Source organism: Rhipicephalus microplus, chromosome 8 (assembly GCF_043290135.1).
Source record: "Rhipicephalus microplus isolate Deutch F79 chromosome 8, USDA_Rmic, whole genome shotgun sequence".
Taxonomy (NCBI): domain Eukaryota; kingdom Metazoa; phylum Arthropoda; class Arachnida; order Ixodida; family Ixodidae; genus Rhipicephalus; species Rhipicephalus microplus.
The window spans coordinates 8,774,485-8,876,591 of record NC_134707.1 but is presented as its reverse complement, the minus strand read 5'-3'; the positions used below and the strand labels follow the sequence as shown (position 1 = coordinate 8,876,591).

General features: G+C 44.4%; 4 protein-coding genes across 8 annotated transcripts; 3 read left to right on the top strand and 1 right to left on the bottom strand.

Annotated features, from left to right (window-relative positions):
• The first annotated feature begins 2,995 nt into the window (after positions 1–2,995).
• LOC119164078 (venom metalloproteinase BumaMPs1-like) lies at positions 2,996–32,042 on the top strand. Of its 2 annotated transcripts, none has more exons than XM_075870944.1 (14): positions 2,996–3,175; positions 4,719–4,885; positions 5,602–5,694; positions 9,708–9,831; positions 11,261–11,323; positions 13,662–13,798; positions 15,412–15,483; positions 19,477–19,601; positions 21,196–21,248; positions 22,561–22,669; positions 22,747–22,884; positions 24,696–24,861; positions 25,475–25,585; positions 31,812–32,042. In XM_075870944.1, exons 1-14 carry the CDS (start codon positions 3,094–3,096, stop codon positions 31,857–31,859), a joined length of 1,488 nt encoding a protein of 495 aa, XP_075727059.1. In that variant the 5' UTR covers positions 2,996–3,093; the 3' UTR covers positions 31,860–32,042. The 2 variants fall into 2 exon arrangements, with proteins under 2 accessions (XP_075727059.1, XP_075727058.1); XM_075870943.1 differs by having other exon boundaries at positions 13,659–13,798.
• A 17,119-nt stretch (positions 32,043–49,161) lies between these two features.
• Positions 49,162–101,709, top strand: LOC119165176 (venom metalloproteinase antarease-like TtrivMP_A). 2 transcript variants are annotated; one of them, XM_037417360.2, is made up of 14 exons: positions 49,162–49,314; positions 51,948–52,114; positions 59,525–59,617; positions 60,608–60,728; positions 62,168–62,218; positions 76,773–76,891; positions 77,137–77,208; positions 80,287–80,411; positions 80,573–80,625; positions 81,876–81,984; positions 82,062–82,199; positions 86,716–86,863; positions 87,559–87,675; positions 101,563–101,709. In XM_037417360.2, exons 1-14 carry the CDS (start codon positions 49,260–49,262, stop codon positions 101,617–101,619), a joined length of 1,425 nt encoding a protein of 474 aa, XP_037273257.2. In that variant the 5' UTR covers positions 49,162–49,259; the 3' UTR covers positions 101,620–101,709. The 2 variants fall into 2 exon arrangements, with proteins under 2 accessions (XP_037273257.2, XP_075727051.1); XM_075870936.1 differs by having other exon boundaries at positions 76,749–76,891.
• LOC142768794 (uncharacterized) lies at positions 52,790–54,312 on the top strand. Its single transcript, XM_075870940.1, has 3 exons — positions 52,790–53,059; positions 53,119–53,307; positions 53,903–54,312. The coding sequence occupies exons 1-3, from the start codon at positions 52,792–52,794 to the stop codon at positions 54,310–54,312; spliced, it is 867 nt and encodes a 288-aa protein (XP_075727055.1). The 5' UTR covers positions 52,790–52,791.
• LOC142768795 (uncharacterized) lies at positions 53,758–57,119 on the bottom strand. 3 transcript variants are annotated; one of them, XR_012885470.1, is made up of 3 exons: positions 56,452–57,119; positions 55,599–55,845; positions 53,758–55,100 (listed from the first exon to the last, which is right to left on the bottom strand). XR_012885470.1 is itself a non-coding variant. In XM_075870942.1 (3 exons), the coding sequence occupies exons 2-3, from the start codon at positions 55,750–55,752 to the stop codon at positions 54,773–54,775; spliced, it is 381 nt and encodes a 126-aa protein (XP_075727057.1). In that variant the 5' UTR covers positions 55,753–55,845; positions 56,452–57,111; the 3' UTR covers positions 53,758–54,772. The 3 variants fall into 3 exon arrangements, 2 of the variants coding, with proteins under 2 accessions (XP_075727057.1, XP_075727056.1); XM_075870942.1 differs by having other exon boundaries at positions 55,700–55,845; positions 56,452–57,111; XM_075870941.1 differs by lacking the exon at positions 56,452–57,119 and having other exon boundaries at positions 53,758–54,166; positions 54,790–55,100; positions 55,700–56,445.
• Positions 101,710–102,107: the final 398 nt, after the last annotated feature.

Sequence of the window (102,107 nt, the reverse complement as noted above, 5' to 3'; positions counted from 1 at the left end):
CCCAGAAAAACTAATTGTGGAACGAAACCACAAGAGCAAAGCCAATAGGACACAAGCAAAACATACCTAATGGCCCAACTGTCTTGTTGTTATGGACACGCTTGTTGAAGCGGTGCTTGTTTATTGTGTATGGCCTAATTTCATTCAAAAAGATGCTGTCCATAGCATAGTGTTATTCTAAACTACTTAGATGAAGTTTTCGATACCGTCTTGAGTAGCGCCATTGTGACAATTCTTTATACAAGTTTAATATACCTCTGCGCGTCTTACGCTCGTGTGTGAATTAGCGCCACATAAGCGCTCAATTTAGCTCAACACGGGCGTCTAACTTTTCTCCTCCATTGAAATGAGATCACAGATGCATGAACCGAACGTGTCACTTTTGGTCCAGCAGGTTAGCGCCATAACCACTCCTCAATCACGGCGGAACCCTACGAGCTTCTTAAACTCGGACAATTTTAATATACAATATAGTAGCTGAAATTTCAACGTTCTCTGAGACAAGACAGCCTCCAAATGGTTTTTTTACAGAAATTGGAGCTTGTTCATATATATTACAAGGCCACAAAAATGGTCTTGCGTGGTTGTTCTTTCACACGAAGGCTTTTGATGTATTATTTCTCGGATAAGTGATCAAGTGCACCGACTGCAGTAAGACACTGCACGCTTGCACCCAATATTTCTGCAAGAAGCGCATATTAGTGCAGCAGTAGAATATCTTTGTAATATCGATACAAACCTTAAACGCACGGAGGTTTATAAACAGTGCCGGTCAGAGAGGTAATATTAGTGTGTCAAATTTCTAGAATCAATAAGTAAAAGAGCAGGTCGTGTACGAAGCAGCGCATGACTAAGTTTTCCAGTGCATGTAATGCTTACTAACGTATTACCTACAGAGAACAATATACTGTCCACAAGAAGAAATTTCTTTGCTGGAAACTAAGGCAAATGCTGTCTTGATAAAATCTAACTAGGTTTTCGAAACAGGCCACACAAAAGCACAGGAGAGTTCTCTATCCGATCTGAAGCACACAGTGCTGTACCTTCATAATAAAAAGAAGAAAATATATTGCAAAATAATTCAAGCAGACATGAAGGAATCCTACCAAAATCTAGTCAAAAAGGGCGAATAAAAACTATGTTGAAGAAAACTAGCGAGTCTAGTCAGTTTTATAGACATTGGCAAGATGTCGAGGTCCCTAGAAATTTGGACCATCGTGTACCTATGAATCGAAGTCCAAGAGCATCTGACATTTCACTTCCAGTGGCCGCTGTGGTCTAGATTCAGTCTCTCGACCTTCGAGAGAGCGGTCACGCCTTACTCACTGCCATTTCAGTTAAGCTAAAATCATACTCAGCCATGAAGAACGCAAGAGAAAATGAAGTCGCCCCCACAAGTGATAAATGGTATTTTAAAAGACATGGGGGAACGTTCACAGCAGCTTAAAAAGTCATGCTCGTGCTGTCACTAACAGTTGTCACTTACCAATATATTTCCCCGAAGAACAAACATTATCGGTGACAAAAAAAAACGTCCTTTTTCATTACCTTTCTAAAGTTCAGCTTTTGTTTTCCTGTTTTTTATGAAGTATCTGGCAGCTTTTTATTTAAATTTTTTATGACTACCCACACTATCATGCAAAAGTCCACTTTAGAGAAGATCATCACGTTATAAGAATCAGAAGCCCTTCGACCACATTAATATTATACTTCTGAAAACGTTTTCCCAAACACAAAGGCACCGCCTTATGAGTCAAAGCTAAATTTTCGCCACATTCAAATCACAAAAACTTCTAAACAAAACGCTTGATTCTAACATCACAAAAAGGTTCACGTGAAACATGAAATAAATCTCGGTCTAAAAATCACTTTGTTTTTGCTTACATTAGGCGTCAAATTGTTGCAATACATGCGTAAGAATAGAGTGTTAGGCCTTCAGTAGCAATTAAATTTAGGTCTTTGAAATCACTTTATTGTAAATGCTAGAAACGATGACTGCAGATGAGGCAGTCTCAGTATCTGCCCACAAGTTTTATCGCATGCAGCTCATCTGGTTAACCTAATTAACCCAAACAATAAACCAAGCCGAAAATCAGCCTTTCTGCCAGCGCATAAGGAATACAGTTGCCCCAACAAGCTCACATAAAAAGAGAAAATGAAGGGACGTAGACATAATGAGGCGTTCACCAGCGTAAACTGTGAAAAATTGCATTTATGAAAGAAACGGCACATACGTTCATATGATTATTTTCGAAGAAGTCTTTGTGGCTTTACATTTGTATCGATATGTCAAGCAAATACAACTTCTTGAAAATTAGCACATACGTGAAATTTACCGGTGGGAAGCAAGTGGGAATCTGCTGCCTTGCGGAAGCAGATTTTTTAGTGTTTCTTTTCGATTGAAACCGACGCATGTTCTTTGAACGGCTACCTTTATCAATAATAATAATAATAATAATAATAATAATAATAATAATAATAATAATAATAATAATAATAATAATAATAATAATAATAATAACATTCCTAATGTCGATAATTTGCTGGGGTTTTGTGAGCTTAAATCGCGACGAAATTTTGCGAGGCGCTGTAGCGAAGGGCTTCGAAAATTTCGACCACTTGTAGCTCTTTAACGTGCATATAGATATAAGTACAAGACTCTATCATTTCCCCTCGAATAAAATTTCATCGCCCCGGCCAGAATTCAATCTCGCAACATTCGCTTCAGCAGTCGAGCTCAGACATCACGGGGCGTAGCGTCAGTGTGGACAGCCATCCACAAAAGGGCAAGTGATCAACTTGGATACTGTTTTGTTAGCTGTGTAAAAGGTCATCTCCTCCCTGCTTATCTCGTACTGTAAACTCATCACCCATTGTATCATTCGCGTTTGTCATGCTCTTATTGGTAAAGTCCTCTTTCCCGCCTGCCTGGTCTTTGAGATTGCAGTATTATTAAATAAACATAAATGCCTTCCGATGTGAATCTGTCACATTTACGACGTCCACGCTTAAGAATACTGCTCTGGTCAAGCCACCTACTGCGGGTCCCATAAAATGCTAAGAGCTTCAAATTAGTTTGCAACTATCATTGAGATGAGGCACATGAAAATTGTTGGAGGTCCGGAAGTGATAGGGATTTTTTTAGGGCTGTGTCACGTCGTCTTTTCCTTCGCCCGTGAGTCTTTTAGTCATTTTACAGAGTATCTATGTCATGTACGTTAGCAAGCAAAAACTTGGATCGGAATGAAGTTGTTACATTGCTGTGTTGCTTTTTTTATTCTCTATCTGATTTACTTTCCCGTAAAAAGAAAAGAATTCATTGGTGCCACCATGCACATTCGAACACGCTTTTTGTCTATCTCGTTCAAAGCAATAATTGCCTCCACTGAGGTGAGAAAAAAATTGCACAAAGCGCGCAAGCTTAGAGTTGAATTCTGGGCTAGTGATTGGCTGCAAGCGAACTGAAATATTTTGTTCGTCAAAAGCCTCTAATTCCTTACATTTTATAAAACTTATGTATTTTATTGTGCAAAAATATTTTCGTATTTAAGTGGAATGACAAGTGTACAATTCTTCTGGCCACTAAAATATGTCGCGTGTAATTATATCTGTGGAACATCAGCACTCGAAAAAAATTGTTGGCAAACAGAGACAGAGTGCGCGAACGAAGCACTATACCCACTGTCTACGTCCACGGCGACTATTTTTTATGCACTTTGATAATATATATACACATATAGCCCACATATCGTCACGTGCAAGTTCATCTCTGTATTATCTGCTTTGCTACGCCTCCCTTTGAAGCGATTCCCCACCAAAAATAACTTCAAGAAATAGTCAATGAAAAATAACAGACAACAATGCCAAGAAAGATATAAGGGAAGGTTATAAGTAGTGAGTGTAATGCAAATAAGAAGAGCACCGGACAAAAGGAAAAAATATCCTTTAGTCCGCTTTTTTTTTTCTTCACATTTACATACATCTACTACAAACAACACCTCCTGTACATTTCTTGGCATGATTGTCTGTTAGTTCTCGTTAATGTTGTGCCTAATAAAGAAGAACAAGCCCTAAATATCACCATCTCGTTTCACCCAAAAATTGTGTTATAGCAGTGGAATTAAATGAGAGCCACAAAGAATCTTTCAGTGCTATCCCAAGGATCTTAATAGGGTCAACTTCAGCTGTTTCTCCACCACTTGTATTTCCTGTGCGGCACATGGAAATAGTAATCCTGAGGATGTTAGTTGGAGCCACACATGGACGTGGCAGTGAAAATGGTGCGTTTATTTTGTGTTCGGCTCTTAAGACTCTTAACCGACTGCCCCGCCATAGTGGTCTAGTGGCTAAGGTACTCGGATCCACAGGTCGCGGGATTAAATCCCAGCTGCGGCGGCTCCATTTTTGATGGAGGCGAAAATGATGTAGGCCCGTGTGCTCACATTTGGGTGCACGTTCAAGAACACCAGGTGATCGATATATCCGGAGCCCTCCACTTCGGCGTCTCTCGTAATCATTTGGTGGTTTGGGGACGTTAAACCCCACATATCAATCTGGACTGACTGCAAGACGTCTTTTTTTTTTTGTTTCATGAAAATTATTTTTGTTGTAATAGTACTTCGAATGTTTTTGCTGATTTTATTACTTGTTCACTTGAAATGACTGTGGGTGAGTCAGTCCTTGGTCCATTCCTGATGTCTCTAACCATTTTTTATCAGATAAGGAAGTCTTTATCTACCCGACCATCGTCGAAGAGCGAACGACTGCCGGAAGATTAACCCTACGACTCAACGATGACATCACCCTCAATCTCGAAAGGAGCTCGGTGTTGGCAGAAAACCTTCGATTTGTTACAAACTACAAGGGCGGACATGTCTTGTCAACGGTAAAAACTCTAGCTACAATAATTGAATCAGTTTGTCTATTTTCTATACAAGTTCTTTTCACTCAATTACTTTTTTCTTGCCCCTGAACTCGCATTCCATGCCTTTCAAAGGATGATGGGAACGGTGCACTGCTCTTTGGTGTGCTTCTTGGACTGCCTGCTTGTTTGTAAAGTTGAGGAACGTGTGATCTGCAGAGATTCTGGCGAAGTCCACTTGGTGGAAGCTATCGTGTTTTCTAACGAGTGGGTGGTGCTATTCCTTGTGTGACACGAGAGTCAGGTTACTGTTTCCTAGGCATTTTCAGCTAATCCTAATTATTGCAACTACTTTCAGAAGAGTCCTGAAGTGACGTGCCACACTACAGACTGGTCGATGGAGCCATGGCTGCACAAAAGCTGCCCCTCGTGCATTAGTTGGATGATATAGCCACACCTAAACTACCTTTTATTCAGCACATCGTAGCCAGGCAGTCTAACAACTCGTTAACCTATCTTTTTTCTTACTGCTCGTGTTTTATGTTGTAAATATATATTTGATGTCTGTTTTATTTGTTTAGAAAAATAAAATGAGCGCATATAGTTACTTCAAGTTCTCAATTGTCACACTGTGACTTTGATTCTCCCTCACAGTCTCTCAGTTCTATTGCGAGGAAACATGAGGAGTCCTACACAGTACGTGAAGTGAAGTTGCTAAAAACTATTATCTGTCATTTCAGATTGACACGTCTTCTATTCAGGAGAACCTCTATCAGGATCCTCAATGGCAGTCATCCCTTAAAGTCGTCCGAAATGATGGAGGCGTCCAAGTTGTGAGTTCAATTCTTGACTTATGTGCGTAAGTCTCATCCGTATGTACATATGAGGAGATGTATAAATGGCTATCTGAGGCATTTGGTCTGACCAGCATAAATCAGAAATCATGCTGCGTCGGTTAAGAGGTGATCAATCCGTAGCATTTATAGTGTTTTCAAGCACTACGCTGTACTTCTTATTTTTGAACAAGTAAGCGATTTGTAAAGCTTCATTTTACGTTGTACTTTAAGGGTTCTTTCAACGCGTTTTCATACATTCATCGACAGTTTCTCTGAAGAAATTCGTTGCATCACGAGTTGACTGCTCCAAAGAAATTTAGAATCACTTGAGTACGAGTGATGTCACAGGCATGCATGCGTCATCCGCTTGAAGGGCTTTTCTTTTCTCTTTGTATCAGTGAGTGTGCTGAAATCTCATTTGATTGATTTGTGGGGTTTAACGTCCCAAAACCACCATATGATTATGAGAGACGCCGTAGTGGAGGGCTCCGGAAATTTTGACCACCTGGGGTTCTTTAACGTGCACCCAAATCTGAGTACACGGGCCTACAACATTTCCGCCTCCATCGGAAATGCAGCCGCCGCAGCCGGGAATCGAACCCGCGACCTGCGGGTCAGCAGCCGAGTACCTTAGCCACTAGACCACCGCGGCGGGGCGAATGTGCTGAAATCTACGCAAAGGATAAGAAAAGGGGACAATAAAATGCGACCATTAGACATCACGCGCCATTACCTTAAGTTTTCTTTGTTTTTTTAGAACCCGTTTATATGTGGGTTTTTACGTCCCAAAACCACCATATGAATATAAGAGACACCGTAGTGGACGGCTCCCCAAATTTCGACCACCTGGGGTTCTTTAACGTGCACTCAAATCTAAGCACACGGGCTCACAACATTTCCGTCTCCATCGTAAATGCAGCCACAGCAGCCGCGATTAGATCCCGCAACCTGCGAGTCAGCAGCCGACTACCTTAGCCACTAGATCACCGTGGCGGGGCTACCATGCTCTTTTGAGACGGCTAGAACAAGTGAGGGCCATTATATCAACCATCAACCCACTTCGTTGTGTGGATGGGCGAGCTGCACTTGCAATTAAGCAGGGCCCCACATACATGACTGAAAGAGGAAAAACTACGCATCTGTAATTGTTGCCTTGAACAGCAACGCCATTCTGGTCGTCTGCATGTTATGCTCCTCAGTGCTTGAGTTTTGATTTTGTAATTGAACTTTTCCAAACTTCATAAGGCTACAATTGCTACACGCCACTTTTTTTTTTTTGAAATCTCAAAGCACCAGTGAATTCGTCACATGAACTTCGATACTTCCATTTCATATCACCACCTTACTACTTAACTAATAAAGTTAATTATTATATTTTTAAATCATCTCAATGAGGTTTTCCACTATTGATCTTATTATGTTTCGCTCTACAGAAAGAGCAATTGTGAAGGAAGCAAGCCAATACCACATTGTCTTCACTCTGAAGATTTCGTACAGTTTTGTTGAAAAAACGGTATGAATAAAAGCCACAAAGATGAATAATTCAGAAGAAATGTCTTCTGAAGAGCGCGACCGGGTAATTAAACCTGTGGCCTTTTGCCCCACAGTACGCCGCGTTACAACTACTCTGCCACACAGCACACAACCTCCAATGTACCAATGGCAAGCATATATATATATATATATATATATATATATATATATATATATATATATATATATATATATATATATATATATATATATATAAGGAATTTACCACCCTGCTGGTTTTCCATGCGAGCTGGAATGCGTGTGCATCTCATACATGTAGCACCTGTGCTTTGTCCTTAAGGTTGTGCTGTGCACGCACCTATCTCTTGAAAGGGTAGGTATGTACGTGTTCCTTTACAGCAAAGTTTGCGTTGAAGTTACACTCTAGAAAAAAAAAGGAATAAAAAGGGTAAAGAGGTTAGTTCTTTCGGGGATCAACTGATTTGCTACAACTATCTGTCATTTTGTGGACTAACTTGAAGTGGGTAAACAGTAAGTCCTCGATGGCTGAACTGCAAGAGGACTAATGGTCACTCCTGTAAGGACTAACAGCTGATTTTTTGAAATGGTTGCTAACAGGGCAAATGTTGCTCTCGCAAGGACTAACTGCTGATCTTGAGAAATCATCCCTGATAGAGGGAATATTACTCCCTTGGGATGAACTGTTGTTCCACTTGAACAATTTTTGAGGGACTAATGATTTAATCCGCTATTCATTAACCTGGCCATCTTTTCCAGACTGACATGATAGCTCACATCCACTGCACCTGACTAAGAAGAACTACATTCGTGAATGTGTGTTGGAACGAAAAATTGCAGAGACCACTTCAAAGCTAGAAACGTTTATTTTTCACAAGCAGTGCGTCATGTGCACGAGCGGTGTTCAGCGTCAGTTGCTGTGCCCTCTTACCTGTGAGAAATCGAAAAAATTATGAAAATAAGCTAGCTTGAAGGCCATAACTTCATTGCCAAAGCCCCAATAAAACGCAGTTGCAAGCTCATGAAACATGCTGAAACAGGGCGCGCACAGGGCTTTTTCAGCTTTCACACTATTATGTAATGTGCCAAAGTGACAAAAATTGAAAACTTACATTGAAAATTAACAGACGCACGTCATTTCTAGAGCCAGTTAATCCAGAAAATGGCGATCACACTTCAAGGCGACGGCGTTCATTCTTGAAGCTTTGCAAAAAAGAAGCCGCGAAGGAGCCTTGCATGTAAGCTGGGGTGTCCATTTCTTCGCAGGAAAGTCGTGGTGTTCAGTACATTGAACAGCCGTTCCAAAGAAACACAAATGAACGCGCGTCCCCAATTCCAGCACATGCGATGAAATATGTTTTTCACAGCCACGTCGGTAGCCTGTGAAGTGGCACTTGCCTTCCATGGAGCCAGGGCAAAAAAGATCACCACAAGTGACGAACACGAGTCGCACTCTTGACTACAGTGACTGAGCGATTCCGAAGTAGTCCGGCGTGGATGGATACACAATATACACGCTCAAATGTCCGTCAGACTTGCATGGTTGTCACCGCTAGTAAATATCGTAAAGTTTATTGAACTACGTTTCAAACCATTATAATGGTCGGCGCTGTATTCTTCCCCGACAAATTATTGTTTCCTTGCGTTGTTTTCTTCTTCGTAACTGTGAGTGGGCTGAGGAGCCTTATCATCAGTTTTCTGAACCTCTAAACACGCATTTGCCACATTCTTCACCTCTCAGTCTTCCACCTAGCGCTACCACCACTCCGACAAAGTAGAAGGGCGAGTTTCAGAAAAATGGGGTGCACCTGGCCAAGAATTAGAGCTTTGAAAGGCTGCCGACCCGTCCACACGACAAAGGCTGTAGAAAAAGCGTCTTTTCAGCCCATACTCGAGGGAGTATGTGAGCCGTTCGTCCTCTCGTTAGTCCTCCGAATCCGCACACGACACGCTTAGTCTTTTCGTGGACTAACCACATGACTTGAGGACTAAAGTTCACGTTTCTCCCCCATTGCGCTGGATTTTTTCTCACAGTGTACAGACCACATGAAGGTCGCTCCGCTCACCGGAGTGGCCGTCATTGTGAAAGTAGTGAGCTGCTTGCTATAAGATAAAAGCCAAAGTAAGGGCTTGGTTTTTGGGCATAACCGACGCTGGCGGTGCACTGCTCAAACACAAATAACAGCTGTGACAGCTACGATTTCTCACTAGTTTTTTATATACCAGTGCCTGCTCTTCCTGAGTCATTCTTTGTGTTTGAGAATCAATCTGCAATTGTCTAACTGTGACAGCTGTAACTTGCACCCATTCTGTGTTTTTTTTTATTTACGTGCATCCTTCGTGCTTGAGTAGCGTGCAGCAAGTTTCGGGCCACTTGCCATTTCACGCGTGACTTTCTAATATGAGGCTACAAAATTCATTGGTGAGCCCTACCGGTGAAACTGCCTTTTTTTATGGTCGCTATGAACCTAACCACTTATTCTATGACATTCCCACAGGAAGGTATCATCGACAGTAAGCGCAGAATCAAACCATTACTGCAGAGCGAGCGCTCTTCACGTGGCCAGGTGCTTCACAGCATCTACGAAGTGCATGAAATTAGTGACTATGCAAGTGAGCCCGGTAAGTGGTCGTGACCTCTCTTACATTCATATCAGCTTGACTCATTGTTCTGAAATACGCATCATTGTTATTTATAAACAAAACATTTAGCAGCGATGTCGAAGAAGGGGTGCCCTCCGAAAGGAATCAAGTAGGCTTGCACCATAAACGTACATACAACGACGCTCCACTGCAACTCCCTTTTTAATCCAGTGCATGAGCTTATATCCGTTCCTTTTCTCTTTTTTTTTTTCAAAGCGAATTAGTGCGTTTTTTTTTCAAGCGCGCTGCTGCTTCTACCTAGACGTGATAATACGCCGCGACTTTTAATAATCCTTTAGGGGTGCTGTAAAAATACTTGAAATGCACATCCCTTATTGCTTGTAAAATCAAAAAGAGATGAAAATGCTGATCATCTGATGTTTTCTATGCGAAACATTTCTTAGCGAACTTCAGCGACTTCGAGCGTATCTATCTATCTATCTATCTATCTATCTATCTATCTATCTATCTATCTATCTATCTATCTATCTATCTATTTATCTATCTAGCCGCTTACGTTTGGGTGCACTCGTGGTAACCATCCTAACTTGGCGTGAACCAAAGTTAGCGTGGGAGGGTAAGATGGTTTGCCGAATATGACGCACTGGTCAAGACATGAATAGCCTCACAAACCCGTCGCGTACGTCGTCAAACACTTTCCGCCAGACAGCGGCCGCTGGTATGCGGGTTTGTGCCACAGTTTATTGACACTTAGTATCTACCCAGGAACGACTAAAACACAGGTGGGCAATTTTTGAACGCAAACGTTAATAAATACCCGACATCGGTAGCGTCGACCCAACGAATGCGAAGAATAAATGTCAGGGTCCCAGCAGGAATCAAACCCAAGATTTCTGCGTGGCAATGAAGTATTTTACCACAGAACTACGCCAGGTCTCGGAACTAGTTTTCAAATAGACGCTTATCTTCGTGAAATGTCAGTAGTGGTTGCCATGTTGCCTACCCAATTTTATAAACATTACATATGTACTCCTTTCACACAGCCGTCCCGTCGGGATAACGCCAGTTGTGGTTAGTTGTCATTCGCTGAAGTTCATTTACGTAGCAGTGTCCAGGACCAGCATCATCGCGAGCATCAGCGCATCATATCAGCTTCTGGTGTTGCTAATACGCATGTTCCAGTTGGCATTGTTGTGCAAGTGCAAACAACCGGTTATATAAACATCTGCAACCTTTCAACATATGTCTGTGCGTGCAACATTTATACATATATTTAGAGTCATTTCACGACGTGTCGCTCAATAACAAAACTGCAACGTGGTCACCTTCCCCTCCACAAGCTTCGCATAACGCCGCTTCCGAGGTACATAGGATCTGCCGATTTTTTGGTCTAAATGTCGACTTTTACTTACGATGGGTATTGTTCAAATCATTCCTTTTTTTTTAGCACCAGCACCTGAATCGTTCTTACAATCAGACTTATTGAACGCAGTATCTGGATTCTCGAACGGTGAATATGTCATACTTTCTTCTTTTATTCGGGTGAAGCAATTAACGACAGTTAAGCTATCATTATATTGCGACATTTAATGAAATTGTCTTCATGATGTCCACACGCATTTGTGTGCGCAATTAGGGCCAAGAGACGTAGTTTTAAACTGCTGTAAAATAAACTGCGGCCATAAATGAGCAGTGAGAACAGCCAGAATATCAGTGAATGCCTTTGGTGCCACTCGGTCTAAAAATTAAGTATATTGTTTCTCTATTCGCTATTTATAACAGGCTTATGCACGAACTGCCTTTTGAATAATGTTTCAAAACCCTCAGTGCCAAGGTTCTGCGATGTTTGGCTAACTTTTAAAAAGCAGAAAAGATATAACAAACTTATTCCACTCATAATGCTCCAAAAGATATCGCAAGGGCAAGTACCAAGCTTCAGTAATGAGCACTTCAGTATTTTTCAGCATTCAGTATTCTTCAGCCAAATATTGCGAAAGTTTTAATTAATGAATGTGTCAGCCACAATAAATGGGGCTGATGAAACCAGGCGCTTTCGTGTTCTCAACTTTAAGTATCCTTAAAAAGTAGTTTTAAACGTTATTAGCATAAGAAGCACAATTTTAGTCAACCGGTTCGTATACTCATTCGATGCTTTTAGAATATGTGCAGGAACAGAAGTTCTGACCAGCAAAGCTAATTACACCTTTCAGAGCTAGGCTCACAATATATATGAAATTTCACAACCCATAGTGACTCAAGCTATGAATCACAGCCCCGAGGTCTCTATAAAGATGATTGCGACCACCTGGAGATCTTTATCGTTCGGTGACATGGCGCACTACACCGGCTTCAGAGCCGTGCGAATGCGCTCCTACTATATATAGAGTCAGTTCACGCTGGCACAGCCTTTAAACAGTATATGCCAACGTGTGAACAGTTAAAACATGACCCCCACAGCTTGGAAAGGCGCAAATGTTCTCTTAAGCCTATGTATCCTCGTATGTCAAGCATAATCAGAAGTGCGGAGAATTCTGTGTGCCTCATTATTCAATTTTAAATACACGCTGTAAATAGCGATATCTCTTAAACACCATAATTCGTGGTAAATGAACTGTCACAAAATGAAAATTTTTGGGGGGGCGAAGGACTCGTTTTTCTATTTTTACTCACAACCAAAGGAAGGCGACCGACTATTCCTGACATGAAAATAATGACTGTTGTGGTTTAAAATTCCAAAACCATTTTTTTTTCATTGTGAGAGATGGCGTACAGTTGAAGAATCTAAGGATTTTTTTAAATCTCCCTCGAGTTTCTTAACGTGCACTTAAAGCATGCAGGTCTCGATCGTTTCACCTACATAAAAAGGCAGCCACCGTGGTCAATATTTGATTCTGTGCCCTTCGGGTCGGGAGCTGAGTACTTAACCACAGGACCACCGACGATTCTTAGACCTAACGTGTTAAATGTGCAATAAATATCACTGATAATAAAAACATAGGAAAGAAGAGGAGTTTTTCGTTTGTTAGAAAGATCGTAGATGAAAACAAACAGATAATAATGCCAAGGAAAGCATGGGGAGTGTTGTTTGTATCAAGCATGATGCCATTGTGAGAAAAGCCGAGTGGATGAAGAGATAACTTATCACCGGCACTGTCCGAAGTTGAAACTTTCGAAGGTTGTAGATTCGATCCCTGCCGGCGGCAAGTAATAATTTTCATCCCCTCCGTTTTCTTCACTAAGGTTGCACGGCGGACTTGTTGGTTATTCATGTTGTTAGAGGTATAGCGCATCCAGGACGGGACAGAGAAGAAGCGCCGTGTATGTGTTTTGTGTCTCCTTCTCTGTCTCGTCCTGGGTTTCTTCACGTTTATGTGATAATTGCTACAAATAGCACTCCCTGCATTTTCCTTGGCATTATTGTCTGTTGGTTCTCATTGATGATCAAGCAATATGCGTTTGTTATGTTGTGCAGCTTATTATATTTGTTGGTGTAATCTCTAGTTTATCAATTGCTTTAAAATGATTTCATGTTACTTCTTTCAACGGTCCCTATTTTTATTAGGCCATGTATTGCTTTTATTGTTATTGTTACTCTGTTTACTAGCTATTGTTCTTACGTGTGCGTTCTTTTGCTGTAGTTTTCCCCTAACATTATTTATGTTATCATTAGACGTCCAGCAGTCAGTTTTGCTGAATCTTTGGGACCTCCTGCTGTAATACTTCCTGCTTTGAGAACTGTGTAGTAAACTTAACTTGTGTACATTCATTTGACCAAAAATGACAAAGTTCTTTCTACTCTCACCGCAGTCGAATGTTTTTGTTGTGTACATGTGCTTCTCGCGCAGCAGTTAACGTAACTGCCAGAACGTCGGAAGCGGCTGAGAGTTTCACTGTTGAGCTTCATGTTATATCGGACGAGTACCACCAAAAACACTTCGGCCCGATGCAAGCCCTTATTGAATACATATCAGTTATGGTGACTGCGGTGAGTGAACATTACTTTTTCATCCAAAAGACGTACACGCTACTTGCGCCTGTTGGTCAGCCGGGTTTTACAGGCCGGGTGTTCACCTGCCCCCTGAATGGGTCGGAATTATTCTACCAAGAGTGCTAAAACCTATTTGAATAAAGCTGATTTACTATCTGCTAATGCATCTATTTCTTCTGTATGCCTAATTAAGCTGCTATATTATGAATATTGTGTCGGGTATCTTCTTTCTCTTTCTTCCATGTCCTACCTCTTACCACCTCCTTATTCTCTGCATGAATTTCTTTTTCCCTCTACTCTTTCTATCTCATTTTTATGACTTTTTCATGTTTCGTGTGTAGGCTGGTGCAAGGCCTCCTCTTCTCTGGCCTGTGTCGGCCTGTCCCTTTCTTTTTGCTGTGGTTGGACTTCTTTGAAAATCCCGGCGGTCGTGTGTTGCCTAATGCTAGCCCCCTGATGCAGGCTGGCATCACGCAAGCAAAACCATGCACAGCATAGCTCAGCATAGCACAGCAAGGGGGCGAGAAAGAAAGTGAGTGCTATGAAGAGGAGGAAGGGAGGGAGGTAAAGCATAGCATAGTCATGTATGGGGTGACGTAGGTAGATGCAAGTATAACATAGCCATGGGACAGTAAGGATTAGATAAGAAAAAAGAATGAGCTGAAACGATGTGAGGTTGAGGGGGTTACAAAAATTAAGGAGAGGGCAGAGCATAGTATAGTATAGTTGTATACAGTTCAGTAATGGCAGGAAGTAGGAAAGAGAAGCGAAGGAGAGGGTGAGAGACGTGTCGGTGGTAAGACAAAGCATGAGGGGAAGAGCATGTTACCTTCTCGTAATCTCATTCAGTGTCGATATCTTCCCATCGAAATGACGAAGCACGTACGTGTGTCGCCTGGCACATTCATCACATTTTCGTACGAGGGAAACCTGCACAGCTGGAACTTGAAATTTCAAAGTTGTTAAATTCTCTGAAGTGATGCCCTATACTGTTCAATGAAAACACGTCTTACAAAAATGCGAGGGTGATTGATTGCAGAGATATGTACACAATGTACCAAGTAAATCAATTAACCCAGTTAACTTAATATGAAGAATTATTTACAGCATACCTCTTTTCGCAGCCACATCACCTTATGAAGTCGGGAACAATGAATAATTCTTCTGGCGATTGGTGCCTTGCTCGTTAAGTTTTATTACTAGAAAATTTATTTTATCTATTACTGGTCCATTACAAGAACGGCTGCCATGTTTTTGTGCATTCATGCACTGTATCATGTACTGTGCTATAGTCGTGTACTGTACATAATGACAGCTTCGTCTTTCATAAGGGAGAAAGAAAAAAAGGGAAAGACAAGAAGGTTAATCAAAGAGGCCTTAAAAGGTGCTGCCTACACTGGGCAACAGACGATGACAAAGTTTAGACGATGACATAGAGAAAGTGATTAAGAAAATGAGCTTTTTTTTTCTGCACAAGCGAGATCTTCACCTTACGGCTACTGTATTCTATATTCTAGCTATTCCAGGGCCATTGCCACCGGTGTTAGCTGTATTTTTGTTCTTTGTTTCTTTCACACAATGCCGGAAAGTTAACTGTGTTTCCCATTTAGGTCAATTTGAGATTCCAATCTATGTTGGGCCTACATATTCGTTTCAAGCTTGTTGGGACCACAAGAAGTTACGTAAGTCTTGCTATCCCGCACTTCAACAGTGTACGCATTCTGATGAATTCTGTTGCTTTCTCGTTGATCATGAAACTCTGGAAGTAGTTCGAAAGTTTCTAATAATTTATGGTTTTATGTTTATGTGGCATCAAACACACTGGTCCACACTGATCCAGATACAGCGAGGTTACTTAAACAGCAGTCTGGTTGGCTTCTGTACCCTTGTGGAAAAGGGACCACTAGTGCTAAGATGAGAGACAGAGAGAAGCGAGAAATGAAGGATATATCAGCGCATACATTCCTCATTTTCGCGTGTCAGACAAGTAAAAATGAAAAGGCAATGCATTCCCACTTCAAGTTTTACGGCTATTCTCTCGAAACTGGCGCAGATGCTGGACTTAATATTCACTCTGGGGAGTTCATTTTTTCTTGGAATAAAAATGATGTATTCTAATATTTCAATAAACTTGGTGATCATAGTTAAGCTTTGTGGCTGTCTTAAAATGTAGTGCTAGAAGTTACGTAAACGCCACCGTTGCAGATAAGCTCTGCGTCAAGAAGGACACAAAGTGATGCAATAATGAACGCGATCAGCCGACCAACTGACTGGTTTAATAATGAACTTTTCAGTAACTACCGCAGGCGGGCATGTTTGTATTAATAAGTTATAGGCACTCGCATTTCTAAACAGTTGTGACTTAAAAATCGATATGTCGGAGCACATACATACTAGCAGAATCGTTTTAATTGCGGTTTGCAAAGCTTAACTGCAATCTGCATAATTGTGCATGAAAGACCTTGACTACTGGCGCCAACACCTCTCCGACGTGCCGCGGCAATTACGTGTGGCTTCGAATCTGACAACGGATCGTATAGGCATATGTAATAATGATAACATTCACTCTTATTACCGGCTGTCGATATATCACGCAAGGAGTGCTCGTCCAGTGGAGGGGGGCGCATTGCACCAATCTTCAATGCTTTTTCATGCGTGTAATCACACAATCCACGACCAAACTTTGTAGCGGGATATCTTGGAGCGCAGACATGCTAGAAGCATTTTTCCAAGTAAGAATGAGTAGAAACACGATTGCCTTCAGTTTTTTAATATAAATAAACCTGCCTGCTGCAGTCATCATTGGAACGTTTATTATTTATTCATAGTTAACTGATCGGCTGACATCGTTAATTATTGCATCACTTTGTGTCTGCCTGCATGTGTAACTTATCTGCAAAGGTGATTTCCACATACTATACCGAAAGCTGAATTTTAAGAGAGCCATGAAGCTTTATTTTGAACATCTAGTATGCGCTATATAGAATGCTACCAAAATAAGAAAGAAACGTCTACCTCAGTGGTAGAATGGCAAGGGTGGTCGGCTGCTGACCTGAAGGTCGCGGGTTCGGTAGCGACCGTGGCGGTCGCATTTGGATGCTCGAGAAATGGTAGAGGCCCGTGTACTTCAGATGTCAGTGCACTTTAAAGAACACCAGAAGTTCTACATTTCCGGAGCCCTCCACTGCGTCGCCTCTCATAATCATAACGTGTTTTTTTTTTAAACACGCGTCCGCTCAAGATGGCTCTTCTCTCTCCTTTTTTCCCTCCTTCCCTTTGTCTCCCCTTCCCGAAAGAGCAGGCAGGCCTTGCGCCCCTATAGGTGGCAGTTGTCAGCCTATTCCCTCCTTATTTCCTATGTCTTCGTGTTTTCTATGTACACAAACCGAATAACTAAAATAAGCCAACTGGTTTCAGTATTAAATCATCGTCATCATCATCAAGGACGTCGTCCGTGAGTACAACAGCCTTCACTGTTTTTGTTTGATCAGGCCTTATAATGCCTTCACCTTCAAACTCCCCGGTTATGCCGCAAAAGCGACGCAGTGAATGGTATGGCAACGAGATAGTCACATATTGGAATCATACAAATTATGATTGATTGATTGATTGATTGATTGATTGATTGATTGATTGATTGATTGATTGATTGATTGATTGATTGATTGATTGATTGATATATAGGGTTTAACGTCCCAAAACCACGATTATGAGAAATGCCGTAGTGCAGGGCTCCGGAAATTTCGACCACCTGGGTCTCTTAACGTGCACCCAAATCTGAGCACACGGGCCTACAACATTTCCGCCTCCATCGGAAATGAAGCCGCCTCAGCCGGGATTCGATCCCGCGACCTGCGGGTCAGCAGCCGAGTACCCTAGCTAGCCACTAGACCACCGCGGTGGGGCATGATATACAAATTAAGACTAGCACCTGCCTCCTTTAGCGTCCGGTCTGGTATAAGTCAACGAAGCGCTGGCTGGCGTAAGGAAATGATTCCGCGGTAGCAGCCGAAGCGACTTTCCGTGTTAACTATCGTGTCAACTCAAGCCTTTCAATGATAACAAATAAAACTGTATGAGCTTTCCGCTGATTCCGGTAAAGCTGCATTGATCACCACAGAGTTAAGCTTTGTGGCTGTTTGCTGCGTGGCCCGCATACGACAGCAGGCAATTACGCCTGGCCTGGCAGAATACGGAGCTCCTGCCGCATATGCACATGCAGCATATGCACAGCCTCCGATGGAATAACACATATCGATCCGATTGTTTGATCAGAACTAAGCAAATACAGCACACACTTAACGAGGGCGGACAGAAGGGACCTGGCACAGCGCCGGGGCCATGCGTCCTTTCTCTTTGTCCTCGTCAACTTCGCATTGTTTCTGTTTTGTTAAATCATTCGCACTCCATCTTCTCCGAGCCCATGCCGTGCACCTTTCGCATAACGAACATGGCTGGCGCATTTCATCTCCGCTTGAGCAGCTCTCATCGGCTGCCCCCGCGGCTTTCAGCCGCACCCACAACATACGATGCGCGGGTCGATGTTATCGCCCTCTTTCTATACGACCCTAATTTCCACCGTTTAGAACGTCAATTGTGCTGATTTCTATAATTACTGCTGTAATGAATGTTTGTACGCATCTGAAGATGCCTTCTGCAGCTGTAAAGGGAACACCACAGGTAGCACACAGATACCTCCAGTCTGTAACATTTCAACAATGGTGGACACATTTCTTGGAGCGCCCCCTAAACGGAACCACACGACATTGTCGACGCCTGCATGAAAATTCGCCGAGAGCGTCCATTCGCAATAAAGTTGATTAGTAAGGACCAGATATTTATTCAGTGATAATGGTTGAGAAGACGTACCGCTGGGCGATTTGGTCGAACCTGTGCCTCCGTCGAATCTGCGCCTACATTGCAGGGATTGCAAGTGTCGCCCATTACTTCGCGAAATAAAGGTGTTGCCCCGGCACTGAGATAGGACAGCGAGAAGTTCCTGGGGCTTTTTCATATCGTCAAGTATGGCGACACGCGTGTCGCGAGGCCTTCGGTTAGATTGCACCAACTAGAGGTAGATAATCTAACTGCCAACCTCTTATCCTTTACGTATCATTTTTTGCTATTTATATATGTGTTTTCTTCAATAAAAATTCATTTGCTAGTCTGCGCTTGTATGTATGCCTTCTGTTTCTTGTGGCTTTTTCACGCAGTTTTGTAGTTATGACAATATTTGCTGTGCTTTTAGGTCCCAAAACTACCACATAATTATGAAGTATGCCGCATTGGAGGGCTCCGAAAATTCTGACCATCTGGCTTTTTTAACGTGCCCATTGATTCAAATACAAAGGTCAATAACATTTTGCCTCCATTGAAACGAGGCCCCAGAGCACTGCTGATGTTTCTGCAACCTTCGAGTCAGCTGTCGAGTGCAACAATCGCTAGACCACCGTGGCGGGTCCCGATATTTATTCAAATATTTACTAAGCTTTCCAGTATGATATCATGCTCCCCTTCTATAATAACCAGTGAAATGAGTATTTTTCACACATGCTCATAACAGTTTTTTTTCTAATACCATGGAAATAATGAACCGGTTATATATTCTGTGTGTACATGCGTGTTTTTTTTTTTTGTGAACCCTCCTGATTAAACATTAGGGTTTTTTTTTTCAGGATGATACATTTGCAACATTACTTGTTGGTGTCCTTGACACATGGCGAACTCTAGAGGGACTCGTGCAATACATCAAACATGGTCATGTTTACGGGAGTTTTGATGCACTGTACCTCATGAGCGGGTAAATATCCCAGCATCTTTATGGTGTGCACACAACAGCGATGACCTCAGGCTTGCATGATGAAAGCCCTTTCGGGTCGCTTGCCGAAGTAGTCAAGGCGAGTAATTAGGCGCTAATGAATGAGCAGTCCTACAGCCATGCCCAGATTCATATAAGAATATGTGAACTACCCCATACAGTGATCGTTTTCCGCCCAGTAATTAGCCTGTAAACTTAGGTACACAGCCAGTGTCATCTGACACACGTCTTTAAATCTCCTGGTCAATGTTTGAAGACAAGGACCTGCTTCTTTAGATGCGAAGCAGTTTATGGCAGAGTTATATCCGATGGCGTGCGGTGCGACCACCCTTACTGCCCATGCACGACAGATGGCCCAAGCACTGTCAGAACGCGCTGGCATGCGCTAGCACGTTCTGACTTGTATAAGAGGCTGTGTAAGAGGCTCTGGCTTCTTCGCTTTACACTCTCTCGGCAATCACGTGACGGCTTCGGGGAACGAGAGTCTGCATACGCGCGACGAACTCACGTGCTCCCGCTTGGCGTAGCCATGAGTTACAGCAACGGAAAATACAGTGAACGCGTGGTGCGCTCCACTTGCAAGAGCGCGTTAACAATAGGGCAAGGTATCCATGATGAAATGGACTTTAAGTCGACGCATGCGCTGAATCGCTTGCTACTCATGTGCCCGCCAACTCGATGCAACATTTGGCTCGCCTGCATACTTGGGTCCCTTTCGTAGCCACTTCTCAGAGTCTTCCGGTATGTTAGCACCCTCGTGAACAAGGATGCGGTGTCTTTCGCCCATCCTTCTCCTCTAGTGAACAGTCAATAGCGGAGCCGACAGCACTGTTCGTGGAGGGGAGTATTGAACATCTGTGGAGTTTGTGTGGTTGATTATATGCGAGCTTGCTGTAAATGACCACTATAACGACGTGTCAAATACTGTATTGAAAAGCTTTTCGTCGTCCGTTACCATAATACATCCTGAGGGTGGAATGTTTCCTCACATAACAGTGAATACAGCTGTGATCATGGTGGTGATCATCACGTTATATGCCCCTCTAACCAAGTGAGATACCTTTGCCTTTGTAGCCATTCGACCACCTCAAACTCAAAAAGAGCAGTTAATCACATTGAAGGACGCACAATAGCGTCTACTCCTTCGGTCTAGAGAAGACGCTAGCAATGTGCAGCTGTTGCTGTGAATTGCTGCTCTCTTTCGTTACCCATTCAGGGTAGTGAACCACACTCTTGCATTTAAGTTTACTATTTGCTGAAAAGGGTTAGGTACTTTGCAGAAGTAAAATGCACTATGCACTCAGAAGCACCTGCAACAACGCCGACCTTATGTCCACCTCGTCCCCTATAGCATTTACTGTTAGAATAAAAACAAATCCGTCGCAATGGTCGATTATAGTGTTAGATGGTGAACGAGCTTTCACTAGGGCAGTCCTACAGCCAGTTCTACTCAGTCTGCAGTAGACTAAGGTATGTGAGGCTCGCCATTATTCGAATCAATTTAACTTTCTGCGCTATTTCCTCTTCGACGTGTTTAAAAAAATGCACTTTTTTTACTTTATGCTATTCTTTGCAGTAGAGACTTGGCCAGTATTCGGAGCAATGGCTACGTTGACAAGAATGTAGCAGGTAAGAAAAACGAACTTGAAAAGGAATTATTAAACTTATTCTTGGTTCATGTATATAAAACTTAGATCTTGCATACCTTTTTCGTGGAATACATAGGAACGTGGAGGGCTCTCGTGAGCCTTCACACACACACACACACACACACGCACACACACACACACACACGCACACACACACACACACACACCCACATATATATATATATATATATATATATATATATATATATATATATATATATATATATATATATATATATATATATATATATATATATATATATATCATTAAGATCCTATATATATATATATCCCCAAGATCCTGATGAAGGCCAGACTCTAGGCCAAAACGTCGAAATAAACCACGTTGTGACCGCTCACGGAGGATCTACTTGAATATTTGCAATGCTACGGCCACTAAACCACCATGCCTGCATATATATCGCCTGCATATAATCGAAATAACGAGCTTGGCTTCTCAGTTCGAAAATATAATGAATGGTCTGACATATCTGGTGTTCTAACATTTGTTATGGTTATTGATTGCGTAATTATTGATTTCGTGTTACCGATCACACGTGAGACGCCTGAGTCTGCTGAACATTTCGTAACTGGCGCTATACTAGGAACATGGTGTACCAACATGAGGTACCAGATAAGGCACCGATTCGCCCAAAAGCAAGTTCTTCTGTGAGACGCTTAGCTTCTGTAGCATGGAAACATTCTTAACGCAACCGCACACCTCTAAAAAACGCAAGCGCATGTATTCAAATTTGTGCCGGGCCACATGCTTTTGACCATTATAGCTAATAATCAGCTCTGCTGTAATTCCATACTTCCTAGTTTACGCAAACGTGTGAACAATAACAAACTTTGTGAAACGTCATTTGCATCCCTTAATGGGCAACGACACTGTGTAGGATGGAGCAAAGAACATGGTTTTCGTCGCACACGTAAGGTACCATAGCGCAGGTACGAACAATTTGTAAATATTAGAAGTAACTATGTTAAAGATAATTATGTCTAACTATTACAAAATGTAAAACATACGCACACCCTTGACTGTCGGTGATGGTTCTGAACGCATTATTTTACTTCAATATTATTAAAATATTTTCAGAGCAACCGCATAGCCTCGCCAAAAGACGATAGACTGCGTGCGAAAAACAGCTGCATAACGTAACGTAGCGTTTCATAGATATACAGGAAACGCTGTCCGCATCGTTCTCAATAGTATTTTAACAATCAGCGTGCTCAGAATAACGTATTACGACCCATAAAAACGCATATGATGCTTTTCTTTTTTATTCTAGGACTTGCGTACGTGGGCCAAGTATGCACCATACACGCAGTCGCCGAGGGTGAAGATGTTGCAAGGTCATATGCCGGCGTTCACACAATGGCGCATGAGCTCGCACACACGTACGTGCCCATCAAATGATTAGGAACCATTTTGTAATTGAACACGACGAACTTACTCCACTACCTCCGTCATGCAGGTTGGGAGCCACACACGACCCCAAGGACAGCAGTAACTGCTCGTGGTCACAGGGGTTTTTGATGAGTTATGAGGACAAAGGGGCCAACAAGTACAGACTTTCTGATTGCAGTCAAGATGAGATACGAAAAGTTTTCAAGTGAGTGGTCAGATTACGTGTAATTACGCGTGTAGCGGTAAACTTGAGGATTTATGTTAGGTATTGTTGTCTAGTTTTGTTTATTCGCTTCTGTATTTTCTTTCGTAATTTTGTTATTATATTTCTCTATTATACGGCTTCCTTTTTATTGACAAAGAATAAGGCATTATTCTTTTGTCGTTCTTACTTCAATGTGGTGTGCGAGAACGTGTCCTACCTTCTTGGGTGTTTTTTTTTTTCATCATGCTATGCCACAACTTGTGCATGCAGTATCTTGTAAACAAAAAAAAACTGTGCCCAAAATGCCGACTTGAAGCTTGTAAGAGTACATGGTCCGTATTGTATCTCAGGACATATATGATAGGACATTAATGAATGGTACTCTTGAAGTTGTCAAAATTTGTTCATGTTCTTTAGGCAGTCTTTCATGTGGAATTGCATTCACGTAGTTTATGAAATCGTTTTATTAATATTAGTCGGGCAAACCCGTCGGAGCCATGGCGCCAAGCACGACCATTTCTACTGAGAACTTCCACATGGGTAAGCCACGGACAACTTTAGAAGAGCACCAAGAGTGGAAATCTAAAAGAGATTGGTACAAAAACAGGCCCGGTTGGCCGAGCGCCCAGCAGGAACTGCGTACCGATTATCCGGGAGCCTTCCAAGCCGCACTAAATTGCGAACGGGAATGCAAGCGCCCGTGGCGGGTGGATCTTGGGAACCCCGCTGCCGAGTTAGCTCGCGATCCCAAACGCTTCCAACAACATCGCACTGAAAGAGTGGCCCAGAACAGCGTCAACTTGATGATCGTAGAAGCGCATTCGCCGTGCAAACGCTCGCTTTCAGCGGGAGTTTCTCCGGCGGCACTTGAGCTTCGGCTGCGACGTCTGTGACCGTCTGTGGTTCGAGAACAGCTACTATCATCAAAGCATTGTGAAACGCATTTGACCCGCTTATCCCATTCCTTCCTGACCGTGATCATGCGAGACACAATGTGCAGCTTGTGAAATGAACACCGTGGTAAACCCAAGCCAACAACAACACAACTTCCAATACCAAATACAACACAACTTCTATTTCACTTTTTATTGTTACCTTTTTTGCTGGTACGTTCTTGTACCATTTACCCTTTGTAGAATTTTGATCGTATTTGTTTCACACTGTTCTGTTCTTGCATATCCTATTTTGCTTCTTCGTGTGAATTTGGGTTTATACCTTTGGTATATAAAAAGTTTTTGTAAAGCCCCCCCCCCCCCTTCTTACTCAATGCCTATGTGGTCATGTAAGGTATTTCAAACAAAATAGATAAATAAATAAATGGTGGTGATAGTCTTCAGTGCAGCGTCGGGTTGAGCCCACTGCTAAATACCGGGGCGCACGTTTCATCTTTCACTGGTCAACCATTCATGCGGCGTGTTGGTGCGGTGGTCTTTTCATCTCTCAAACATTTCAGACACGTGAAAATGTTTGAGACAAGCTACTGACCCTATTCCACGTTTTATGAAAAATAAACACAGCGACGCTCACTAAACTCACACTGCGTAATCACTCACGCGTATTTTTAACGATTGTTGAGTATTTTTACATCAAACAACGCCAAGCCACTTTCGAAGGACGTGTTATTGAAACGTAAGATCGCACAAATTACACAACAGACATGCGGTGGCACAAGAAAAGTAACAGAAGATTGTAGCTCGTCTTTACATTTTCCAAAACAACGGTTCTTTTAGGTTGCGTTAAGCCTTCATAGTAGTCCTCCTCTTCACTGCTTGTTATGTACATGTTAAAAGGTTGTTCTGAATTTCTCGCAGGTCCCTCGAGGTCAGTTGCATCCAGGAAACGGCAACCATAACTTTCTCCACAAAGAATAATGGTACCCTTCCAGGGAAAAAAGTAACTGCAGATAAATTTTGCGAACTCAAAATGCGGAAATATTTAAAGGCCAAGAAGATCAATGGTGTTGCATTCTCGCGAATGGTACGTGGTCTTTTTACGTGTAATCAGTGATCAATGGAACCACGTGTCGCTACAATGACTTGTCACTAAATCGAAACACAGATGCCTTAAGTGCACGGCTGAGTATATTGGGCGGGATGTGGTAACATTCTAGTATCCCTTCTTAGGCACGCCTCACAAACGTTTATTCAAGAAATGTCGCATATAAAAGTTGGGAAAGTAGTGTAGATGCAGTGCTAAAGGAGTGTGACTTATTGGAAATGAATCTTGCAGCATCGATAAACTCTCTACATGGACACAAATTAAAAAAAGGAAGTGTACAACAGCAGTGCTTTACATTTTTTTGGTTATTTTATCCTGCATGCGTATATTACATGAGGCGGCAACGATTTTTTTTAACTGGTAATGTTGTGTCACTGAGCAGTTCATGATGTTCAAGAACTTGTGGTGAATATCCCTGAATAAACGTTTTCCCGCACAGAACTACTACTCCTTACGGCCAATTATGGGTGTCTATCACTGAATACGCGCAAGCTACGTCAATGCATGCACTGTTATGCGTTCGCACTGAAACCGTATATTAGAAAACGACGTATACACGATTTTTGTCAGTTTTTCTTCTTTCTGCTTTCAGCCCCGGGATCTCGCCTCGGAGTGTAAGATGAAGTGCTGCTACAAAAACGGCACTGACACATGGTGCCAGGTAACCGATACTTTGGATGGCATGAAATGCACAGATGAAAACGTAAGTAGCGGTGGCTTTTGGTGAGGAATGCGTTTTATTCAATGCTAAGCATTTTCTTTTTGCGTACTCCAAGAACTTTTGGTGTCTATTTATATAAGCACTTCTGGAGTCGAACAGTGGCACATACGCGTGGGCCGGTATGTGCCACTAGTATGCGCGTATTTGCCACACGTGATTGACATTTTGTTTCTATCAAGGAACGACTATAGAACACACATGACCAATTTTAGCGCGTGCGCATTATAAAAAACATGACATTGGCAGCGTTGGCCCAGCCAGTGCAAACAATAAGTGTCACAGTCCTAGCAGGAATCGAACCCAAGCCTACCTCGTGGCAATCAAGCCTTCTACCAAATCACCAGGCCAGGTCTCGGAACTACTTTTTATATAGACCCTAATGTTCATGATTCATGAATCGTAAATTGTGGTTGCAGTGCTGGCTTTCTATTTTTATAAGCATTACATATTTACTCCTATGATACAGCCGTCATGTCGGGTTAACGTCAATTGTAGGTAAGTGTCAGGCGCTGAAGTTGATGTCTGTAGCAATGTCCAGGGCTACCATCCTCGCGAGCACAAGTGCTTTGTACCACCTTTTCGCTTCTGGTGTTGCTAATACTTATGGTTTTGTTGGCCTCTTTGTGCAAGTGCAAAGAACTGGTTATGCAAACATCTGCAACTCCTTAATGTTATGCCTGTGCGTGTTGCTTTATATTTAGCGTCATTTCGTAACGTGTCGATCAATAAAAAACTACAACATGGTCACCTTTCCTCCGGATGCTTTGCATAACGTAAATTCTCAAGGTAGCTGGGATCTGTCGATATTTTTTAAGGTAAGACTGGAGTTATGACCTGGAAGATGGGCACGGTAGACCCAAAGCTGCCATGTCGCTAAACGGAACGCTTCTCTGCTTGGTGCAGGTTTTTCTTGGCTTCGGTGCTTTTGAATGCGCAGCCACTTTATGAGTCTTGCGACGACACGAGCCAGCTCATCAGCAAAGGCCCCCAGTTTTCAACGCTGTCGTCACCCGACGACGCAGTTCTACTGGCCTTTTCTTTCAAGCATCACAGCGTGACGTCATCATTTGGCGCCGCTATAAAAAAGCACCGGCACGATTTCATCTTCTGTGGGCAAAGTGGACCCAAAGCTGCCATGTCGCTAAACGGAATGCTTCTCTGCTTGGTGCAGGTTTTTCTTGGCTTCGGTGCTTTTGAATGCGCAGCCACTTTATGAGTCTTGCGACGACACGAGCCAGCTCATCAGCAAAGGCCCCCAGTTTTCAACGCTGTCGTCACCCGACGACGCAGTTCTACTGGCCTTTCCTTTCAAGCATCACAGCGTGACGTCATCATTTGGCGCCGCTATAAAAGAGCACCGGCACAATTTCGTCTTCTGTGGGCACGGTGGACCCAAAGCTGCCATGTCGCTAAACGGAACGCTTCTCTGCTTGGTGCAGGTTAGTCCCCGTTCTTGTTCAATACGCAGTGATTGTCGAAGCTTAGTGGTTCTGCCGTGCCCACGGCGTTGTTTTGTAATTGCGTATGACTGTTTTGTCGTTTGCAAACTACTAATTTGCGGTGATGTCGAGGAAAACCCTGGGCCCACCCAGAAGGAACTGTACGAGCAACTCCTTGACGGTCAGACAGAAATGCGAAAGGAACTACTTGAAATTAAAACACTATTATTATCTGATCTGAAAGAACAGATGCTTGACTTTAGGCGTACTGTCAAAAATATAGCGACTGAGCGCTCAGCACAGCATGAAAACACCCATCAATTGCATGTCACATTGAAATCATTTTAACACGCAATGTCTTTTCAAACTAAAAAGCTAACAGACCTTGAAGACCACAGCAGGCGTTCAAATTTAATTATTCATGGAATACCTGAGACCTCAGCAGAATCAGAAGAGGAACTAACGAACAAGGTCGTGAAGGTTCTCTTTCAAGAAAAACTTCAGGTTAGATCTGAATCTGTAGGGCGTATTCATTGACTGGGTAAGCACGTAGGAAAGCGGCCTGTAATAGTGTATCTGCAAGACTTTACAGAAAAGAAAGAGATAATAAAAAATGCAATCAAACTGAAGGGCTCAGATATCTTTGTTAAGAATGATTACTCAAAATCAACGCTAAAAAAACGCAGTCTGCTCTGGCACAGCGCAAAGGCCGAGATATAACAAGGGAAAAGAATCAACCTGATTCACGATAAACTAAAGATCGATAAAGATATGTATTTTTTCGATGAGGTGCAAAATAAGCGAGTAAAAATGACCGGCTACAAGAACACCGCACCCCAACAGTCTAAAACATGACGTAATGTGCATGCGCACAAGCAACTTCGTCTACTTAATTTGAATGCCCGCAGTGTTATGAATAAAACCGAACCCCTCGAAATCCTATTACTGCAGTACGATCCTCACATTACTGTTATAACTGAGACGTGGTTACATGAACAGGTGAATGATGGCGACATTTTTCCACCTTCCTATACGGCTTTTCGTAAGGACAGGCAAGCAAGGGGAGGTGGTGTGGCCGTCCTGATCCAACAAAAATTTGATGCTGTCTTGTTGGATGATGTACTGGAGCTTGAATGTATCTGTATTAAAGTAACTTTGTGGGGCCACTCATTCATCGTATGTGCATTATATAGACCGCCGGACTCAACTTTTGAATACCTATTAAAACTAAAGGAACACATGTCTAAATACCATGGCAACAAAGTTCTTTTGATTGGCGATTTCAATCTCCCCGGAGTAGATTGGGAGCGTTTTGAAACCTTTACAGCCAATATCAGCAATGCAAATGCAGTGTGTGACATCATGCTCGCACATAATTTGGTACAACTGCTTCATGAACCAACGCATTATCAGGGTACTGCTAGGCGGAAATGTTGTAGGCCCGTGTGCTCAGATTTGGGTGCACGTTAAAGAACCCCAGGTGGTCTAAATTTCCGGAGCCCTCCACTACGGCGTCTCTCATAATCATATAGTGGTTTTGGGACGTTAAACCCCACATATCAATCAATTATCAGGGTACTGCTAGGTCTACCTTAGATCTGGTATTTATTCCCCGTGACTTAAGTACACATACCGCAGTAATTGAGCAAGGGCTGTCTGATCACTACCTTGTGTCAGTTTCTATTCCTCTTGAACCGTTTTCGGCAACTGCCAACTTGTCCTTTCATTGTGTGAAAGACTATACACATGCCAATGATGCTTGCATTATCGAGCACCTAGAAACCTGTCTGATAGATTTTGTAGCTACCGATGTTTGTAGATTGTGGGACCAATTTAAACGCATATGCTTCTACTGTATCGAAAAATTTATACCGTCTAAACGTAAAAGGGTGCATAAACATACGCCCTGGATGACGAGAAGCATCATTCATCTCAAGCGTAAAGTTAAAAGATTAAAGAAAAAGCATGCTGACCCCAAAATTGTAGCTGACGCTCTAGATAAGCTTGCACATGCCGTACACACCTCGAAGGAATACTACTTCACTACGTCACTCGCAAACTTCATAAAGAATGACCGAAAGAAGTTCTGGAACTATATTAGCGAAAAAAGAAACCCATATCACAGGTTTTTGTCAATGGTTCAATGGTATCTGATCAAGCTGCCATTGCTCAACACCTCAATGAGTATTTTCATAGCGTATTTTCCAGTCCTAGTGCTTCCCCATCTGTCATAAATGCGGACAATGCTGCGAATGTAAACTTTATTTCTTTTTCTGGTGTCGTTGCTATGTTGTTGAACCTAAAGACTAAGACTTCTTGCGGTGCCGACAATATCCTCAACATATTTCTGCGTCGCTTTGCAGTCTGTTGCAAAATACTTACTCGTCATTTTTCGAGTCTCTCTGTTGTCAGCGGAATTGCCAAATGACTGGAAGTCGGCGCGAATAGTTCCTATATTCAAGAAAGGTGACCACCTAGTACTACAAAATTATTGACCGATCTCCTTAACATCATCATGCTGTAAGCTTATCGAACACATAATAGCTCATAAGTTAAATGAATTCTTAGAAGAACGCTCAGTTTTAACAAATCATCAACATGGGTTTCGAAAAGGATTTTCTACTACAACACAATTGGTTACTATCGTTCATACCTTTCCAGCTTTTCTTGATGCTAACGGCCAAATCGATGTAATATTCTTAGACTACAGTAAAGCATTCGACACAGTTCCACACGATAAACTAATTATAAAGCTTCGGTTAGTTGGTATACCAGAATTATTTATCTCCTGGATCTCAGCTTATCTACTCAATCGCAACCAATATGTTCAGATAGGAGAAAAACAATCGGGCTGCCTTCCTGTGACTTCTGGCGTTCCACAGGGGAGCGTACTAGGCCCCCTTCTGTTTTTGGTCAACATTAATGACATTGTCAATGTAATTAGCACCCCGGTACAAATTCGTTTATTTGCTGACGATTGTGTTTTGTTTAGAGATGTAACCTGCATTAGTGACCAATGTGATCTTAATACAAACTTAGGCAATGTATCAAAATGGTGTGAACAATGGGGAATGCTTCTTAATGCAAACAAATGTGTGTATCTCCCCATAACGCGCAAAAAAGTCGCATTAAACTACACATACAATTTAGCTGAAGCACCTTTACTTAAAGTAGCCTCCTATAAATACTTAAGCTTAAGGTTAACAAGTACCTTATCCTGGAATTTGCACATAAATAACATCTGCTCTGCCACTTTCCGTAAATTATGCCTTCTCCGCCACAAGCTCAAGACTGCTCCGCCTAGTGTTAAACTCCTCTCCTACTTTTCCTTAATTAGGCCTAAACTTGAGTACGCCTCCATAGTTTGGGATCCCCACACAAAAATTAACGTCCAAAACCTAGAAAGAATTCAAAGAAAAGCAGTACGATTCATATATAGTAAATTTATGTCAACCGACTCCCCCACTGCATTACTAACAGCAAATGGTATAGAACTATTACAAATTCGAAGAACAAAAAGTCGGCTACAGTTTCTTTCAGACATAGTGAACCACAGGCTACCCTTAGACACCGCAGTATACGTATCCCCCTTGTTAAGCAGACCCACTCGACACCACTATCCTCATTCCCTAACGCCAATCTTCTCAAGGACTGATACTTTTCGGTACTCCTTCTTCCCACAAACAATAGATGATTGGAATAAACTAACCGAAGCATTTCCTCAACGCCCTTGACCATTTGTGTAAATACTCTTCTTCCATGACTTCCTTGAATGGTATTATCACCTTGTTGTTCAACTGTTACTTTTTTTTAAAGCCATAACCCCTCTGTCTTATAGCAAAGAAATTGTGTAAAAAACGCTTTGCAACCTTGTTTCATTCTGTTATTTAGTGTGTTTCATGTATGCTCACCCAGCTTGGACTTTTTGTCTGCAGTATTCTATAAATAAATAAATAAATAAATAAAGATACCCCAATTATCAACGTGCGCACATAGAAACACTTACACAAACATACATAAAGTGGGGCCGGATCAACCCACCCGAAGACACTTCACGCTGCTTCCCTGGGTGCAAACAATCTATTGTAGCAGCATAATTACCAAAAGAAGACTACGCTCTCGACTTATCGCTTGAAAAAGATTTTACACTGTATTTTCTTGTTTCCTTGCCTACCGGTGTGGAATAAAGTATTTTCTCTTTCTTACTCGGCTGGGCAATGCATTCCACATGTCAACAGTGAGGAAAAAAGCTGTCTTTATAAGCATCTGTTCGGTAATCAGGAGGATACATTCATCTCATGATGATGTCAATTCTGATGACGCATTATATAAGAATACGATGCACGACCACCGCATCTATTTCCCGGTAAATAATTGTGATTCGAAGACCTAGAATATAAACGTTCATTTCATCATCATATTTGTCTATTCCTACACATCTGATAAACGTGGTCTAATGAGCAGCAAGGTTCCGCCTTTACTAGCCTTGTTCCTTTTATGATCTGTTCCATTCAGATTATCCGCTTTTTATGCTATGAAAAATAGCGTTTCTTTTTATCTCAATATTTTCGTGTACATAGACGATGATAATGCCAGTTTTTCTTTTAAACAGTGTTAAAGATGCGCCGTCACACTTACATATGCTGTGCAATGCGCAATAATTTATTTGTCTCATCTTTGACTTAAGTGTGAGGGGACTGCAGCTCATCATCGCTTTTGTTCCCTGTATACTTCATAACCCAAAATAATATCCGCGCGTGTCTTTCCAGACCTGTAGAAGGGGAATTTGTGCAGATCACAGCCGAGCTGAAAAATAACCACTTGACAACAGTGAACGGCTTCCCCTATAAGATCGTGAAATAGACTTCGTCTACGTTGTTTTCAAGCGGCACCATGTATTTATCGACCATTCTTCGCTCAAAGTTTTCGTGCACGGCATTCCAAGCAGCTTATACCGACATGCTAATACTGTAAATACAGAATTAAATATATCAAATCGATTTCTTGTTTTCACTGGGACGTTCTCAAAGACATGAATAAATTGTGAAAAAATTGTGGGAACCGCCTTTGTATTTCGTTGTTCTCAACGTTTAGACAATTTCTGGTCACGGTTTCATTTATTCTCTAGACGTATATATTCGCGTCATGTGAAGTTAGGGGTTACTCGATTGTGAATAGCTTCGAGAATATTTATTCTTTAGCGGATGAATTACCCACAACTCTTGTCGAGAGTTCTAGACACAGAGTGGGCGTCAGAAAACAGACTTGTGAAGCCACATTAGCACTACATTTAAACACTGCTGGTTTTATCGTGTTTCAGCGGCATTGCGATTACTATGTTCTAGATAGCGTCAAAGTTACGTAGCTTTCACAATATTTGGCTTCAAGATCCCACATAAGAGAGTGATCATGTTTCACGATGTGCGTGTTTTTTTATTATTATTATTATTGATGTGATGCAAGGAGATGGTGGCGCACTGATGGGGCACCGGTTACTCCTCATCCCTTAAAAGCGTTTAATAGCAAAGTTCACGTAACATGCAACTCTCCAAGCGTAGAAAGTCCACAGCAATACAATATATAATTTAACATAACAGATATAAAATATGAGATTTCGAAACAACTTATTCAACAATTGCATTTACGTGCCTATACGGTGATAACAACAGGAAGAGAACTCACAGCGTGTACAGTTGAACAGTCACATAATTGTTAACACAAAAGTCCACAGTTCCATGATGATGATGTTTGAAGTTTTGTGGCGCAAGGGCCGTTTCACGGCCAAAGAGCGCCAGCTCATGTTACTAAGAATATGGACAATGATTGTGATAAGCGGCTGTATAAAGGCCATAAAATTCCTCGCGGTAAGGCGGGTAAAAACATACAAGTAATAAAATCATGACCATGCCGTGAAAGGTGTGTGTGGTGAGGATAGTTGACAAGAGTTGGTGATTATAAAAAACGATGGTGGATATGAATGGCATTAGCACAAGTGCCTCACTCGTTCATACCCTTGCGTCCAAGGGCCGTGAGGCAAGTGCTTTCTTGTGTAACCGCCGCAGCAAAAACCTCTCTAGAGAGGTCGTGCTACGGAATGCCTGGGTGAATGATATGAAAATTATTAATTTCTTTTAAAAACGCTAACAATGATTTATGACTAAAAAGCGGTTCCCTACCGACGAACATTGCAGGGTGTAAAGGTATATGCTGTCGGTAGGGTAATGGAAAATGTCGTTTTCTAAGAGTTTCTAAGTGTTTGCACTGGATTAATATGTGAAGGACTGTCAATGCCTCTCCACATCTGTCACACAATGGTGGATCACCACCGGACAAAAGATGCGTGTGTGTCGTGTATATGTGTCCTATCCTGAGTCTTGTTAGTGTTACCTCTGTTAGACGTGATTTTGATACTGGTGGCCAATGGCCAAGGTGTGGCTTCATAACGTGTAGTTTGTTTTGTAAGTGTGTATCCCACTTGCTCTGCCAGTAGTCCCTGAGTTTTCGTTTGAGAAACGGCTTAAGATCAAGGGCCGGGATTGATGTCGGTGTAATGGCGGTGCTTTCGTGGGCGGATGCAGCAAGCTGATCCGCCATCACGTTGCCTTGAATCTCACGGTGCCCTGGCACCCAGCACACAACAACATGTCTGTTGAGTGTGTGGAGGGTGCATAAAATGGAGTAAAGTGAAACTAGGACATGGTTTTTTTGTTTTTTAAGACTGTGCAGAGCCGTTACCACACTGAGGGAGTCTGTATAAATTACTGCTTTTTGTATTTGTGATTGTTTGATGTGTTTAGCTGCCACAAGTATCGCGTAAGCTTCCGCTGTGAAGATACTTGTGCCTGGATGTAGAGGGCCAGCATCCGAAAAGGAAGGGCCAACAGCAGCGTAGGACACAGAGGAGTTAGACTTAGAGGCATCTGTAAAAAACTCAGGACGTGTGTATTTGTGTTGAAGTTCCAAGAAGTATGTTCGAATATGGGCAATAGGCGCATGTTTAGTAACTTCTAAAAAAGACACATCGCAATCTATAGTCTGCCACTGCCACGGTGGCGGGTATGCTACAGGAGCCATTAAACTGTGTTCGAGTGACACTCCAGTGTCCTCAGCTAGACCCTTCAGGCGAACTGAGAAGGGCTGCCTCATTGAAGGCCTGTTTTGAAAAAGAATGGAGCTCGACAAGTCATTAATAGTAGAGTATGAGGGGTGCCTCTTGTCTGCTTTCACCTTAAGGAAATATACAAAGGACATGTAGGTTCTTTGCAGATGAAGCGACCACTCATTTGACTCAACGTAAAGGCTTTCTACGGGGCTGGTGCGAAAAGCACCCGTAGAAAGGCGGATGCCCGAATGGTGCACGGGATCCAGCATCTTCAAAGCACTTTGAGTCGCTGACTGATAAATAATGGCCCCATAATCTAAGCGGGTGCGAATAAGGCTTCTATACAGGTTCATGAGGCATTTCCTGTCACTACCCCACGTAGTACGTGACAACACTTTTATAACATTCATGGCTTTTAAACATTTTGTTTTTAAATACTTTATGTGGGGTACGAAGGTCAGCTTGTTGTCCAAGATTAAGCCTAAGAATTTATGTTCGGCTTTGACGGACAGACGTTGGCCGTTCAGTCGAATGTCGGGTTCAGAGTGCATGCCCCTCTTTCGAGAGAACAAGACACACGTGCTTTTTTTGTGGGTTAAGTAGAAATCCGTTTTCATCTGCCCATTTGGAGACCTTATTTAAGCCCAGCTGAACCTGCCGCTCACACATGGCCAAGTTGCATGACTTGAAGCCAAGCTGAACGTCGTCGACATATGTACAATAGAACATCATGCGGGGAATGGACAAGTGCAAGGAATTCATTTTGATGATAAAAAGTGTGCAACTAAGCACACCACCTTGTGGCACGCCTGTTTCCTGGACAAATGTTTGGGAGAGCACACTGCCCAGACGGACACGAAAGTCCGGTTTGACAGGTAACTTTCGATTATATGAAACATTCTTCCGCGCACACCAAGGTGGGACAGGTCTCTTAGAATTCCGAAACGCCATGTTGTATCATAAGCCTTTTCGATATCGAGGAACACAGAGAGAAAATATTGTTTATGGACGAAGGCGTCTCTGATCTGTGCCTCGATACGAACAAGGTGGTCTGTGGTGGATCTACTTTCTCGAAACCCGCACTGAAATGGGTCGAGCAAATTATTTGTTTCAAGAAAATGTACAAGTCGGCAGTTTATCATTTTTTCGAAGACTTTGCACAAGCAGCTTGTAAGTGCTATAGGCCTATAACTCGAGGGTAAACAAGGGTCCTTGCCCTCTTTCAAAATGGGAATAACAATAACCTCTTTCCAGGAGGTAGGAATAGTGCCAAAAGACCAAAAAGCATTGTACAAACAAAGTAACGTTTTTCGGGTTTCGTTTGGTAGGTTTTATAACATTTCATACATCACACGGTCAGAACCTGGGGCAGAAGTACTGCAGGAGTTTAGAGATGTTCGGAGCTCAGCTAGACTGAAAGCTTGGTTATATGCCTCGTATCTGGTGGATTTGTGTTCGAGTTTCTGCTTTTCGATTCTTGTTCTGTATTTTTGGAAGGTGTCAGTATAGTGGGATGAGCTGGATACCTGTTCGAAGTGTGCACCGAGGAAGTTTGCCTGATCTTCCAAGGTATCACCCTGAGTGTTTACGAGTGGAAGTGTGTGTACTTGTTTCCCTGCTATTCTACCGACCACGCTCCAGACTTTAGCCTCCTGTGTGTATGAATTAACCCCTGATAAAAACTTCTGCCAGCTTTCTCTTCTGGCCTGCCGACGCGTTCTCCTGCCTTGAGACTTTATTTTCTTGAAGGTTTCAAGATTTTCGGCTGTCGGTGAGTTCCGAAGCAGCCTCCAAGCTCTGTTTTGCTGTTTGCGCGCGTTTCGGCATTCAGAATTCCACCATGGCACACATCGTTTTCCAGGGTGTCCATTTGTTTGTGGGATGCATTTTGTTGCAGCATCAATCAAAAATGCTGTGAAGTAGTTGACAGCAACATCAATGTTCAAAGTACTTATGTCATTCCAACCGAGACGAGCGATGGTATAAAAGTGTTCCCAGTCGGCCCTGTTTATGAGCCACTTGGGAACACGTGATGGACACTCAGTTACTGTATTTGTGCTCAAAACTATGGGGAAGTGGTCACTTCCGTACAGATTACTGACGACTTTCCACTGGAGTAGAGGCAGAAGAGATGGAGATACTATGCTCAGGTCTATAGAGGAGTAGGTGTTATTAGCGAGGTTATAATAGGTTGGTTCTTTTCGATTTAGGAGACACGCGCTCGACGAGATAAGGAACTGTTCGATCAGTCGACCTCGCGCGTCATACCGAGAGTCACCCCATAACCTACTATGCGCATTAAAGTCTCCAAGGAGAACATAAGGCTCCGGAAGTTCATCAATTAGAGAGTGTAAATCGCGTTTTTGGAGCTGATAGCTAGGAGGAATGTAAATACTGCAGATTGTGATTAGTTTATCAAAAAGAACCGCTCGAACAGCCACTGCCTCAAGGGATGTTTGGAGTTGTAAGTGTGTGCATGCAATTCCTTGATTCACTATGATGGCAACACCTCCGGATGATGTCATGGCATCATCACGGTCCTTTCGAAAAATAACGTATTTGCGAAGAAAATTTGTGTGTTTTGAATTAAGGTGTGTTTCTTGTACACACAGCACTTTTGGTGAGTTTTCGTGTAGGAGTTCTTGGATGTCGTCAAGGTTTCTGAGAAGGCCCCTGACGTTCCATTGTATAATTTGAGTGTTCATGGTGAATGTAAAATAATGCTGTGTGTACGAAAAGCGAGTGGCTGTTTAGACGTGGAGTTTCAGTTCACTTTACAGGGCCGTCACCAGGCCCTGTTATTTGCTTTTTTGTTTTCTTGGCGGGCTCCAAGGAGCCACGCCGCTCTTTCGGCACCAAGGGTGCCGACGTATCCATTGCCTCCTCGGAGGCACTGGATGCCCGCACGTGCGGGCTGTTAGTTTAGATTTTGGGCCTCGCCTGGTGAGGGGAGGCCTTGAGACCCGAAGACTCTGGAGTCTCTGGTCTCTGTTTGGGAGTAGGCGGTGTAGCCTGGGCTACAGCCGCCTTGGGGGCAGGTGCCACAGCCGACGGCTCGCTCTGCGCAGGCCGAAGGGGTGGCGAGGGCTGGTGCGGCGTTGCCCCCTGACGCGCCGCATCAGCATATGTTGCGCCGTAAAATGGCGACACTCTTCGTCTTGCTTCTTTAAATGTGATGTTTTCTTTGACTTTAAGAGTGATTATTTCTTTTTCTTTCTTCCAGTTAGGACACGAACGCGAATACGCGGCGGGTTCCCCGTCACAATTCACGCAGTGAGGCGTAGTAACACAGTTATCAGATGGGTGGCCGTGGCTACCACATCTTGCACAAGTTTCCTGACCCCGGCAGTTCTGCGAGCCATGACCAAATCGTTGACATTTATAACACCGTCTTGGATTGGGAATGTAGGGACGGACAGAGAGTTTGATGTATCCTGTGTCTATAGATGAAGGCAGTGTGCTAGATGCGAAGGTGAGTATTAAATGTTTGGTAGGTATTTCTTTGTTGTCTCGTCTGATGACGATTCGTTTCACATCTGTGACATTTTGCTCTTTCCACCCTTCAAGCAGTTCCTGTTCAGACATTTCAAGAAGGTCTGCTTCTGAAACAACTCCGCGTGAGGTGTTCATTGATCTATGAGGTGAAATAGATACTGGGATATTACCAAATGCTGCGAGACTGCCAAGTTTTTCATAGTGGTGTTTTTCAGGCAGCTCAAGGAGAAGGTCTCCGCTAGCCATCTTTGTAACTTTGTATCCTGGGCCCAAGACCTCTGTCAGGGATTTAGCAACAAGAAATGGAGATATTGCTCTGGCTTGTTTTGTTGGGTTTTCGCTGTGCACAACATGGAATTTGGGAAAGCATTGTTTGGGTTAGCTGAAAATTGATATGTCATCGGTGCGTCCCCTCTTAGGTGGGAGACGATCTAGGAGACGGGGAAATGCAGGTGTTCCCATAGTAGTGTACTTTTTGTTCGGCAGCAATGGCGACCACCCACCATGGAGTCCAACCAGGGGACGCTGAAGCACTTAATAGCATAAGGCTGCAGACGCCAGCCGTACATTGCCACTATAACCAAATATAACTACTCAAGGTTGAGTAATTACACAAGGTTAACCCTTGCCGCCATGAAAAATCGGAAGTAAATGGAAGAGAGAAGAAGACAGGACAGATTTAAAGACGAGAAAAGACTAAGATGTAGGAAGAGAGAGATAGGAAAAGGCGACTGCCGATTTCCCCTGGGTGGGTCAGCCCAGGGGTGCCGTCTACGTGAAGCCGGGGCCAAAGAGGTGTGTTGCCTCTGCCGGGGGGCCTTCAAGGTCCAATCACCCAGCTTTGGCTCAACCCCCAGGATCCCCTTTTCCCCGGACACAGCAAAGCCACGCACGGCTAGGCGTGGGAGGGAGTCGAAACTCCCCCGTTAGCTCGGGTCCGTGGTGTCGCTACACACCAAACGCCTACTTGCGCAGGCGCCCCTGCGGGGAAGTCCACAGTTCCAGAAATACTCATTGTCACTTAAAAACTGAATTGTACTAATATCGGCCAAGAATGCCACTTTCTTCCAGGAAAACTTTGAACGCTTTTACGGCTCACTTCTGTAATTTTTTTGTTGGCCATGGGCCCAAACTCTTCTTTAAACTGGAGGGTCTACGATCTACAGTGATTAAGAATGATCTACATCAGCGTCTTGGTGTTTCATGTTGTCAAAATGTTATGAGGAGGTGATACATGTCTTCATCTACAAATTCGCAATCACATTCTGAAGTTTCAGCGCGGCGAATTCTGTGTAAAAAATGCTTGGTGTAGACATTGCCTAATTTTATTCGACGGGTAAGGGTTTCCACACTTCTGTCTAGAGATAAAATTTCAAATTCAATTAGTGGATCCATATCATATAAATCAGAGCTTTTGGAGTTTTGGTCAAATATGTTTTTACACATATATTGAGAAACTTTGTCTTTAAAATGCAGCGCAATTCATTTTTTGATATTGGGGTGAAAACCAAAGCATCTCGGTGATGTGCTCGCTGTGCTGCTTCATCAGCAGCTGTGTTTCCAGGTATGTTGCAATGTGCCGGTATCCACTGATACATTATTTCATGCTGCTTTCGGTTTGCCTTTGTGAGCTCTTTAAGTGTTTCGTTAACCAGACTATCATTTATTGTTTTCGCTTTTGTGCTGAGAAGTTATGCGCGTTCTTTATCTGTGGTCATCCTTCCCTGTGTAACTTTCAGCGATCTCGTATATATGAAAGAAAGAAGATGGGAGGCATAAAGCACGTTTCAAATCGCTGTCATAATGTAGGAAGGCACGACTAAAACGCCACAAGAAAAGGAGGACACTGAACGACGCGCCTTCTTTTGCTTTTCTTGTGCTCTCTGCCGGTCACGCTTTTCTATCATTATGAATCAAAACCAACCCACACAACCTTTTCTTGTACTGAAATAGCTGTAACTCCGCTCGTTCTGAACGGATTCAGAATTTTTTTATTTTGACAGTCTATTCCTTAGCAAGTAAACTGCGGTACTTAAGTGGATCGATGATCAGTTGGAAAACTGGTTAAGGAAACCTTTGAGCAATCCCCTTTATGAAGTCGATTTAATCACCCGTAAAATAAAAAGGCAGACATTTTTGAAGTATGAGGTGTCTCCGAAGCCGACTTTTTGAAAAACGGCCTTGTCTTCTTCACACGACTCATCTGTCATTGCGCGACATTTATTTATTCGCAAATCGAATGTCGAATTCCGAGTTCACGAGGTCTCACTATGCGTAAGCCTCATTTTGGACCTCTTCTTCCTACTCTATTGTCTTGGTCAATCAATGTGATATATACGTTTTTTTTTTTGGGGGGGGGGGGGTATTATCTCAAAACGATGATATACCTATGTCACACCGTAATGGAGGGCTCCGGAAATGTCGCCCATTTGGAGTTCTTTAACGAGCACCTAAATCTAAGTTCACGGCCATCAAACCTTTCTGCCTCGACCAAAATGCGGCTGAGGTTCGACCCCTTGACATGCAGGTCTGTCAAGCACGCATCCTTCCTTGTGAAAATATATGTTTGATTGATTGAATCTTGCCCCGCCGCGGTGGTCTAGGGGCTAAGGTACTCAGCTGCTGACCCGCAGGTCACGGGTTTGAATCCTTGCTGTGGTGGCTGCATTTCCGACGGAGGCGGAAATGTTGTAGGCCCGTGAGCTCAGATTTGGGTGCACGTTAAAGAACCCTAGGTGGTCTAAATTTCCGGAGCCTTCTACTACGGCGTCTCGTGTAATCAAATGATGGTTTTAGGACGTTAAGCCCCACATATCAATCAAATATTCAATTGACTGAATCTTGTATTTTAAGAGGAAGACAGCAACATGTCTCGCTTTTCTAGTATGGCAATCGTTTCACAATACCTTAAGTGAACAACCGTGCTACAAATTAAGTGCGCAGCATCTACGAGTGGTTGATTATCAGGAACTGCACTTCGCTTGGTGCTAAATTTGGTAGCCTGAATTATTTACAGAGCCAAAATAACCTACATTGGAAGCCAGAAGACATAGCAAGCATAATAAAACGTTCTGAATGTGGAATGGTTTGTTGAGAACTATGGCATCTCGGTATTCATGTGACTCAAAATGACAGGTAACTCACCATTTGTCGTTTTTTTTAATTATTTGAAACTTCGTACATTGAATGTGAAAGTCAAGGCCTTCTTTTTGTACGCTATTTGACAAGATAGAGAAGAGCTTTCAGATTGGAAATGTTTTAACGGCACTAAAATACGGAACACGCAATTTGAAATCAGCACAAAAAATACTAACTTTTATACTGATTTCAATAATGCCCTGTAAAGAGGCCTTCCATGTCGCCCATCAAGACCATAATGAAGTTCACGTGTTCTCTCTATCGTGATGTCAGCGGCGGTATTAAGCGTATTCAAATATAATTGCTTCGATTCGCATTTGCGTTTCATTACTGTATACTTACACTTGAAGTTGAAAGATTGATATTCACCCACCCTCACTAAGAATGACAATGCTCTCTGCCAGAAACATCGATCTGTATGTAGAAGCACATTGCTTACGTAGAGTGCATCCACTTTTGCCCCATTGTAGGACATGACAGTGACGTCACGCAAATGAACCGTCCCAATCTACAACAACTCCCAACGTTGCCTTTGTAGTGACACTTAAAAAAAAGCAAGGACAATAGCCGTGTCCATTTATTAGCAACTGAGAATTGTTCCGTGGCGACCCAACGCGGTCCATCACGTAATAAACAACAAAACAATCGAAACTGGAAGCGGACCTGAGTGCAAGGAATAAGGGCTCTATTGTTTTATGATCTTCAAAATATTATCGATATAGGGGCTTTAGCGTTCAAGTTAAAGTCAAGCTCACAGTTCTCCGACCCGAATAATGGAGTCTGCGCCGACAGAAAATGGAGTATTTGAATGGCTCGCAGCAATATTTGAGATTACTTGAAAATTGAAGCACACGGCTAATTCCTTTTCCCACTTGCTTACAGTCGTACATCTACACAATACAGAATTTATGCAGAAGTTGTTTCGGTGCATCGCCTGATGTGATAACACGATGACCTTGCAGGCTCGGGAAAAAACAGCCTACAGTTCAAGCCACATCACCGATATCGAGCGCTCATATCGCCTACAATGCACAATGTAAATGACATACGAGTCGTGTAAGCAAGGTGATTGATTTATTGATTGATATGTGGGGTTTAACGTCCCAAAACCACTGATGATTATGAGAGACGCCGTAGTGGAGGGCTCCGGAAATTTCGACCACCTGGGGTTCTTTAACGTGCACCCAAATCTGAGTACACGGGCCTACAACATTTCCGCCTCCATCGGAAATGCAGCCGCCGCAGCCGGGATTCGAACACGCGACCTGCGGGTCAGCAGCCGAGTACCTTAGCCACTAGACCACCGCGGCGGGGCTTGTAAGCAAGGTGCAATATTGCAAATAAAACAGCAGACATGCCCCTAAACATTTTTTTTCGTGTGTGTGCATGCTACTTGCACACTGTGTTTGGTTCCATAGTGTGTATTTCATTGAAGTAATTATAAACTGCCAATGCTGTAAGCCAGAAAACAGAAGTGGTCTGGACACTTCCACGCTTAACCGGTACATTCTCCATGCTTGGGGGCATATTTTCGTAATCGTAAATTGTATTTTCGTTTGCCCATCATAAAACCTTAAAAAAAACTGTAGGCAAGTTGTCTTATGCTGATACAAATGCTACCGTTAAATGAGAACTCAAGTTTTATTTCGCTATACTTACGTATTCGTTCAAAGCTCCGATATTTGAATATACACATTGATAAAGTAACCGTTGATGCCTGCCGTATTTTTTAGAAGGACGCTAAAGCTGTCCACATGTTCCATTCGCTTATTAGCGTACGAAACAAGTATACTTCGGAAACTAGATTATGCTGCTAGCATTTGGAATTTATATACACAAACTATCGTCAAGAAGCTTGAGCGGGTACAGAGGAATGCAGTCCGCTTCATTTACAGTACATACTCCCGTGCATCTGTAACAGAACTTCTTATACCAGCTTATAGATAAACATTATGATCTTAACATTTCATATCCTCAATTTTCTTCTGGGATTGCCACAAGACAGACACCAACTAACACTGACACCATTCAACATAAAAATGATTGTTTTAAGTATTTTTTTGCAAGCACGGTGACTGAATAGAATGGGCTTAACCAATGCCACAGTTACTCAACCTTCTTTGTGTTAATTTGCCACTAACACATTTTAATTACGTCACCGACATTGCGCGTGCGCATCGGATAGGCCAGTATTCAGTTGACAAAAACCGTCCCATTGTAGTTAAATTTTCTTCTTTCAAAACTAAAGAACTGATTCATGCAAAAAGATCCTTGCTAACTAACACAGATTTTAACATAAGAGAAGATTTCTCTTTTTCTACGCGCATTGCACGTAAAAAGCTGCTTGACTTCGGCAAAGGCTTGAAAACTTCGTACAAACTGCGCCACAACAAGCTTATTGCAGACGGGAAACACTACCGGTACTGTGCGGATGCAGATTCTGTTCTTGAAGTTAGTGCAGTTGTTTTCTCTCTTCCTGCGGTTGCCTCTCCGGATGTTCCGTCTGGCTCTACATCACCGAGGTCGACGCGTTCGGGACGTGTGTATAGTCAGCCCAACGGTAGCTAGGATAGTGTGAGGGGTAGTGGCCGTACGCGCAATGTTTCTGTTCTGTATACTAACATCCGTAGCCTATATCAAAAGAAGGATAGACTTAACGCATTAATCAATGATTCTGAAGCCGATATCGTCGTACTGACGGAGACTTGGCTCACGAGCAAAATATCGGTGGATGAGTTATTTCAGTGTGACAAAAATTTTGTGGTATATCGACGTGATCGCAGTGACAGGACAGGTGGTGGTGTACTAATCGCAATCGGTGACCAGCTAAAATCTTTTGCTGTCTCTGTAACTACAGACCTTGAAATTATCTGGTGCTGCTTAACGTTCAATTATAAGAAGATTATTCTTGGCGCCGCTTATCGGTCTCCATTCTTTGCTACCGGTTTTTGTGAAGGTCTTCATGATAGTTTGAATCAAATTGTGGTACGATATCCCGGAGTAGAAATTGTTTTGGTTGGTGACTTTAATTATCCCAATATTCAATGGCTGCACTGCACTCCTTTAGTCGAACCTGCATCTGCTGATGCATCATCGTTTCTCGACGTTTGCTCCCTTTTTAACTTATCCCAGCTTGTCGATCAGCCAACCCGTGTAACACCGAAATCATCGTCTTTGCTTGATCTCGTCCTGTCATCTGCCCCAGATATTATTTCGTCAATAACACACATCCCCTGCTTGAGCGACCATGACGTATTGCAGTTCGCTCTTTCCCTTCCTGCTACAAGAAAACAGAAGCGCATAAAAAGCTTCAGGGACTACAATAGAGCCAACTTCGAAGCTATTAATACGGGGCTTCGTATTTTTCTTGATAGCTTACTGCCACGTTATAGAGAACTAAGCGTTGATTACATATGGAATTCCTTCAAACAACAGGTCTATCAATTAATCAACAAACATATACCGTTGCGGCGCGTTTATAGTAATACTAATGCTCCCTGGTGTACCCGTTATTTGAAACGATTGTCTAACAAGAAAGCCAGGCTCTATCGTACTGCCGAGAAATTTACTGGGCCGCAACGCTGGTCAGCCTACAAATTAGCAGCCGCATCTTACACCAAGGCCCTTCAAACTGCAAAACTTACCTTTTTTCAGTCAACTCTACCGTTATTGTTAAAGACAAATCCTAAGCGTTTCTGGAGCATAATGAAGCCTAAAAACGACACCACAATAAGCCTGGTTGATAATCGCGGTGTACCAGTTTCTAGCCATCTGTGCGCATCGCTGTTAAATAATAGCTTCGCCAGGTCTTTTTGTAACCCGGTTGTAGATAATTTTCCATATCTTCAGTGTGTAAATCTTTTCCCAATGGACCCTAAAGTTTTCGATCCAACTGGAATTTCTGGCGTCATCAGCAACCTGAAACTGTCTTCTTCATGTGGCCCTGACGGTATTAATTCAAAATTTCTGAAGAATACTAAAGAGTATATGTCGATTATATTATATTGCCTTTACACTAAATGTTTCGATGACGGTTACTTGCCTAAAGATTGGAAAACAGGCCGGTTAGTACCCCTTCACAAATCAGGCGACGCACATAACCCCTCTAATTACCGACCCATCTCACTTACTTCAGTTCCTTGCAAAATTCTTGAGCACATAATTTTTTCCAACCTTGTTAAGCATTTAGAATCAAATAAGTTCTTCCATTACTCGCAGCAGGGCTTCCGGAAATTATTTTCGTGTGAAACACAACTAGTCACGTTTACTAACGATCTGCATGTATATATTGATTCAGGTTTTGTGACTGACTGTATATTTCTAGATTTTGCAAAAGCATTCGATAAAGTAAATCACCAGCTACTATTACACAAACTCAGCCATTTGAAAATTGATCCACAAGTACTACAGTTTATCCGAATCTTTCTTGCTAACCGCACGCAGTTTGTATCCATTAACGAAACTGACTCTCCCGAGGTGGTGGTGCATTCAGGAGTACCTCAGGGTTCTGTGCTGGGGCCTTTACTGTTTCTAATATACATTAACGACCTCCCTTCTAACATTTGTTCTCCAGTTTGCCTTTTTGCTATTGACTGTGTGCTTTACCGTAAAATTACTAACGATACTGATATCGCCTGTCTACAATCCGACCTTAACAACATTATTTCCTGGTGTAACCTCTGGCACATGGATCTTAACGTTTCTAAATGTAAATCAATGAGAATTTCGCGTAACAAACTACCTAGTCCTGATTACTTTCTTAAAGATACCTTACTAGAGTCAGTTGAATCTTACAAGTATCTCGGTGTGCACATAACCAATAACCTATCCTGGGCGCGCCAAATTGAATATGTAACATCTAATGCAAACCGCATGCTAGGCTACTTGAAAAGAAATTTCTCGCTGTCCCCGTCTTCCTTAAAAAAGCAGCTATATATAACCTACGTGCGCCCTAGGCTTGAATATGCTTCCTCAGTCTGGTACCCTGGCTATGTAACACTATCTAATAAAATTGAAGCTGTGCAAAACCGCTCCGCGAGGTTCATACTTTCTATCTATCACCGTACTTCCAGTGTTACTAACATGAAATCCAGCCTTGACCTTGCTACTCTTGCTACTCGCCGGAAACTTGCTCGCCTTTGTGTGCTGCATAAAGCGTATCACCATAACCCCATACTTAAATCACGTTGGCTAAACCCTCCTTTTTTCCTATCTGAACGCCTCGACCATCATTACAAGGTTCATATTCCGCGCCAAAACACCGTAACATACTCCCATTCTTTTTTACCAAAAACATGCCATGATTGGAACAACCTGCCTGCGTCACTAGTCACGATTACTAATCATGAACGCTTTCGGGCGGCACTCGAAAATTTTATGCATTGATGTGCTCAACGCATTTTTTTTTCCTGGTTTTGTTTGCTGCTGTTCGGTTACCGTTTATTTGTGTATCGCAGGTACGTTGTGCCATGTTGTAATTTTTTTTCCAGTACTTTCTTTGTGTGTTAGATCGTCATTATGGTATTTTTTTTTTGTCGCGGTGCTTCCTTGTTTGATTTTTTTTTATTCCTTGTTTGATTTGTCGCGGTGTTTCCTTTTTTTTTAAGATATTGTTTAAGCGTTGTCATTTACACGTTGTTCTCGAGTGTTGTACGCATGTACTGAATGTTATTTGTTTTTCACGTTTCAATTGTATTTTTTGTCTTCTAAACCCACTCCCCTTTATAATGCTGTATGCCCTGAGGGTACAATAAATAAATAAAAATAAATAAACAAGCACAATTATATTGTGTATTTCTTTTTACCTAGCTTTATTTGTTTTATTCAAATTTCTAGAAGCGCTGTTTGTCTGAATGCGATAGTATAAGTAAGAACAGATTATTTATTTACACCATAAATTCAATTTAACTTGCATAATTTTCTATTCTTTAGAAGAAGTGAGGTTCATTCCACTTCATTTTCTTGCCTACATCTGTACCGAGTAATTGCGCTTCCTCTGCTACAATTCCTTTGGTAATTGCAGTATCTATCGCCGTAAATAAAGAAATAAATAAATAAACGTTGTACAGCTTGTACGAAATTCCATAAGTATGTATTAGCCTTCGCTTGCCCAAGAGTACTCACCATTGGTGTGTAACATTTGCTAAACGTTTGCACAATTATCTGAGAAATATTTTCGAACCATCATTTCAACACACATGACAAAGTGAACGTACTCGACAAAAATGTGACAATTTTTTCTCCCTTCAACCGTGTAAAAATACGAAAACACGCTGCACTTTTTGTGTTCAATTCATACACCTTCGCGTGTTTTGTAGTCGATAAAAACAGGGACACGTGAGCTTTTCTTGCTCTATTTTTTTATTTGTACTTTACCATACTTTATATATAGAATAAAAATATTTTTAGAAGTCAGAATTATAAAGTGTCCGTAAGGTAAACCATAAATTTCGTCTTGAAATGGGAAACACTTATCCATCCGAGGATTGCACGAGGCAAGGGCGAAAGCTCATATTAGTTTCTAAAAATAAAAACAAAAGTTATTCTCTTTTTTTTGCAATCGTCTGAAAAAGCTAGTGATATCACGTTACGGTCGAGTAGGTGGTATTACCACGCACACTTACTTTTTTTTAATTGTGATGTGATCGAGTTTACCCCATTAAAACACTCGGCGCAGCACGCACCGCAGTGTTTAGTAAGTTTCGCAACTGTTGCAGGTTTGACGATAGTTATAGCGCGAGAACAAATGACGACACAGAGACAAGAAAAACACAAAGGACACGTTCTTGTCTCTGTGTCGTCGTTTTGTTCTCGCGCTATAACTATCGTCATGCCATACCAACTAGCCCAAGCTGCCACACTTCTATGTTGCAGGTTGTTACATTAAGGTAACGCACACGAAACCATCATATAGTCAAGCGTATTGTAAGCTTACACGAGCACCAGTGACAACACTGGAAAGTTCGATCACCGATGTCCGAAAGACGATGCCCTCCGCCAGCGATCGTATTACCGTTGGCCGAAGAGTGCTGCTATCAGTGTACAGCGTATAGTGCTTGTACTTTGAGTTCCTTATTTGACACTGCACAGGAACACTCGGTTAAGAAGTGTCGTAACTACCAGTGTGACTGCTGCCTTCTTCGCCGTCACTACCACGCAGCCATTTGAACCTTCCTCTCATGCAGTTACGGCCAAAGTGGAAGTTCCAGCAAAGCTGGTGTGCCATAAATAGCAGCAAAACAGCGATTTGAGATAAACATGTGCTATGAGTGTGCCAGTTGCCTGCCATTCTCACTTTTTTCAGAATCTACGACAATGCCATACTCGTCAATACCAATCACTTTTTATTTAGCTATTGAAAAACATAGTTTCAATCAGGGTTCACAAGGCAACACATAACTATCAATACTCTTACAGTGCGAGCCATGCACTGAAACAGCGAAGTGCAAACTTGTGAACCTATGCTAATGGCAGGTCTCGTTTTCCAGACTCACGAAAACTTGTAACATGGACACAATTCGTTCTACAAAACATATATCTCGAAATCACGAACGTATATTGACACCGCCTAGGAAAGGATACGTCACGTATGAATGCGCTCACGTGTACATTACACTCGTTGCTGTTCGTAGCTTTCCAGTTCCCACCTTTCTAGCACTGCAGTACTGGCCGAAATCAGAAAACAGGGTGCTTTCAATAAGGAAAGCGACACTTGGGTATACAAACAGCAAACTTTTTTTTGTAACCGTTACCACGAACTCTCTATAATTGTACAGATTTTACCGATGTAGTTACCAAAGTTGAGTGTTCTGGGGGTTCTTTAATAATGATTATGTGAAAAAAATTACATTGTAGCTCCTTTATGTCAATGCCACGCATTTCTCTCGCGTTTATTGGGTCAATTATCAAATCTCTATCTCATACGCAGTCGGCCATTTTAAGCATTAAAAATAAGTGTGTAACATTTAAACTGCAAACGTTAACCAAAGTGCGGCCCCTTTATATGTCACACATTTCTCTCGTGCTCCCTGGGTCAATTACTAAATTAATTACATACACAGGCGGCCAGATAAATGACTGGGTAACGTAGAAACTGGCAATGTTAACTAAAGTAAAACAGACGATCATTAGACGTTCAAGAGCCACTTCAACAAAGCCACCACGCCAAAGGCATTGAACTCGTACTTGAGTAGTAAGTGTCAGCTATAGTGATAACGTGTTATGATTCTCAAAGCATTTCGTGTATGCCAACTGTAAAAATAAAACCGAAATCTCACAGTACCACTGGGGGTCAACGACTCAACGAACTTCTCTATTTTATCATTTTAGGCAGTACACGCGAGGTACATTTTAGGAGTGAATATATATGCATATATTCACTTATATGCGTCCAGCGTTTGAATGAAAAACAGCGATATCAAGAGGTCACGAACGAAGGCGTGTACGAGGCATCGAACAAGTATATCTTAGCAGGCGAACTCAAATGATCATGCTTAGGCTAATCCTATTACTGGGCTCTGTTGGCTCCTGCTGGGCACGTAAGTATACTGTATGTCCGTAAGTATGCTGTACATTCGACTTGACAAAATTATCAGAATGGTGCCGTTTATGGCAAATGGAAATAAATGTAAACAAAACCAAACACGCACGCTTTTCATCCGTTGCACATCCTTCGCTCAATGAGTATGTCCTAAACAACTTGGTAATTCAGACAGTTCCATCTATTAAATATCTAGGTATTTTATTCCACTTTGATATAACCTGGACTAGCCACGTAGAATACATTACCACGAAAGTACTACGGAAACTTGGTCTCTTTTTAAACGCCGCCTGAAACTTGCAAACAAAGACACCAAACTTCACGCATACAATACTGTTATCCAGCCAACCCTAGAATATGCTTCCATAGTATGGCACCCCCCCACAGCAACCCTTACTGACACGCTCGAAACTGTCGAAAACAAAGGCGCGCGATATATTTTGTCATGTTATTCCCGCTATGAAAGTGTGTCATTCATTAAGAAAAAATGAAATCTCCCCCTCTTGCCATGCGCAGGAAATATTTCCGCTTATCTTTCTTCCACAAATTCTACCACAGTGATTCGCCGTTCCGCCATACGTCCATTCACTCTGCTTTGTACATCTCCTCACGCGTTGATTATGATCATAAAATTGAACCTACATTTCCTCGCACGAAAAAACACCAATACTCACCCCTTGTTTTAGCGAATAACCGAGTGGGATCAGCATTGTAACGCATGCAAAGCAATCATCTTTTCAGTCTCCATTATTTGCGTTCCTTGAATGTGTTGGACAATCTTAGGCACTGCTGTATAGCGTGTCGTGCAGCTTTTTCAATGTGCTCGCTTGTGAAAACCTTGCTGTGTTATTTCTTGCTTATCTTGGTTCACGGACTGTGTATTCTTCGCATGTTTTCTTGTCTTCTTTTCTTGTTAAAAAATTGCTGTTGTCCCTGGTTACTGTATGAAACCCCCCTTATGTACTGCCCTAGAGGCCCTTAAGGTATATAAATAAAGAAATAGTGGATTTGCCAAAGTCACTTCCATTTCGTTTCGAAACAGCTGACAACCCCTTTTGTGACAACTGTGGTAGCGAGGAGACACTACAGAACATCTTCTGTGACTATCCGCCCTGCGATGCGCTGAGCAAATTACGGTCATGCTAGCTCACATAGATCGCAGACCGATGACAGTAGAAACTATTATGGAGTGTCGTCCAGAGTGGTCATCGTGAGTGATGGCGACGTAAAGTAGTCCTCAGCTTCTTGAAGGCAACAGACTTGCACTGGTGGTTAAAGACAAATACTGTTATGATGAATGTGAAGTGCAACTTTCTGTACGTGCTCTGCCTCTATCTTTCCATCTTTCAAACTCTTTCATCCCTGCCCTCAGTGTAGGTTAGCATACCCGCCGTTCTAGGCTGGTTAACATCCCTGCCTTTTATTCCCTCCTGTTCCTTCCTTTCTTCGAATGAATGTCTTAAGCTTTGTGATAAATTCGTTTTAGTCAACAATATGTATTGTAAAGTAACCATAGATGATTGCAGGCGTGTGCACAGTTTTACAATAGGAGGTGGCAGCTTGTTTTGCTGCAGAGCAAAACTAGCTCTCTTAGTTTTGCTGCTATTTTGCTGCAAAGCAGCTTTGCTGGCTAGTTTTGCTGCAGATCAAAACTATTGATTGATATGCGAGGTTTAACGTCCCAAAACCACGATATGGTTATGAGAGATGCCGTAGTGTAGGACTCCAGAAATTTTGACCACCTGCGGTTCTTTAACGTGCACCCATATCTGAGCACACGGGCCTACAGCATTTCCGCCTCCATCGGAAATGCAGCTGCCGCAGCCGGGATTCGATCCGGCGACCTGCGGGTCAGCAGCCGAGTACTTTAGCCACTAAACCACCACGGCGGGGCGCAGATCCAAGTTACCTCACTCCTCCGAAAATCTGTGCGCACGTGCAAGTGCAAACTGAAGCTACGTGGGGTATGGTATTGGTTTTCTTTTACACTTTGCTCATGAAAGCGGGCGTGCAGAGTGGACACATGTGCATGTTTTCGCACTTGAAGCCAGACTCTTCCAAACGCTTCAGCGGCGAGAAAGCGCTTGTCCTGTATCTTTCTTGCTTCCTATTGGTCTCATTCACAACTGCCTCAGTGATTTGTAGCCTCACTTTTCAGCAGTGTAAATAATGAGTATAAGTGCTCGTGATGACAAATTCGTGTACAAATGTAATGAGCATGTCACAATATATTCTTATTACCACGTCACTATCTGAAAATGGCGTCATACAAAGCATGGCATTAATTTGTGCTTTTCCCTCTCTTAAGACGGACCTAAGGCACAACATGAATTTCACCAAAAAGGTCAAAAGTAGGTCAAAGAACTGAGTAATGTTACGCCCTTTCTTGACATTTGTGAACAGTCTCACGCACTCCTGGACCCTGCTTTAAAGAGTCTGTAAGGCTGCCCCTAAGCACTATTCACCGAAAATAATAAAAAAAAAGATTAGCAACATAACTTTTCTACTTGCTAGGGTGTTGACATATATGTCGCATTTACTACATCATACTTGGAGCTATTCACTTTACCTATAAAGCATGTTGCTCAAAAACTTAAAACTTTTTTCTTGCCTGGCTTTTTTTTCTGACAGAAAAACAACTACTCGTCTTTCCAAGAATTGTAGAGGAACGTACGGCAATGGGAAATTTTGTGTTGCGAATAAATGACGAAATCACTCTTAATCTCGAAGGAAGCCGTGTGCTGGCAGATAATCTGCTTTTTGTTACGAAACAACATGACGGACATCGCTATAAAATGGTACGTATAGCCCTGAACAAGTTTTTCAACAAAGCAGCATCCCTGCTTTGCCTTTGCAGCTCCGTTTTCAATTTCGTTTAATGTGGGAATGAAGAATGTCATTTACGTTCTTGTTTTCCTATTTTTGCGAATCAAAGTGTATTTTTCTATAAGTTCATTATGTGCTCGAAACATTAAGCTCCTGACAAAACGCCAGGTATTGCCACTGTTGTGAAGCCTGTTTCGACTCTACACTTGTGTAACAAGATGTTGAACTTTTGTCATTCAGGCCCAAACAACGAAACGTTCCTTTCCTTTGACCGCGTCCTCTCCTTACGTGAGGCTTCCTTACAACCAAGTACCCACGGAGGAAGCAAGCGTACTCTGAAAGCTCCCTTAACCCGTCCTCGCGGGAGGAATGGTTGCCGCGCTCCTGCGTTCGAGATTATCGAATATAAGCTTTGCTCACAAGCGCTTATTCTGTAAAAAAAAGTTGGGTCACCACATCACTTCCAAATTGAAGTGTTAATATAGAGACGCGTGTACGCTTTCTTCCAACTACGATTACTGACTGTGAAAAGCCACCGTAGTCGAGCGCAAAACGTGGTGCATTCTAGCAACACTGAAACGCCCGCCTCTTTAAACGCTGTCATAGTGGCTATGACGCTGTCAGTCTTAACGCGCTTCACGAGTCAGAGATGCCTGCAAAAACCCCCTTCTCCGAAGATGAGAAAGATCTCGTCCAGGACCTTGTGCTCAAATACAAGGCCGTCATCGAAAATAAGCGTACGGACGCAATGTCCATCAATGCAAAAACCAAGGCATGGGAAAAACTGTGCACGGACTTCAACTGCAGGCCCTTTGTGCGCCCTCGGGACGTCAAGCAGCTAAAGAAGCTGTGGGACAACATGAAGCAAAGGTGGAAGCGGGAGAAAGCGAAGCAAATCCGTGACGTCCTCACTACAGGTATGTTTCCCTTCTTTGTAAAAAGGTCGCCGCTGCTACGAGTTTTGGGGTATTTGCAGGAGGCGGCCCCCCACCACCGCCTATGGATGAAAGGCTCGCGCAGATCGAAGGCATCGTTCCGCACCTGACCACGCGGGTGCCAAATCATTTTGACAGCGACCAGCCGCTTGCCACGCCAGCAGCCCAAAGCGCGTCGGAAATTCTGAACGGGCTGATCTGCGAAAATGGACCAGCTGATAGTGATGAAGGTATGCCGCCTTCTGCGAACTCGATAGCGCGGCCACGGAGGTAGAAACCTCTGCAGGCAACTTGGGTGTTTCTAGCACACAAGAGGTCACGAAAAGCGGTTGTGTTTACACGCTGTCGTGATGTGGCAATGCATGTAGATTCCTGTCCGATTTATCTGCACTGCCACCCTGTAATGCCCTGTTCGATCTTTCCTTTTTTTATATTGCAGAGTAGTACACATGCATGATCAACGTTGAGGCCGACCTCTCTGCTTTTCTGTGTAACTAGTAACAGTGCAGAAATGCACAAACGAAATACGACATTCTGGTAGATTGCTCTGTTTCAATTATTTGGGTGAGCGCCTGTGCCAATCACGCTGGAATTTTTCTTTCATGCATAGAAATATGTTTCACGTGCTGTGCATGCTGCCCCACCAGTATCGTATACATAGGTGAGCTGTTGTCAGTGCATGCAGGTAATGGTGTTTATTGTCATTTAAAGTATACAAACATCTAGTAAACGAAGACCGTGAATAATATTGGAATTTGTTTCATGAGGTGCTTCCTCACATTTCTTTGCTTGTATTTCATGCATGAAACAACACTTTTATTGCAGACCAAACAGAAGAACTCAGCCAAACCGACAGAGCAGCTATGCAGTCAATGCTGCAGAGCTCTCACACACCATCCGTGGTTGGTGAAGATAGCTTATGCTTGGACGATCCCAAAGTCGATGCGGACATGAGCCAAGAGGAAGGTACTAAGCCAGGTGCACAAAGTGAAGCACCAACAGCTGGGTCAAGTGTGCGGAATGTCCGCGGAGGCAGGCTGTCTCTGTTGCAGCACACACTCGACGTAGAACTCGAGGCTCACCTTGATGCTATAAAAGCAGATAAAAAACACAAAGAAATTGAGCACAATCAAAGAATGGAGTGTATGAGAGAAGAGCATGAGATCAAAATCAGCACCTTGAAAGAGCAAAGAAAAATTGCAACATCCAGCACAAAATCAAGCTTCGGATCTTAAAAGAAAAAGAAGAAGTACAGAAACTGAAGCAAGCGCTCCTAAGAAAACAGCTGCAGGCAGCAGACTCTGAATAAAGGAATATCTGAGAGCATGTTTTGGAAACTTGTCACATTAACATGCAACAGCAAGCATAAGTATATTTCTTGCTGTTGTTAAATCATCAGTTCTATTCACGTTGTTTTGGAGACACACCAGATGTCTCAAATGTTATATTTAAACATCACCAAGTGTAGCGTCTGAATGTACATGTGCCTGTTCAGCTGATGTTTTGAAGTTTTCATAAGGTCATTTGAAGATATGAGCTGTGTCATGTACATTTTTCATTTACTGAAACACCACAGCGGTGCAAGTAACACTGCTTGGATAAATGCATGCAGCACTCTTTAAAGTCAACCAGACTGAAGAGAGACGACGTAGAGCAAGAACATATTTTTTGAAATAGCGCCTGAATGTAGACACTTCAGGTTTGCACTGGACCTGTATGTTTGTTCCCAGGGGAAAAACACTGGCGGATGTAGCAGCTGCGTACTTGTGCACCAGCAACAGTGTCGGGATCTCCTTGGCTGGGGTTGTCAGGTAAATTAACGTCGGGGTGTGCTTCATCGGAGAGTGGACATGGGTCCCTACGCAAACAGGCAATGTTGTGGAGCGCTGCACATGCTGTTATGATAGCTGCAGACCGATCAGTGTCCGTCAGCAGCTTTACCCACAGGCATGCGAAGCGCCTTTTCCACACTCTAAATGTACGCTCCACACTGATCCTTGTTTTTATCTGGCTCTTGTTGTACCTGCACAAAACGAGAGAATGTGAAAATCATGCATGAGCAGCAAGCGCTATGTGCAAAAGCATTTGTGAACATGTCAAGTTACGTCACTGATACATCATCACAATTATTAGGAAGAAACAGTTTTGTTTTTGAAGATAACAACTTGCATGTTCCATTTTAAATGTGTTTTGATACATCCTGTGTTATTGGCATGTGCACATCATGGGTATGCTTTTCGAGATAACAAAGAATTTGCTGTGGGACAGCAGACAGTAAACCTGTTCAGAGACTGCAGTAAAGCATGTGTATGCTTGTATTGGAGCAAATTTAAAATTTAAGTGGCTTGCGTCTAGGATTACCTTTTCTCTTTGTTTTTACAGTGGGCTTTACAGTTGCAGGTACTCCATTTGTTCCAAGAAATTTTGACATGTATCTTATAAACGGCAGGTTTTTAATCTAGTTTTCATAAGGGACACTGCAATTTTAGTTCTTCAAGTACTATTGTGCCAAGTAGTGCACCTATTATAATTTCCATGCTGAGGTTCATGTGCTGTTATTTCTTTTCTGCGTGTGTTTGAGGATTCTTCAGTGGTGTCATGAGGAATGGTAGGCACGCATACTCCTGGTCACCAAGGAGAACGCCAGGTACAGTCTTCTGTTCGTAGAGAGCCATCACTCTGCTGTTGGTGAATATTCTGCTGTCATGCACAGATCCAGGCCAACTGGCAACTACATCAAAGAATTGGAGCTCGGGACCAGTGATAGCCTGCGAATCAAGTATTGTGCATTTCTTAGAAATGGTTGCACACAGAAGCAACAGCCATGTTTCAATGTGTGTAACTTGCAAATTTTTAAAAATGTGCACTTCCCCACCACAAACCCTCATGCAACTGTTAAGCACACTGTGCCCGGATAAGAAATGGCTAATACAACAGGCATTCACAACCCTTGGTTTTTATCAACCTACATGACAGTTATGCAATTTAGATCAGTGCATTGATGGTGCATATTTACCAAAATTTATTTTAAGTTACTGATACACAACATAGTCATGGGTGCGACATTCCTGATTATCACATTACCATGTTCAGCGCGAGCTAAGCTACTTTAAAAAATGATGATTAAAAAGAAAGTGACATTCAATAGAGCACCTTTCTGAAGCTGTACGTTTCATACGTAAAAGAAAAATTGGCAACGGACAGTGGTACCTGAATGGAGTGTATTCACCATGGGCATGTGCAATAAAAGTAACCCTATTTCTACAGCAACGGCACAGCTTTGAAAACGTGCGTCTATACAACGCTGACGCAAAAGTTACACACATCAAACAGGTTAAGAAAAGAAAAAAAATGAGACGAAGGCGTCACTTTACCTGCACATGAAGTGAGAAGTATCCCTTGCGGTTGCGGAAGACCTCGGCGTTCTCGCCTCCAGGGCTCACAATCGGGACGTGCGTTCAATCTATATATGCACTCCGTTACACCTGGAAACAGGCCAATTGCGTAGAAGCGGGCCATCACAGCATTCGCGTCTGCTGCATCGGGGAGTCGCACATATTTGGGAAACAGACGCAAACATACGACCTGCGTGATCTCCCAGACACAACGCGACACATACTGCTGTGAGACGCGCACGAGGTCGCCAACCACTGTCTGCATGGCACCAGTGCCGTAAAACCGAAGCGTGATGAGCACCTTCAGCAGCAGTGGGAGCGGGGTTCCCCTTCGGTCCGTGTTCTTTTTCAACTGTAGTTCCGACATGATCGCAATGACAGACGCCTTGGTGAAACGAAACCTGAATGAAAAATCTTCTTCATCGTAGAATTCCATGGGGTTGACCGCATCGCGAACTATCCTCACTGCCGGTGAATACCGATAGACCTCTCCGAAGGCGAAATCACAAGCGCGGTTCAAGAAATCCCTGAAGTCAGCCGCACTCCCGTCCGCCCACGACGACATTTCTTGTTTTACTGCGCGCCGTCGTGCCTGGCACCGTGCACGCACGCTCGCCGCTCGTGTCTCCCCGCAGAGGTGGGGTGGGAGGGTTGCCTTGAAAACGAAAACATCACGTGGGCTAGCTGTGAGGCGAAGCGCTCGTTCAGGGCAAGGATCGGACCTAACAGCGCACGAAGGTAGCCCCAAAGCAACCTTATACCCGTGACACACGGGCAAAAGTAGAGTACTTTGAAGTAAACCCCTTTTGTCGCCTAAGGGGACCATTTGCAGAAAGGAGTGGAGCTGATGACACACGGCACCGGACTACTGCTTTAGGCGGTGCCCCAGAAGAACGCTGCAGAAAAAATGGCGCTGTTTGTGGAAGCAGCAAGATTGGAAATATTAAAAAAAAAATCTGCGCATGTACATCACATTCAGCGATGCCGGAGCATAAAACCGTTTTTTTTTATTGTCTGGTGGCTTATAATGCGCATACCTGTAGTTTTTTTTCGCTTTTTTGCGTTTTTAGCAGCAACTTAAGTTCGTCTGGCAACTATGAACAGTCGGTGTTTTGCTGTTTTTGTTTTTTGTAGTGCTTTTTACATGGCTGCGTCCAGTTGGGTCAGTGACGGCGTGCCGCGTTTCATTGTGGTCTTGCGATGTCTCAGCGCAGAGACAGAGATAAAGCAACAGTTGAGGTGGGCCTGACTCTTGTTGCCCTCGGCTCCATCGAAGATGAGCTAAACGCTGCGAAGGCAAGAGTGATGAGCCTCAAACAAAGACTCGTCATGAACAGCTTCATTTTGACTGCTTCCGCACTGTCACCCCGAGCCATCAACCGCGAAAGTTGGGCCTATGTGCGCAACGAACGCTGGTTCGAAGACACATTGCCGTTATTAGGCGACGGCCACTTTAAGCAGTGTTTTCGAGTGAGCCCGACACAGCAACTGCCGCTGCCAACCCTAACATAATCGCGCTAGTGACGTAATGCAGGCGTTTGAGAGTATGGACAGACTATAGGCCTTCACTTTTGAACAAATCGCACTGCTGCTAAAAATGAAAACATTTTCTCAGCGCAAAAAAAAAATACTGACAGGGCACCGCAGTGTTGCGACACGCTTTCTTCTATTGATAAATTATGCACACTGTATGCGAGAGTACTCCCTTCCTGCCAGAAAAGTAGATGCAGGATCTGCTTTTGCGAAAAGGATCTTTTCTGGAAAGGTGTTACCCCTTCGTCATGTGTCACTGTGCCCGAACGCCTTTCCGAAAGATGTCCCCTTGTCTAAAGGACTTCAGGGTGCCCGTGTGTCAGGGGCATTAAGCTGAGGAAGCGCCAAGGAAGCCTTCAGCGAGGGCTCCTCAGTGAGGAAGCTTACAGAGTGACATAAGGCGGCCTCACAAAAATGAAGGCTTCCTCACTGAGGAAAGGAACGTTTCGTTGTTTCGCCCTCAGTATACCAACTGCGATTCTATGACAGGCTACCAACAGACATGCCATTCATCTCATTGATGTGGTTCCTATCAGCTGGAGTTTCTATCACCTGGGTTTCTATCACCTGGGTTTCTATCACCTGGGTTTCTATCACCTGGGTTTCTATCACCTGGGTTTCTATCACCCGGGTTTCTATCACCCGGGTTTCTATCACCCGGGTTTCTATCACCCGGGTTTCTATCACCTGGGTTTCTATCACCTGGAGCTGAAATAAGCACAATGGTTACTGCCAAGTTAACCTCTTGGTTGATTGCCCCGCCGCGGTGGTCTAGTGGCTAAGGTACTCGGCTGCTGACCCGCAGGTCGCGGGTTCGATTCCCGGATGCGGCGGCTGCATTTCCGATGGAGGCGGAAATGTTGTAGGCCCGTGTACTCAGATTTGGGTGCACGTTAAAGAACCCCAGGTGGTCAAAATTTCCGGAGCCCTCCACTACGGCGTCTCTCATAATCAAATGGTGGTTTTGGGACGTTAAACCCCACAAATCATCATCATCATCATCTCTTGGTTGATTGGCTTTTCTCGCCGTATGAACAGTTGGCCCCCTTACCAAGCAGCCTTGATAGTTTCAACTTTCCTTGCTGTGTTTCTGATAACTGATGCAGCCATTTACTAGGGCGTAATTAGTACAACTATCGTAAGCCGTTGAAAGAATGAACAGGAGCGGGAAGATTGATTGAATGCTAACTTTTTAGATTACTTTATAAGAGCAACAGAATAAAGTTATAAGAAAGGTATTGTGGAGATTAACTTTTTAGGCTTTAACTGTAGTATAAAAATTGTGACTTGAATTGCAGTACAGTAAATGGCCATGTTTATATTTTTTGCTCATATTATTTTTAAATTATGTCACATTTGCTATACTGCAGTTAAAATATGCAATTAATGTCCCCTATACCTGCCCTAGCTTCATTAGACGTAGGTTTAGTAAGGTTTTTACTGGAGACAAATCACGTTGGACCATATAGTTTAAACGAATGGCATTCTAATGCAAAAATTTTATGACACGTTGTTACAGATTGACACGGCTCGAATTCAGGAACACCTATATTACGACTCGCATCAGCAATCCTCTGTCTTCGTAACCCATGAAGATGGAGCGCTCCTAGTGGTACGTGCTTAAGAATATCTGCATTTTATGCTGGAGCACTACAGATCTGCTGCTATTATGCATGACCACTCTTAAAATGCACACAACTTGGAGACAACACCAAAATCCTTGAAATGCTGTTTAGAGGCATATTTAAGATAGTGCACTATTTAAGCAGGCGAGCTGGCCTACGTTAAAATTTACCCCTTGCCTCAAAACAAACCCGGACCAAGAATATGGCGTATTTTAATCTACACGTCCGCCTGGTATATACGCCTAACTTTTTTCCTCTTCATCACTCTTTCCCCTTTCTCTTATATTCTGTGCACAGTAGCAGGCTAGAGCACACTAGCTCAGGCTGACCTCTCCGTTTTCCAATAGATTAGCTCTCTCTACACGTCACCTGCCAGCGAAAACCAAACATATCTTCCAGCAACTGGATGTGAAGGTAAAATTTGTTGAGGTTCACCTCAAATCACAGAATTAACATTGCCACGTTATTGTGCACTGCTTAGATTGATTGATTGATATGTGGGGCTCAACGTCCCAAAATCATGATATGATTATGAGAGACAATGTAGTGGAGGGCTCCGGAAATTTCGACCACCTGGGGTTCTTTACGTGCACCCAAATCTGTGCACAAGGGCCTACACCATTTCCATCTTTATCGGAAATACAGCCGCCACAGCCGGAATTGAATCCCGTGACCTGCAGGTCTGCAGCCGAGTACCTTAGGAACTAGACCACCGCGGCAGAGCATGCACCGCTTAGAGAACAAACTGCACAGACAAGTGAAACCTGTGATCTGAATTTATTGGGTGGTCAAATAATGCTTTTATATATATGCATGGGTGATCTGTGTATATTACTCCTTGGTATGAATCACACTCAATGCAGCTCTGTCCTTTTCCTCTCAGCGCCACGCAATTAAACAGCAATGAGTGTACATGAACAAATCCACACAAGTACCCTCCCTCCCGATTTACACAGCCAACTACTTTCCTTCAACAGAAGGGCATCATCAACCATAAGTTGAGAATAAAACCTCTACTAGAAAGTGAACGTTCATCAGATGGTCGAGTCCTTCACAGCATATTCGAAGCTGAAGAAATCTGGACAAGCTACAAAGACGGCAAGTAATTGCTTATTGCGATTTCTTTGTGATAAGGAAACATATTTGCAAATGACTGTTTCTGCTCAAAGCAACGTTGTTCTTCGATATCTCGTGTATTTTTGTAGAATTGAAGACAGCTGATGCAAGATCGTGGTTCGGTGTATACCAAAACTTGATTTTCTGAGTAATAGTACTAAAGATACCGTGGCAACTGTACATTAGTCCCACGAGTTTGTAGTACTGGACGTCAAGTTTTATGTAGTAGTAGTATAATATGCACGCAAAGTGAAAACTGCACAGGCATATACATAGATTTTCTGAAACAACAAATTCGCTGTTTCTCACAAAAGCCGTGGTCTTCCATTCCGGCGTTTCAATTATCAGCAAGACCTAAACCAATCGGAGTAAAATTTGAAATTGGTAATGTTATTGACAAAGTCGCTGACAAATAAATTGCACTTGAGCGCATACAAAAATCCAAGGGGACAATGAAATACCTTCGCACGCAGCTATATTCAACGTCTTTCTTGTGAATAATATTCATAGTGCTAATCAGGTAATCTTTTTTTTTATTATGACAATGAAGGCTATCCTTACGGGTGTCTTAGAACGCTTCTACATAGAAGGATGGTGTGTTTATAACGTAGATATAAAAGTGGGCACAATCTGTACTTCAGCGAGGACACATTCATGCATAGAGCTCAAACACCTCATATCTTCGTTCTGGATGTAATTTGATTCTTCATTTTGTTTTAACTAATTTGTTAATGGTCAATATATGGAACAGCAATAATTTTAATTTATACTACGTTTATTTTACGCTCCAAACATGAAATTTTGGCGTCATTTGATCCAACTGTGTAGTCTACACAAGAGTAGCAATGGCGTCTGCCGCCAGCCTAAACTTCATTTCGTTTTCGTTTAGCGCTGTTTTATTTGCCTTCAGAAATAAAGCCTGGAGATGAAAATAAAAGGAAAGCTAACTACAATAGAAGCTACAATGAAGAACACAAATACTTACCGTAGAGAACAAAAACTATACACTCGTGTATGCATTACACGAACTCAAGGCATTAACCTCAATAGCTGGGAATGACATCTGTGAACTATAGCAGTACGTGCGACTGCCGCTACAGTGACTGGTGAATGTAATCTAGAGCATAAAGGTCTTCAACGAACATGCAAACAACCGAAGATAAACCGCATGTAGCTCATCTAGCATTCTCAAACCGACTAGTTTATCCAGTGCCATACGCGCATGCATTTCTTCTCGCAGGCGCGCTTTCTGGACATTCGGTTTTGCCTTAGTCTTACTAGAATTCAAGCGTTGCTTTGTGTCACTCGCATATTTATTTGCAAAGCTTCGTGGTCGTTTGTGTGTGCACCTGTTCGCACGTATTCGTCTGTTAAATGGGGATGCATTGGTGATCTATCATTGTGCATACGCTGAATTACAGCCCTGCCGTATAAGTCTACCATGTCCACAACTCGGCAAAACCGGATATACAGTAAGTACGTTTTGAAATGAATTTTTTAGTGTTACTGATATATTTTGCATTATAGACTGCCATAAGTACATCTTCATTACACTTAGCATCGTAACCAGTTGAAATGTGAACAGAAAGCGGTCAGCGTGCTAGTTACAAAGTATTCCGTGCAAGTGTGACGTGATACGTTCGCATAAACTCTAGCGTGAGCCTTTCTATAACTACCCTTACAAAAATTTTTGTTGAGTGTCTGCTGAATGCCTGTATACAATTCTCAACAGAACAACCAGAAATCCTGATTAAATTGTGATGAGTTTTTTTGATGAGTGCTTGATGAGTTTCTGCATGTATTTGGCCACCGCATTTCTGATTACTTCTTGGTTACTGCATTTGTGGTGCGTTCTTGATTACTGCGCTTCTGTTGCGTTCTTGGTTACTGCGCTTCTGGTGCGTTCTTAGTTACTGCGCTTCTGGTGCGTTCTTGGTTACTGCGCTTCTGGTGTGTTCTTGATTACTGAGCCTCCTGTGCATTCTTAATTACTCTATTTCTGCTGAATCTATGAGGTGTTTCATTAAGTCACAATTCTGACAATATCATGCTGAATATGTGACAACTTTGTGTCAACTTGCTTCTTTGCAAAATTTTTCCTCGGATCAGAAATTTCACCCGAGACCATAACAGCTGGGACCGCAAGACGGTACAGTTAAAGTTGGCTGGTAGTTATGCCATCCACTGCCTCTGCTGTGTACCCACAAATGTATGTAGGACTAGCATTTGCATGGATGACAGTAAGCAGGATGCAGTGTATTCAGCAAATCTTCCTTTAATATATTGTACATACATAGTGTGCGCAGCACATCACCTCAGCTTTCGCGCCAACATCGATGACAAGCTATTTTTCAGCTGCAGTGTAGAAGTTACAAACTTGCTGCATGTGTAGCCTGCAAAAAATGTGAAAAGGTTGACAGTTTAAAAAAAAATAACTCCACAGCAGTAAATATTTGACATTGATTATCTAAATGGCAAATACTGTGCAGAATGGACCACTTTATGACTGTTCAAGCTGAACCAGGAGGCACTGCCCTACATGAATGGTGGCACATACATGCACCGTAAAACCTACAATAGTGTAAATCACAGTTAAAAACAAAAATGCAATTTGTTTTTAACCGGGATTTACAATATTGTAGGTCTTCATAGTTTTCATGGTTTAACCATGAAAAAAATTAATGTGCACAGAAGCTATCTTTTCATAAAGAGACTTAAAATATTTTATACTTAATTACTGCCTGCATTGCAGGACACTGTTCATAAATGGAATACCTAGCTGCACATCTTAGCGATCATGAGAACACACTGAACAAGGTGGAAAAAAAAGGGAATGTCACAAGAGCCAATGTTGCGACACATGGACTTGACTTGCCTTCCATCAGATCAACTTGTTGAAACACTACCTGTTCCAGATAGCAAAATTTCAACACTTGGGACAATCCGTTAAGTGCAACAAATGATAACGTAACTAGTCATTTTTACTAACTTATTTATTCACTACCATCTTGCAGCAGGTGACTTATCGAAGCTTGCCAGCCTGAACGAGGCTTTTCCCCCAAACTCGAGAATAGCACCCTTTTTATCCCTAACAAGGGTGAGTTGGGATTATTGATGATGCAACAGCTAGTCAAATCTTGCATTTAGTAAGCACTTTCGTGACCCACAAAACTTTCAGCCTGGCATTTGCAATTTTGCCATCCTTTACAGAAGGTGTTATTACAACATGCCTTCAGCAAAAATAATTCATACAGTGAATGTTATGCTAACAGAAGTCATGGTAATAGTGATTTGAACTAAGAAACAGATAAAAACTGGTAGAGCCACATTTTGCTTTCAGCCCCGCATACACACAACATCAAGACACAAATATGAAATCTGAAACAAGAATATGAGAAAAAAAATCTACATGGCATCATTAGTAACTCACCAATCACTGCGTTGACCCTGACTGGGTCCAGTGCCTCCTTTACTTCGGCATTCCTATTGGCGTTGCTGCCCTTGCCGAAGAGTGATTTGCCACGCATCTCCTCCAGAGTAAAAACACCCCGGAGAAGATGCCTGGCGAACTTTGTAGGCCCATTGCAGTGAGAATGGAGGCGCTCCAGGAGCGTTTTCTCAACCAAAATGCCTCCACCGATGTTAACCTGCATACCACAGAAAGCATCCGTTGAGCAAAAGAGCAGTTCCTTTCCACATAGCAAAGAACAACTATGACGTTTCAATCTTACCATCTGGGGTAAACAATTTTCGGCCACTGTTTCTTTTTTTTTTCAGCTGCTGTTTGAAACCACCACCTCAATATCGAAACAGAAACTGTCTTTTTTAAGGTTGTGGTATTAAAGATGTAATGATGTATTTCTAGGCACCATGATACTCTTTTCAGAGTTCTCGACACAAGCGCTTTTATTTACAGCAAAAATCCAATATATTTAAAATTCATGTCAGTACTCCTTCAACAGGCATATTACCAAATAGCTCAAGGAGTGATCGCAATCATTTTTCGAGACACAAAAACAGAAAGATGATGTCGCAAGATGGAATTCTGGCTGCAGTGGCAACATTTCGATGGTGGAAAAATGCTAGAGGCCCGTGTGCTTAGATTTAGGTGCATGTTAAAGAACCCCAGGTTAGTGGAATTCCTGGAGCCCTACACTACGGTGTCCCTCATAATTATATGGTGGTTATGGGACCTAACATTTATTGTTATTGTTTTATTTTCACCTCCCATGCTTACCAGACCTTTGCTTTATTAGGGCCAGCCTATTTCATTTTCTGGTTGTAGCTGGATGAGTAATTTACTATCATTCCATTTTATGAACTAGTGCTTTTTAAAAACCTATACAGATATCCAGCTACTTCACAAAGAAAAGAAACAAAATCATGAGGATTGCTTTTAAATTGCAGACACCATGATCGTGTATTGACAGTAGCACATGCATGCACACCAACACCAACAAAGGAATGCTCTTTTCGGAATGTCTTATTTCGTCTGGCATCATTAAAGGGGTCGTGAAAAGTTTTCCGAAAATTTTCAACTACATGTGTATTCGGAATCCTGGTCGTCCTTTCAATAATAAACACCGACTTGTTTCATCATACCAGTTCATTTAATAGTTATAAAACCACAATTTCGGTTTCCAAGCTCTCACGTCATCCTAAGTCAGCCAATGAGAATTCTCCGTCGTCTACAAAACATGACGACGACTACGCCTGCTCAGCCATAGTTGACCGAGGTTTGCCGCATCATACTGCTTCCACTGTCGCGCCGGAGGCGCCCATGCGATCCTAATGTAGCAGTTAGTAGATCCACTCCGGGTGTTTGAAGCTTGTGAACGCGAACATCGTTTGCACTGCGATAACTTGTACGACACTGTCTGACGATGCACACGGTTGGCACATCCAGGACTGAGCCAACCAACCAGTAAGAAAAAACTACACCACTGCACCGAGAGAGCGAAGGCAACACGGAAAGCAAGATGGGCAAGAAAAAACATGTAACAGAGCCGGGCAGGTCGGAGGCCCGGATGTACTTGAAAGCAGAACCAAGCAGATCACTTGCTGTAGCTGCACAATATGCAACTCGGTGTGCAAACCAGTGGTGTTATTTCTTTATTTTCTAGGTTTCCATAAATCTATGATTTTTGAGCAAATTAAAGCTAACGCTGTGTTTACAACTTGTATTAGGATGACGTCACACATCAGTGCTTATGGCGGCCGGTGAACCCAAGAGAACTGCGAGTTCAAACGGGCGTCATTAATTATAGACTGAATATTACACCGAAATATTTCAAAATGGGCATGTCTAATCCGTATTGGAGCAGAAAAAATTACAACCGGGCAGCTTTATTTTCTTTTCACGACCCCTTTAACAATAGAAAACATGCACAAGTTAACCCAACAGCAAGTGCTGCTGAAGTACCATGATCAGCAATGCTACTATGTTCAGATGAAAAAAAAATACTGGGCAAAATAAATATCATTACAGGGTTTTATGTGGAAAAACCACGACAACCGAGCACTGACAAGACAAACTGGGGCAGCAACTCCTATTTCATTGGTAGCGCAACACACACATTGTGAACATTCTAAGCTTAGGCCTCAGTACAAGCCCGTTGGGTACAGTTTCAATAGCCAGAGTTAACGTTTATGGCATCTTGAGATCAATTGTGCTGCACAAGAAAGCGTGCCACAGAAGCAACAAAAATAAAAACAAAAAAAATTTTTTTCAAAATTAGGAATACTCGCCCTTTCGGCTTCAACAGCAGGAGATGGGTCTTTCTCAGTCTTCCTCAAGATTTTTCTCAACTTTTTCACCATGTCATAGGAGTCTAAGGGAGCACATGAATGCAATCACGTTAATCAAAATGCTTGCACAAGTGGTAATTAAAGTAAGGTTTGGTCTGCAGTAAATGAAATTGTGGAAGCAATCTTGAATGTTACCGAAGAAGAGCAATGAAAATTCAGAATGTTTCACCTTTAGAGCACTTTGAACAGCACTTTGTTGCTCTGTTACAAGGATAACGATGTGATTTGCAACAGTGACCTAAATAATGAACTTTTTGTGCTCCAGTTCTAATTCATCAAATTGACAAACACACTGAAATGGACAGTAACATATCCTAGTGAGAATGTGTAAAAAAGAAAGACGTTTTGGACATTTGTTAGTGTAATTACAGTAAATGATGAATAATGAACTAAGGTGCTGCTATCAGTATAAACAACAAGCCTATTGGTGCCATACCTTTGTGTCTTAGTTAGTGGACCATCCCTTCATGCCTGCCTTACACAGCAGCTTTGAACAAAGGGTGTGGTGTTCTTGTGAACAAGAATGATATTGTCACGGGGTCGTGACGTGGCCAAAGACAGAAAACTTCGTGTTGGGATTTAACTGTTTATTTGGGCGAACCTGTGCCCGGTAAACAGAAAGTCCAATAACAGCAGCAGTCTCGCAGAGATAGCAGTCTCAGACTGATAGCGGCGAATGGAGCGTCGGCCTTCGATCAACTACTGACAGGCGGCGAAGCGCGTCGGCATTTATACTCTTGCCGTCGAATGTTCTAGCGTTATCGCTGGCGGTGGCGTTGGGTCCAGAACAATCTGTACCGTTCACACAGTGGGCGTGATCTTACCGAAATGATCTACTACAGTCCGGAACCTTCTAGAAAACTGCAGGCGCGGTTTGCACTGAGAATCGTGTGGTGATGATAACAAAAACTTGTGAAATGGAACGTGGCAATATTAAGGTAACAAAATGATTAGAATGTAGAGGTGACATGCCTAGTCAACTGCAGAGTCCAGCAACAAAACACAAGTCGTGTTAAAGCATCTTTGTTCCTTTCATATGAACATTAGGTAGAATGTCATGAGTGCACATGCAAGAGTAGGAGTCCTTTATCCAAACAGCAGCACATACCACTGTCCACAGTTGTTATAAAGGGAATATACTAGTAATCACTGTACAACTTGATGCTCCTTAAATGGCGACCTTTTCACAACATGATGTAAAAACAGTGCGTACAAAATGTTGCTGTACATAGCAAATCAGAAGTTTGATGTACCACTTGTAATGTCTAAGGTGATTAAATTTTAGTTTTGTTTTTTTTATTATGAGTTTCAGCATGACACGGCATGCCAGTAGCATTATAACTACCACTCAGTTTTCAAAGCCAAAGAAGTTCTTCATATGTCTAGTGTTTCTATACCTAGTCACCTCTATCCGACATGTAAGGTTGAGTCAGTTTATATATGTACCCGATTAAAACAAAGTTTCACTTAGAGGGAGAAACTAGTTCACCCATAAAAGCATGCATAAGTGCAACTTAGAGGGAGAAACTAGTTCACCCATAAAAATATGCATAAGTGTAATGGCACAAAGTTGAATGTACAGTGTTTTTTCCAGCCTGTACGATCGGATGCACTCATCAATTGATTTGTGGGGTTTAACGTCCCAAAACCACCATATGATTATGAGAGACGCCGTAGTGGAGGGCTCAAGGGATGCACTCATCACATGGCCATAGTAGGTGCTGAGAGTTATGATGGGAAAGGTGGTGCACAAATAAGTTTCACAACGAGGCACTCAAGGGCGAGAAAACATGAGGAACGAATAAGAAATCTTCGAAGGGTTCCACATAACAAACCTAAGAGACGTGTCAGTGACACATCGTCGTGCCTCTCCAATAAATAGTGAACGTTCCTTAGAGCCACAATAGGCAAACAAACAATTATCAATAGAGTGTTGGGGTTGAGGATTCGGCTAGTTGGTTCATGGTTGCAAAGAAGGGGAAAACGCGGCTAAATTTTTAACAGGACACAACGAAGCCCAGATGGCCTTCCTTGTGTCCTGTCACATATAGGCAAATAAAAATCAGTTCAGTTCAGCACTTTGGTCGTCTAGTCTTCTTTAAGTCCTGTCAAAAATTCAGCGATGTTATCCCCTTCTTAGCAATGGCTGCACATGTACAAGGTGGGTGCCAGAAGGTATGCATTGGTGTTTGATGTGTTCAACATTTCTAATTGTAAATGCGAGTTTGTCCTATTGCTGTCTTCTCAATGTTCATGTTTTCCGCAGGCGTTTACACATTTTACAATGTACGAACTGGTTCAGCTTACCACCTTGCTAGATGCAAGGTTAGGCACCTCTTGCATTTCCTCAGGCAGTTCCATGAAGGAAAAGTTTATAAAAAACTGAGTTTTGGCAACACTGTGCACTGCCTAAATACAGATGGCCAAGCTAGTTTACAAATTAGTTGCACCATCCAATAGCCATTCAAGCTTGATCAACAAAAGAAGAAAAAAGGGCTGGAGGCTGCTTACCAAGCATGTTTTCAGCAACTTCTAGCCGCTTGCGGAGCTCCCGGACCTCATTTTCAAGCTCTTTGACCTGCTGTAAGGCACTGCAGGCACACTGAGCACCAGCCTGAGTAGGGAACTTTTTTTGAGTACATGGCTTCCTCTACTGCCACAGCATCCACATGGAAAATTGACTAGCACACAATAAGCTGCTCCTCTACTTGATCTGAAGAGAGCTGCCTTGTTCAAAGTACAAATTTTTTAGACATTTCAGCTCTCCTGAGAGTGCAAAGAACAGAGATTTATACTGTAGCAATTGTTGCAACTACATTGGGACTGCTGAAATGGCATCTACCGTATTTTGCGAGCACTGCAATGTGCATCATGACATCAGTGCACTGCTAAAAAGTTCATCATATTTTTTTTTCATTTAACATAGAATCACAAATCTGTGATATTTTGAAAACAGCTGAGGTTGTGCCTGCTCAGTCGTCCCCCTCTTTCGATGTCACAGACATCACGACAGGCATTGGCTGCAGAAGTATTCCCATGGGTCCTAATGATGTTTCGCTGACATTTAACACCGACGGTGTTCCACTTTTTGAAAGCAGCAAGTTTGGATTCTGGCCTCTCCTTGCTCAAATTAATGAGCTGACGTATAAAGACAGGGTCCAGAGGCTCGTCCTTGCTGGCCTGTGATTTGGGCCCAAAAAGCATGTAATGAATACGTTCCTCCTGCCTTTTGTGAAGTCGCTGAATGTGCTTTCTTCTACCGGCATGACATGGGAAGATTCACATGGGCAGAAAAAAAATATGAAGGTTTTCCCTGGCCCATGCACGGTGGACAGTGTCGCAAGATGTGAAGTTATGGGCATGACTCAGTTTAATGGGAAGTACGGTTGCGCATGGTGCGAGCATCCTGGAGATGTCATTGCAAAGGGTAATGGGCATTGCCATGTCTACCCAGTCTCCACTTCTGCTATAAAGCTCCGTACTAATGAGTCATTTCAGCATCATGCCCAAAAAGCCAGAAGAAAGCAAGAGCAAGTGAGCCGTGGCATAAAGGCTACAAGTGTCCTCACGCTGCTGAACCACTTTGACTTTCCTACTGGCTTTGTGGTTGACTACATGCATGCAGGTTTTCTAAAAGCTACGACATTGCTGTGGCTAAACTCTAAGAGGTGTCGTAGTTTTAAGCTTCGCCTTCACTTGAGTGAATTGAACGAGAAGCTGCTCAGCCTGCAACCAATCTGGGAAATATCAAGGCGTCCAAGATCACTGAATGACCTAAAACACTGGAAATGTGCTGACTGGCGGAATCGGTTGTTGTTTTATTCGCCAATTGTGTTGGCTGGCTATGTTCCAGAAAAGAATCACCGCCACTGGGTCTCATTCGTTGACATAATGTACTACTTGTTGAGCGATTGCGTAGCCCTTGACAGGCTCAACATTATGAAAAATGAAATGGTAAAGTTTGTCAAAGAGTACCAGGAGCTATATGGCATAACAAACATGACATACAATGCGCATCTGCTGCTTCACCTTGTTGACACAGTGAAGCATTGGGGTCCACTGTGGGCACATTCAATGTTCGGATTTGAATCTATGAATGGAAAGCTTGTGAAAATGGTCAAAGGGACCAGGTACCTTGAAAAACAGATTATTGACAAGTTCTTCCTCATGCAAGCCTTGCCTACGCTTTGGAGTAATGTTGCAAGAGAAAATGCACACACTCAGAATTTGTTCAAGGCACAAATGAAGGGCTACGAATTAAGAAAACGATCTGTGCAGAATGGGACCACTACATTCTATGGTAAAGCAGTGCGAAGTGCGGATGGCACTCATTTTCGAAAGATGGGCATCGGAAACGTTGCATATTGCACTGCGGATCTGGACAGATCGCGAAGGGTAAATTCATTCGTCATTATCAATGGGTTGTTTGGCCGCCTTCGGGACATTAGTGTGTACTGCTCACAGGGGCATGAACAGTGTGCATGCCTAAAGGAGACAGTGCTCCCTGTTCAGGTGTACATTGTGAAGCACAACATGCTTGAGGTGTTCTGCAAGGATGAACCCTACTATTTTGTTAAAGTTGAATCTACTGCTGAAATCAAGCGTGTGTCACTTGTTTCAGTGGAAAAATGTCTTGCACTGGCTTCCGATGGGGATTTGTTTATTTGCAGAGTGAATGAAAAGTTCCTTGCTGAGGCCACGTAGAGGCTGTATGACATGGCATATCAGTGTAAAAATCGAAGTATGAGAACCACGAGGGCTCCTTTACCACCTGGCAAGAGTTTAGCGGAAAAATCTGTGATGCGTACCGCAAAGCAAGAAGCAGCTTATTTTTCATATTTGCAGCATTGTTTGCCTTACCTATACGCAGTTCTCGTCAAGTGTACATTGATTGTGTTGTTCGTGGGCTTCGTTCCCAAGAATTAACGCCTAGTCATGCTAAAATTATGCCATTGCAATTTAATTAATGGTCATGGTAAAATATTATTGCACTGTACAAAATGAGCACCAAATGTGGCGATAAGTACCAAAATTTTATGGACACTATGTAGACTACGTTTTGCTTTAATCTATGATTAATCAACTTTACCTGTAATCGTTTATGAGCATTGTGAAAAATGGCTTGGCCATGTGCTTACCGATAACATGAAATATGGTAGGCATGCCGTGTCGTGACGATGGAAACCAGGTCCCAGGATTGCTGATTTGTAAAGATGCGTGCAGTGAGTACACTACTCTGAACTGCAGTTGTCCCGGGGTGTTATCTAGACATAAGTCCTCGGACGTCCTTGCTCAGCACATCATTTCCACAGGTACCGAGGGATGAGTATGGCATTAAACGTGGGCCGTATCCTCCCGCAGGATAATTTGCTGGTCGGACACAGCACTCCACGCATTCGCCCACAATGAAATGTAGCTCGAAACACCGTGGACAGCAAAAATTAAAATTGCACCACCATAATTCAGAGGCCGTACAATCTTTGCAGATTGCACCTAAATAAAATTGATTGGCAAATACATGTTTGTTGTGGGCATAAACCTCTCGTGCCAGCCTGAGAGCATCTCACAGCAAGCCAGCGTCAGGTAGAAGCAAGCTCTGGGGAGAGGGGATGTCACAGGCAGCCAGCAGGGACAGGCAAAGCGCAGTGACGTGTGCTAGCGTGCCCATGTGATCCGCCTGAGGGTAAGCGAGCGCTTCGCTTGGACATGTCCGAACACGTGGTTCCACTCTGACAAGCTGGCGTGCAGCTTTCACCAGACAAAAGGCCTGGCGACATAGCCACGGCAGCCATATTGCCAAATAACGGCGGGCCATTGCACTCGGGGCCCCGTGGTTCTGCCACACGTGCTAGCTGGGTAAACAGGCGCCAGGGTGGCGGTTGCTCTCGAATCCCACATTGTAAAATATGAAGATTGCTTCACCCTTTAACAAAACTTTGTTTTTCGTTACTAGTGTTAGTTCTCTCCTCACACAGTTGTGCTTCAATCGCAGCGTCCATACTCCCCTTGTTGATACCACTGGCATGAGGTTCTGAAGTGCTTTTCGTCTGAAGCTTTGTGACCTATTTGAATCGAGCATCGAGGTGATCGATTCAAATATCAATGTGTATTACACAGCTAAGAAGCTTAGTTCAAAATGTGCTTAGAAATTTATTTGTTTTGGTATTTATGTAGTACTTCAAAAAAGTATCACAAGTATGTCACTTTTGTGTTACATATGGCTGTTTAATATTATGTCAACATGAAGCCTCTTATGTTTTCATTGTTTCCCATAATTAATTGATAAGCAGTGTACAGCTGAAGTCACTGCTCTAAAGTAATTACCTTTTGTGTTTCACACATATATGCAAAGTGCTCTGCATCTGTATAGTTTTTACTTTGTTTTACTTTCTTGGATGTGGTTTATTATGGCTGTGGGGATTAGCTGTTCCTTAAGTATAGTAAACTTATGGGTATCGTACGTCGAAATTGCTTAAGATATCAACCACACATGTGCTTTTCTGAATAAACTTGTTGAAAAGAAATGTTTTTTCTATTCTGTTTCTTTTAGGTTTGTTGAGAACTCAACATGCGAGATTCTATAATTGGTCATTGTTAAGAAAATGTGAACTTCAGTAGAATTTACAGCAAAATCAATCACATTTACTTTTCCAGGGCAACTCGCAGCAAATTTTTCTCCCTTGTCAGGGTGACAGTTGTTAGCTGTTTGCTTTGCATGGTGCACCTTTAACAAATAGTATGCCCATGGGTTAAAAACTATTGAGGTATGTGAAGCCTTAACACTTAGTCAAAACCATCCATCACGAGAAGCACCTTGTTCTTATGTCCACACTTGCTTCCTCTTTAACTAATGTCTCTTACTCTCTTCACTCCTGCCCTTATATTTGTCAAACTGCTGCTTCGTCTTTTCTCTGTATGTATATTACAATTAATAAGGTTAATTTACACCACACGACAATTGTATATGTATGTATGCATATATAAGCACTCTGCATCCATGGCATGGAGTAAGAGAAATGGAAATTTCAATATGAATCAATATCGACCTCGATTTGTTTGCCTACATATCAGCAAAGGAATCTTATTTGACAATTCATTATCAGGAAAAGTAAGGAAGACTCATCTTCGCACTGTTCGGCATGCATGTTTGGGGTCCGACGTTCTAACACGCAACAAAAAATTAACTTGTGGTCTGCTTGCCAAGAAAAAAAAAACTAAACATGGCTGTAGCACCTGAATTGAATATCTGAATTTCATCAAGATAATTATGAAAAATTCTTGTAATTTATATTCCTATATGCTAGTGTGAGATTACATCTGCACTGTGTTTGTACACATCAGTGAATGCTTTAGGAAGCTTTAATATGTATCGTTACCAAGTGACCTTCCAAAACAGGAGCCGAAATGATGAAAAGATTGAAAAAGAATTGATATCTCGTGAATAAAATGAATAATCATGGCATGTGATATACCAAAGAATGTCCAAGTTGAAGAAGGACATGACTAAAGCTAGGTTAACATTATAGTCGCGCTCATAGCTTGACAGTGCAAGTGGGTGGACAGTCAAAAAATAAAAAAGTGATCAGAATTGCATATTAGTGTCAGTAGTTCACACAAGCTGGGTTGCCATAGCGATGATGAGAGCCATGATGATGAACCTAGAATGATTAAGGCATGAGTTGAGTCAGCAGAGCATGAAAATGATGCCTGGTAAGTTTAAACAACTGTGAAGCTGGTTGTGATGGTTGTATAGAAAGGTACAGGTCAAATAATGGGATAAGAGTTATAGCCATGTTCACTAGATGACCGTGACTCAGCAAAAATGGTTGCAACTTCAAAAGTGGATCAATGGGTTTGGACATTGATACTAAGACAAAGAGATGCTGAAAAGGTATGGCAAAATCACAGTCGTGATTAGTAGCGTAGCCAGAAATTTTTTAGGGCGGCCGGGGCTCAACGATAATTTGTGTATGTTTGTGCATGGGTTTGTATGTGTGCGTGCATATATTCTCATGCAAAATTGAACATTTTAGGGGTGGTTTGAAGACTCCCCCATACCCCCTGGCTGTGCCCCCAGTCATGATTATGACACAGGAAAAAGTAGTTAGCACTCGGAACGAGGTGAAATGCGTTCCAGAGGTGTGCACAGAGTTGTCCTTCGAGGGGGGTGGGGGGTGTACGATATAAGTATTGCTATACAGTGCCTCCCCCCCGCTCAACCTCCTCCCTCTGGCACTGAGGCCATTTCTGTCAAAACGCGACGCTGTGTAAAAATATGCAGCAAAATTTGCCGCCCCATCAATGTCTGAACCAGAGGCGCATCCAAGGGGTGGCGCAGCGGGCCCGTGCCCCCCCCCCCACCCCCGAGCTTTTTTTCTTAATGTGGTACAGAGCACAAAATGACACTCGACCACACCTTCCTGTCCGGACCCCGTGTTGGATCAATTGAATAGGCATGATAAACCACATAGTTCAAATCAGACAGCTAAATATTACTCAAAACAAGTTGGTCGAAATTATATATCTCCTCGAAGTGATATGTACTCAAACCCCACGGGTTTCAAACCCCATGGGGTTCAAACCCCGAACCTCTGGATCCAGAGGTTCGGGGTTTGGTCCATATTTGACTATGAAAAGTCTATAGGCTTCAACCTTCGTGTACATCTCTTAAGCGATATAGCTAACTTCTTCTAGGAAATATTTCGCACGAAAATTAGGATCATATACTGAGTATTCTCTGCTAAGTGGCTGCTGTGAACTTAATGTTAAATGTCTTTAGTTTTAAACATCAGGTTTACATGCTGAAAATCTGCGTAGTTTTTTCTGCATAATTTGTGAAGTGTATTCTCTGTTAAGTTCCTGCTGCCATCTTGATGATAAAAGTCACTAGCTCTCGAGTTTATGATTACATTCTGATGTGTCATCAAAAACATATCAAGATGTAATCAGAAATTCAAGAACCATTTTTGTAAGGGATACTACCGCTTCTTGGAAAGCCAGCTTCCCCGGAGTCCGTAAGAGTGGCTTATTTCAGATTCGTGGACTTTTACGTGGTACTGCTTTTTCTTTAACGCGTACTTCACGCAAGACTTGCGCGTAGTCATTCGTAGCCTGCGCTCTGTCCAGTTTCTTGTTGGCATTTCAACTACTGGCCGCTGTAAGTGCACTCAAATAAAAAGCGCCTTCCTGACTCCTAAAAGAATCCATTTATCATCCATGTCATTTTCTAGTATTGCAAGTAATCCCGGGTTGCAAATTTGGTGAGGCTTTAACAAAACACTAACTTTATCGCTAACTTCATGTTAATAGGAGTCGCAGCGCAAGCGCGAAGGTGTTGGAAGAAACGCGTACGGAAGGCGAAGAACTTAAGGCAAATAGGGACAACACGAGCGCAGCGCTGACCAGCTAGCCCAAATAACTGACTGGCCCAAATAGCCGTTCATTTCCATCAATGCTGATGCTGAACTTTTCTCGGCAGTCTAGATCAATTCTCAGCCACGCAGTTGCATGGTGCTACGAGTTCATACCGACAATCAACGCATACGAGCATTTAAAATATTCTGAATGCTATGCTACGTCATAGCTAAACAGCGTATGTATGAAGTATGTATGAAGTATGTATGAAGTATGTATGAAGTATGTATGAAGTATGTATGAAGTATGTATGAAACCACATCGTATGTATGAAGTGCTTATCCTAGCTTAGAAAAACCACAACTGTTGTGTAGGTGTCCATTATGTCACCCCGCTTCGACTGAAAAAGTGAGGGTTTGATACCGGCTGCGTCCGCCGCGTTTCCACGGAAGCTGACTGCTAAGCACTCGTGTACTTAGTTTAGGCGTTTGTTAAGGATCCCCAAGTGGTCTAAATTTAACCCACAGTCCTCCACTGCAGCGTGCTCCATAAAGAATATTTAGTCCTTAAAAGTGAAGTGAAGTAATTCTAAAATTATTAGCTCAGAATGACTATGCCTAAAAACGTCCGGAATGCGAACAAAATTTTATGTCGCAAGTTGGGCGTTTTTTTCACTCGGGGAAGCTTCAAAGCGAGACGTAGAGTAAGCATGTTGTACTATACAGAAACTCTTAAATTAGGCAAGTGCAAAAACGAAGCCGCAAGAAAAGTCGGTTGTCCTGTAATATAGCACTGAAAGTAACATGAGAATTAAACGGTAATAAATGTATTTTTAATCAGCCTTCCCTACTCTGACAACTACAGCTCCGAGGTTCGTGCGAGAATTTGTAGTGGAGGTTCACATCATCTCCGACGAGAGGCACCAAAAGTATTTTAGAAGAGATATAGACCTGATTGAGTACCTTTCAATCATGCTGAATGCGGTAAGCAAATTTTATTCTAAATAATGACGTACTAAAGAAAGAGTGACAGCATACATGTCAAGTTTTGTATCGCTCGTTAATTTTTCTGTCTTTCTTTTATTTTATCTGTAAGTGTAAAAGTTACTGGATAAAGATGTACTTTTATTTATGAAATATTCATTTCTTTGGTCATTACTGCAGAAAAACTTGGCGTGGCGTTCATTGTTGCTTCCTTGGAAAAGTGACAAACCTTACCTGCATTCCAGGTAAACAGAATATTTGTTGATATGACAGGTCCTGCCATTTCATTCAAGCTTGTCGGAATAACGAGAAGTAGGGTGAGTATATCAAGATAATATGAAGATCACCTTTGTTTGACGTTTGAGGCAACAATACTTAAAAAAAACTTAGCTATTCAATAAAAAGAGAGAACATTCGATTTTTATTGAAAATCACTGATTTTAATTGAACTCTGAACAACACTTGTTATATTCTGCAGTTCACTCGATGAAATATAATGACAGAAACACGAAAGCATGTGGCATTCTAGTTGTTATGAATAAGAAGCAGAACAAACACATATGGAAAGGGTAACAGGGGGTTGTAGTATTTACAAACAAGAACCTTCACCGCGTACCACCCCATGGTGGAAGAATTTTTAGAGCCATCTCGATTTAATGCAAACCATTGGTAATGCACGTCGTCGCTCCCCCGCCCCTTCGTACCGCGATATCGGCAAAAGTTCGGACAAAAATGTGCGAATTCTTTTTAATGGTGAAGTTTGAAAATGCTTTATTTAATCTGCCAGAAACACCGGCAGATGCTTTCTTATTAGGATAGATTCCGTGCGGCCATATGTCACGACCATGTGGCACCATCACAGATGCACATCACCTACACGTCATTTTTGGTATTATTCAGGTCTTACCGAATCATGTTGACAAATCTCACTTGCACGGAAGAGCTTAAAATACAATTCAACTTTCATTGTTGTCATTTACGCCTAGAGACATTCTGCCCTTCTCGTTTCTTTACATTTTCATTGCACATTTAAAAAAACGGCAGGACGAGGAAGTTGAAAGTAGCTAACGTGGTTGCTTGGGCGAGTTGGTACGACATGATTCACATAAAAAACAGCGCCAAAAAACGAGAGACAAGAAAAAGAAGGAGACAGACAGTGGCACTGAACTTACAACAAGATTTATTTGCCAGAGCCGCACAATATATACTTGGGCAGCTTCTAACAAAAAAAGAAAATACAAAACAAACAAAACAGAATCCACCTAACAACCACATAGTCATCTTCACAACGCACCATGAGCAGCACGTGTGCTAACGTGCCGAAGGAAATCTATTTCTTTTAATGATAGCGCAATCGAAGGCCTGCTGACACATGCACTGCCCAGCCTTTCTATTTCTGAAGCCTCATAAAGATCTGTATTACTCATTGCCACACAATGAGCTTCTGGCTTGCATTCGCGGGTGTATTGACAGTTTTGGCGTTGTGAATTACCAGAATGCAGTAGGCATATCTGTTGAAGGTTTTATGGAACTGCTACAGTATTACCTGAGGTCGACATTTGCAGAATGGGACGATCATATTTACTTGCAACGTCAAGGGGTGTGCATAGGATCATGCCTTGCGCCCATTTTGAGTGATTTATTTTTAGCCAGCCGTGATCGTGCCATTCAGAATTGCTTGGGATCCACAGCTGTTAAGAGAGTATTCCGCTATGTTGACGATTTCCTTGTGTTGTTTCAAGCTGGAACCTCCTCGGATGGTCCGCCTTTGACTAGTATTTTGGAAATTTTCAGTAAGTGTCTTTCTCCGCTTGTTATAGCACATGAAGTTCCGGACAGAGGAGCCATCAGGTTCCTAGATTTAATGTTAACGTTGAGTCCTTCCCACGTGTGTTGGGCCTATGAGCCACGTGCCAACAAGCCAATCCTCCCTTTTGGTTCAGCACATTCGAAAGTGGTGAAGCGCGCTATTGCTAAGACTTGCTACAGAAACGCTTTGCGAAAGTCCTGCTATCACACAATTCTGTCCAGCTTTAATAAGCAAACTAAACGCCTTACAGAAGCTGGTTTCCCGATGTTCGTTTTGACCGCCGTTGCTGAGTGTCTACTCAGAGAAATCAGAACGAGCCCAGAAAATAATGCCCAGAACCGTACAAAGGATAAGGGACGTGGGAAACGAAACTTCGTCGTTATTCCCTATATCCACGGCGTCACCCACAATCTCAAAAAAGTAGCCAGCAGGTGCGACGTAGACCTGGTTTTTTCTGCCCCAGAAAAACTGGCTAGGTTGTGCAGAGCCGTGAATCCTGGTTCGAGGGGCGAGCGAGGCTGCAAAGTCAAGCATCGAAAGAAGTACGTTCCATGCATTGAAGGAGTGGTGTACTCACTACCCCTGTCTTGCGGCAAGTGGTACATCGGCCAAACAGGCAGGTGTTTAAATGAGCGGCTGAAAGAGCACGCTCACAACGTCTCCTCTACAGTTTCGGGCCATCTCGGCATTCATTGCCGAGACTGCGGCTGTGTCCCTGATTTTCAGCTTTGTACCGTCATTAGGAGGCACCGGGACCAGTTGATACGTGAAATTTATGAGGCTTCAGAAATAGAAAGGCTGGGCAGTGCATGTGTCAGCAGGCCTTCGATTGCGCTATCATTAAAAGAAATAGATTTCCTTCGGCACGTTAGCACACGTGCTGCTCATGGTGCGTTGTGAAGATGACTATGTGGTTGTTAGGTGGATTCTGTTTTGTTTGTTTTGTATTTTCTTTTTTTGTTAGAAGCTGCCCAAGTATATATTGTGCGGCTCTGGCAAATAAATCTTGTTGTAAGTTCAGTGCCACTGCCTGTCTCCTTTTTCTTGTCTCTCGTTTTTTGGCGCTGTTTTTTATGTGAAGTTGAAAGGCTGTGATGAACACAACAGTAAACAGGAGATTGGTGCCGTAGCAGATGTTTTTACAAGCGTACTTTTCTCAAGACAAACTTACAGTTCCAGCCTTTAAGAAGACATGTCAGACCTGTTAAAACGTCGCGAAGAGCACACACACCCTCTAAGACTAACTAACTACCGTAGTAAAAATTAGAATTTAACGCAGTTAGCAGCGACTACAGTTTTCTTCATTTTGTTATTGAATTTTTTATTCGATTGTACGGACTGCATTGATGTTTGCATTGTAGCTCAATACGAATACCTGTCGAGCAGGCAAAAAGTAAGGGGCCCTACATGGGCATTAATGATACTGGAATAACTTTATATGGGTCTTTGTGAGTATGTGCACGTTCTGTACGTGTTCTCCGCTTCCCTCAACTTACATCTAGCCATGTCTAAACGCTCATATTATTCGCACACGAGCACAGAAAACATCAAAAAAGTTTTGCGATATTTTTTTGTTTTGTTTCAGAACGACACGTTCACTAGCCCTTTCCTAGACACTGTGGTGGCGCACGAAACGTTAGAGCGACTGGTGGACTACACCAGTGCTAATAGCATCCTCAAACATTCGGACCTCGTTTACCTCATCACTGGGTGAGCACAAGGTGTTCTTAATAAAAACGATACAAGCTTACGTGTTAAGAATAAGTCGCCTGCACAAACTAATCATGTCACTATACCTTTTTTATGTTTTTCATCGCGTTATTTGGCACCATCCCCGATTCTTCGAAATAACAATGAACAACGATGAGCAGTGCAAACCTGGCGAGTCTCCGCAACGGAATGAAACTTGAGAGAGGCGTAGCAGGTAAGCAAAACACCCGCAAAGTACACAGCGCAAAATGAAAATGTGTTTTCAAAGGAAGCATAAAGCAGCGCGTCTTGCTTTAAATTTGCATGGTTTGATTAAAATTGTAATGGCGCTATTTCGAAAGGGGAAACACTTGACATGTCATATCTTCCTATCCCATCTCAAAATTCCCAGAGAGAGTCCCTACAGCCTTTGTGTACATGTATGAATGATAAATCAAGTTCACTTATTATTATGCACCACGAATACTGATGGGTATATATTCATTCAGTCCGATATACGACTTCCTATGAATGTACGGCAAAACCTGTTCATGAATGGCAGGCGTGGATGCGTTTTTGTAATAATCCAACCACGTCTATATATTCCATTGTGCCCCCTTTGCGTTTCCAAGGCTGCTTCGTCGTTTTAGAAGCATCGTAGTGCTTCGTCACACCTCAGCTCAGATAAAATTCTGTATTTCTTGTGTTGTCTCGGCAGTTACTTTTTTAATGAAAGCACCAGATGGCACTATACAAGAAATATGCATAACGAACTAGCAGAAAGTTTTATTATACTAAGACACTACAAATACATTAGCCGAAGCTCCAGCAACCATTTTCAATGGATGGGGACAGTCTTCCCAGCAGGTGTGCTTTGTACCACTCAGAATAACAGCCTTGCGAACTTCCCTTGTTAAAACGTTGCTCTAGACACGTTCATTTATGCTTACTCGTCATTTTTTTTTCTGACACATCGCCCTCTGAATTACTCTGAGATGGTATTCTGTCCACTATTTGTTTTGTGCAAAACTGCCAAAAAATATTACGCGAGGTAAAGCGATCTACACATAGAGTTGAGGGTTCACCCACAGCAAAGGTTGAGTGTTTATAAAAACACTTGCTTCAACCTGCGGTATACCAAGTGTACCAGTTGTATTTTCTACCCTACGTTTCTTTGATGAGCTTCAGCTTATGAGGAGATAATTAGGTATTGATATTGTGGCAAAATGTTGTATCATTCATTCCTTAAGCGCAAGTCTTCACGAGAAGCAGCAGAATGTTTAAAAGTGCGCGCATTGCCTCATACGCTTATATTGCTGTATTGTTGCGAAATGTTACAACAGACGTTTTGTTGCGTATAAAAGTGCCAGAAATCTTATGATGGCGTTGGTACGGGACTCCTCGTACTGGGGGACGAATGGAACGAAGGCACCGTCTGCGCTTAGAATCGTTTTGTAAATTCGCACATACACTTTTTTTTTTCAGGACTTGCCTACGTCGGCGAAGTGTGCACTCCTAACGCAGTCGCTGAAGGCGAAGACATACCGAAGTCGTACGCAGGCGTCCACACCATGGCTCACGAGTTAGCTCACTCGTAAGTACGGAGAAAGCGCATAGAGAGTCCAATTATTTGAGCGACTAACCCTCCACAGTTGTACGGTCGACGCGTAGGCTGGGAGCATCGCACGACCCTCAAGATGATTCGGAGTGTTCGTGGAAGAAAGGTTTTCTCCTGAGCTACGAGGACAAAGGTAGCAACAAGTACCGGCTGTCAAGGTGTAGCGAGGTCAGCATAACGGACGTCGTACAGTAAGTTGGCACCACTTTTGTAATGTTTTGCAAGGCAATTGCCACACTTCCGAAGTTTATCTCCAATATCTGCATGGGTGTTAACGATTGATTTCTCTTGGTATGCACAAATGCGAAAACTTAATTCCCTTTATTTTCAGTATTATTTTTTGTGTTGCGTGGTCCTCTTGTTTTCTTATTTCGTCGGTGTTGCATCTCCAAATTTTGATCCACGACATCCGTATTTTCGTTATTGTCTGCGATTTTGGCTTTAAGCAGCAATGATCTATTTCCCGTTTACTGCCCCACCCCGGTGCTCTAGTGGTTGTGGCTCCCTATAATGCTGACCCATAGGTCGCAGGATCGAATCCCGGCCGCGGAGGCCAGTGTTCCTCATAATTCCATCATAATTCAGTGTCCCTCCTAACTACAGTGTTCCTCATAATTCCATCATAATTTCATAAATCCATCATACTTCAGTGTCCCTCCTAACTACAGTGTCCTTCATAATTCCATCGTGATTTCGGGACGTCAAACCCCACATATCATTATTACTCCGGTTTGCTCATGACCACGTTTATACTATATAGGACGTGCTATGTTTTACAATGCCTAATGTTATGCGATGGCATCTAACATCACGGTGTGGCTGCTTGGTTAAAACATATGCCCCGTGTGCTTCGGTAGTTCCAACCTATTTACAATGTATCAAGTAAAACCAATAAAACGTTTCCTCAAGTCTCCTTATTTATGTTCTCTAGCTGTAGGTGAACGATGTTTTTCTCGGTGTAAGCCAGCAATAAAAGATGGAGCTCACTCAAATATATTTTGCGGCTTGGCCTCACTCGATCCAAGACTCAAATATTTTCAACGGTACTCATTCAGGCTCTTATTCACAAAACTTTATTTCAACTGGACTCATTCGAACTCAATCTCACCGACATATTACTCAGCAGGACTCAATGATTCAAACTCATGGCCCCATCTGAGTCTGAGTGAGCCGACTCAGGAGGAATATTGCCAACTTAATCTTTTCGCAACAATATATATTAGGAGAAATTCCAAATCTGCGTTCCAAATAACGCTCACGAGCAGTATAGGTAGAAATTATCATTGTTCAAACCTCTACCGCTCACAACAGAATGCCAATAGATCAGCAAAAGACCAAAAATCCTATTTCGCATTGATTGCACTGTTATGGTGACAAAATCTCTCTTCAGATATTTTCGATGACGTCCGTCATTTAACAGGCCAAAGTGTTAGCACCCTCATTAAAAAAACTTTCAAGTGTCCGGAATTCAACACCCCAATTCTCTTGTGAAGTGTAACGTGGAGCGAGAGAACATCAATCAAGAGTATCTTTTTTTCTGCAACCTGCAGTATATAGGAAAGTATCTTTACTAAACGCGAGTCACAAGAACAAAAAAGCAATCAGAAGACATGTTAGTGAATTAATATTTCGAAACGTTTGCGAGCATCGAAAATATAACCGTCCTTCTAGAGTCTTCACCACACACCAATTAAGGTGAATAGTCTGTTTCATGTGCCAGCTGGAAAAAGGGGTAGACATATATAAACCCGGATAGCAAAAGACGATCCTGGTGGTGCAGTACACAGCCTATAGAAAGACATCGTCTGTCCCCCGCAAAAATGAGAACTGTTCATGCTCAGAGTACCTCTTGACCGCAAATCGGACACTGGAGAAATTCGTTACCAGTGGAGAACATCGTCTCGGTACTGGGGCTTTTAGTACTAGCCCACGGGTGCAACAGCGACATCGAAATGCTAGAAGTGGGCGCCCAGGAGACGACGTGACTCACTTGGAGAATTGAACAAAGGCACACTGGCATGAAAAAAACATATCAATTTCACATGTTTCGTGCAAGCTTTTGCTCTTAGCCAAATAACCTGTACTATGCCTCGCACATCGGCCTGAAGGCGTTTGATAAAGAGGGACTTGACAAGCGAGCCTATTACTCTGAATTAGGAATGGAACAGGATCTCATTTGCCCTTTCACTGTGCTTCGTGTGGCTGCACGCCGCTGTTCGATCACACGCGAGTACTTGGAAGGAGCCGGGATGCGCTGGCGCGAGGATTACTCGAAGCCTTTCACATAATGAAGAAAGGTGACTCTGCGTCAGCGTGCCTTCAGTTGTGTTGCATAACAGTCAATTCCAACTGTTGGATCTAGATGTACTTTAGTTGGGTGCTACGAAGTGTCTGTCAGTCCTTTTTTGCTGGTTTTTCCTCACATTTTTTTTTTTGCGCAGGCTTGGGTGTGTTTGGTTTTTTCGACGTCTTTACATTAAGCATATCTGTTTGTTGCTGGTTCCCAGATATCATGATTGCAATTATCGGTTATTACATCATAAAAATGTTCATGTCTGCTGTCACAGAACGAGCGCTAAAAATGGGCGCGCCGCCAAATTCTTGCGATAACGGGCGGGAGAAACGCCGCGAGGTCAAAAGAAAAAAAAAAGAAAACAAACATCCAAGGCTCCCCGGGCGCGCGCTCTCCCCTCGGAAGCGTGGCTTCGCCGATGAACCTCCTCACCCCACAGCGGCGGCCGAGCAAGCGCTGGAAAGTTCCAGAAGGAAATAGGCGTGGTCACGCCGGGTTGAGTCAGCCATCGCGGAGGGCATTCCAACCGTCTCGCCCTCTCCCCAGCCTTCGCTGCGTATCGCGCCGACGAAATGACGAGAACCTTCTGGAATGTCGTGCGGAAGGTATTTAACCGAGCAGCGGAGACGAGAGATCAGGAGAAGACGGAAGTTAGCGCCAGAGCACGTAGGGTATACCGCCGTGTAGTCGGCGAAGGTTTTGTCCGTAGCGACAAAGCAGGAGAAAAAGAGGATTTCCACCTGACGGGTGAAGGCTCGAGCTACCGGCAAGAGCGTGTGTCTACCGCTATCGAGCGAGGACGCGTGGCAACAGCTGCGTGTGTGAAGCCGACGAGTTCCGGCGAAGAAGTTTGAAGCTTGGAGAGTGGCCAATTGAAGACGCGATGGTTCCTGGAAGAGAAACTTCGAGGGCGCGGAACGACAACCACGCTGGACTTTGAGTGAGTGATTCTCGGAAGAGTATCATTCAGACTTTTGTTTCCGCTTTTCAGCGACAGCATGGCGCCTACCGATGGCGGTCATAACAGCTTCCCCCTCGCCAGATGAGTCACGGAGGGCAGCGGTCAACACTGCTGCTCGCAGGGACATATTTTACTCAACTATTGTGGAGTGTGCATACTCGTGTATTGTTTTCGATCTGCCATTATTGAGAATATAATTTTGTTTGTTTATCAACTCTCGGCTCTGACTTGTTCTTTGGGCCACAGCCGGCGTCTGCTGGCGCGCCAATAAGGACCACCTCTAAATTGTCCACGCTTTCGTGGTGCGGTTCGGGGGGGGCGATACTTTGACCCTTGGAATTAGCCCGGCGATTGCCTCCCTAATAAACGGGGCCTGTGTGTGACATTTGCACGTGCGGTGAATGAAATGGTCTGCGCATGTCCTCCAAGAGCCTATATATTATGAATGCTTCATGAAAATAAACTTAGTTGTGAGTTGGCGCTCTTTCTGTCTCGTCTTTTTTTTTCTCTTTGTTAACCTTGCGCCACGTATTTCAGCCTAATATGTACCAACTGGCCCAACATAACGTACTGTTGAGCCTATTATAAGCTCTCGGGTCGATCTGCCGGTCTGACCTATTGGCCAGGTTTAAAAGAGCAGGAGATGCCACCTGGGTCCAGGAGGTTGTGCTTGCCGAAACACGAAGCCGCCCACCCAAGTGTCTCTGTTTAAAAATAAACTTTTCACTCACACCCTCACTTATGCGTCAGGCTCAAACGCAACAGTGAAATGTTATAGGTGCTTAACAGCAGCAATGTGTGCGCTGTGAACAATATGTGTGTGTGCGCGCGTATGACTTATCTTTCTTTTTTTTCTTTATTCTTCTCCTCTACTCTGTGTAAGGTAGCAAACCAGGTACAATCTAGATAGCCTACCTGTCTTTCTCTCTGTCTCTCAAGCGAAGGCCTACGTTCTATCAACTATAAGCAAAAGCTCGATCAATGCACAAAATAATGAAGGTGTGTCAAAGGCCAGCGACTTTCATCTTTATATTTGTTTATTTGATACCCACAGCGCCATAAGGCATTACAGTGGGGGGAATACAACATGATTACAAGACAGAACACAAGCTCAATTTGCGGCAAGTACAGTACAGCCTATCCAGATAGTAGGAAGTACACTGAATACACAACGTAACGGAGATTGACAAAAATGTACGAAAAATGCCAGCGGGTAACATACAGAAAAACAAATACAATATGTATACAATATGTATAATATATGAATACAATATATAAATTAAAGGAACTGCGGGTTCACAACCAATGAAAAAGCATGAAATATTACAGGTTGGGAAATGTACCAGACCAGTCTTCATTGTTTTAACAGATTAAACTACCATCTCTCTACTGCTTCTATAGAGAGTAGAACATAGAAACGTTTTTTGCGTGTTCATTTTTCTACTGCTTGCAGGAGGCTGTCAGACGAATGCTTAAAGGAAAGTGGGAACCAGACACTTCATGTAGACCACACGAAAATGCCTGGTGATATGGTAGTAAGGCACTATTACTGCAAAAAGATGCTTCAAAGAATATCTAGACGGTACTTTCTGTTTAAACAGGTAAGGTAAAACAAAAGTAGTTCAGAAAAAATATGCCTAATGCTCTAGTTCTAACAAGTTTGTGTAACTTGCAACGAATCTTTTATTGAACAAGTCTGAAAGTTCTTTTTTTTTGCACTAGAAATAAAGTTTGCAGTAAATAACACGTGCAGTTGTTCGTATGCCATATACGTCATTCTCTGGTTAATATGTGTAGTTCTTCGATGTCATTGCACCGTGACAATACGTAAGGCGCTATTCGCATGAACATATAAGAAAAGAACTGCGGAGCAAAACAATTCTTTGAAACGGGAAACGGCACCATGTAGATGCCTATGTGTGGCGCCGGTCAGTCTTCCTCTCTTGCGCAATAGTTGTAGACCAGAATTAGACAAACACAAAGCTATGCTAAGGCATATAGTACAACACTCACACACTCAGTTCAAGTTTTTCAACACAGAAATATGTCCACGCAGCACGAAAGTTGACAAAAGAAGCATTTACGTAATATAAATTACCCCCATTTAATGGGGGTCTCAAATTTACATGAGATAGCGGGCAGCAGCCACAAAATTTTGTCTTTCAAAATGCCAGTACAGGGAAGAAGTGCATGGAGGGCTTCGCGCCACTGGGGCGAAGCTCTTCTAATTTCTTTATTGCCTATACTTTTCATGCCGGATACAGGGTTTTACACGTCTATTTTTTTCTCACTACAGGACCCACACAACAAATGCAAACTGCAGTGTTACTATCATAAACAGAACAGAACATCGTTAGAAACATGGTTTATTACCGTTGATATGGCAGAAGGAATGTGGTGCGGTGATGAAAAGGTGAGTGCATCCGCACATGATCGGAGGCATCTCCATGCACAGCAAACCAAAAAAAAAAACCGTGACGTTTCATTTTGTTGGCAATACAAGCTTTTGTGGTCCTGATGCACGACAAATGTAGAAATATATTGTTACGAGTAACTTGTTTATTGAATTATATACGATGGACCATGCTCGGGGAACAAGATGGCGACAGTTCATTAACCAGCAACCGACGTCGTCTTTTTCTTTCATGCAGCGAGGCTGTGGCATAACGCCCCGGCGGTAGAAGCACCGTCTCGGTGCTTGAGCTACTCGCATGCGGTAGAAGGAGGGTGATAAGGCTTCAGTCTGGCTATGTGCCCGATGTCGCTCTAAACTGACGATGATGACGTTGGATCGGCTGGAACGACCTTGTATGTAACGTCAGTGGCCTGGCGAACGACGCAGTATGGACCAGTGTAGCGTGACAGCAGTTTTTCAGAAAGACCTACACGCCGAGTGGGGGACCAGAGCAGGACAAGGGAACCCGGTGAAAAGTGCACGTTTTGATGATGGGAATCTTTGGGCCGTCTTTGGTGCTCCTGTGAGGCCTGCAGACGGCTGCGGGCGAGTTGACGTGCGTGGTCGGCTCGCGCGATGGCTTCGCCGGCATACTTCGTGAACGAGGGCAGCAAGGTGTCCAAGGGTAGGGCGGGTTCGCGGCCGTATAGAAGGCAGAATGGCGAATAGCCGGAAGTGTTGCGACGTGAACAATCATATGCGTACGGCACAAATGGCAAATGAACGTCCCAGTCCTGGTGGTCGGCCGCTTAATACGTATTTAGAAAGCATGTCGGTTATGGTGCGGTGGAGGCGCTCCTTAACACCGTTCATTGCGGAAGGTACGAGGTGGCGAACTTCTGCTTGGCAGAGCAAGAGCGCGGGGCAGTCGCATATTTCATGAGCCATCACATATTTCGAACAATGATTTCTCGAACAATTACTTTTTACATATAGGAACAGAATTGAACAGAGCGCTTGCTACTTTATTAGCCTACTGTTTGTTGAAAAAAAATACAAAAATAGCCCGACTAACTACTCATTATACTCACATAATCTTTTCAAGCATTTACGAAGGCGCATTCTTGTCTACTTGGAATGACGAGCAGTTTGGCATGCAACAGATATGCCTGCGAGGAGACGCTTGAGCACAGTCTGAGTCTCGTCTCGACCGCCGAAGAGAGCAGACGTGTTTTTCGGTCCGTCCCCGACCGGTTTTCCTGGAGGAGCACGCGAGCGTCTAGTGAGGCGCCGTACCTTACGGGCGCTTCCATGCTTCCATTTTTTTTTTCTCCCCCAGTTTTTTATTTTGATAGCTTTTGCGCACACCCGTGCGCCGTTTTAATTTTTTCTTCCCTCCCTTGTCCTATTGAGCCATTTTTTGTCTCAAGCCCTGTTCAGGGCTATCAAGATATTGAGGAAATGTAGAGCCCTCTCATCTCCCCTTAGTTCTTTTTTTTTTTAATCTGTAATGACCTCGCCTAGTACGGCCCATCGCCTCTACCAGTAATGACGGACACCCCTTCTAAGGACGCTCCTGACGAGATCACCCTCTGCGCGAGCCTGCATGCTACCGCAACGAGCCGCCCCAGCTCACCCAAACAATCGCCTACGGCCCCGATGATTACCCGGGCTCGTAAACTGAAGGCTGCTGCCAATCGTCTTCAAAAGCACTCATCTACCAGCACCCCAACTTCTCGGCCCCATGTACGAAGGATCGGGAAACTGTTGCCACCACGCCGGCGTCAGGCACCAACAATCAAGGCCGCCACCACGAAAAGCGCGAAGCTAACGGCCGCAGCCGAGGAGGCCGCCGCCGCCATTTCCTTAGTACCACAGCCTTCCCAACTCCATCTTGTACCCACACTACAAGAGGGAAGCAAGGCTGAGCTGCAGGACTACCAAGAATCGGTCGCATCAACACCGGCAGACAGCGAGGAACAGGCCAGTACCGATTCCTCCTCGCCCACATCATCCTCCTCTTGGGAGCACAACACGCCTCCGTCCTCCTCTCCGTCCCTGTCGCCCTCCCCAAAGGGTCTGGCCCTTTTCAGAACCGGAATCTGCGCTGACGGACCAGGCCGCCAACGAGCAACACAACAGGCGTCGTTTGCAGCTCCCCCCAAGCGAGCGCGCGCTCACTCTGCGCCGCCGGCAACCACTTTCTGCCCTTGCCTGCTGGCTGGGCAAGCCTGCCGCGCCGGGCGTCAAGAAGACCTGTTCGGAGAGGGGTGTGCACGTAGTGCTGTCTCTCCCCTTTTTCCAGGCGAAGGAACGCGCATGACCTCTACTGGAAGGGCAACCGAGGCAACATTGGAGTCTCTTGCGCAAGCGGGAGCCTCCCAGACCGCCACAGGAAATCCCACCCTCCTCGAGCCTTCCCCACCTTCTTCCGGTCGCGCAACCCGTCCGACCCGTCCTCCAGAGAGAGCGGCCTCTCCGGTGACTGATGGGGTGGTTTGTTTACCTCCCACCTCCTCGCCACAACAACAGCACTCTCCTCCACTCTACCGCTCAAAGGAGAGCACGGGCGCGTCGTCTGCTACGGCCGCAGCTCCTCCGAACTCTGCCGCTAGCACCGCGCCACACCCTCCTTCTGCTTTCGGCCCCATGCGCCCACTGACGGTGGACGCCTCTACCGAAGCAGATTATGAAGAGGCCCGACGCAAGCATCAGCAGAAAAACGGATTTCCGTGCCAGGCATCAACAGCTACAAATGCCCCTTCCAGTAGGCAGCCAGCCAGCGCAGCTCCCCCAAGCAAGGGAAAGGGGCCCCGCCAGAAACCAGGTCGCCGCCAGCACCAACTCGATATTATCGAACACCTGGTCGCGAATGAGCCCCGCCGCACCTCTGCCACCATCCTCTACCGCCCCAAGGGCAGGAAGAACAACTTCCTCTCCCTCAGCCGCGACGCAATTGCAGCACAGCTCTCGAAGGTGCCCGGCACGAAGCGTGTGCGCATTAACTTCAGCGGCAACGTTGTTGCGGTTGACACCACACCCGGAGCTGACACCTCCGCTCTCCTGGCAGTGGAAAGCATCGGGAATGTGGCTGTCAACGCCAAGACCGCCAACAAAGGAACCTGTACCGGCGTACTTCACGGCGTTGACGCGGCTTTTGACGAGGAGGTCCTCAAAAACAACATAGAGAGCTCTGCTCCCATCCTCTCTTGTGCCCGTACCGGACGCAATGTCCTTCTCCGATTTGTGGGTAACGCACCGCCACCTGAGGTGGCGTTATTTAAGCAGACCCGCCCTGTACGTTGTCGTCGTCGCCGCCCTCTCCAGTGCGCTGGCTGTGGCGCTTTCGGACACACTCATGCGACGTGCACCAGCTCCCCACGCTGTTCGCGCTGTGGCGGCGACCACGCCCGCACCGACTGCGTTGCACCCGGCCCCAAGTGCCTACACTGCGGCGGCCCACATCCCGCCACCGAGCCCCGATGCCCTCGCTGGCAACACGAGAGGAAGGTGCTAGAAATCATGGCCTCTGCGGACCCGCCCCTCTCTCGTCGTGAGGCCGAGAGGAACCTTAAGAGCGAGGGAAAAGCCGTGCCTGCTCGAGCACCGTGCACTGGTATTTCCTCGGTAGTGCAACAGGGCCGGACGTACAGCGCGGTTGTTTCGCCCCCGGCCGCCGAACCCTCGGCCCCCGACTGCGAGGTGCAAAAGGACATGGTGATTAGTGCGCTGGCCGCTGCCGTGCAGGCCCTCATCGGGACAATACCGCAATCCGGCCCTGTGTTCGAGCTGTGCAACGCGGCCCTGGCCGCCCACGCTGCCCTCAATCAACATGGCTAGCGGCAAGGTGTTTCGGCCGCGGATTCTTCAATGGAACGTTCGTTCCCTCCGCTGCCGTCACGCCGAGCTGTCTACCCAACTCCTCCGACGTGAGTACGACGTCTTGCTGCTGCAGGAAACCTACGCTCGCGTCGGAACACTCAACCTACCTGGTTTTGTCGGCTATCACAGCACCACGCAGTGCGAACTTGAAGAGTGTAGCGCAGTCCGGTGCAGCACTCCCTCGCATCCTCCCGGCACGTCGCGGGCTTCGGTTTATGTGCGCGCCGACCTCCCTCACGCTGCAGTGGACATCGAGGACATTCTCTGTGACACCCTCGAGGCCGTCGCCCTGACTGTGCGCATCGGGAGCACGGACACCAGTGTCGCTAGCGTGTACGTGCGCACATCGAACTACTCGGCACGCTGGGACACCCAATTCGTGTGCCGCCTCGCAGACCGCCTAAATCGCGACGTGGTCATCGGTGGCGACTTTAACTCTCACCACACCTCGTGGGGCAGTGGCGTGACGAACCACCGTGGGCGCGACCTTCTCGATGCCGTGCAAAAGGCCGGACTGCTCGTTATAAACACGGGTAGCTGTACTCTCGCGCGCCGTGGTGTGTCCGACAGTGCCATCGACCTGACTCTCGTGGGTGGTACGTGTAAATATGAGTGGCAACGTGCACCGGACTCTCAGGGCTCCGACCACTACCCCATCGTGGTCACACCCCCCTCAGCTACATCAGGTACACTCGGACCTACAGTGTTGCGAAGTGGTCTCGCTTCAGAGAACTGTGTGCTAGAGTGCCAGTCTCTGCAGACTTCTTCACCGCGCTGGCCGAGTGTCACGACGCAGCTACCACCCACTGCACCGTGCCTGCGGGCACCCCCGCACCAGACATCAGCCTCCTCAACCTTCGCGCCGCGCGTCGCAGGGCGCAGATTGTGGCGGTGCGCTCGCAGAAGGCGGAACATTGGCGTGCCTATAACCGTATTGACGCGGTGTGCCGCAGGCACGCCAGACGCCGTCGCAACCAGAGCTGGGGGAGCCTCTGCTCGTCACTAGATGACCCTCAGAACCACGCCCAAGCCTGGCGCATTTTCGCTGCCGTTCTTCGCACCAGAGAGCCTCGCTGCCCGGTTCTCTGTGTTGCTGTTGCAATGAAGATCGCCACGCAGGAATTGGCTGAGCTGCTGGCAGACAAGTTTGCCCCTCCTGCTTGCCCACAGCCTCCACAGGGACTACCACCTGTGCCTGCACTCAACAGGCCTGAGCTCTTCGCTCCCGAGCGGTACTTTCCCACCGAGGGCATTCTGCTAGAGATCCGCGCATTGTGCACGGAGGAGTTTACTCTCAGCGAGCTGACCGCAGTGCTCAACAACCGCACGAAGCGGTCTGCCCCGGGAGTGGACGGCCTCACCTACCAGGTGCTGCGCAACATTGACCCCTCCACGCGGCCCCGGTTGCTGGAGGCCTACAACGAAGTGTGGCGCACAAGTCAGGTGCCTCCTGGCTGGAAAGAGGCGCTCGTGGTGCCCATCCTGAAGCCACGGAAGCCGGCCACGGAGCTTTCATCCTACCGGCCAGTGTCACTTACCTCGGCCGCAGGGAAAGTCATGGAAGCCATGGCATTGCGACGCCTTCGCTGGATTGCCACCGCAAGCAACGCATTCCCTCCCGAACAGAGCGGATTTCGCCCAAGGCGCTGTACGTTCGACTCACTGGCCGACGTGATCGCCACCCTCGAGGAGGCCAAGTACCGCGGCGATTACGGCATCCTCGTGCTGCTCGACGTGAGAAGTGCGTTTGACTGTTTGCCCCACGCATCGATTTTGGACGCACTTCGTGACCTCGGTGTGTGCGGGCGGATGTTTGACTACCTGGAGAGCTTCTTGGGCGACCGCACTCTTCGCGTTCGTGTTGGCTCCACAATCAGCGGTCCCCACTCCGTCACCGCAGGTGTACCCCAGGGCAGCATACTGAGCCCTTTTCTGTTCAATCTGGCTCTTGCCAAGCTGCCCGACTACATCCCGTGCAACACGGCGTGTGAAGTGCATGTGGCGATTTACGCCGATGACATTGCGCTGTTTGCCTGCGGCCCCGGTCACCACCGGGCAGCCCTTCTCGAGTCCCTCCAGGTGGCCATCGACGCGGTTGACGCATTCCTGAACGGGGTTGGACTGGCGCTCGCCGCCTCCAAGACGGAGGCACTGCTCGTCCACCCGCGAGCGTCGACACGCCGCTCCACGCCTCGGCTCTCACTCCGGGGCCTCCCCATCGAGTGGAGCACGAAGGTGCGCTACTTGGGGGTGACCATAGACCACCGGCTCAGCTGGCGACCGGCCGTCAACGATCTGCGGACGAGCAACCGCAAGGTACTCGGCGCCGCACGCAGTCTCCTCGCGCGAGGGCACGGCTGCACCCCTGCCCTTGCCCTGCGAGTCTACAACGCAGTCGCATCGGCACGCGTGATCTACACTGCAGCAGTGGCTTCGTTGAGTGCTTGCCAGCTAGCTGCCTTGGACGCGGACCATCGCAACGCCGTGCGGGAGTACTACGGACTTCCCCAAACCTCCCAGGTGGGCCCCACGCTCGCCGAAGCGGGGGAAACTCCCATCTCCCTGCGGGTGACCCAGCGGACACTAAATCATGTACTGCGGCTGAAAACCACAAGGCAGGGGCAGCTCCTTGTGAACAGGCTATATGCTCTACCTCACTCATCCATGGGGCAGCGGGCGAGTGAGCTCTTGACGGTTGTGCCAGACATGCAGTACCCCAGCTGGCTGGCTATCCCACCCTACCGCCACACCCCTCTGGTGATCACCAAGACCATTGGCGGCATCAAAGCGAAGGCGCGCACCCCGCTGGCAGCGATGCAGCAGGAGTGCTCCGCCCTCCTTCACGAACAGCTGAACGGCCGGCTGCTTGTTTACGTCGACGGGTCAGTGCTTCGCGACGGCTCCGCGGCCGCCGCCTGCGTTGTGCCATCAGTCGGCGCGGTTCTCAAGTGCCGCCTCCCCTCCCTCGCCTCCTCCACTGTGGCGGAACTCGCCGCTATAAATTTGGCAGCCGATTTCCTCAGTGAGCGGGCACCCATGAGCGCTGCAGCCATCATCTGCGACTCCCGGGCGGCCTTGGCCGCGATCTCGCGCGAGGAAGACGGCAGCCTCCTTGCGCAGAGAGTTGCCCGGAAGCTGCACGCCGTGCAGCAAACGGGGTGCGACCTTTCGCTGCACTGGGTGCCTTCGCACATCGGAATACCCGGCAACGAGGCGGCCGACTGTGCCGCGAGGGATGCGCACGACCCCGACACCGGCGTCACCAACTTCGTGTGCTCCGCGGATGCCGGCCGTCTCCTCACCGCCCGCTACGTGCGCGAGCGTCATCCCGACCCTCGCGTAGCAGCTGGAAAGCCGCCGCGGCGGCTCCCTCTCAAGGGACTCCCAAGACGAGACCGCGGTTTCCTTCTCCGTCTCCGCACCGGAGACAACTACACCGCCGAGCGAAAACATCGGCACTCCGGGCGTGGCAGTCCATACTGCATGGACTGCGGCGACCTGGAGACTCTGGACCACCTTTTGCTTCATTGCCCGGCTGGTGACGCGAGCAGACAGGTGATGCTCGCAACGTACGGAGCTCTCGGCCTGCCTCGGACAACAACTGAGCACCTCTTGTTCCCGAACAGTGGCCGCGCGCATATCAAGCGTGCCCTTTCAGCGCTGCTCGACTTTGTAGACGGAAGCGGACTGCGTGAGCGAATTTAGAGAATTCGCGCCCCGTGATTTTGGTAGAGGATCTGTGCGTCCCCCCCTTCCTTTGCTCGCTCTCTCCTTTCTCTTCCCTCTCTTCGCTCAAGTCTATTATCCCCCATTCCCCTTCCCATGTGAACCACTGCTGAGGTGTCGCACTTAGCTGCAGACAGTTGCGGGGTTCACTTTTCTTTTCTTTTCCAATTTTAAGAACCACTTCCCCCCCCCCAGCACAGTCTATGCCAGTACCCAGCATACCATTATGAACGACGTGTTATGGAAACCAAGCTTCGCCAGCTAAATTCACGACCACTTACAGAAAAGAAGATCCTGGGACCTTGGCCGATGGTTTCGCATACGCGCAAAGCCACGAAATTCCCTCTAGTGCTTCTTAAGGACCACCGAACTTCACGAGTACTTGTGAAAGAACAGCGCGAGACCGTGCTGTGTAGTCTCGTGTTGACTTTTCATCCATCTCTGTCTTAATCCTTTTCTACCTGTCACTTTTATTATTTCCCCTTTACCCCACCCAAAGTATAGGGTAGCCAACCGAGCCAAGCTTGGTTAACCTCCCTGCATTTCCTCGCTATTTTTCTCTTTCTCTCAGACATATTTTCGGAAAAGACAAGTACACGCACAGAGCTGTAGAGCAGCTTCTCAAGCCGCCCTTTGAACTGCCTACTGTGTAATACGTCTCATAATGTCCTCCGTCCCGCGTTGCAAAGAGAGCCCGCGAATAAGTCAAAACAGCCTCGTAAAGCATCGCTGCTGTCGCGTTGCTCTCAAGCGTGCAATTTATGAACCAGACTTGGCCAGCTGGCAAAAAGTAGCGTTCCGTGCTCGCCGTCACAGCTACGAGTGGCGCCGGCGAACACTCTCCGGATAATGTGCGCAGAAACACCCAATAAAACGAGTGCAAATACGACCCCTGCTGAAGATCAATTGGTGGAGTATCGGACTCGTTGTTTGAAGCTCGCAGGTTGTCCTTTCGTCCAGTTCTTTCGTTCAATTTAATTTATTCAAATTTATATAATTCTTAAGCTAGAGTAAACACCACATTTAATGTACCTTATGCTTTATGCGATTCCCTGCTATACAGTGACCTCCTTAGACCAACTTCTTTAGAAAGGTGTCTAGAAATTTAAAAATCGACAAAAAACACAACGTCACTATGTCAATTTTTTTTCACACCTTACCGAAAAACATAACTTTCTCTATCTTGTAAAGCAAAAAAAAATGTGTCCACATTGTGCCCCTCCATTGCTTGGGTCTTGGCTTCCGTAGGGGGGTAGGGCCGAAGCCCTCCTATGCTAAGGAAAAGAACCCTTTTACGAGAGCCAAGCAGCTATAGAGCTTAAGTGACTCATGTGGTTGTAGCAAGGTTTTTATGTACCGGGGTAAATGCCATTGGGGAAAAATTGGTAAAGGTGAAATAACACCAAATTGACACTGCTAGTCTTGTAGTAAAAACTAACACATGAAATGTTCAAAATCGCGGATGCATAAAAGAGTGTGAGTAAAGGGGTGGGGGGAATAGTTGAGTAACCACCCAAACCTGACTAAAATAACAGTGCTCCCCAGCAGAGTAAACAGAGCTACTCGACGTCTCGTTTAGTCAAGCCATAGTATTCACCACCTGCGATTGTCTCTTGGCAGAGTATAAACCTGGCTTCAAACGCCATACTAAAGATGTAGACGTTCTTCCCAGGGTACAGGTGCTTCAAGCTGGCGTACTTAACCCTTTTAGATGTGAACATCTGTATCAAGATGACTTCGTTGACGTCCCAGGTTACGGCAAAGTCAACAATAGTGACCTGATTACCCTTGTTACGACCGGCCCCAGCATTGGGATTCTCCGAAAGTTTGCGAACCCCTCTGGGAGATCGTCGACGCATTCCCGGGATAGCCTGCACCTGAGACGGCCTTGCAGCCAAGCGAAAACAAAGGTCGACACACTGGTTTTCCGCTAGCGAACCAAACAAGAGGAGTTGCGGGCAGAACCGGTTCTTGACCGACTGTGTCGTCGACCCCCACCTCCCCAATCAGGTCTCCTCCCTCTCGCCGGGAGAATTCCGGAATCTGCTTTGCGTTCGTGACCATGTTTGGGCATTTTTTAGGGCGCCGTGACCATATTTGGGCATCGTGTTACGTTGTTCCCCTCAATGTGTTGTGAGGTGGGTTTCCCCCTCCCTCGTGGCCGAGGTGCCGGGGCCACCGTATTGGCTGACGATGCGGACAATGCGCCCAGTGTCGACAACGCGGCGCTATAAAATGCCGAAGACGTTTTGTATCTCTCTCTCTTCTCTTTGGATCAGTTGATCACTTCTCAACATGTAAATAAATCTCTGTCGTTCGTTCGGGCGCTTCTTCTCACTGAATTGTCGGACGATGGATCCTGCTACGGGGCCAGCTACCGAAAACGAGACCGGCAGGACCCGGCGTCCCAACACCCTGCGTCACCGCAAGGTCAGGCTTGAGCCGCACGCGGTAGCTCGTGACATGCAACCTTTCCAATTCCACTATTGCCCCTGGCCGCCACTCTTTCACTATGCGGACTACACTCCTCATGGTTCTTCACATCGCACCTGGATCGCACCTGGTTGGCACGCACCTGGATCGATGGCTTGCTTATTGGAAAATGCTCTCGTGGGGTACAAATTGGTGTGGAGTCTTATTTCTTTTATATGGTCACCATCCTCGAGTTGTTTGGAGGCATACGCCAACCGTGAAGTTGAAGTAAACTGCCGCTTGTGTGCAAACAGGTTCCTCTTCGCACATACACACCATGGCCCGCTCCCGGTGGGACTAGCGCCATCTTGTCGTTGTCGTTTGAAGGAGGTTTTGACTGATTCGAGGAGGGACGAGACTCGCTGTTTGCATGCGGTGACCCGGCGGCCTCTTGCGCTAGTTTTTCATCGGTTTTTCGCAAATTTTTGGTAAGGTTTTTTGTCCCCTTTTCTCCTTTTTCAATCGTCCGGTTAGACTAGTTTTTACCTAGACTTTGTCGCAATAGGTTAGCTTCTAGCTGACTTGGCAGCCTCGTGGTATATTTACCGCGAAGGCAGCCTCCTTACTCTCGCAGAATAAGCCACGGGTACACTATGAACGCGTGCCTAAAGGCGTCGGCAGTGCCGACATTTGCAAGGACCTTGTGGAGCGGTTCAAGCTCAGAGCTTAAATGTGTGCAGGACTATGGACTTGGGAAGTTTGAGGTGACATTCGCGACCGATGAGGTGAGTCGGCGGTTTTCCGACGATTCAGTCCTCGTCTTTCGCGATGCGAGGATCAGGTTTCAATACCGAGGTGTTCGAGTCAAGGTAGTGCGCGTTCTTGGCTTCCCGGCCGTCGCCGATGAGCGCATCATAAGACAATTGTTGAGCAAGCTTGGCAATGTTTTGGAAGGGTCGCGCGAGGAATGGAATGGTTTTCCGGGAATCTTGGACGGCGTCCTCGCGGTCCGACTGGAGATGCACAAAGTGTCCCTAACCTCCACCAGGTGGGGGACGTCATCATCCAGTTTGAGTACGACGGTGTCGCGCGAGTTTGTCGGCGATGCTGCAGGACCGGACAATGCGCGATCAAGTGTACTGTTCCGCAGTGTGTGCGCTGTGGGGCGTTTGGTCACGACCAGTGCGCGCTGAAACGCAAGCACGGCGGCGGCGATCATGGCCCCTCAGAGTGCAAGGCGCGGATGAATTCGTCGGCCGCCCCGCTTGTAGCCTCTTCCTCCCAAGAGCAGGTGAGCGGTGTTGCGGAAGACCGGGAGGCTGCTCGGAAAACGCCGAGGGCTCGACCCAACCACAGCCGGAGCCCATTAGTGGACGGGCTCCAAGAGGGGAAGAGCGGGAGGCGGGGTTGGAATCAGCGAAGGCCCCCATCATCCTTGCTGCCACCGAGCCGTCGCCAGCCTCGCCTGCCGGTGCGCCCGGGACCAGCCCTGTTGACGCGCCTGCTACCGAGGACCAGGATGACACCATGAGTTGGACCGACGCCGTTTGAGGCAAGGGCGCGCCCGCCGATCACCAGGGCCCTCCAAGAAGAGGCTGGCGGCGGCTTCGCGCGGCGGCCCTGGCAGCCCTGAGGACGACCTTCCGGTACCGAAGGTCGTCCCCAGCAGCGACGGAGTCTGACGCGGAATCTACCTCGTCGACTGTCATGGGCAGTACCACGGGTGAGTCGAGCAAGAGTTCTCCTTGCCCAAGCTGTGGACCAGGCAACTGTGAGTGTTCACTCACGTCTGACACAAGCTACTCGTCCACGAACCAGGACTCGCTTTCGAGGAAGACTTTCGTTCGTAGGTTTATTTTAGGTAGCTTTCCAGCAGCTGATACCTACGAGTATTAGCCTTTCTTTTTCTGTGTTTTCATTTTCGCTTCTTGTCTATTCTGGTGTCTGTGCTTTCCATACGACAGATGCTTGGGCTTTCCCCTACATTTCATCATGGCTTATCTTACTACTACTACGTTTAATTGTCGAGGTATCACAAGAGCAGCGAGACAAGCCGAGGTGATCCACTTAGCTCGGTCTCACAAGATAGACATTGTAGTTTTGCAAGAGACTTTTGTGTCTAGATTGGGACAGATTAAAAACTTCGGCAGAACGTTTGGCACCAAATCCTACTGGAATTATGGGGGCGCACGCTGCCGGGGAGTTGCTGTCATTTTAATGCCACGATTCACCGGTTCTGTGCTACGCTACGCCAGGAATTGGATGGCCGCGTCCTGTCGGTGGATGTGACTCTGGTGTTAAAATTGTGAATGTGTTAGAATTGTGTTAGAATTCTGGATAGGCATTTTTCGATTGCACAGTGTGTGCCTTCTTCAGATAGAAATTCAGTCCCAGATATTTAACAAGGTCGTCCCTCCCAGCGGGTCTAACCTCAATGCCAGCCACAGGTACCTGCTCGATAGAATGGTAAAATCCCTTCGAGACGTGCTTTGGACGCCACCCGAAGTACTGCGATTTGGAAGGGTTAATTACTAAAGCAACATTTAAAAGGTACCTTTCAGTTTGAACGGTGAGAGTGTGAAGACCTTTGTACGTGTCAGAGACAGGGACTATGTCATCGGCAAATGCTATTGCAGACATACGAGACATCCCCAAGTTGCACCCCCCACCTCGAGCCATTCAGTCTCTGAAGCAATGGGTCTAACACACGGGCAGTTGAACATGTATGGCGAGAGCGGGTTTCTCTGTTTGTTCACGTGTCTTATAGGCACTCTTTGGTAATCGGTGCGCCTATTGCACCAAAGCGTTGTAGTGCAGTGCCGGTGCATGTCTTAAAATGTATCGAATTCACTCTGGAACTTTCCCGTTCAGTTGGAGTCATAGAGAAGGCTCATGCTAGACAGAATCAAGCGTCTTCTTAACGTTAATTAAGACTTGGTGCATAGAAGCGTCTACGATTCTTCTTTAAGGTTCTCCTTAGTGCCTGCAAAACGAGTATGTTAGATGATGTGGATTTGTCACATTGGAAACCTGCCTGATATTTGTGAAAGACGTTGTGTTCGGTGAAATAGTTTAAAATCATCTCGTAAACGCGATACAAACCAGGAGAGACAGCTATAGGACGAAAATCGCCTGGTTTTGAGGAATTTGCTCATTTGTGGATAAAAACAGTTCTCGCTAGCTTCATCTCGACTGGAAAAGACTCAAAGGCGAATCAATTGTTAAAAACGTGAAGCAGTAATCCTGCGGGTATTTTCTTAAGGTCGGACGGTTTAAGACCGTCAAGTCCAGCGGCGGATTTGTCCGGAAAGGAGTACAACGCCCTTGAAATGTCACTTTCAATAAACACATTCAGACACCTCAAGTCCGGCAGAACCATTCAAAAACTCATGCACAACAGTGCAAGGCTCCCCCAAAACGGGATTATACATCACGTGAAGGTCTTTTACGACCCTCTCTTCACCAGCTTAATGTTATAGCTTCCAAAGTTCTTAAGCCATCACTTGCCCCACTCCGTCCCAACGTGGGGCGCAGTGGAGAGGGCAGGTGGCTCAATCCACCGATCTCAAACTAGCCGCTTGTGTCAAAGAAAGGTACGCAGCAACGAGGTGCCACTCGCAGAAAACCCGCTATATTTGTCTCATCCAGTTTAAAGCACTGTCGTACCTGTAGAGGGGGGATCCTTCTCGGCAGGTTGGCCAGAGGCCCGAAAATTTCAAACGCACAAGTCTCTCTCCGGCTTTTCCCTTCGGGCCTGAGTCAAAGTCCACGAACCACAGATCTTAACCTCGCCCCCACGATAAGCATGACACAAACTTCTTCGTCTCTATGTGACGTTTTATGTGCGTTGTGGGACAATCCGTGCATTACTTATTTTTCTTGCAGACATGCCAAAGAGGAATCTGCACCGAAGCGCCGCCTACGAAAACACCCCATGGCTAGTCATAGTGAAATATAACATGGCGTATACTCACAATATAAGGTACAGTGTTCACTGCGATACTAATAAATTACGTTTATTCATCCCGACAAGGCTTTTTCTTCATCCTTTGCAAGCAAGAGAAAACCTGCTGATTTCAGCTCATGGCCACATGGTATGACCATCATGAGTGCCTTTGTGTCACTTAGCAAAAAACCATGCCCTTTTTTTGGAAACTGATGAAACGAATATCGGATGATACCTTGAACCAGCAATAAGTATTAATAAGCATTGTCTAGTGTCAGTTTACGTAGTAATTCATCCCTCAAACACCAATGGCACATTGCATTCGATCATAAACTGCGCAACTGCCGACTCATCGCCTTGCAGAGTTCATGCTGCTTATTGATTCACTAATATTTCTAACGAGCACTGATAACCAATGCAATACAGAAGCAACTCTCGGCGTACAAGCTGCACACAAAGTTCTATTGCAACTCAGCAGAAAGGG

Excerpts from the sequence above, each read along its gene's own strand:
- LOC119164078 (XM_075870943.1), top strand. The coding sequence starts at position 3,094 with ATGAGGCACATGAAAATTGTTGGAGGTCCGGAAGTGATAGGGATTTTT. Across the intron at positions 11,324-13,658 it reads AGTATCTGGATTCTCGAACG|CAGTTAACGTAACTGCCAGA; the intron begins GTGAATATGTCA and ends CTTCTCGCGCAG. Across the intron at positions 19,602-21,195 it reads GCACTGTACCTCATGAGCGG|TAGAGACTTGGCCAGTATTC; the intron begins GTAAATATCCCA and ends TATTCTTTGCAG.
- LOC119165176 (XM_075870936.1), top strand. The coding sequence starts at position 49,260 with ATGATCATGCTTAGGCTAATCCTATTACTGGGCTCTGTTGGCTCCTGC. Across the intron at positions 60,729-62,167 it reads CTGGACAAGCTACAAAGACG|CCCTGCCGTATAAGTCTACC; the intron begins GCAAGTAATTGC and ends GCTGAATTACAG. Across the intron at positions 86,864-87,558 it reads GGTACTTTCTGTTTAAACAG|GACCCACACAACAAATGCAA; the intron begins GTAAGGTAAAAC and ends TTCTCACTACAG.
- LOC142768794 (XM_075870940.1), top strand. The coding sequence starts at position 52,792 with ATGCCTGCAAAAACCCCCTTCTCCGAAGATGAGAAAGATCTCGTCCAG. Across the intron at positions 53,060-53,118 it reads CCGTGACGTCCTCACTACAG|GAGGCGGCCCCCCACCACCG; the intron begins GTATGTTTCCCT and ends GGGTATTTGCAG. Across the intron at positions 53,308-53,902 it reads ACCAGCTGATAGTGATGAAG|ACCAAACAGAAGAACTCAGC; the intron begins GTATGCCGCCTT and ends CTTTTATTGCAG.
- LOC142768795 (XM_075870941.1), bottom strand. The coding sequence starts at position 55,965 with ATGAGGGTTTGTGGTGGGGAAGTGCACATTTTTAAAAATTTGCAAGTT. Across the intron at positions 55,101-55,699 it reads GTTCTCCTTGGTGACCAGGA|GTACAACAAGAGCCAGATAA; the intron begins GTATGCGTGCCT and ends CGTTTTGTGCAG.